General features: G+C 44.8%; 3 protein-coding genes across 10 annotated transcripts in view; all 3 read right to left on the reverse strand.

The window, feature by feature from the left end:
• LOC140916316 (cytochrome P450 4B1-like) overlaps window positions 1-798 on the reverse strand; it is a 23,416-nt gene extending 22,618 nt beyond the window's left edge. The window contains exon 1 of the mRNA XM_073357799.1: window positions 731-798. The gene's annotated coding sequence lies outside the window, so the exon portion shown is untranslated. The remainder of the gene's footprint in view (window positions 1-730) is intronic.
• A 10,449-nt stretch (window positions 799-11,247) lies between these two features.
• Window positions 11,248-39,411, reverse strand: LOC140916317 (cytochrome P450 4B1-like). Its single transcript, XM_073357800.1, has 12 exons — window positions 39,051-39,411; window positions 36,538-36,676; window positions 34,248-34,292; window positions 29,420-29,547; window positions 27,529-27,650; window positions 25,268-25,419; window positions 24,271-24,377; window positions 23,301-23,491; window positions 19,160-19,293; window positions 15,069-15,133; window positions 13,091-13,173; window positions 11,248-12,217 (listed from the first exon to the last, which is right to left on the reverse strand). The coding sequence occupies exons 1-12, from the start codon at window positions 39,255-39,257 to the stop codon at window positions 12,049-12,051; spliced, it is 1,542 nt and encodes a 513-aa protein (XP_073213901.1). The 5' UTR covers window positions 39,258-39,411; the 3' UTR covers window positions 11,248-12,048.
• Window positions 39,412-59,543: 20,132 nt separating this feature from the next.
• LOC140916319 (cytochrome P450 4B1-like) lies at window positions 59,544-118,901 on the reverse strand. Of its 8 annotated transcripts, none has more exons than XR_012160497.1 (13): window positions 118,620-118,898; window positions 108,116-108,260; window positions 104,377-104,421; window positions 102,245-102,372; window positions 94,885-95,009; window positions 94,211-94,362; window positions 93,387-93,493; window positions 89,452-89,642; window positions 85,996-86,129; window positions 84,732-84,796; window positions 84,140-84,222; window positions 60,619-60,706; window positions 59,544-60,097 (listed from the first exon to the last, which is right to left on the reverse strand). XR_012160497.1 is itself a non-coding variant. In XM_073357803.1 (13 exons), exons 1-12 carry the CDS (start codon window positions 118,827-118,829, stop codon window positions 64,123-64,125), a joined length of 1,509 nt encoding a protein of 502 aa, XP_073213904.1. In that variant the 5' UTR covers window positions 118,830-118,901; the 3' UTR covers window positions 60,618-60,706; window positions 64,121-64,122. The 8 variants fall into 8 exon arrangements, 6 of the variants coding, with proteins under 6 accessions (XP_073213904.1, XP_073213908.1, XP_073213903.1 ...); XR_012160498.1 differs by lacking the exon at window positions 59,544-60,097 and adding an exon at window positions 60,105-60,208 and having other exon boundaries at window positions 118,620-118,899; XM_073357803.1 differs by lacking the exon at window positions 59,544-60,097 and adding an exon at window positions 64,121-64,246 and having other exon boundaries at window positions 60,618-60,706; window positions 118,620-118,901.
• Between the last annotated feature and the right edge of the window lie 4,082 nt (window positions 118,902-122,983).

Genomic DNA, 122,983 nt, shown 5'->3' on the forward strand with positions numbered 1-122,983 from the left:
AGAAGAGGGCTGAGAGAGCTAATCCCCGAGACGGCCAGCAGGAGGTGCCGCTCTGGTGAGTGTATCCCATCACGGTGCTCCAGAGCTGCTGAGAGCTCCAAATAACAGAAGCTTCACCGGGGAGGGAGCTGTCTGCTGGCATTTCTTGGTCAGCCAAGGGAAATGACAGGATGGGCCAGGCTTCGTTTACATTTCCCATATGTGGCAGTTTGGGGAACTGTGGTCAAAATTCAGTTAATTTGTAAATTTAGGGGTAATAAAACACTGTTATCTCTGTGAGTAACAAAAGAGCAGGAGAACTGAACCAACTGTGCCTGCAATTATGGGTCACCCTAACCATCACTGCAGTCCGGCAAGGTTGGGTACTGGAGCCCCGACAATATGAGAGAAGGAGAAGGGGCTGCTATCTTATGGGGGCAATGCCATCTGTGGTGGCAAGACCTGTGTCCAGGTGCTATGTCACTGATCTGTATCTGAAGAGGTGGTGGAGAGGTAGCTTTCACGAAGAAGAGATGGTTTTGCAGACAGTGGCATACACAGAGGTGTTATTGAGGTAGGTCAACTGAGATACTCCAATGAGGGTCCCAGCTACCCAAGAATGAGAGGAATAATCAGTTCAGCTGGGCAAAGTGGTGTAGCTCCTGGAGCAGATCAGGCAGCGCTTTCCTTTGGGGCTGGACATAGACCTGCCTGAATTCTGCCAACCCGTGACAAAGAAAACTTTACTCACAGTTTGTTGTTTTGTACAGTGGACTCGGTGCTTGGGAGGAGAAGTATTGCCTGTCAGGGGCACCTCGGGGGTATGTAGTTTTCCTAGGTTTCTGGGCTGGGGCGTGAGCCAGTGTTTGCTACATTTTCAAAAGGAACCTTAGACATTTGAACCAGCCCTTTTTATTGCCTATAACCTCTGGTATAAGGTTCACACTGATTTTTGTTGTTGGTTTTCAGGAGTTATTGCAAGATGGGTTAGGTCCTTATTTATTTACATCCCTGAGTCCTTTCCCTGTTCTCGTCCCCTTGTTTTAGCTTACCTTGTTCCTATCCAGGGATTAAACAGTTTGTTTTTATGTGGACTTTGATTCAATGTACTAGTTAATGAATGTCCTAGCAGACAAGGGGTTGTTAGTCCTTTGTATACCTGGCCACTAGGTGGAATCACTAATTGCTGGGAACCCAGGGCCCATTGGGTGGGGGTGGAGGTCAGAGACATCCTGAGGAGCATGGAACAAAGGACTCCACCACCGGTGGGGCAGGGATGCCCCAGGAAGTGGTTACATGTGTAACATAGGCCATAGAATTTTACAGTTACCCCTGCCTTGAGCCCAGTAAAAGGTGAAAGTGCAGTGTAACCTTTTACAACCTCTACATGGATTTAAAATAAATCTGCATTTAGGGGCTAATGCAGCCCTCACTGAACTCAATGGGAGTTTTTCCACTGACTTCAGTGGGCTCTGGATGCAGCCCGCAAATCGAGCATATTATGTATTTGTGATTCTCTGCAGGGGTACCCAGGGTTGGAAAGCACCTCACTGCTACATGCCCTTAGAATGATGCAGTCTTGTCCATGCTTCAGCTCCCTGAAACCAACAGCCTCTGGTAGCACAAGCACAGCCTTGCAGCCCCACAGGCTTCATTCCCTTTGTGCAGGTTAGCGAATGGCACACACCAATGTCCAAGCACTCTCTGAGCATTCCCTTCAGTGTCAAGCCTCTTCTCCACTGAATACTCACAAAACTAGCAGGCCTGCTGTGACCAAAGGAACAGTTCAGACCAGCTTGTAAGATTCTGCTCAGGACCAGCATTCTGCTTAATATTACAGCACTGAGATATGTTTATAGTGAAAACAAGAATAAATTTAGGATTAAAGTATAGAGATTCAGGAATATTTAGTAAGAATATCAGAAACAGGTGGTTACATATAAAACGAAATCATAACACGTTTTCTGGAGACTAAACTTAACTAACAGTTTACCCGCATGTCTAAAGCCGTTTATTGCACTCCAAGTCCTCTGCAACATTTTTAGTCAAGGCAGGAAGAGATCCCATTTTCATGAATACAGATACGTTATTGAGGCAGGTCAGCTGAGGCACTCCAATGAGGGTCCCTGCTCATTTACTTCCTAACCATAGGATACCATGATGCCTTCTTTGCCTTTTAGAAATACACCCAAAGTTCTTTGTCTTTACTCCTAGACATGACAACCCTCCAGGGATGGTTTTTTTCCTGCGTGCTCATTTTTTGTTGAGTTCACCTCTCTTCATTAACATGTGACTTCACTTGTAAATGCACAGCCATTGTGTCCCCTTAAAGTGCTGAATTTACATCCCAGCAGAGAGATGCACGGTTTTACCTCCTGTCTGGAGGAGCCAGTCTAAGGCATGTCACCTTTTGGTGACCTGCTTTTACTTTACATGGTCTTTACTTTACAACAGTCTTGGCTATAAGTGAAAATGTCATGTAATTAAGCAGCAGTGTATGCACCATGGGTCTGGAGCAGAGGTCCTCACTATGGGTTGCACTTCCCTGGGGAGGAACGAGCGTGTGCCAAGGGAGGCACAAATCACCTGTCTTTTGGCCGGGGCATTGTGCTGCCCCAGCAGATCCAGAGCTCTGCTTGGCCTGGGGACTGGACAGAGGGAGCCAGACCTCAACCAGGGGCTGGCTCAGAGATGCGGGCTGGCCTCAAACAAAGAACTTCAGAACTGTTAAGTTGTTAAAAAGCACATATCTGCTGAGCAGAGGGGAAGAGGCAGGGCTTGCAGGAAAGCAGACAGAACTCAGGTCCCTGGAAACAGGGTGTGTGCCTATGAAGAGTTGGGCCTACCCAACTCTTGAGGGAAGTGCTAAGACAATATTTATGTAGGCCTGTTGTTGTTTTAATCCTTTCTGCTGATTTCTATGTTCCTATGGATAAATATATTTTTGCTTTGAAGAAGCTGTTTGCAGTCACTGTATCACCTACTGGTCAGAGATGCTGAAGGGAATCCATGCAGGTGGCCAAACACAATCAGGACAATGAAGTAATTACAGTTGGTGCATGAGTTCCGCAGCCTCAAGACCCAGGCTAAAAGTGGGGTCACTCATGGGAATCCACTCTGAGAGAAGTGAAGGCGCAGATCCAATCACTTGAACAGGTGCCCACAGAGCAACCGAGGTCAAAGGTGTAACTAGTCTTGAAACATGAGTGTTCTAGGACAGAGGTTCTCAAACTGTGGTCCGTGGACCACCCGTGGTCTGCGAGCTCCATTCAGGTGGTCCGCGGATAGTTCCCTCTAATGTGCGCACCTGGGCTGCCGCACACAAGAGATTGAAGGGCCACCCACCTAATTAGTGGAGCTGAGCGGGCATAACTAATTAGGTACCTGGAGAAGATACATATGTAAGGTGAGGTGGTGGCTTTGGAGGGAATAGAGGGTAGGTGGGAGGGGGTAGTGGGGTGGGAAGAGGGGGTGGGGGGAATTTGGGAGGTGCAGGGCTGTGGTGGCAAGAGAAAGAGGCAACTTTCCCCAGCTCCAGGGCTGCGGCTGCCAGGGAGAGATGGCCCCCCTTCCCAGCCCCAGCTCTGTGGCTGCTGTGGCGGGGAAGAGACCACCTTCTTTCCCAGCCCCAGCTTGGGGGCTGCCGCAGTGGCGGAGACACCCCTCCTTCCCAGCCCCAGCTTGTGGGCTGCTACAGCGGGGGAGAGAGGGCACATTCATTGCATTAGAAAGGTAAGACTACTGATATTAAAATGCCTTTATTTGTAGAACCAAAAATGTTAATTGTTAGTCAGTTTTTTTATATAGTGCTTTTATCCAAAGTGCTTTGCAATAGTTAGCTAATGGTACAAACAACATGTGGAAAGATCATTAAGTGGTCCACCAAGACCCTCAGCAATTTTTCAAGTGGTCCACGAAAAATAAAGTTTGAGAACCACTGTTCTAGGATTTTACAGGGGTCCTCCTGGTCTGCTGCTGACATATTCAGATGCTGCTGGAGCTTGGGGCAGCTTTCCTCCATTACATCTAATGATGTGACAGTTCTTACTATCTTTTCCTTTTCATCCAGTCCCTTGCAATTTTGTAGGCTTCCCGTCCAAATAATGTCCAATAATGTCCTAAACACATCCGCTTTCATGTCCATCTGCTCAGGGACAGGAATCTGATATGCAGCCATGTTTTATTGTTTTCTCTGGAGCATCCTCTCCTCCCCTCACTATTCTTGGCTTCTAATTTCATGGACCTGCAGGAGCCAACACACACCTGACACCATGGTTGGTGTGTGAACATAAAGAGAGAGAGCCAGGACTGTGCAACATTCTGGCTGTATTCCTTCCTCCATATTGAGAGTTTATTTATACTGCAATAAAAAAAACACCCCACATTTCAGAGCCTGGGTCAGGTGATGTGGGCTTTTGTTATGGCACTAAAAATTGAAGTAAAGACGTTTGGTGTCAGGCTGCAACTTGAGCTCTGAGACCCTTCCCCTTCATGAGGTCTCAAAGCCCGGGCTCCAGCCTGACCCTAAACATCTGCACGACAATTTTATATCACGACATGCCCCAGCCTGAGTCAGCTGACCCAGGCCAGCCGCAGCCATGCTGCGGGGCTTTTGCCACTTGTAATGCCAACAGATCCCCGGTCGTCGGGATCGAACCTGGGACCTCTGGAGCTAAATGCATGAGCCTCTGCTGCATGGGTTAAAAACCATATAGCTTCTAGCTAAGGCTGTAGAGCAGACTCATTAATCTCGCTCTAAGTGGTCTAAGCGCCAGTACATGGGACTGAGCACCACACCTGGAGGTGTGTGGGTTACAGACATATCTAGAGTTTCCTGGATTTTCAAGCAGGAGTCTAATTTCCAATACATAATCATAGTGTAGCACCTCCTGTTGGGAAGTTATTTACCTTAACACTGTGTTTCTACAACACCTGTGCCCCAGTCTCAGCCGGGGCCTCTAGGCACTACTGTAGTACAAATGATAATATTGCAGCCTTCCAGGTACTAGAGGGGGTGAGGACATCACATAAGGATACAGCAGGAGCATCGATTTCTTATGAGAGCCAAAGAGTAGATCTGAGAGCCTGAATCCTGCTCAAGTTGTATTTGGAAACCTAAAGTACTAGCAGGAGTACATTAGAATTTGTTGAATACTCACTATTGAATGTGTGCATCAGTGACACGGCTGTGAAATCCCAAGATAACTGAGATGGATACAAGTTGATAATAAGTTTCACCCTTGAATTGAATCTGGATGAACAGGGCAGATCTCTCATGTTGATGAAATTGCTTGCTGAACATTTGAGATCCAGGTTCTGCCACACACATTTCTGCCCTACAGTGGGACTTGCGTACACGAGAAAGTTGTACTGCTTTGACTATGCTGGTAAGCAGTGTTTTTCAACCTGGGGTATACGTACCCGTAGGGGTACACAAGCTCTCATCAGGGGGTAGGGAAGAAAAATCCTGTAATGTCAGACCACACATTTTAATTGGTAAAACCTGGTAATCTAATCATAGGTATATTATGACCATATCTCAGATGAGGGTATGCAGTAGATAACATTATTTGGAAAAAGGGGTATGTTATTTGAAAACCACACAGAGTGAAATCGCCCCTTTCCCCCGTGTCAGGTAGAGTTATATCCGTATAAGGGTACTCTATACTAGCCTAGCTACTCCCATACGGGAAGGGGAATAACTACAAAGATGATAAATAAAAATTAATAGACTTATCCCCAGGCCCACTTCCCATTTTCATATTTTGGGTTAATCACACAGAAGAATTATCAGAGCTGTGTCTGCAGAGCTAATGCACTGACTATTTTGACAGCATTATTCAATCAAAATTAAGCCTATTGTATTTCACACCCCTGTCCTGGGGATATTAGTGTCCATGAAGTTTCTTCAGGTGTAGGTGACTCTCGTTCTTGGAGCAGACGTGTTTTCCTTGGAGGGGGGGGGGGGAGTTAACTGGATCAGGTGAGAGTTCGAAGCAGAGGAGGGTGAGAGCAAGAGCCACCTTCACCTCGTTTATTGTAACAGAATTAGAGGAACCATTAGAAAAGGGATAGAGAATAAAACAGAAAATCTCATAATGCTACTATATAAAGTCACCTTGAATACTGCATAAGGTTCTGGTGACCCCATCTCAAAAAAAGATATTTTAGAATGGGAAAAGGTGCAGAGAAGGGCAACAAAAATAATTAGTGGCATGGAACAGCTTGCATAGGAGGAGAGATTATAAAGACTGGGACTGTTCAGATTAGAAAAGAGGTGACTAAGGAGTGACATGATAGAAGTTTATAAAATCATGACTGGTGTGCAGAAAGTGAAGAGGGAAGTGTTATTTACCCCTTCACATAACACATGAACCAGGGGTCACCTGATGAAATCAATACGCAGCAGGTTTAAAACAAACATAAGACAGTCCTTGTACACAAAACACACAGTCAACCTGTGGAACTTGTTGCCAGGGAGGTTTTGAGGCCAAAAGTATAACTGCATTTAAAACATAATTTAGATAAGTTCATGAAGGATAGGTCCATCAATGGCTATTAGCCAGTACGGCCAGGGATGCAACCCCATGCTCTGGGTGTCCCTAAACCTCTAACTGCAGAAGCTGGTGCTGGATGACAGGGGATGGGTCACTCAAAAATTGCCCTGTTCTGTCCACTCCCTCTGAAGCATCTGGCACTGGCCTCTGTGTGAAACAAGATACCGGGCTAGATGGACCATCGGTTTGATCTAGTATGTCCATTCTTATGTTCTTATAAATAAGAATGAGGAAAGGATTCTGTGCAACATGGAGTGAGTTTGAAATACGTGTTACTTCCCTTCTTTGTGTAACTGGCAATGTGAAAAGGGGCACTCACCTCTTGACTACCTCCTAGTGGCTATGTGTGGTACCACCAGTCTTTTCTCATCCCTGGCACCCTCTGCAGGCTGCCCGACAACCTTGGCAGGTCTTCTATGGCTTGGCACTCCAGCCAAGCCACAAACTCTGAATGACCCTTCCGGGGTATTAAAGAATCTAGTAAATAAACAGTCTGTTTGCCCTCATTGGGGGCTTCAGTCCCAGCTCTGGGCCCTTTAAATTCAGCCCTTTGTTTGGGCTCCCATACAAATCCCACCCCTTTCTGTGGTTTAAACCATTTTACTTGTGGCCAGTAAGGGAACCTGGCTCACCCACTTCTCCAGGTTCCAGGCCGGGGCCCCTATGTACAGCAGCCACATACTGCCTGCTCCAATCCATTGCTGATATTTCCCTGGGCTTCTTCCAAACAGGCCCTTTATCTCCAGCACTAGGTCAGAGCCAGCATCCCCAGATTCCTCTCTCTGCAATCCCAGCTGTGCAGGTTCAGATAGCCATGAACTTCATCTATTGTCAGGCCTCTGTGGCCAGAGAAGGGCACCTGACTTCTCTTCTCTGGTCCCAGTCAGGGACTGCCCCACCAAGGACAGGCAGCTCCTTTTATCTACGGCATCAGGACCCTGACTGCCTGTTGCTAGCCCATCTAGCCCTTGGAGGACCAGATCTCTGAGGTTTTCCAAAATGGCTGCTCCAGAAGAGAGTCAAAGAGGCCAAACGCACCCCATCACAAGAGGACTTCAATATTCTAGCTGGATGCTACGATGCCCAGCCTAACTGACTGTGGTCCAAAGGCAGAGAGGCCTTACTGGCATTGGCATGAATGTTGATCATATTAGGTGTCTGGAAGAGCTGTCAAAGAGGGGTCCTTGCCATTCCTGCCTCTTGAAGCAGCCTTGCCCTAGAGAGCTGGCTGTTGGGACAGTCAGGAGTGGGGAAGGCTGTGTTGTGATTGAGTTTGGGGGGTGGGCAGCAGGAGAAAAGCAGAAGAGGGAGCACTTTGCCCTTCCCCTGCCTTCTCCTGGTTCTTAATTCCGACAGACACGAGACCCTGTCTAGTGAGCTTAGCATGCACGTAGACTATTTTATTATATGTTTTCTCTGTGTTCCTTTTGTCCTAAAATGAATGCACTGCGCTTTGTGAAAGTTGTCTGGTCTCTGGTAACACCATCTATGGCCCTCGAGAGAGTGCAAATCACAGGTGCTGGATTAACGGCAGGCCTATAGTCACAGGGACCTCAAGTCTAAATCCCTGGTCTGGAGCAGATAGTCCCCTCCCCAAGAAAGGTGACCCTTTCTTGCTAAGAAGTCCAATACCTAAAAGGGTGACCCTGAGCAGACCGCAGAGGGGGCTGAGGTACAGTGTGGCCACAAACTCTTCAGGGTCCCTGACAAATCATGGAGCAGGATCAAGTAGGGTGCAAGAAGCCACAGCGTTTATTAAGGCAGCTCCCCACACCACTCTTGGGCCAAGATTCCTTGGAACAATCTTTGTAGACCCCCTCAGTCCTCTCCCAACCTGAGCAAAACAAGCAAAATAGTCCCCTTAATAGATCCTTAATAATGCGTTGGAGGGGTTTTAGTTGGGGGCTGAAGGTGACGGCTAGTGGCGTTCTGTTATTGCCTCCAGCTTTCACCCTGACCACACCACACGATCCATCGTCTACAGCCAAGCTCTGCGATACAACCGCATTTGCTCCAACCCCTCAGACAGAGACAAACACCTACAAGATCTCTGTCAAGCTTTCTTACAACTACAATACCCACCTGCAGAAGTAAAGAAACAGATTGATAGAGCCAGAAGAGTTCCCAGAAGTTACCTACTACAGGACAGGCCTAACAAAGAAAATAACAGAACGCCACTAGCCGTCACCTTCAGCCCCCAACTAAAACCCCTCCAACGCATTATTAAGGATCTACAACCTATCCTAAAGGATGACCCAACACTCTCACAAGTCTTGGGAGACAGGCCAGTCCTTGCCTACAGACAGCCCCCCAGCCTGAAGCAAATACTCACCAACAACCACATACCACACAACAGAACCACTAACCCAGGAACTTATCCTTGCAACAAAGCCCGTTGCCAATTGTGCCCACATATCTATTCAGGGGACACCATCACAGGGCCTAATAACATCAGCCACACTATCAGAGGCTCGTTCACCTGCACATCCACCAATGTGATATATGCCATCATGTGCCAGCAATGCCCCTCTGCCATGTACATTGGTCAAACTGGACAGTCTCTACGTAAAAGAATAAATGGACACAAATCAGATGTCAAGAATTATAACATTCATAAACCAGTCGGAGAACACTTCAATCTCTCTGGTCACGCAATCACAGACATGAAGGTCGCTATCTTAAAACAAAAAAACTTCAAATCCAGACTCCAGCGAGAAACTGCTGAATTGGAATTCATTTGCAAATTGGATACTATTAATTTAGGCTTAAATGGAGACTGGGAGTGGCTAAGTCATTATGCAAGGTAGCCTGTTTCCTCTTGTTTTTTCCTACCCCCCCCCCCAGATGTTCTGGTTTAACTTGGATTTAAACTTGGAGAGTGGTCAGTTTGGATGAGCTATTACCAGCAGGAGAGAGAGTTTGTGTGTGTATGGGGGTGGGGGGGATGTGAGAAAACCTGGATTTGTGCAGGAAATAGCCCAACTTGATTATCATGCACATTGTGTAAAGAGTTGTCACTTTGGATGGGCTATCACCAGCAGGAGAGTGAATTTGTGTGGGGGGGTGGAGGGTGAGAAAACCTGGATTTGTGCTGGAAATGGCCCACCTGATGATCACTTTAGATAAGCTATTACCAGCAGGACAGTGGGGTGGGAGGAGGTATTGTTTCATATTCTCTGTGTATATATAAAGTCTGCTGCAGTTTCCACGGTATGCATCCGATGAAGTGAGCTGTAGCTCACGAAAGCTCATGCTCAAATAAATTGGTTAGTCTCTAAGGTGCCACAAGTACTCCTTTTCTTTTTAAAGAAAAGTCTGGAAGCACTAGAAAGACTTCTTCTGCAGATCATAAACCAAACTATGGCTGATGGGAGTGAGGGAGAAACTTTCCCTGTAAGAATGTTATTCCATAGCTGCCTACTGTAGGGTTTCTACATAGAAGCAGGTACTCGCTGGTGTGGAAGTCCAAACACTGAACTAGCTGGACCATTGGCAAAATGTGTAATAGGATCCTGGTTGCAATCTTAACCCTGGAGAGGCTACTAGGTCTGCACAATGAACCGAAATTAGACCATGAAGTAAAGAAATGCTGGAAGAAAGTCTCAGTCCTTAAAATTGAACAGGTGTATTAGACATTATTGTAGGAGAGTCTTGCAGAGGTAATCAAAAGAGCCATGGAATAGTTCACAATTATTATTAGCCCACTTTAAAGATAGGAAAAATGAGACAGAGAGAGACTGTGGATGAGGTTTTCCAAAGTGTCCAAATAACTTAAGAGGACAAGTGGCACTGATTTCTATAGGACTTGTGCTTGTAAATAACCTAGGTACTTTTGAAAAGTCCCATTCTGTTTGACTTAGGCACCCTGGTTCAGTGGATCAGGCATGAGTCAGGGACTCAGGTAAAAAGAACAGGAGTACTTGTGGCACCTTAGAGACTAACGAATTTATTTGAGCATAAGCTTTCGTGGGCTACAGCCCACTTCATCAGATGCATCGAATGGAACATATAGTAAGAAGATATATATACCTACTGAGAACATGAAAAGGTGGAAGTTGTTATACCAACTCTAAGAGGCTAATTAATTCAGATGAGCTATTATCAGCAGGAGAAAAAAAAAACTTTTGTAGTGATAATCAAGATGGCCCATTTCAGACAGCTGACAAGAAGGTATGAGGATACATAACATGGGGAAATAGATTCAATTTGTGTAATGACCCAGCCACTCAGGTAGCTTTCTCCATAATCGTGCAAACAAAATGAAAGCATTGTTCTCTATACTGGTGTTGAAATTCTCCAAACTCATTCTTCAGGGAGACTTCAGCATCCCCGCCAACAAGGCCTTGGATGTAAAACTCACCCATCATTAAATTCATTTATTCCTTAATTATTTATTGCTTATTAAGACACTCATTGGTCATTTCTGGCTCAACCCCCACAGCTGGCCATACCTGACACAGTCTTCAGCCTAGATGTTAATAATGTTGTTTCCGAACTTAGGTTTTGATCATTGATGTTACTTTGTTGTCCTGCTCCCCTAACAATGCAGGGTTTTGCTTCCAGAAAAGTCTACTGACCTGAATCAGGTTGTCACCCCTGGGAACAGCAAACATCTCAGCATTTTACATCCAGAATATGTCACCTAGTGGTTGAAGATTATTAATGTATTTATTGAAATGCTCTCAGCAAAACCTGGACAAGTAATTGAGGATTCAAAAAACACCACAACTCTTTATTAAGGGATTCAACTCTAGAAGGGATTGTCAGACCCATTCCTGATAAAACTGCACCCGATTTAGTAAATATGGATCTCCACAAGCAACTTTTATAACACACAAACCCTGTTCTGTTTGCAAATCCGGAGCAACGCCACTGAGATCAATGGAATTATACAGTGGATTTACAACTGGGTAAGTGAGATCAAAATCTGGCTTTTACCATTGACTAACTCAGATTGCATATAACAGGAAAATTTTGCTCCCACCAATTTTTCCATCTTGGCCCAAAGATTAATGGGAAGCTCACCTCCTAGTGCAAAGAAGAAAATACTCCCCCCTCTCTACACTGGCAGACATAACATTAAGATCCTCATTGCTTTGTAAGATGGGTCGGAAGGAATAGACAAAGGGCATTGGAAAAGACAAAAGAGAGAAAAGTTTCTCTGTACAGAATATAATTATCCCCTCCATCTACTGGATTTCAAAACCAGTGATTTCCTATTGTAGTTTCGCTCGTGTCACTGTCTATGGCATATCTATAAACATCATAGACCAAATTCTCACCTGGTGTATATCGGCATAGCTCCAAGTCAATGAAGCTATGTCACTTTACAGTGGCTGAGTCTCCACCTAGCCTCACCCTTAAAGAATGTCTCTACCCCGCCCGCACACTAGTATGGTAAGTTACTGTTTCTCAGATTTAAGATGAGCAAATCTACTAAGAAAGTCTTGTAACTTGCAAGCTTTGCTGAAAAAAGTATCAAAGATAGTTTCAGCATGAAATATCAGAGATATTAGGAAAGTTTCTTTAACTGCAAGTGTATTCCAGTCGTGGAGCGCAGGATAAGCTGAGTTACTTCATTAGGAGGTGTAGTCAGGTCAGGTGTGAGTTTGAAGCGGAGGAGGGTTAGGGCAACAGCCACTTTCAACTCAGTCATGGCAAACTGCTGCCCGATGCAGTTCCTGAGAAGAGAAGGAAAAACACTCAGGCTGTAAGGGAGATTTATGGGCTAAGTTATTAATGGTCTGACCCAAACCCACCAGAGTGTAAAGAAAGGAAGTTGCTCTAGTACACAGGGAGTGAAGGGGACCTGGGTTCCATTACTGACTCTGCCACTGACTTGCCATGTGACCCTGGGCAAGTCACGTCCCTGTTCTGTACCCCAGTTTGCCCTCCAACCCTTTGACTATTTTGATTTAAACTCTTCCAGGCAGGGTCTACTGTGATGGCCACCACCTTGACTGACACATCGGGAATTGACTCAGGGACCTCCAGAGCTAAAAGCATGAGCTGATACATCTTGAGATAAATACCTGGGCTCTCTAAGTGGGATTGTAACAGACTAGTAGCTTCTGCAGATTGGGCAGAGAGGGGAACGTCTAACATACTCTCATCAGTGGTTACCCTGTCTCTTACTATGTGTATTCAGAGTAACAGCGGTGTTAGTCTGTATTTGCAAAAAGAAAAGGAGTACTTGTGGCACCGTAGAGACTAACCAATTTATTTGAAGTGAGCTGTAGCTCACGAAAGCTTATGCTCAAATAAATTGGTTAGTCTCTACGGTGCCACAAGTACTCCTTTTCTTTTTACTATGTGTATATACAGGTCCTAGCACAATGGGGCCCTGTAATATTGGTTAGTGCCTCTAGGTACTACTGTAATAAAAATAATAAATTTATAGTCAATGGACTTGGGATCAAGCACTAAAGGACAATCTATCATAATGATCACTTCTGAGAACAATTAGAGGTACACGAGGTAATTTTCTCTCCCCTCATTGTGGTTTTTGGTTTTCTGTTTGTAGTTTTCACACAAGTAATTAATTAATACTTCACCGTGGTCCAGCAGCAAAGGGCATGAAGGTGAAGGGATGCTGATCAGACAAGTTGTCTTGTGAAAATCTCAGGGGGTCAAACACCTGGAAGAAAAGATCATTTGTACTCTAAAGACCTTTAATTACAAAGCTACTGCTGAGTTTGGCAACTGTGTTCACACAGCAAGGGTCCCATTTCTTCCCTCAGCTATTTAAATTATCCCCCATCTCCTCTGTAACTGAGGGTACAATTGGGCCCTATTCTGCACTGACTTGCGTCTAGGGGTAGGCACCACCTGGACACTTGACAAAATTACCAGACTTAGTGACGGACATTGGTGGGGGGTTATGTCATTCAGTCATTATTCAATCTGTAAAATAATGCACAATTTTCCACCCTGAAAAAAAAACAGTAATGTAGCTAGCTAGTTAATAATAATAAATTCAACTCACTTTAATGTTTTTGAATGTACCTCACCACCGCAGTCAATATTTTACACTGTTAATTGAATTTTACTGTTAATTGAATTGTCTTGTTAGACTGACCTCACACTTGGTGAGGCAACTCCCATCTTTTCATGTATTTATATCTGCTCCTGTATTTTCCACTCCATGCATCTGATGAAGTGGGTTCTAGCCCAAGAAAGCTTATGCCCAAATAAATGTTAGTCTCTAAGGTGCCACAAGGACGCCTCGTTGTTTTTACTTTTTTATTGTTCTTGTTTAAATAGTATGTCTTATGGGAGGATGTGTGTGTGTGTGAGCAGGAGGGGGATGAGCACCTCCCACTGACCAGGGTACACCATTGACCCCGTGTCTGAGACCAAGGGGTCCCTCTCCCCTGTTTGTGTCCCTTACACGGGAGTTCCCCCATCATGTCACAGGATTTAGGAAGCGGAGGTCGGGGGAGTCTCTCAGTGGAGCAGGGTTTCCCTTCCCCTCACTGTAACTAGGGCACCCCCCTCTGGGCAGGGGTTATCCCGGGGTGGGTGGGCATCTCCTCTGCCTCCTGACCAGGGCATCCCCTCCAAGGGCAGGCCCCAGTTGTGGGCAGGGATCTGTTGTGAGCAGGGGCCAGGGTGGAACAAATTCTTGAGGGAGGGGCTCACCTCTGTTGTCCCTCATTCCTGCTCTTGCTGGGGAGCTAGGCTGAGGGGGGCTGTGCATCCGGGGTTGGAACTGAAGGGCTGGAGCTAGGCTGAGGGGGGCTGTGCAGTGGAGGGCAGCCAATGGGCTGGGATCTGGGTCAGCGCTGCGGGGGGTGGAATGAAGCTCAGCTCCGGAGGCAGCATGCTGCAGAGCGGCCGAGACAGACACTCCCCAGCTCAGAGGGATGCAGGGAAGCCGTTTGCGGGGGGCAGGGGGGGCTGCCTCTGGGGGGCGGGGAGGTGTCTTCCTAGTAAAAAATTTTGAAGTCCGTGCCCATGGACCTCAAAATTTTTACCACGGACACAGTGCCGACCCATGCTTGCATCTCATATATTCAATCATACGTGCAATGTGCCAAAACTACCTGACTGGGATAAAAATGACTGCCTGATGTACAAAGCTGTATGATGGAGAATGAGGCCTCATGTTGCTAAGGAGAACCTTCATTGAGTAACCTAATGGGGATAATGGGATTTAAAAGGTTCAGAGCAATTACACCTTTCTAAATGAATAGAAGTCTGTAGTGCAGATAAAGGGCAAGAGATTCTGATCTCAGTTGCATTGGTGTAAATCCTGAATAGCTCCATTGGGGTCCATAAATGTATTCTGGTTTTACATTGGTCTGACTGAGAGAAGAAACTAGCCCTAAGCCTACATCCGAAACAAACAATCCAATAAAGAACTTCCGCATATATAGAAGGCCAGACTGTACTTTTAAGGCCTGGCCCAAGATGCTGGTGGTATATAGTCACGCTACCCCAATGGAGGGTAAGGAGGGATGGTGTAGCAAGTTCCTTCCATTGTGCCCAGGCAAAAGGAAACTAAATATCACAAGAAGAAAAGTAACGTACCTCTGGATCTTTCCATACTGTGGGGTTTCTGTGAAGAGCGTAAATGTGCAGAGACACTAAGCTACCTGGTAAGAATGAGAGAAAAGATCTCATGAGAAGAAAATCACCTGCTAAAATATTTTCTTTCCATTTATATTTTTTGCCCCACCACACAATTACTGACGCTCAGAAGTTAGCCATTATTGATTGGTTGACTGAGTCTTTGTAATCCCATCATATGGCAGATTTATTTGTTTTTCCTACAGTTATTAAGTATCTTAAGAAAAATCATCAGAGCGGCTACCAGCAAGAGTTGGTGGACGCACTCTGAGGCAACCATAAAAATTGTTGTGATAACCCCTGGCCTAGCGAGTTATTCCCCAATGTGTTGTTGATTTTTCCTTCCTAAGTACAGTACTTGTCTGCATTGAATTTCATCTTGTTGATTTCAGACCAATTCTCCAATTTATCAAAATCCTTTAAAATTCTACTCCTGTCCTCCAAGTGCTTGCAACCCCTCTGCCTTTGTGTCAGCTGCAAATTTTATGCGTACTCTCCCCTCCAGTATCCAAGTTGTTAATGAAACATTGAATAGTAGGGGACCTGGTATAGACCCCTGTAGGACCCCATGAAATACGTCCTCCCAGTTGGACAGTGAGCCATTAATAACTACTCTTTGAGAACTGTCTTTCAATCAGTTGTGCACCCATCATGTAACAGTTTAATCTAGACCACACTTGTTTGTGAGAATGTCATGTGGGACTGGGTTAAAAGCCTACTAAAATCAAGATATATCAAATCTACTGGATCCACTCTATCCACTTGGCCAATAACCTTGTCAAAGAAAGAAATTAAGCTGGTTTGGCATCATAGTTTAATAATTTGTTTCAGAATCTTTCCAAGTAATGAAACTACTCTGGTCTGTTGTTTCCTTTTTTAAAGATAGGTGCTATGCTTAGCCTTCTCCAGTCCTCTGGGACCTCACCCATCCTCCATGAGTTCTCAAATATAATTGCTAATGGTTCCAAGATTGCATCGACTCTTTAAGTCCCTGGAGTGAATTTTGTCAAGCCCTGCCAAGTATGTCCAGTCCATCCACCCAAAGTATATGGGGTTGCTGCTTTATTTTTAATGGTATGCGAACATCTATTTATTCATCTCTCTAGCATGTAAGTCACGCTCAGCACCGCCTTGTCTGAGCGACTTACCGGTCGCTGTATAAATGGAATATAATATAATATAATTAATAAAAAGATAAATGGAAACACAGAAGACAGCTACAAGAATGACCTGAAGTTTGAAAAACATGCCTTATAGTGAGAGATTTACTAAGTTCAATCTACTTAGTTTATTGAAGAGAGGGTTAAGAGATAACATGGTCACAATCAGAGAATCATAGAAGATTAGAGTTGGAAGAGACCTCAGGAGGTCATCTAGTACAACCCCCTGCTCTTTCACAGGTGCTATTCCTAGACAGTTCTGGATAAAGTCCACACATACTGTATCAGGTTAAGCTCACCCTCTTTATGGGAAAAAGAAAAGGAGTACTTGTGGCACCTTAGAGACTAACCAATTTATTTGAGCATAAGCTTTCGTGAGCTACAGCTCACTTCATCGGATGCATACTGTGGAAAGTGTAGAAGATCTTTTTATACACACAAAGCATGAAAAAATACCTCCCCCCACCCCACTCTCCTGCTGGTAATAGCTTATCTAAGGTGATCACTCTCCTTACAATGTGTATGATAATCAAGTTGGGCCATTTCCAGCACAAATCCAGGTTTTCTCCCCCCCAACACACAAACCCACTCTCCTGCTGGTAATAGCTTATCTAAAGTGATCACTCTCCTTACAACGTGTATGATAAACAAGGTGGGCCATTTCCAGCCCAAATCCAGGGTTTAACAAGAACGTCTGAGGAGGGAGGGGTAGGAAAAAACAAGGGGAAATAGGTTACCTTGCATAATGACTTAGCCACTCCAAGTCTCTATTCAAGCCTAAGTTAACTGTATCCAATTTGCAAATGAATTCCAATTCAACAGTCTCTCACTGGAGTCTGGATTTGAAGTTTTTTTGTTGTAATATCTCAACTTTCATGTCTGTAATCGCATGACCAGAGAGATTGAAGTGTTCTCTGACTGGTTTATGAATGTTATAATTCTTGACATCTGATTTGTGTCCATTTATTCTTTTACCTAGAGACTGTCCAGTTTGACCAATGTACATGGCAGAGGGGCATTGCTGGCACATGATGGCATATATCACATCTTTATGGGGTTTGGCTTAATGGTAACACCCATAACAATGAAGTGACATAAAGCTACGCATTTCCCCTAAGCCCAGCTGTTCAGAGTGTGTCCCGCCATGTCTCTGCAGTTAGTTCCCTCTGATCAGAGAGCCACACCCCACTTCTTACGCCTCTCAATGGAGCACATAGATTTTGTCAGCTGGCAAAGCAAACTCATCCTCCTCCTATGAGTGGACCAGATCATTCCCCACATCCTCTGGAATTAATGTCCTTCCCAGTCCATGACTTCTCTTTTTCCCCAGTCTCTTTATGATCAAAGTGCCATTGTTTCCTTGCAGTAGATTGCTGTGGTCAGAGGGATATGTGAAATATGGCTGAGACACCTGGCTGGTGATTAATTAATGACTGAGATGGATATGAATTCAAGGAAAAGCTTCCTGGATTTTTGGTTCAGCTGGCATTATTAGACTGTCTCTGTTTTGTGTGATTGCAGAATATTTGTCCTAATCCATTTTGGGCATTGGTGCCCACTTTGGGAACCTTCTCCTGCTGATAGTGGAGTTGGGTATGAATAAAAATCTCAGGTCCAAACTCCCTGACTTTGAGGGTACAACTCCACTGCAGATGGGAGTGTGATTTGTGGCCTGTGTTGACATACCCAGGCCAGCTTTAATCTAGCTCACTAAAAATAGTAGGTTTCAGAGTAGCAGCCGTGTTAGTCTGTATTCGCAAAAAGAAAAGGAGGACTTGTGGCACCTGTTAGTCTCTGAGGTGCCACAAGTACTCCTTTTCTTTTTTAAAAAAATAGTAGAGAGGACATGGCAGTGCGATCTTCAGCATAGGCTGATGCCACGGGTACGTACTCACTTGTACAGCCTGTACTGCAGCATCCTCACGGCTAATTTTAGCAGGCTAGCTAGGTTACAGCTAGCACAGGGATCATAGAATCATAGAATCATAGAATATCAGGGTTGGAAGGGACCCCAGAAGGTCATCTAGTCCAACCCCCTGCTCGAAGCAGGACCAATTCCCAGTTAAATCATCCCAGCCAGGGCTTTGTCAAGCCTGACCTTAAAAACCTCTAAGGAAGGAGATTCTACCACCTCCCTAGGTAACGCATTCCAGTGTTTCACCACCCTCCTAGTGAAAAAGTTTTTCCTAATATCCAATCTAAACCTCCCCCACTGCAACTTGAGACCATTACTCCTCGTTCTGTCATCTGCTACCATTGAGAACAGTCTAGAGCCATCCTCTTTGGAACCCCCTTTCAGGTAGTTGAAAGCAGCTATCAAATCCCACCTCATTCTTCTCTTCTGCAGGCTAAACAATCCCAGCTCCCTCAGCCTCTCCTCATAACTCATGTGTTCCAGACCCCTAATCATTTTTGTTGCCCTTCGCTGGACTCTCTCCAATTTATCCACATCCTTCTTGAGGATGTCTACATGAGGTGCAAATCACACCACTGGCTGTAGTCTAGAAGTACCCTGAGTCAGGGGCACGGAAGTGGCTGGAATCAGAACCTTTAGCCTGATCCGAATTTCATGGCTTGCTCTTCTCTGTACAAAGGGCCAAATCAGAACCTGGGTCAGACACCTCCCTTGACCACCGCAAATGTTGCAGGGTTCAGAAACTAAACCAAGATTCAGACTCTTATTTCTCTGCTTACCTTCCTAACTGGAGTAAACTAAAACTCTGGAATTAAAACCCTTTTAACTTTAGAAATGGGTTCTTAATCCTGATCCAAATGCCATGACTTGGGTCCATAATTAGCTGATATATGCACATACAATGCCCATTAGCTACTATATATAAAGTTGCACCCCTTAAACTTATAAAGAACACAGAGAAAGGGATAGAATCAGACCTTCTGGCAAAGTCCTTCCATCGAAAAACGTGACTGGTTGGTTGAGTTGTCGATACACTTGAGGTACTGGAGGGTAAAGGCGGAGGCTCTCTTTAATGCACATGGTGGTGTAGGGCATGTTACTAAGGTCATTCCTGAAAAGAAACCAAAGATATGCCTGAATGTGGGAACCTCCTCCCCAATGCAGAAGTAGAAGGCTGCCTGCACAACCTCTTGTTTCTCTAGGTGAATCTTTTAAGATTGCAAACCCTCAAGGCAATCTACAGTCTAAAAGAAGTTCCCTCTTGTCCTCTTCAAATGGAAGGCTCTTGAGTGCTGACTAAAACTGGGAAATGCTGTTATGTTTTTCCATATCCAAAGAGCGGTAAGGCCTAAATTCTGCTCTCACCAGCAGTGTGTTCAGCTGGAGCAATGCTACCAACTTCAGTGGGGTTCTCAATCTGTAACTGAGTACCCGATTTCCAAAAACAGGATCAGTTACTTATCTGATACCATGGATACAACAGCTCAAAATTATTTCATTACAATATTTTTAATGAAAAATGCCTTTTTGATCAAAATGAAAGTTTTTGAGGAAAATTTTGTATGGGTTGACCAAACCAAAAAGTGTTGATGAAAATCTATTTTGTTGTTGAAATTTTCTGGTTTTTCAAAAGCAGAAACTAAAAACTGAAAAATGTTCAAAAGTTTTTTTCAGGTTTTGGTACACATGCTTGGGTTTTAGCTCGTGAAAAGAAAAATCTTTTTCGGACATTTCTTCAAGATTTGTTTTTGTTTTGTCTTCAAAAATCAAAACAAAATATGGGAAATTTTGAAAGTAATGTTCTTAAATTTTCCATGAAAAATTATTTGCATATTTCAGCCAGCTCCCGTTCTCTTGTCTCAGGAACTCTGTTTGGGACACCCACAATGTCCTCTGTTTTCATTTCATCCATATCAGACATTTTTAATAACTTACAATGCTTTGTCCAAGACTTATTGCTACATCAGGTACCATTTGTTCTGTTTTTTCCCAGAAGCCCCAGCCCAGTGGAACAAGCATTCAATGTAATGAATGCTGTTTGCAGTGAAAGGAAAAGTTAAAAACCGCAGGTACAATCAAAGCTGTTCTTTTGCTCAAAGTGCATGTTTAACAACATTCCTTCAAGGTTACACAAGAAACTCATTCAGGGCACTAAGTTACTGGGAGGGAAAGTCCTCCACTCTGAGACATATGTCTATGTAGCTGTGGAGTTAGAAGTTAGAAATAGGTGAGATCAGTACACATATTAAAAAAATATGTAATTTCGATGAGTATTTCACAATTCCAAAAAACGTCACCACAAAAGGGTCCAACTTTTATGTTAATTTTTAAAATATGGTCACCTTGTCCCTCTAACGTTATTGGACATCTTAGATTTTTTTTGATAAAATGCATCCTTCATGGAGCCAGTGGGAAAATTTCTGATGAAACCGAGTTTAACTGGAAAATGCCAGTTCATCAAACCTACAATTTTTCACAAATGTGATTTGAGTTCAAAGACCATTTGCTGAATCTCAGGCAGTTATATTGGAAAACTACCGGGGTCCCTGCCAGGTGGGACTGCCCTTGGAGACAGTCCTGGAGCTAGGGAACTCAAGCTTTTGTAGTCTGAAGCTCTGGAGCAGCCCTGCCATACCAGGACTTCTAGGCTCTCTGTTGGGGAGCTAGGAGTCTGGAAGCCTTGGGAGACCCGGATTGGGCTCTCAGATTCTTAGCTTAGAATCAAATGAAGTAAAAATCGTTAATGAATCAAACTGTACCATAGAATCTCTATGGATAGAAATTCCATACTCTAATAATAAGAATATAGCGCTAGGGAGCAACTGGTCCTGGAACCCACCAGAGGAGAGGCAATTCTTGATTTAGTCCTAAGTGGAGCACAGGATCTTGTCCAGGAGGTGAATATAGCTGGACCTCTTGGTAATAGTGACCATATAGTGGATATAGTGTACTTAGATTTTCAGAAAGCCTTTGCTAAAGTCCCTCACCAAAGGCTCTTATGCAAAGTAAGCTGCCATGGGATAAAAGGGAAGGTACTCTCATGGATTGGTTAAAAGATAGGAAACAAAGGGTAGGTATAAACGGTCAGTTTTCAGAATGGAGAGAGGTAAATAGTGGTGTCCCTCGGGGTCTGTACTGGGACCAGTCCTATTCAACATATTCATAAATGATCTGGAAAAAGGGGTAAACAGTGAAGTGGCGAAATTTGAAGATGATACAAAATTACTAAAGATAGGTAAGACTCAGGCAGATTGCTAAGAGCTAAAAAAGGGTCTCTCAAAACTGGGTGACTGGGCAACAAAATGGCAGATGAAATTTAATGTTGATAAATGCCAAGTAATGCACATTGGAAAACATAATCCCAACTATACATATACAATGATGGGGTCTAAATTAGCTGTTACCACTCAAGAAAGAGATCTTGGAGTCATTGTGGATAGTTCTCTGAAAACAACGTGTAGTGGCAGTCAAAAAAGGGAACAGAATGCTGGGAATAATTAAGAAAGGGATAGATAATAGGACAGAAAATATCATGTTGCTTCTATATAAATCCATGGTACACCCACAGCTTGAATACTGCATGCAGATGTGGTTGCCCCATCTCAAAAAAGATATATTGGACTTGGAAAAGGTTCAGAAAAAGGCAACAAAAATGATTAGGGATATGGAATGGTTTCCGTATGAGAAGAGATTATTAAGACTGGGACTTTTCAGTGTGGAAAAGAGAAGACTAAGGGGAGATATGATTGAGATCTATAAAATCATGACTGGTGTAGAGAAAGTAGATATGGAAGTGTTGTTTACTACTTCTCATAATACAAAAACTAGGGGTCACCAAATGAAATTAATAGGCAACAGTTTTAAAACAAACAAAAGGAAGTATTTCTTCACACAATGCACAGTCAACCTGTGGAACTCTTTGCCAGAGGATGTTGTGAAGGCCAAGGCCATAACAGGGTTCAAAAAAGAACTAGTTAAATTCATGGAGGATTCGTCCATCAATGGCTATTAGCCAGGATGGGCAGGCATGGTGTCCCTAGCCTCTGTTTGCCAGAAGCTGGGAATGAGTGACTAGGGATGGATCACTTGATGATTACCTGTTCTGTTCATTCCCTTTGGGGCACCTGGCACTGGCCACTGTCAAAAGACAGGATACTGGGCTAGATGGACCTTTGGTCTAACCCAGTAGGGCTGTTCTTACGTTCTTATTTTCTTGGATGTTGTGGGAAAGCCTTTCCATGCAGACTGCCACAGGGCCAGGGATCCCAGGGACTCCAGACTCCCAGCAGCCCAGGAAGCCAGCTGACCCAGGGTACTGGAAGCCCTGGGGTCCCCGACTATATGTCAGTGTTTTCAAAACAATGGTTTGGGGGATTTCCAGTTCACAAGAAATTTTGAACAATTTGGTTTTGTTCTGATTCGGAACACAGTCAAAATTCAAAGTGCCAAAATTTCTCAAACTGGAAATCCCAAATTTTTGCCAGCTGTAAACTTTAGAAAACTGTGACAGATCTGTGCTTCCCTATTTATTTTCATTGATGACTTGGGCACTAACTCTGCCATAGACTGCTTTCATCTCATTGATAATTCTTGGCACTTAGTGCATTTCATTTGTAGTTGTTTGTCAATTGTAAAACCTATGGCAGTTAATGCCCCAAACCAACAATTATCATGAGTAGGGGATGACAGGCCTACCACGAAACCTTAAGATGCAGTTCATCAATAAACATCTAAGGTGTCTGAGATGAGACAGAACAGGCATGTTAAGCCAGATGCTCAGTTAATGCATGTCAGCAGGAATGCCCTGGAGCACTAAGTGTCTTCAGTGGGGTTGATTGAGGGTCTGGCACATTATTTCTTAGAGCCAAATTCTGTTCTCAGTAGCACCAGTGTAAGTCTGGAGTAACTCCACTGAAGTCTGAAGAGTTACTCCAGATTTATATTCTCAGACTCTGCACATGCCTAAAATTTAACTTGAGATGTTCACAAAATTTCAAACTCCCATCCCAAGTGTTAATGTGTAATGATTAAAAGCAGAGTCTGGAACATTCTTAAGTCTCAGCATTAGCTGACCCAATCTTCAAGAGGAAGCAATGTGCAATAAATGAGGTGTCTCACCAGTGAATGGTCTCTCTGTCTCCCAGAATCTCCTTGATCTCCTCCCTGCATCTCTGCTGGTGCTCTGGGTGCAGGGCCATGCAGTATAAGAGCCAGGAGATCCCAGTGGCTGTGGTGTCATGACCTCCAAACATGAAAGTGTCAGCCTCAGCACGTAGATCTTCATCAGGTAGTCCTTCTCCATTTTCATCCTAATTTTGGAATAGAAAAATTTTGCAATTAAACCCCATGCTTCAGGGTTTAAGACAATCTCTAATTATTAGAGATGAGGATAAGACCTGATGTGGTGGGCAGATTATCCCACACCTGCTATTGCAGCGTTCTTACAACTTCACTTGAAGGAGCTGGGAATTAATTAAATCCAACCACTTAGACACCCTGTGGCCACACTGCTGTGTAATGAATTCACATAGGTGGAACTTAAGAAAGAGGGTCAGGTTTCAGGAAGAACCAATTTTGGTGTGACCTCAGGTAGTGCAGGTCTGAGCCAGACAAACATAGCCCTTTTAGCTAGAGCTGGGTGAATAACGGATTATTCAGTTCTCTTGCACTTCTGAAAAAAGTTTTGAAAAATGATTTCATGATGAACCAAAACCAATTTTTTTTTGAAAATTTTTGGTGAATTGAAATGTTCAGTTGAATGAAACATTTTTTCAACAAACTTAAAATATTTCATTTAGATTTCAACTGTTTTAAAATATTTTGATTGACTTTATTAAAAAACAAACACATCCAAACAAATTCACCCCTGGTATGAGACTCAATAGGACTTGTGCCCATTTATAGCATGTTTGAATTTGACCTATTGCATCCAGACATTCCAACCACACCCAACAGCCAATAAGATTAGAAAAGGGAGTATTTGGTGAGGAAACTGCAGTCAGCAATGCTCAGGTATCTGCCAGTGATAATTAGTGAAATGTGCACATGGTATAGAGCAGTTTGTTCATGTGTGTTCTTCAGGACTCACCTTGGCACATAGAAGAATATCCAGAAAGTCCAGGCGCCTCTTCTTCTGGATCTTTTCGAGCTCTCGCTCATCCTTGAGCCACTCCTTTCTCTCCCTTATCACCTTCTCTAGGGAAAGAATGATCAACATATTATTTAGTTAAAATGTCACCGTGATTCACTAGTAATTCAATCACCTTGGAAGGCAAATGGTGGAAGCCGCATCTCTAGATACATTTAAAAATGGACCGGTCAAATCACTAGAAAACAGAATACTTTGCACCTTTCAACAGAGAATCTCCAAGTTCTTTACATTCAGTATTCTCAGAACTCTTTGACGTATGTACATTATGTGGTATTTCCCCCTTTTCCTGGGTAAGGAAATTTAGGCCACAGAAGTATTACGTGATTTTGTTTCAAGGTCACATGAGACGTCTGTAGCAAATGCAAGAATATATCTCAGATCTCCTGACTCCCAGTCCTGTTATAATCACAAAACCATCTCATGAAATAGATCCATAGATTCTCCTACCTTTTTGTTCCAGGACCACTTAGTAAGAGAAGGATTTTCTCATAGGTCATATTCCCATCCCATTGCAACATTCCAATTCCACCACTGCCTGATTCTCAGTATATTTCATTCTGCAGATTGCCAGGCGGGTCTCTGTGCACTGCTTGTACTCCACGAGCACAGTTTGAGAACCACTGGATTAAATGACCTAGTAGTCTAGATTTCTTTCTTCTCTGATTCCACTGTATGATTCAATTAATGGACCAGAATCTGAGGTTCTCCTAGGCAGTGGAGTTTCCCTAAAGCATAAATTTCAGGATCCAGGTAATCTGAGGAACATTCAAGGTCTCTTACCACCACATAGCCCCCCCTTTTTTAATCTAATATCCTCCAGTGTGTCCCCTACACTGCCCAGAAGGCCATCCCTCTTAACAGACCCAGTATCTTGAGCAGGGTTAATGTCTCAGTCATACAGACGAAAATCTTGAGTCAAGGAGGAAAGAAATACCTGTATGGCAATGGACTATTCTGCAGGCATTCCGGAAGCGACGCCCAGGGGGACTGAACCAGTAGATGAGGTCATTGTGGTACAGAAACGTCCTCGTTCTCTCTTGTACCATGGCTGTGAGCTGACGTATAGCTGTGAGAAATGTGTTCTCGCTAAAGGGAAGACAAAAAAGGGGAGTTTAATGTGTGTTAATTAGGGCTGTCAAGCAATTAAAAAAATTAATCACGATTAATTGCACTGTTAAACAATAATAGAATACTATTTATATAAATATTCTTGGTTATCTTCTACATTTTCAAATATACTGATTTCAATTACAACACAGAATATAAAGTGTACAGTGCTCACTTAATATTTATTTTTGATTACAAGTATTTGCACTGTAAAAAAACAAAAGAAACAGTATTTTTCAGTTCATCTAATATGAGTACTGTAGTGCAATCTCTTTATCATGAAAGTTGAACTTACAAATGTAGAATTATATACAAAGAACTTGCATTCAAAAATAAAACAATGTAAAATTTTAGTGCCTGCAAGTCCACTCAGTCCTACTTCTTGTTCAGCCAATCGCTCAGACAAATAAACTGAATCATAGAATATCAGGGTTGGAAGGGACCTCAAGAGGTCATCTAGTCCAACCCCCTGCTCAAAGCAGGACCAATCCCCAATTTTTGCCCCAGATCCCTAAATGGCCCCCTCAAGGATTGAACTCACAACCCTGGGTTTAGCAGGCCAGTGCTCAAACCACTGAGCTATCCCTCCCACCCCAAATAAGTTTGTTTACATTTGCAGGAGATAATGCTGCCCGCTTCTTGTTTACAACGTCACCTGAAAGTGAGAACAGGCATTCTCATGGCACTGTTGTACCCAACATCGCAAGATATTTACGTGCCAGATGTGCTAAAGATTCACATGTCGCTTCATGCTTCAACCACCATTCCAGAAAACATGCATCCATGATGATGATTGGTTCTGCTCAATAACAATCCAAAGCAGTGCAGACCGAAATATGTTCATTTTCATTATCTGAGTCAGATGCCACCAGCAGAAGGTTGATTTTCTTTTTTGGTGGTTCGGGTTCTGTAGTTTCCGTATTGGAGTGTTGCTCTTTTAAGACTTCTGAAAGTTGCCCCACACCCCAGATTTTGGAAGGCACTTCAGATTCTTAAATCTTGGGTCAAGTGCTGTAGCTATCTTTAGAAATCTCACATTGGTACCTTCTTTGGTTTTGTCAAATCTGCAGTGAAAGTGTTCTTAAAACAAACAATATGGGCTGGGTCATCATCTGAGCCTTCTATAACATGAAATATATGGCAGAATGTGGGTAAAACATGGAGCAGGAGATGTACAATTCTCCTCCAAGGCGTTTAGTCACAAATTTAATGAATGCATTCTTTTTTAACGAGTGTTATCAGCATGGAAGCATGTCCTCTGGAATGATGGCCAAAGCATGAAGGGGCATATGAATATTTAGCAGATCTGGCATGTAAATACCTTGCAATGCCGGCTACTAAGCCACGTGAAAGCCTGTTCTCACTTTCAGATGACATAGTAAATAAGAAGCGGGCAGCATTAGCTCCCGTAAATGTAAACAAACTTGTTTCTCTTAGTGATTGGCTGAACAAGAAGTAGTACTGAGTGGACTTGTAGGCTCTAAAGTTTTACATTGTTTTGTTTTTGAGTTCAGTTATGTAACAAAAAAATTCTACATTTGTAAGTTGGGTTTTCACGATAAAGAGATTGCACTATTGTACTTGTATGAGGTTAATTGAAAAAATACTATTTCTTTTGTTTATGATTTTTACAGTGCAAGTATTTGTAATAAAAATAATATAAAGTGAGCACTGTACGCTTTGTATTCTGTGTTGTAATTGAAATCAATATGTCTGAAAATATCAAAAAAATCCAAAATATTTAATACATTTCAATTGGTATTCTATTGTTTAACAGTGTGATTAAAACTGTGATTAATCAAGATTAATTTTTTTAAAATTAATCGCATGAGTTAACTGCAATTAATCGACAGCCCTAGCGTTAATTAAAGAGGGACATTTATGCTACCTCAGTGCAACTTCATACTTTCCTACCACCACCCGCCACAGGAATTTGTGCATTTTCTTTGCTTTTATTGAAAATCCCAGTCTAAATTGCTTTCCCAAAGTCACACAAGAAGTCTCTGGTTTAGCCAGAAATTAAACTCAGAGCTCCTGAGTTTGAGTCCAATACCTTAAAGGCAAAACCACAGTTCTTCTCATACAGACCTGTTCTGGCAGTTGCTTTGATAACTGAAGGTGCATTTCAGCATGCTATCTAAAGCCATCAAGCCAACGTCCTCGAAGATATCCAGCGACTTGTCCTTTGCTACCCGCTTTTCCCATTTATCCTAATGTAAAAAAGAGAGGTCAGCATTCATAAAGCAAATGGAATTTCTAGATCACTAAAATCCCAGCCATCATCCTTTGAATAATTTCTTTGTCTGTAGGATCCAAGATTCATTTGCAATCTGTACAGCATTAGGGATATGGTGTGGAAGTGAAGAAACGGAGGATTTGTGGTTGAATTTGAGCATATCTTTTAGAAAGACATCCAATCTTGATTTAAAGATTCCAAACAAGGATGAATTAAAAATTTCCTCACTAATCTGTTCCAATAGTTGATTATGACTCACTCTTCTATGTATGTAGTGTAGTTGTAGCCATGTCAGTTCGAGGATATTAAAGAGACAAGATGGATGAGGTTGGGTAGTTAAGGAATTATCATGAAAGAGTTAGACAAGGTGAGGTAATATCTTTGATTGGACCAACTTGTGTTGGTGAGAGAGCTTGTTGGTCCAACCAAAGATATTACCTCACCCACTTTGTCTCACTCTTTTATGGTAATTCTTCAATTACCCAACCCTCGGATACGGCATAGCTGATTTTAATATCCTGAGTCAACTGTTTTGGATATTTACACTCAACTTGTGGAGTGACAGCATTAAACAAATTCCATTCCATATGTTATTCATAATACTTTATTCTTGTTGAGAGAGGCCATGTCTACACTAGCATTATGTCTGCAAAACTTTTGCCGCTCAGTGATGTGAAAAAACACCCCCTTGAGAGGTATCAGCGTTTCCAGCATAAGCAGTTGTGTGCAAAGCGCTATATCTGTGGAGGACGCTCTCCCGATGACATAGCTACTGTCCTTGTTGAGCTGGTTTTATTAAGTTGACAGAAGAGCTCTATCCTATTGGTATGACGTGGCTACCCGAGCGATCTTACAGCGGCATAGCTGTATCAGTATAATTGTGCCACTTTAAGCTTGTAAGTGTAGACATGGCCAGAGACATGGTAAGTGAGGAATATCTTTTATAGGACTAACTTCTTGTTGGCATTTCAAACACATTGGCAATACAAATTTTATCAATAGGTATAGAGCCCAGCATATTGCTATGCAATCCCAAGTCCTTTGGCCACATGAAGCAGAAGGAACATCTGGAAGATGGTGAATCAGTGTCCAGAGGGGGAGGGGGATTGCCATATTGAATTTACATTTATTTTCTTAGCAGATCATGTGTTAGGTGGATCCCTTTCATCTAGTGGGGACTAGCTTCACACTTTATAACAGTGCTGTTTAGGTGAGTTAATTAAAATAAAATGCCAGCGGTGATTAGAACTGAAAGCAGAGGCGATGACTAAAGACATATTAGGCCTGATTCTCCTTTTGCATACACCACTGTAATTTCACTGATGTCATTGAGCTTACTACTGATTTTTACTGGGATAGAGGAGAAGAAAATCTGGGCCTTTGTTACGCACAGGCTATAGAATGGGCTGAGGACTCTAATTCGAATCACAATTCACTATGAAGCAGTAATGTTAACAGGGGCCCACCCCTGCTCCTCTTGATGCTACTGTCTCAGGGGTAAGAAGACAGTGTTGGGAACGTACTCTACTAGGCCATTGCTGGATGGAGTCTAAGGCCGTCCCTGAGACTGGCCCACATCCGTACCCAGATGTGATTTATTTCTAGGATGGAAATGGTGAGGAACATCTCACGCCAGCTTGTCTCACTGTATCGAACGAACATAAAGTGCAGCTTGACAGGCCTTACTTTTCAAAGTGGAAATGGGTAGGTTAAGGATGACGACAGGAGCAGAGGGTTACCTACCAACATCACCTTGGTGGAATCCGCCATCAATGACACATAAATTTTCAAAATATCATTATGAAATGCAGGAGTCAGCAATCTACGGTGCTGGAGCCACTTTGGTCCATGTAAAACGATTAATCCTTTCCCTGAGGAGGGAAACACACAGTTTTAAGCCTTCTGGATTGTGGCAGAGAGTTTGGACTTCTGTCCATAACTTACAGCTCATGACAAAGGAAATTAGACTGCTTATATGGGCTTAACAAAAGGCCTCTCTGAAACAAGATTAAACCCAGACAATCTGGGCTGTGAAAGGTGGAATCTGAGGGCTTGTCTACACTATAGGTTGTATCAGCATAATTTATGTCGCACATGGGGTGTGAATAAGCCACTCCATGAGTGATGTACATTACACCAACCTAAACATTGGTGTGGACAGCACTATGTCGCCGTGGTGGATTTATTATGCTGATGGGAGAGCTCTGTCCCATCGTCATAGAGTGTCTTCACCAGACGCACTATAGCTGCATCCGTGCAGATGAGCCGTTGTAGCATTTCTAGTGTCGACTAGCCCAAAGAGACAGTGTTATGCCCTTGAAAGACAGTTGTTAATCAAAAAAAGGATCTTTGTATTCATAATGGTTTATTTTTCACTCCCCCGGTGATGTAGTTATAACGAAGTAATTCCCTAGTGTAGAGCTGGCCTTAGGCAGGAAGTTGGAAGGTGGTTTATAACCATCAGAGAAGTGAGGTTCTGGAACAATGTCCCCATAGGAGTTGTGGGGACAAACAACCTAACTGGTTTGAAGATGTAGCTTGATACATTTAAGAACAGGATTATATGGTGGGGTTGCCTGCCGTGTCTGGGGACTGTACTTGGTGACCCAAGCAGTCCTTTCCAGTCCTATGTTCTATCTCCCTATGAGCTTTTAGGATTCTAGCTCAACAAGAACAGGGACTTTAATTGCATCAGTCAATCACCCTTGTGCAGCCATCTCTACTATTTGGGTCTGTTCTTGTGCATATATCCAGTTTTATTTAGTTCACGTAGGTATACAGTGGTGCTCACAAAGCATCTAAATGCTAAGCAACTAAATTGTGTGTGTGGTGACAGGGGGGTGTATACGCTCTACAAAGCCACATCCTATCCTGGGCCACCTTTGTGCTCCCATTTCTCATGGAGGAGGTGGCAGGAGTCCCCGGCCATTTTTGGCATGGCTGTAATGTACAGAGCATACGTCAGGGAGATGGTGTGCAAGGATGGCTGAAGGTTCCCTTTTGCTTTGGCCTGAAGCTGGGGGCCTTACACGGAGAGCCCTTGTGCTCACTACTTTAACTTGCACTGGGCTTTAACAGCTACAGGGAGGCAGGATTAGAGCTTCTGATTCCCAGCCTTTTGGTCATTGCCGTACACCAGGACTTCTCAGTCAATGAGATACAAACTAGGGTGGACCATAGTGGGGTGGTGGAAAGCAGCAAAATCTCATGGTTCCTATGGGATCCCTGGGAGGTTAGGAAGGGGCAGCTTGCTCCCTCACTCTGTCCTCCTGATGCTCTCATCCCATCCCTTCTCTGGCCCTCACCAGGTCCTGAGGCAGCTGCTTCCTGCTCTCCCCACCCACACAGACTCATCTGCAGGGGAGGGGATGGATGAATCTTCAGTACTGGGTCTTTGAGCAGGTGGAATGAGTTTCACCCCATAAGATCTCTTCCTCTTTTATTAATTTAGATAGAATAAATGTGCCCAAGAGCCAAGCGTGTTAACATAACCCAGTCACTGTCCAACGTTAACCAGTTTCAAACAAGGTTCAGGGTTTGGTGTGCAGAAACCTCAGCCTGCTTAGTACCAGGGCAAACACACCATTACAAACCCTTTTAAACCCTTATTAATGATGCTGGAAAAGAAGAAAAAACAGTTTAAGCATTTGAAATGTAAAGTCTCAAGTAAGGCTGTCATAAATATAAAGGGAAGGGTAAACCCCTTTAAAATCCCTCCTGGCCAGGGAAAAGCTCCTCTCACCTGTAAAGGGTTAAGAAGCTAAAGGTAACCTCACTGGCACCTGACCAAAATGACCAATGAGGAGACAAGATACTTTCAAAAGCTGGGAGGAGGGAGAGAAACAAAGGGTCTGTGTGTCTGTCTATAGTCTGTCTTTGTCGGGGATAGACCAGGAATGGAGTCTTAGAACTTTTAGTAAGTAATCTAGCTAGGTATGTGTTAGATTATGATTTCTTTAAATGGCTGAGAAAAGAATTGTGCTGAATAGAATAACTATTTCTGTCTGTGTATCTTTTTTGTAACTTAAGGTTTTGCCTAGAGGGGTTCTCTATGTTTTGAATCTAATTACCCTGTAAGGTATCTACCATCCTGATTTTACAGGGGGGATTTCTTTATTTCTATTTACTTCTATTTCTATTAAAAGTCTTCTTGTAAGAAAATTGAATGTTTTTTCATTGTTCTCAGATCCAAGGGTTTGGGTCTGTGGTCACCTATGCAAATTGGTGAGGCATTTTATCCAACATTTCCCTGGAACGGGGGGGTGCAAGTGCTGGGAGGATTGTTCATTGTTCTTAAGATCCAAGGGTCTGGGTCTGTAGTCACCTAGGCAAATTGGTGAGGCTTTTTACCAAACCTTGTCCAGAAAGTGGGGTGCAAGGTTTTGGGAAGTATTTTTGGGGGAAAGACGTTTCCAAACAGCTCTTCCCCAGTAACCAGTATCTGTTTGGTGGTGGTAGTGGCCAATCCAAGGACAAAGGGTGGAATATTTTGTACCTTGGGGAAGTTTTGACCTAAGCTGGTAAAGATAAGCTTAGGAGGTTTTTCATGCAGGTCCCCACATCTGTACCCTAGAGTTCAGAGTGGGGGAGGAACCTTGACAAAGGCTTTCATTGTAACCACGTCCCTTGTTCCCTTTCCCTTTAGCTGGAGAGAGGCTTTTAAGAAGGAAAAACACCCTTGTGAGACAGTCTGTTACATGGTACCAAAGACGGTAATAACTGTCCTTAGGGGGGAGAGAGAAGTTAGTTGAAATGGCCTGGAGCTGTCATTGTTGTTGTAGTTGTTAAAGTCCAATCCCATTTCCTAAGAGACAAAACAAGACAAACCCCAAAGGGGAGTTAAGAACAGCAAAGATAGACATTGCAGCTTCTGTCTCTGGTGTTGACTTTTACTTGCAACCTCAGTGCTGGAAAAACACTAGCTGATAAGATTGTAAGCTGTGCCTCTCAGAGATGTGGCAAACACGTACTAGCTTTGGGCTGTTTCGGTGTTGAATCATATTAAAGAAGTTCTGTATTAAAATCACAAGTAAGTTTGATTCCCCACAGTTTAAATTCTAGGGCATTGCTAATTAAGAGGTCTCTTGGGGTTTTTTGTTTTGTTTTGTTTTTTGTTAGTGTTTCTCTCCCTCTCTGTGTGAAGCTTTCAAGCTGCTAATTGTGTTAGTAGATCCTAAGACAAAGAGAGACTCAAAGCGATACTTTGTAACAACAGAGACAGCACACAGAGACTCCCCATCCTTTTGTTGTATTTATCTCGCTTTGTTAACAATTGTGATTAAAATAGAGATAAAGGATGTATGTGGATGGATGCTTGGTGTAGATAATAAATGAATGATCAGGGAGGTGCCAGCCTAGGAGTTCAGTATCGATCGGCCAAAGAATGGGCAGAGTGGAGACAACCAGATGACCTCCGGAGGGCAGACTGGAATCCACCCAACAGCCTCAAGAATGGGAGAACCGAAGAACAAGATAACATCTGGCAGCATGGAGCCATCAGGAATGTGCCATCTTCTGACTGATTCAGCAACAGCATGATGAAGCAATTCCCACAGACTGGCATAGGAAGAAATTCCTATAAAAATGGACTCTAGAAACTGAGAACTTTGAGTCTGGTTTTGCTACCACGCTCCAGGAGCATCGGATGTGCATCTGACAAAGACTCGGCTCCATCCTCATGCCCAAGTTACCTGGCCACTAACTTAGCATGAGCAACCTCTAGGCTGGTAACTATAACAAATTTGCAGAACCTCTGTGTGTGTGTATGAATGAACGTGTGAATGAATGTGAAACTGAATGAAATGTTATAGCTATAACTGACTGCCTACTATGATTCTGTTTGTATTCACAATAAATGTGACATTTTGTCTTATCCCCTTTAATAAGCTTCTGCTGGTTTTCATTTTGTTGGTATAACATTGGACATTGCCGTTAGCTGCCTTTTTGGTCATAAGCTCACAGCAGTGTTTCAAAGTACCCATGATTGGCCGACTAAGCCATAGATTCATAGATTCCAAGGCTAGAAGGGACCCCTGTGTTCATCTAATCCCCGGGTTTTCAAACTTCATTGCACTACGACCCCTTCTGACACAAGGGTGCCACACTGGAGAGGCAGGAGAAAGAGGGGATGGCAGCCATGATGGTTAAGCTCACCCTTTCCCCTTCTTTCCATCAGTCATCATCACACTGGGTGGCTTTTTCCCCAAAATGTCTCTTTCTTTTTAAGGACTTCAGAAGGGAACGAGGGGCTGAAGAGCCCAGCCCTTCATTATTTCATTCACCAATTAGGCCTAGTCTCTGACACAACGATTTTGGTCCTTTGATGTCTAGTCCCCCACTTCTCTTGTTTACCAGGCATGATCTGAACACAGCCCTTGAGTTATATCCAGAGGCCTTTTTGTGTGGACTAGTTCAGTCTCTCTCCATCAACGTTTATTGTTATAGGTTGTTGTGACACTCACTTTTCACAGTTGGGCTCACAAGTAGGGTAAATTTGCACACCCAGTTATCCCAACAGTCCCTACAGAAACGAGTTATGTAATGTAATGTGAGAGCCAAAAAGTATACATACCAGTCCATGGGACAAAGAAATCATAGAAGTCACCAGCCTTAGGATCTGAAAAATGCACCAGAGATGTGTGTTTTAATGGAGACAACTTTGCCTTCTAACGCAAGCCAAGTCAGTTAAATCAAGGGGTCATGCAGGGTGGTAAGTTCTCGCCCTCCCCTGACATCCTATACTTCAGTAGGGAAAAGTAAAGCATTTACATGGAACCCCTTAAGGGCTTTTAAACTCCAGTGGGTGGAGGTATTGTAGATCTGCCATGCCCCAACAGGAGGTTGTGCCATAGACAGGTACAGTGGTCAGGATTCTCCGTGGTGCTCCAATAGCCTGCATGCTCTGATAACAGCCTGCACAGAGGTGGGGGTGTATTACCTCCATGAAGGGAATCCACTGGGCATTATCCCTGTCCCTCTCCCGCAAGCCCCCGTGCATGGGGTGTGCCCTGGGGGGGGGCTTAAGCTGGCACCAACGCACCCATTGTGGCTTGCACCACCAGCCATAGGAAGTCCTGGGGATGACTGCAGCATTTACACCAGAGGCAGTCTTGGTTGCTGGAGCAGCCCATAGTCAGGAGGGCAGAAATGTCAGTTCAAGCCCACTTTGCCTCCCTCGTCCCTGAGCAGGTGGCCCAGAATCTCAGCCAGTCTCTCCCAGGGCTGCTGGCTGGGCTGGGGAGGAGGCGAGCAATCCGACAAGACGGGCGGGGGGACGGGAGCAGAAACAAGCCCTATGTTTAGATCGATGTATAGGGAAAGGTCATTGAACTTGAGGTCGGATTGGGACAGAAGTGCTTTCCCTAATCTTGGAGCAAAGTCCACATGTGATAGGGAGGGATGACAGGTGATTTTATCGCAGAGCTCAGAAGGCCGGGAACACCTGGCAGCCTCACTTGAGAGTACTCTCTTCTGCCTCTCGCCTTCCTTCAGAAGTGAAGTCCACCAGCTCAAGGTGCGTGAAAGGCACTAGGTTGACAGTCCTCTTTAGAGTTACTGATCGGGTAGTGAGTGCACAGGTCCAATAAACCTGCGGCTGCCGACACACAAACAGCACAAATGTTCACCCCTGAGACCTTCAGCAACAACACCACTTGAATTAAAGAAGCACCTTCTTTGGCTGTGATGAAGGAGAGTCATATCCTCACAGCAGCTAGCTGCTAGAGGCCAATATGTTCACACAAATTAACTCAATGTGCCATGCAAGCTTCCACAGTGCTGTGCCTCAGAGCCATTGGCTAGAGGGACAACCTCTAGAGGAGAAAAGGGAAATCCAAACCCTGTGCCTAGTCAATCCAAGGCTGAACTGAGGCGACCGTGTCCAGTTGGGTCCCTTTGTTGTCAGAAAACTATTCAGAAACTGGGCGGGAGTTCAGAGAAGAGCAACAGAAATGATGTATGGGGGTCATTAAGGAAGCTCAAAACAGCTGGATACATGTTGCTTAGCTAAGCAACAGCCTGCAGGGGCTGAATGGTCTCCAAATAAGTGAACAGTATAAACCACAAAACCACAAGTCAGGCTCTTCAGCTTATGCAAGATTCAATTAAAAACCAAAGTGAACTCAGAACAATAAAATTAATTCATGTGCGGAGGGCAGGCCAAGGGTTATGAGGCCCTCCAAACAGGCTAAAATGGAAGTTAAGTTGTGCATAGGCTAGATGCAAACCCTCTGTATGGGAGTGAATTTTACCCTGTGCAATTATTTGCATAGTCTTCTAAGAACACAAAACATCTGTCAGCAGATTGCCTGTGTGATGGTCGCCACCTTGGCTGACATACCAGAGATTGAACTGGGAAATTCCAGAGCGAAATGAATGAGCCGCTAAAGCAAAAGATGAAGAGCCTGCCTCCTTAGCAGTGTCTGTACTTGCATCCTCTGTGCATCAGACCCAGAGGGGGACCGTCCATCAACACTAACTGCCCAGTGTGTTACACATGGAAAGCAGGTCTCGCTGCTTCACTTCTTTATTTCTGGTGCTTAGCTAAGTCACAAAGAAAGATCAAAACAGCTGAATATGTGTGACTTAGCTAAGCACCAGCCTGCCAGGGCAGAATGGTGTCCAAATATGTATAGAGAGTAAACCCACCAAACAGGAGAGGAATTTTCTATAAGGATACAAGTTGGGGTGTGTCTGGGGCGAGGGATGTTAATAGGTAGGAGCAAATAGTTCTATAACAAGGCTACAGATTTAAAGATATCAGTGCTCCACTAAAACTGGACTTTGGTGGCATGAGCACTTAGCAACGGTAATCCTAAAACGATTTTTCTGTATAACTCAGAAATAAAGTTGCATATTCTCACCTCCTCTGCTATATACAGCCTTGGCGTATTCGGGGTGGTAGATATTCAGGAATCCTAAGAAACCTCCAAACCATACAGAGTGAGCACCTGGGTATTTCTCTACCCAAGATATGATCTTGTTGAGTTCTTGATCTTGAAGCTGTAATGATTTTTTACAAAGAAAAAAAAATACTGTTTATGGAGAAAATAAAGGTACAGGAAGGGATGGTCTTGTGGTTAAGTATTAATAAAGGTTTATATTATGGTAGCACCCAAATATATCAGGACTGGGGCCGCATTGTGCTGGGAGCTGTACAAACCCAGAAAAAAAGGCAATCCCTGCCCTGAAGAGCTTAGGGATTGAACTAGGATGCAGATTTAGGTTCAATTCACAGTTCTGCTACTGACTCCCTGTGTGACCTTGGACAAATCAGTTAACTCCCCTGGGTCAGTTTTTGATAGTCTGAGTAGCACCTTTCCCCAGCCCACCAAATAGTCCCATTGATTTCAGTTGCTGTACTTGTGACAAAGTTAGTAGCCTACATAGGAAAGATCATTCCAGTCTGGACCTCTGTATCTCAAAGGGGGATAATATGATTTTCTTTCTCCTACTGTTTGCCTGTCTCATCTACTTAGATTGTAAACTCTTGGCAGTGCCTAGCACAATGGAACCCTGAACTAAAGAGAGGTCTGTGGGTGCCCCTATAAGAGAAACAATAAATACCAAGTATTAATTAGTATGATTCACATCTAGGGTTGCCAACTTTCAACTCGCACAAAACAAAACACCCTTGCTCCATCCGTGCCCCGCCCCTCCTCTGAGGCCCAGCCCCTTCTTCAAGGCCCCACCCCCTGCTCACTCCATCCCCCCTCCAATCATTTGCTCTCCCCCACCCTCATTTGCTTGCTCACTTTCACTGGGCTGAGGCAGTGGGCTGGGCTGCGGGAGGGGTTGAAGGCTCTGGGTGAGGGTGCGGGCCCTTGTGGGTGGGGCCAGAAGTGAGGAGTTCAGGGTGTGGGAGGGGACTCCAGGCTGAGGCAGTGGGTTGGGATGGGGTGGGAGAGGGCTCTGGCTGGGGGTGCAGGCTCTGGGGATAGGGCTGGGGATGAGAGGTTTGGGGTGAAGGAGGGGGCTGCGGGGTGGAGCTGAGGGGTCAGAGTATGGGAGGGGTCTCTGGCTGAGGCAGGGGGTTGGGGTGTGGAGGAGTATGGGCTCTGGGCTGGGGTTGCAGGTTCCAGATTGGGGCCAGAAATTGGGGGTTCATGGTGTGGGAGGGAGCTCTGGGCTGGAGCAGGGGGTTGGGGTACGGGGGGGGGTGAGGGCTCCAGCTGGGGGTGCAGGCTCTGGTATGGGGCTGGGGATGAGGGATTTGGGGTGCAGGAGGGTGCTCTGGGCTGGGGTTGAGGGATTTGGAGGGTGGGAGGGGGATCAGGACTGGGGCAGGAGGTTGGGGCATGGGAGGTGGTGAGGGGGGCAGGCTCCAGGCAGTGCTTACCTCATGCAGCTCCCGGAAGCAGCTGCATGTCCCCCCTCCAGCTCCTACATGGAGGCATGGCCAGGTAGCTCTGTGCACTGCCTCATCTGCAAGCACCGCCCCCACAGCTCTATTGGCTGTAGTTCCTGGCCAATGGGAGCTGCAGAGCTGGTGCCAGGAGGCAGTGCATGGAGCCTCCTGGCTGCCCCTATGCGTAGGAGCCAGAGGGAGGGACATGCCGCTGCTTCCAGGAGCCACACGGACCCACAGCAGGCAGGGAGCCTGCCTTAGCCCCACTGTGCCACCGACCAGACTTTTAACGGCCCAGTCAGCAATGCTTCCAGGAGCTACCAAGGTCCCCTGTCAACCAGTTGTTCTGGTCAAAAACCGGACACCTCACAATCCTGTTCACATCTGTAGAGTCTAAGGCAGCCTCCTGGTGCTTAGGATGGCAAATACAAGTGTTACCAAGTCCAGTCCACACACACACAAACATTCACACTCACGAGTACAAAATATTCAAAGCATTAAATACAGCGAGATCAGCATGAACAGTAAAATAGAGAGGGGTATGAATTCCAAAACCCGTTAGGTAAAATTCCAGCTGGGATAGCTCCCCTCTGATGTAAGACCCCTCAGGAAGCCACTGGCAGCTGCTGATGTGTCTGTGAGAATTGGCACTGATCCTTGTTACAGCACAGCCTTGCAATATTTTGGCCCAAGTTTTCAAAAGTGGCCTCTATTTTGGGGGTACTTCCATTTTTGGGTGCCTAAGTAAGGTACCTTGAGCCTGGTTGAATTGGAGTTGAGGATGCTCAGCACCTCTGAAGAAATCGAGCCCTAGGTATTGAAGGTTGGGCACTGAAAAATGCAGCCCCCCTCCAATGGTGACGGTGTCCTTTGCCATTCACACATAAAACCAATGACATCTCCCCAATTCTCTGCAAGTACAGGACAGCAAGGAAGTGTGCTGAGATTACCAAGACTTCATTCGTTTGTAACACACACTCCGACACGCTCCCTAATACATTATCAAGTAGTATCATAAGTAGACTGTACCTCATGGGCATGGCCATACAGCCAGTGCCTTGGTGGGCCTGGGAAACAATCGAGGGCTTTGAGCAGTTGCTGTCTCCTCTGACACAACTGGATCACTTTCAGCAGCACATAGATCAGGCAAAACACAGCAGCCAGGAAAAAAATCTGATAGATGTTCACATGCGGCCAGGCCCAGGAGGGCCCCATGCTGTCCAGCACAGATGTCATGGTGCTGTCAGCCTTTGTCTCTCTTGCATATACACAGACTTCACAATCTACACACACGCACACCTATCCCTCTGTGGTGGAAGCTGGAGTGAAGAGCCAGAGCTGGACTGGCCCTGAGATATCCTGTTACAGAGCTAAACCACCCAGATGGAAACTGGAGCAACCTATCAGCGATCACACAGGGATGAGGAGAAATGCTCAGTGGCCAGAGGTAAACTGATACCAGTCCAGTGCTGAGCCCCTCCCCACAACACACAAGTAAACAGACGGACTTTGCAGCATGGTCTGAAGATCAGTACATTCGTACCCTGTTAAACCAGCAGGGGAAGTTCTTTTTACATATATAGACAGAAACCTTTGTATGTATTTATACACACACACATACAGACATGTATATATATGTAACCCTTCTGCCCATCAGAGTTGGCAGCAACAAGGGCCGGGTTCAATATCTAGGGGATCCATTCCAATAACACAATGCAAACCGGCTCGAGCCCCCACCCAGTGACCTGGGACAAATATATACCACCCCCGCTGGGCGCCTCCAAGAGGCAATACTTCCCTTCTCGCAAGCACATAGTCTGAGTGTAGCAAAAGCCTTTTAATAACAGAGAGAAACAATGTGGCATTATGTTGGGGAAACACCACCCACAGGATTCATAACACAACCCATGAGCAAAAAAAACCCACCCCAAGCAAATTGGGGCATGCCCTTTTCCCTTTGGTTCTTGAGTCCAGCAACCCCAAATCACCCAAAGTCCCAAAAGTCCAATGCCCCAAAAGTCTCTGTCCCTGGTCAGGGCAGCCCCAGAGTTCACAAGTTTATCTGCAGAGCTTTACCTCCCAACCTGGGTGGAAATGGGACGGGGGTAAGAGGCACCTTACATGATCTGAAGCTGACCGCCCCATAGCTCCATAGCGGCGCTCCGCCAGCCGCCCCACGAACTCCTTCGCTCAGCTGCGCTCCGCTCCGTCAGCCGCCCCACGAACTCCTTCGCTCAGCTCCACAGCCCACAAGCAGCTCCTGCCATCCACAAACTGCTCCGCGTCGAACTGCTTCACCAGCCAGTCCGCAAGGCAGTCCAGCCGTCCCACAAACTGCTCCACAATCTATCTTCAGGCTCCCCCACTACTTAACACAACTCTCAGTGATTTCAGCTCTTAGGTGAATTCAGCTTGTAGTAGGGGAGCCCCAGTGCTGGTGCACTGTCAGCCCAAAGTGAGCTCAGCAGCCTATAACTAGACTTCTAATGAAATCAAAATTAGCTCTGATATTCCACAGTGGAGAGAGGAGGAAGTGCAATTAGCATGTAAGGCCCTCACCAAGGGGCCCATGCCACCAAGTATTAATACTTGTCCCCAACCTCTCTCCATTCACACAGTTTTGGAACCCATGACCCCTGCCTAGCGAGTGCTACTTAGTTGATGGTGAATCCCTCCATCATAACAAAAGGCCACGTACAGTTCCAAGCACAGTTCCCATAGTCAGGGTAATAACAATTTATTCTTCCTGCCCCAGTAACAGAGACACTGGGGATCCCACAGCAGCCAAAGTGACCATTTGGGCAGCTATGGTCTCATTCTAGGCATGGTGGGTGTGTCTATGCAAATGAGATCGGCCCCTGAAGTTCTTTTCCACAACTTGCCACACCTCACCACCAGATGTCAGGGTGGAGCTCATCCTGACACTGCTTACATATATAATATTGGGGGGGCTGATAACCTCAGTCATTGGCGGTGCTATCCAACACTTCCCATTATCAGACCATTTTCAGTTGCTTTACTTAAACTGTTTGGGCTGACATTCGCCATGCCGGTGTCTGCCCGCTGGTTGCAGGCTCTGTGGGGGAGTGACCTCCCTGTTTAGAATCAGGGAACAAGACTCAGATCCTAGGGAGAGGGGAGCAGTTTGGAACAAGGAACCAAGAGGAGGGGGAAGAGAAACATGGACTTGTAGCGATGCTGGTTCTGGTGGGCCCCAACTAAGAGTGCCCATTCAGGGCAAACTGCTTAAAGCAGGGTAGTTACAGCCCAAGGCTGGGGTTCCTTTGAACAACAAGGCAAACCAAACCAGCCAAACAGAGAAGACTTTGGTTTTACCCCACTGGCTAACCATAAGTCACAGAAGCAATTCCCTTGGACACTCCAGTTTTCCAGTATCACCACCAGTGCCACGCGTTATGGGGACAAATGGTTATGAAAACCAATACCCCATAAATAAAAAAGGTTTTCTCGATTCCAAAGGTCCCCCAGACCCAGGTCAATATACAAATCAGATCCTACCCACAAATCATGCTGTTGCCAATCCTTTAGAATCTAAAATCTAAGGTTTATTCATAAAAGGAAAAAGATACAGAGGAGAGCTAGAAATGGTTAAATGGAATCAATGACATACAGTCATGGCAGAGGTCTTGGTTCAGGCTTGTATCAGTGATGGAAAAAACTGCAGGTTCAAATCAAGTCTCTGGAGACCACCCACAGCTGGGATGAGTCATTCAGTCCTTTGTTCAGAACATCAGTTTGTAGCACAGTCCCTCCGGAGGCAAGAAGCAGGACTGAAGACAAAATGGAGGGGTTTCCAGGGCCTTTTATATCCTCTGCCCTGTGAAAGACCACAGCAGCAAGATGGAGCCTGGAGTCACCTGGGCAAGCCACATGTCCATGCATGACACAGTTCTTTACAGGTGGCAGCCGTTGCTCACATGCTACCTTGAACGTCCCCAGGAGGACTTATGTGGACTGGAGTCTTCCAAGGTCTTTTGTCAGTTAAGTGTTTCTTGATTGGGCCCTTAACTTGCAAATTCCTTTCTCAAGAAGCTGACCAAATGCTTCACTAAGGTTACTTCAGAATCAAAACACATTGATATACAAGTACATAGCCAATATTCATAACTTCAGCTACAAAAATGATACACACACAGATAGCATAATCATAATTAGCAAATCATAACCTTTCCATAGACACCTTACACAACAACCTTTGTACAATATTTGCTGCAAATATATAGCAGTGGTTGCACCAATGATCTATACGGTCACAGGTTATTATTAATAAAGTCACAGGACTATGAGTGGTCATGAGACCACTGGGACTGGCTGGGCAAGGAGACTAAGACTGTAATCCAGTGCCTAATCTTAGATGCCAAGGGCCAGATTCTCCAGTCTCTTTCACCAGGCGTATAGCAGTGTGACCCTATTGGCTTCAGTGGAGTTTACACCAGACTTACATTGTTGTAAGTGAGATCAGAATCAAGCCCCCAGTTTCAAAAACTTGACCTACTGACTTTCCCATGGTCATGTACCCAGTCCAGTAGCTGAAAGGTCTCTAGGCCCCTGCGCATTCCTCAGCTTAGAACAAACCAGCAATTAAAAGTTGAGTTAAAATTCTTTGTCCTTCTGAGGCCCAAGGCCAGACCCTCAACTGACGTAAATCAGAGTGGCTCCATTGAATTCAATGCAGCTGTATCAGCTGGGGAGCTGTCCCATCCATCTGTTATTTGCTGTCTTTTAAGGCTAATGGAACTGCAGGAATTTACAGCTGTTACTTACTTAACCTTAAAGAAGAGGTGAGTGTTTGTGTTCGAATTCATTGAAGCCTAGACACAGTGTGTGCTCCTGTTTTACAAAAGGCTAGATCCTGTGAGAGTCAGTGGGCCTCTTGTAAATGACCGGGCATCCTCAGAACCAATTCCTGGTCACTTTGTGTTTGCCTGGTGGTACAAAGGGCACAGACATCTCTCCCAACGTGTCGGCTCTGACACATGATGAGTCGCTGGGTACAGCAAACCTGGCATAAACTCTTCTATGCCACCTGCTCACCCAAAGCTGGATGGGACTTTTCTGGGAGGGCCAGAAGCATGAGGGGCAGAACTGAAGTATTTTTTACTATTACTTCTTTGTACTCTGTCTTCCAGTGATTCCCAGTCCGTAGGGAAATCCCTATGGGACTGCTCTTGCCAGAGTAATTTAAAGCAGCCCTTAGGCTGCTCAAGGCAGTGGAAATTTCACGTAGATAGCATTTCTTCCCCTGCCCTGGGTTCTTTAAGTGCAGTTCATCTAGACGCAGGGACCTTGCCCTGAACTCAGTGGGAAGATGCTCTACATCCTCCACAGATCTAGGGTTAAGATCTCTTAGGCCTCTGATACAGTCTCATTTTCCTCTTAGAAATTTCCTATTGTAGATACTCCTAGTACAGCTCCAGTGGGGGCAGGAATAGTGGGAGCACTTGTGTAGGCATGGCCACCCCATTGTTTATAACCAACAGGTTGTCTATGCCTACTTGGAACAGGATGAGCTGACCCAACCTCATTGTTTGAAATGGACTAGATTTGCCTCTTGAATGTGGGAAGATCTCATTCAGCAGTTAGAGCTTCTATTCCTTGTGTTTTAGAGAATTTAGTGTACTGAAAGTTTGAAGGGTTATTTATTTCCTCTCCTAAGAGTTCACTGGGCAGCTTTCTCAGCTTAGCATGCTTTGATTGATGGTAGATCATTGTTTGTGCAGAATACAGTTAAAGGTTTATGAAGGAGTTGTATAATATGTGTCCCCCTTTGAGGGATCTGGTTCCACAAAGGGACCTTAAACTAATCTTATCGGTGCTTATGAAGCCACTATTTGAACCCTTAGCACAGTGTTCTTTGTTTTATTTATCTCTCAGAACTGTTTATTATTGCTATAACCATCAGCCAGAAGGGTGAGTGAATTGCTTGCTGTGATGGCCGATAAGCCTTCACAAAGTCAAAGTGGATCTTAGGCCTGGTCCTGGATTTTTAACCAAAAATAGTATCTGAGTTCAGGTCAGACTAAATTTACTGGTATTTTTCCCCAAATTGCATACTAATAAAAGGGAATCTGTGTCACATACCTCAGATGTTAGAAAGGTTTTAGCATATTATTTAAATAGAACAAAGGGTTTTAGAAAGTCATCTAGGTTGTTTCTTATGCTGATAATTAAGGCTAAGATTATGTCATAGAGGTTACGGAAGTCACAGAGACCTCTATGACATTTTCCACTTCAGCCCCATGGTGGTGGGACTGCAGCTGTCAGCTGGCAGGGTCCCTAGAGCTCTCAGCCATTGTGTGTGGCAGGGGGCGCCTGCAGCTGTCAGTAGCCACGGGCGATGGGGGGGACCCCGGAGCTGTCAGCCACCATGGTGGTTGGTGCTGGACCCCCCACTCTCCACTACCACAGCAGGTCTTGAGGTCTAACACACCCACCCCCCATCAGCCCCATTTTGTCACTGTTACTTTTAGAAAAAGTCAGGGGCAAGTCACAGGGACAAGTCACAAGACCTGTCCCTGACTATTACTAAAAATAACAGTGACAAAATCTTAACCTTACCCATAATCACATGTGTCTTTCTTCTCAGACTATTTCCAGATGGGTTAAACAACATACCATTGAATGGTACAACTTAACAGCAGTCTCTGCGCCTACTTTTTTAAGGTCTCATTTTGCTAGGCCAGTTGTGGCATGTTTTGCTTGCCTTAAACATGTTCCTATCAGAGAAAATCTGTTAAGGTTGCTCACACCTTTCCTAAACTTTGTGCTTTGGTTCTGCCTTCGAGAGTGGATGCTAGACTTGGTAGAGCAGTGCTCCAAACATTATTTAATCAGGGATTCCGCTTCCCTCCTCCTGCATCTTCAGCACTGCTTGGCAAACTACCCATAAGTGGGAATATGCTGAGCCACTTGAAGAATAAATGAGGGTTAATTGCTTGTAAATGGAGTTCTTTGAGATGACTCTGCATATTCCTACTTCCCATCCACCTTCTTCTCTTTCTCAGTATCCTGCAGTGGTTTCTCTGGGTTTGCAGTGGAAGGATAGAGGGTGCAGGACTCCCTGGTATACCCTCACACTCAGAACAGTCTAAGACCCTGAGGGGAAAGGCGGGGGGGGGGGGCAAGGGGTGCATGGATGCTCTGATGAGCACTGCTTGGAAGATTGGTGCATTACCCATAACCATGACATGCAACAATATCACAAAGAACTCAGGTTACAGGTAATTTTCATTCATAAAGACCTCAAGTTTGGGCCCAGTAGGAACGTAATAGTAATAATATACCGTGCATGGCTTGGGTATAAAGGCAGCAGGAGAGCTGAGGTTTCCCTCCTCTTCTTTGTTAACTGCCATGATAAACCCCTACAAAGGTGTGTGTTATTAGTTACCATCGCACACTTAGCCATGAGGCCAAAGGTCAAGTGAGTGTCTTCTATCACTCCTGGCACAATCCATCACAATAATAAATAGTGGTGGGCATAACCAGGGCTGCTTATGGTTCCGCAAAGCCTCCTCAGTCAATGATCTATCAACCAACACACTCTTCCACTGCGAGTCGGGAAGGAAAGAAAGAGTATCACCCCATTCCTGTTCCTCGTTGAGCCACAAACCTCTCGGAGATCTTCTTCTGGTCAAACAGCTTGTTTAATGTCTTTACAGAGTTCTTCCTACAGCCTTAAAATCTCATGCAGCTCTGTGTTTACAATAGTGTATGCTCCTTAGCTCACTCAGCCAAGGAGTGGGGAGAGAGAAGGTATCGTCCACCCAAGAGAGCTCTCCTGGTCCTGGCTCTGACTCTGAAAAACTTGCCGGTTTCTCTTTCCCTCTGAGAACTTCCTTCCAGTGCTTTTCTACTTTCGACTTGATTAGCCTTGTAGCTCTCTCCCACCCATCCCTAATCTATCAATTAGGCTCAGTTTTGCCCCTCAGATTAACTGTGGGGTGATTTACTTGGTGATCCAGTGATCAGAGAGCTGGGAGAGCTGCTGTTGCCCAGCACTCTGTCCCAGAATTATATACCCATGTTCACAAAACACCAAAATACGTTCACTGCACCCAGTTCCCACTAAGCCACATCAAATGGGAAAGAATCATTCCAAATCCTATTCATCAAAGTGCAGGGAAGACTGATTCTATAGGGATTCTTTCCTCTCTTTTTAAGTCACAGATGCCAAAGGTCGGAAGGCATGAGAATGTCTGAGGGGTGGGCTCTGTGGAGAAAATCCTCAATGGGTCAAACGCCTGAAACAGAAATAGTCAGTTCCATTGTAAACTAAAAGGAGCATTTCACTCTAAAGTGATCGTTTGGTTTCACAACTCACTCTAGTCTTCTTGTGGTTAAGTAAACTGCTGCCCACTGGCTGTATAACTGGGATTATAGCATTGTAAAGCCACCAATCAGATGCTGCAGTGAGAGCAGGGCCTAAAGGAGAGAGTTTTCCCGAAGATTTTTCTTACTATTTCTTCTTTGTATTCTGATAGCAACTGCAACAACCCATCTGAGATCAAGACCTCATTGTGTTAGCTGATGTACACATAGTAAGTGACAGTCCCTGTCCCGAAAAGCTTCCCGTCTAAGCAGAGAAGAGAAACAAAGACTGGGGAAGGTAGTCCTATTACATCCAGCTCACTGAGAGGAAACTGAGACACTGAGAGATGAAGTGATTTCCTGAAGGTTTCATAAGAAACCAAGGGGAAGAGCTGGGAATTACACCCAGGTTTCCTGAATCTCAGGCCAGTGGCTTCCTCAGAAGACCACACTTCTTACTTTCTGTGTGCTGGCTTTGAGCGGGACTAAGCTTCTGGACCCTGCTACTTTCCTTAATAAGGAAAGTTCTGATTGGACAGGTGACCTGGCATGACTGAAGTCAGACTAGGTGTTTAGAATGGTCTGTTCTGCCTTAAGGTCTAGGAAGCTACTGACAGTCTCACTGTGTGATGATGCACTCCAGGGGCAATTCTATTTCTCCTTCCAGTTCCCCAGGATGATGTTTTGTAAAACGGCACTGGGACGAAAAGGGGTTTGATCTAAATATTGGTATTAGTCATGAATTTGTAGAGAGATACAGTTGCACTCTTATTAATTCCAGACAGCACCTTATCTCACTCTATTTCTTTCATTACCCCACCCATCTCTCTCTCCTGCTCTCTATTTTCAATCATTCTTTCCCCACCCTTCCCTCTTCTGCCACCTTTGCTATGGTGTCATTGGACCAATTTTGAACTGGGGCAAACTAAAGAAGAGAGGTCTCTAGTGACTCACCCAGGAGTTGCCCAGTGAATCAATGGCTGATCTAGGAATACAACCCAGACATCTTGATGCCCCTTCTCTATGGAGAGGGAACTGAATAGCACTGCTCCACAGACATGTTTTTAAACAGCGGAGAAAATCAAAAGTCAGCAGAATCATAGAACAGTATCTTTGAAATTTATGGAATCCACCATTTTCCAAGGGGATGGCCGATCTGTAATGGGGAGCTTTTTTCAGCTGTTTAATAACCTAGTTTATGTTAAGCAGCTTATCAGAAGGACTAAAGAAGTACCATACCTCTGGGTCTTGCCACTCACTGCAGTTCTTATGAAGAGAATAAATACTTATTGCAGCTAAGGAGCTTGAAAAGCAAGAGAAGGAATAAAATGCTAGTGAAAACACAGGATATAGGTATCTGTCATGGATTGTCATTGCACCCAGTTCCTTCCAGGTTGATTGACTCTCACACACACTGTAAGGAACTAGGGCACTAGTCTGGCCTAGTGGTCACAGCTGGGTGGTGTCCACAAGTCAAGGATGGCCACAAGACAGTAACCAGCAAGCAGGGATCAGCATAATTACTAGAGCCTAGATCAATGGGCAAGAGTCAGGGTCAAAGCCAGGTTGGGGTTGGAGACCAGAGATAGTAACCAGGCTGGAATCAGGAGGCAACAGTCAGGGTCAGGCTGGGGTCAGAAACTGGAGAACAGAAAGCACAGTGAGGTCTGGAGTCAAGCAGGTCAGAAGTCTGTGTAGTGGGCCCAGACAACTTCCTGGGCCAATCTGCAGGATCAAATATTGAGCATGGACTGATCAGAAGGCCACAGAGTGCTGTTGCTCTGGCCCCTTTGGGGAGTACTTCCTGCGGCGCCTTATCTCCACAGTGCTTCTTGGAGGTAGCACTGTATGGCTTCCTGGTGGTGATGTGGGACTATCAGCTGTCCCAGGCTCCTCACCCCTAGGTGCAAGTTCCATGGATCCTTTCACCGATGAGGCCTTGGACAGCCTTTATGTGCCACTCCTGGACTATAAGGTGGGTAGAAAGCTGGCTAGATTGTCGGGCTCAACGGGTAGTGATCAATGGCTCCGTGTTTAGTTGGCAGCTGGTATCAAGTGGAGTGCTCTAGGGGTTGGTCCTGGGGCCGGTTTTGTTCAACATCTTTATTAATGATCTGGACGATGGGATTAATTGCACCCTCAACAAGTTCGCAGATGACACTAAGATGAGGGGGAGAGGCAGATACGCTGGAGGGTAGGGATAGGGTCCAGAGTGACCTAGACAAATTAGAGGATTGGGCCAAAAGAAATCTGATTAGCTTCAACAAGGACAAGTGCAGAGTCCTGCACTTAGGACAGAAGAATCCCATGCACCAATACAGGCTGGAGACCGACTGCTAAGCAGCAGTTCTGCAGAAAAGAACCTGGGGATTACAGTGAATGAGAAGTTGGATATGAGTCAACAGTGTGCCCTTGTTGCCAAGAAGGCCAACGGCATATTGGGCTGTTTTAGTAGGAGTATTGCCAGCAGATTGAGGGAAGTGATTATTCCCCTCTATTCAGCACTGGGGAGGCCACACCTGGAATACTGTGTCCAGTTTTGGTCCCCCCCCACACTACAGAAGGGATGTGGACAAATCGGAGAGAGTCCTGCGGAGGGCAACGAAAATGATTAGGGAGCTGGGGCACATGACTTACGAGGAGAGGCTGAGGGAACTGGGGTTATTTAGTCTGCAAAAGAGAAGAGTGAGGGGGGATTTGATAGCAGGCTTCAACTACCTGAACTGGGGTTCCAAAGAGAACATAAGAATGGCCATACGGGGTCAGACCAAAGGTCCATCAAGCCCAGTTTCTTGTCCTCTGACAATGGCCAATGGCAGGTGCCCCAAAGGGAATGAACAGACAGGTTATTATCAAGTGATCCATGCTCTGTCACTCAATCCCAGCTTCTGGCAAACAGAGGCTAGGGACACCATTCCTCCTCATCCTGGCTAATAGCCATTATGGACCTATTTTCCATGAATCTATCTAGCTCCCTTTTGAACCCCGTTATAGTATTGGCCTTCACAACACCCTCTGGCAAGGAGTTCCAGAGGTTGACAGTGCATTGCGTGAAAAAATACTTTCTTGTGTTTGTTTTAAACCTGCCACCTATTAATTTCATTTCATGGCCTCTTGTTCTTGTATTGTGAGAAGGAGTAAATAACACTTCCTTATTTACTTTCTCTATACCACTCATGATTTTGTAGACCTCTATTGTATCCCCCCTTAGTTGCCTCTTTTCCAAGCTGAAAAGTCCCAGCCTTATTAATCTCTCCCGTTCTAAACCCCTAATAATTTTTGTTGCCCTTTTCTGAACCTTTTTAATTCCAATATATCCTCTTTGAAATGGGGTGACCACATCTGCACGCAATATTCAAGGTGTGGGGGTACCATGGATTTATATAGAGGCAATATCCCTTTCTTGATGATTCCCGACATTCTGTTCGCATTTTTGACTGCCGCTGCAAATTGAGTGGATGGTTTCAGAGAACTATCCACAATGACTCCAAGATCTCTTTGTTGAGTGGTAACAGCTAATTTAGACCCCATCATTGTATATGTATAGTTGGGATTACGTTTTCCAATGTGCATTACTTTGCATTTATCAACATTAAATTTCATCTACCATTTTATTTGCCCAGTCACCCAGTTTTGTGAGATCCCTTTGTAGCTCTTTGCAGTCTGCCTGGGACTTAACTATCTTGAGTAGTTTTGTATCATCTTCAAATTTCGCCACCTCACTGTTTACCCCTTTTCCAGATCGTTTATGAATATGTTAAATAGGACTGGGCCCAGTACAGAGGATGGAGCTAGGCTGTTCTCAGTGGTGGCAGATGACAGAACAAGGAGCAATGGTCTCAAGTTGCAGTGGGGGAGGTCTAGGTTGGATATTAGGAAACACTATTTCACTAGGAGGGTGGTGAAGCACTGGAATGGGTTACCTAGGGATGTGATGGAATCTCCATCCTTAGAGGTTTTTAAGGCCTGGCTTGACAAAGCCCTGGCTGGGATGATTTAGTTGGTTCTGCTTTCAGCAGGGAATTGGACTAGATGACCTCCTGAGGTCTCTTCTATCCCTAATATTCTATGAGGGAGATAACGTTTTCTTCAGTGCCATGGACTTTTATTCAAGGGCTCACCTTATCCTGGCCCTGCCTCCTGGAGATCAGAATTCAAATCTCTCTCTGAAGAGTGACTGACCCACTTAACAGTACCCAAGGCCCAAGTCAGTTCCATGCACATCAAAGAAGATTTTCAGGTTTTATTTCAAATTATTGGAAAGGAGAGGAAAATCGTAAAATACAGGTTAAGGAAATTATAAATGTAGCTAGCTGTACCCCTGGAAACATCACTCCCTGGGCACTCAGTTACTCCTGTTCTTAGTGTTGCAGAGGGTTGTTAAGACCACTAGGTGCTGCTGTTTCCAGAGCTCCGATGTCAGCTGCGCTAGCAGGGAGCACAGCTGGCTGATTCGGCAGACCTCGATGTCGTTCACAAAGAAGGACCACGGGCTCAGTTCGGCGGTGAAGGAGCTCAGTCAGGTTTATGGTCAACAAAGCACAGTCCTAGCACCAATGGTACAGCTCAACCGGCACAGCAGGATGTTGGCCCATCGGCAAGAACAACGCTGCATCTCCTGTGACATCTCCTGTTACACCTTGATACAAACAAGTTCCGTATTACACCCCAGAAGTTGCTAGTTACCACCCTACACCTTGTACCTGCTAGTCTGAACAAAACATCCTCATCCATTATCCTGTCACCCCATCCTTATCTTATGAGGGGTCAGTGTGTTCCTCTACCATCTCTTAGGAATGTGTTTACATAGGTACTTGAGAGATCTGTGTGTTTTTATACCATCCTTTCTGGTCAGGAATGTGCTTATTTGGTGAGCTGACACCTGGTACACTTCTGTTTTGCCAAGTCCAGGCCTACTCTCATTCACAGGCTTTGGTTCCTACTGTTACTTATGCTTAGGGCTCCAGCAAGGCTTATGTTCCCCTCTTTTTGTCTTTTTATGGGGAGGATGTTTATCCATCATCCCGGAAACGCATAACATATGAACTGAAAATGACCCAGTGGGCTAAACAGTGTTTTGGCCATTGTGCTTTGCCCACCATACATTCGTGCCCCATGTGTCCAATGGTCCGCACATTCCCTTGTACGACCTGTGGACTTTTTCCATTTCCATTTGTTCTTAGTCCCATATAGTGGACCTGGGAATGTTAGGTCTGAGACATTAAGAGGCGTAGTCTTAGGGCTGGTCTCCACTATGGGGAGATCAACGTTGCTGCAATCAGGTCTAGTGAAGACCCGCTAAATCAATGGCAGAGCGCTCTCCGGTGGATCCCGGCACTCCAGCTCTCCGAGAAGAGTAAAGAAAGTCAACTGGAGAGCGTCTCTCATTGACGCAGCTCAGCAAAGACACCGCGGTAAGTCAGCCTCAGGTACGTCAACTCCAGCTACGTGAATAACATAGCTGGAGTAGCGTAACTTAGGTCGACTTACCTCAGTAGTGACGACAAGCCCCTCCATTCACTTTGAAAACCTGGTCTAGGCACTATTACAGTGTGTCCCACGATGCGACGTACATGAGGAATATAATAGAAAGCAATGACATCACAAATGAGGGCTTCATATATACATTTCTTGTCATTTGTTTCTACACAGCACTTTGCCGGGCAGGACCCAGGAGCGACTAGCTTCTCTGTTCTGTTAGATTGGCCTGAACCACTGTGGCCACACACTCGAGTTGCGATGTCAACAGCATTCCTGGCATTGCAAGACGTGTGCAGAATTCTTCAGCTTTGCATTGCTGCGTGATACACCAGCAGCTGACGCAGATGCACTTGTTTCTTATGGATGCTGTCTTCCAGATACCCTACTGAATGGAGAGTAACTACTTTACAAATATTGCTGTGTCAGGATTCAATATTGGTAACCAGACACTGAACAAGATTGTTTTGAATAGCATGTACCTCAGTTCAGATGCAGTGTCACTGATCCTCAATTACAACTGGTAGTAACAGGGAATTTTCTGTCTACACAGTTTGACACATTGCCAATTTACCACTGTTTTTGTTATACCCTGAGGGCAATCCCAGTTAACTATTTATTACTAATAAGGTCAGGTGACTTTCCTTTTTTAAATATTCTCTGATGAGTTAGTTATGGAAGTTACTATGCAACTCTCATAAGCAGTACAAATAATTTCTTTACCAATCCAATTTTTCCTTGCCTTCATATTGTTTGCTGCAATTAGCTTGTTCATTTTTACTTGTGTTTGATTTGGAGTCTCCTATTTTGAAAGATACCAGACTGTGGAATAGTCTCTTACCCAGCCCTTGAGCCTTGTGCATATTCCTGATAAGATGCTAGTGTGTTAATTAACGAAGAAGTATATGGTAATAATAGATTTGCTTTTACACGTTAACCAAATTCAGCCATATTTCAGGAAGAAAGATTTAAAATCACCAGCACATGAACTCACTTTGCTTAGTAGCATATTGTTTAACTAACAGACTGGTCCAGCTTGTGGTTTATAGTTGTTCGCAGTTAATTGCCCATATATGGTAGGTTGAAATGTGGTTGACTAGTCTGTTGTTTATAAAGCACTTTATCTTTTCTTCTTCTGACACCTCGGGGTTTCTTCACTGTGCACTGATATCTTTTGGTGTCTTCAGTATTTCGGATGCACCCTTAAACAGCTTAACTTGGTTAACACAATCAAGTCTTTTCGTTTTACATTTCTCTTGTTTTCAATAACCCGAATTTAATACATTAACTTAGCTTGTTTACCATATAATAGGAATCAAATCTTCTATAGCGCAAGCTGTGCTTTTGTTCTGATTTTCCCAATTCTTTAGCTTAAATATACCTGTTTTCGATGCTCTTACAGTTGTTGCATAGGCAGTCATTTTCACTTAACATGTGCACTATTAATTTTTTCATAATAAATAAAGTGCTTGGCTGCTAAAATAGATGCTCACTATCTTCTGTGAGAGGGTGTATTGCTTTCCCCTGTTGAGCTTTCTGTTTTAGTGAAAGAGTTATTTGTTTATGATAGCAATCCCCTTTTGTTAACTGCTTGAAAGCACAAACTTTAACAACCACTACTTCTTTTTAACATAACATAAAAATTAAACCCAAATTAATTTTAAATGCAAACTCCTTGAGGGTATTAAATTTTCATGACACTTGGTTGTGTCTGGGAGACAAATGTGGAAACCTGTTGAAATTGTTTGGTTCACTTTAACATTTTGCAAGATAACCAGTCCTAGTAAATATTATTACATTTTTTGACATTTTTGCTATAGCATTCCTATAATTATATTTGAATATTCAATAAAGGCACAAACAAGTTTATCAAAACCCCCAAAAGGAACTGACATTTTGTTAATATGACCTTTGCATTAATGTTGAGGTTTTTAATTTGAACAAAAAGCGTTTGATCAATAAAAGAGAACCCTTTATGTTTGTAATTGCAATAGTAACTGAGGCACAATTCTATGTACATATATCAATAACTGAGGCCTTTTTGGGCGTTGCAAAAATTAATTGGTATTATCATAGAATATTAGAGTTGGAAGGGACCTCAGAAGGTCATCTTAGTCCAACCCCCTGCTCAAAGCAGGACCAATCCCCATTTTTGGCCCCAGATGCCTAAATGGCCCCCTCAAGGATTGAACTCACAATCTCAGGTTTAGCAGGCCAATGCTCAAACCCCTGAGCTATCCTTCCCCCCAAATCTCTTATCCCTGCATTGGCCAGGAATCGAACCCCGGTCAACTGCTTGGAAGGCAGCTACGCTCACCATTATTCCACCAATGCATCTAAAAACCATTATGATGGTTATAATCCAACCATAATATTAAAATAGTGTGATACCACTTATATTAAAAATGAGTATCAAATTGGCTTTTGTTGCTACAAAATAAAAACAAACAAAAAATTAGTCATGTAACACACATAACATATGACGAGAGAGGACAACATACAACACAAACTTACAATTAAAGATGAACGGTGCCAGAATTGAATTTATAGCTGTACAAGACAAGGCATTACGAGCTTAAAGTTATTAAGGCAATGCATTTTAGAAAGCAGATAGGTAAACAAAAGAGTTAAATCTTTAAACAGGCAAGTTATTCCCTTTTTTATTTAAAACTTTTCATAAGAATCGGTACCAAATTCCTATAAAGTTATTTGCCCACTTTGTTGTATTAATTTCATTATCTCATGGCAGTTTCCATTGCTTCATGTGACTTTTATTGTAAAAACGCTACTATGTGGAAATAAGGAAACCCATGTTTCAAATATTAGTTAATTGGAAGCAGTTAACATTTCTGTTGCTTGGCAACCATATGGTCAAGAAAGTCAACACTTCAGGAGTGCAACAGCTGGAAATACTCTTAAAATAATGACTTTACTGGACTTATTTAAAGTAATGTTACCGTCTTCAGCATTCTGATTATTTCTTATGGGTTTTTTCAGCAGCTCCATTTCTTTCTGTGATGCGGGTTTCTGTAATAACTATGACTTTTAATATTTAAAACAAAGAGAGGGCAGAAGTGAGGAGAGGGGGTGGAGAGCAACCTAGGAAGGGCGAGAGACCTGAGCCAGTGTAGCAGTGAATTTTAGCAAACTCACCGAGGATATGAAGGAAAGCTTAAGGGGTGTGCAAAACTGTCTGAGAAAAATGGTTATATTATTACCTCTGAGGGGGCCTCCATGGGTTAGAGCAGGGGGCTGGAAATCCGGACTCCTAGTTTTTATCCTGACTCTCGGAGGAGAGTGGGGGTTGCTACCTGCTCCTGAAAAACCTGCATTTGTTTCCCCCTCAGCGTCTGTTGCTTTTGTCTGCCTGCCAAATGGATTGCTGAAGTGCCCGTCCCTGCTGCAGTTAACCATTTCTGGGCACCGCACTGCCTCAATTCTAGGTGCTAACTCACTCACTCTTGGTTTTTCACTTTCAAATTCTTTTCTATCCACTCTCCTGCAATCAAGTCACAGCCTCTGCCATCTAATGTGCACGGCTAACTGTTCCATATCCTCCTCCATCTGACTTACCAAGCCAGTGACAGTATTGTTTGCTACTTCTTCCTCCTGTGCACTCACTTTTCCCATTGCAACAGGTACTATTCTAGGTTTCAATTTAGGATTTGCCAGAAATTGCTGGCTCTCATCATAAGGTGGCGGTTGGGGTGCAGAGGCCCCACCCAGGGACTACCTGATGATTATTAGTCTGAGTCATTCCATATGTCCCCATTTCAATCATCACAGGTTCCATCTTCCAAGGTTTAATGGAAAGGGGGCAATGGAATAAGCAGAACTTTTGGTAATGAGTGTCCATCATGCAATGTGTCGGGTTTGCTGAGCTGTCGGGACACAAAAGGTACTGGAGGATGAAGGTGAAGGTTCTTCTTAATGCACATACCGGTGTAGGGCATCTTGACACAGTCACTCTTAAAACGAACCAAAGACAGAGACTGTGAATGAGTGGCACCTGCCTCTTGGTACAGAAAGTCGAGTAGGCAACCCATGCCCAACGCTGGTACACAGAGTGCAATGCCATTTGCAAGTTGCAAATCTCTATATTGATATGGGATCTGTTCAAACGACTGGCACACCTGATGAAGAGCTCTGTCTAAGCTCAGAAACTTGCGTCTTTCAGCACCAGAAGCTGGTCCAATGAAAGATGTTGCCTCACCCACTTTGTCTCTCTGGTACACCACAATAATTTATTTTTCCCCCAAACAATTTTAAAGAGGATAAAAAACAATACTGCACTTCTGTCTCTTCTTTACATCTGAGGATGGGCCCCTAATTAAAACCCCATCTCCAAATCCCACCAAACCTTGGGGTTATTCAGTATCTGAACTCAGATTCAGATAAAAAGTCCACAGAGAGAACAATGATGATGAGACATCTAACTCTCCAGGGCACATGGCCAAACGGCATTTGTGACCGCAGTCCAAATTTGGAGCCTGCATCACACACATTTTGGGGTGTGCAAATTTAGAAGCAGAGCTGCTGGCGCTCTGAAAGTGTGGCACTCAACTTCTTCACACGGGCTTTTAAAATATATTTTTTTAAATTCTTTTGAATTCATTTTTTAGTAGCTCCCTTCTCAGCTTCTGGAAATCACTTTGGCCAAATCCACAGCTCATCTAGATGGGTGGCGCTTCACTGATGCCAACAGAGCGACGTCGATATACACCAGCTGAGGATCCGGCTCATGGTTTTTAAGTGAACGGTGTGCGGGAAAACCAATGTGCTCCTTTGTTATGGAGTCCTGTCATTTGCTGATTTATGTGCCAACAACCTGCCCAAGGAGCAACCCACATTACAAACTAAGAACCTGCCTAATCTCATTTTTTAGGGAAAGAATTTGGATTAAAAGACCCTGAAATTGCTGCTTGATCACATGCCAACCTTTTTGTCACATGATCCAGGGTGGGCTGGAAGCCTGTAAAAAGCTCTAATATTGAACAACAGTTAGTGAAAGTATCATGGTACTGTGTGGAGAGGTGAGAGAGGAGATCAATATGATGAATGCAGGGAGTATGGGAATCTGGAAATATAGGATTTTACATATTCAATATTTTATATAGGATTTTACATAGTTAAACTTGGATAGGGCAAGATTGTGCCCCGCTTTCTCCAGCGTTTTGTAGAGGATGGGGGCAGTAGGGACTAGCTGGGGGAGAAGGAAGGGTGTGGCTTAACCCTCAGTTGCCTCCAGAGTCTCAGTTTCTGTTTAAAAGCGAAGGAATTGCATGATGGGGTAGCCTGTGAGAGCAGGGGACTGGACTCCATGACCCAGCAGGTCCCATCCGGTTCCATTTCTTAGGTAAGCCTCTAGCTATTATAGAGGAGGGAACCTTCAAAATGTGAAGTGAGAGTGACTGATGGAGCAGAGAGGGAAAGAGCAGCTCTGAGAGGTGTGAACTGCTCCATGTGTCTTGCTGATGCGGAAGGTGATACTTTAAATGTCAGCGCAGTTAACTATTTCACTGCTCATCGAAGCATGTAAAAAAGGAGAGGAAGGGTCATAGCATAAAGCTCTGTTGCTCAAATTGTATGGAAGGAGGAGAGAGGCACATGGGAGATATATAATTTCAATGTGCAAGCTGTTAATAACTGTCTGGGGCTAACATGGACCCTTTAAGAGAAAAGAGGCCAGTCTACCTGTGACTGGTCATCTGACCCCAATTGGGCTTAAGAAAGGGCACCGGGGCCCTACAAGGGAGGACATTCGGACAGTCGGCGCCGGAGAGGAGTCAGACATGACAGGTAAGGGCTGCAGGGGAGCTCTGGCAAGAGCTACTGGGAAAGAGCCACAGGAGACCTGGAAGAGAGCGAGCTGAGTTCTGATGGGAGCTGGAACACAACTGCTGGTGAGAACTTGACCAAACCTGGGCACCGTGAGTGGCCGGCTCAGGCAGAGGGGAAGATCCAGGCTGGTGCGGGGAAGCTGAACCCAAAGGCAAAAGGGTTGGCTCCCCTGAGCAGGGATGGGACTCACAAGCAGGGAGGCGCAGGGAGAGAAACGCTATGGGATCTCCCAGGGTGAATGGCTCCAGGAAGAGCCAAGGTATGAGGGGTTGGGCCTGGAGGGCCGTTCCCAGAGCAGGGGTCGGAGTCCTAGGCAAGCAGGAGTGGGGAGGGGCCTCTCGTGAGAGACCTGACTTGAGGGCGGTGGTAAAAGAGTCAAAAGGCTGGAGAGGTGAATGGCCTGGAGAGCGGGGCCCTGACTCAGGAACTGTGAACAATATGGTGCTATTGACTCTTGGGTGGGTGAGCTCGAGGATGGCCCCGGAGAGGGGGCTGGAGAAAGCTGTCCCATTAGATGTTGATGGTGGGAACTGCAGAATGCTTTTACGGGAAGGCTTTTGGGGAGCTGCTGTGCTGGCCCGTGGGAATGCATTGTGCCCAGCGGTGAGCTGTGTGCTGGACACTGGGGCCGAGATTTTTGAAGAGGTGAAGGCGTCGCTGGATTCAGCGTTGCAGCACCTAACTGACGTAGGATTCGACGTTTCATTTTCACCAGGGATTTAGTCACCTTGGAGCCAGAATCCCATTGACGGTGCGGATCGCCCACGTCTCTACAACACAACTAAGTCATCCTAGCTTACGTCGGCACACAGCCGCTGCAGTAATCACATCGCTTGTGCATGTCTACACTTTGCTCCCTGTGTCAGCGATGCGCGTCCTCACCAGGAGCACTTGCACCAATTGAACTGTCAGTGCAGGGCATTGTGGGACAGCTTCTGAACTGCAGCAACAGCGAACGAAAGCAACACGGTCTCTACACGGACACGGACAACCAAATTACATTGACCTTGTCTCTATGCTGCTCGTGGAGGTGAAGTTAGTAAATCGGTGTAGTGGAGGAGCAAAATTTGAATGTAGACACTTGCAGAGTTATTTCGACATAAGCTGCTTTGCATCGATCTAACTCTGTAGTATAGACCAGGCCTCAGTAGGATTTAGGTTGCTACGTGCCTAAATCATTTTCAGATAAGAGGTAGGCTCTTAAATGACTTAGGTGTTGCAAAGCTGTGCAGCCTCACCTAAATACCTTTAAAACCCTGGGTCGGAGAGATCATGTTCCTTTCATGGTCGGACAAAAAAGGGAAAGTGAGGCCGGACAGACCTCTCGTTCTGTGGCTTGAGGCTGGAGGGTGCCCCAGGAGGGGTCACCCTATGGCGGGTTTGCAGGGGGGCATGGTTGGTTCTGTTCTCCTGAAGGAGACTCAAGGCCCAAAAGTTTGGGAACCACAGTCTTACTCACATTGGTGAGCGCAGCCCACTGATGTCGGTGTGTCTACTCGTGCAAGCAGCTGATCTAGCCAGTGTGACAATTCCTATGTGCTTCGTTCTCAGGGGAGGTTCTATTATTATGGCTGTTATGTAGAAGCCCCACAGTACAATTTCTTTCCCTTTATCCATTCTGAGTCCTATCCTGATCTCGGAAGCAAGAGGAATACTGCCATTAATTTCAGTGCCAGCGAGATTGTCGTTTTCTGTCTGGAAAATGTTTCCCCCTCTCCACCTGCCGACTATGTTTTAAACAGATTTACCATTTGCTCCCCAATTTGTATCCCAGTGCTGCTGATGGTATGAGCACTGTTTGGGGAACAGTGCTTGGTAAATGCTTCTACAGGTCCAGCGGAGGGTACATAGAGCACACAAATAATGGGGTATGAGTTTCATTGACTTAGTAGCTGTGTTTTGTTTAATTTCTCATTGGTGGGATTTTAAAGACAGATACACAAAATCCAGGGAATGCACCTCTTTGATTGGTATTTTTAATGTAGGATAAACTCTGGGCCTCCGCTATTTGACGTAAGCCATTTGTTCCTGAAATGATTCTAGTAGCACTCATAATTAGGAAGGTGAAAGTCCTATGCAACTGATGACAACATACAGCCCTTCAAGTCACACAATGACATAAGGTGTCCGAAGAGATGCTGAGCTTCTTGGTTTGGTGAATAATGCTCTCAAGAGTAGATCAGTCTCCTGAAAATGATCTTGAGGGGGAAAGTCATCAAGTACAATGTGACATCTCACCACTGAACTGTATCCCGGTCTCCCAGAATCTGCTTGATCTCTTCCCTGCACCTCTGCTGGTGCTCTGGGTGCAGGACCAGGCAATGTACAAGCCAGGAGATCCAACTGGCCATGGTATCGGGCCCCTCACACATGAAATTGTCCACCTCAGCACGTAGATCTTCACAGGATAATCCAGCTCCATTTTTCTCCTGGTAAAGCAAGGATACTACTCAGGGGTGCAAATCAGCCAGCCATTGGACATTATGTTCACAGATCTTGCTGGATCTCACTGCACCAGTCATGAGGGTGACAAGGGCTGACTAAAGTAAGAAACAGCCAAGAATTTCACTTCAGATTTGACTCAAACCTAAATTCTCCTGACTACATAGTCGTAACAGTCCCTTCTGGCCTTAAATTCTGGAGGGGGGAGGGATAGCTCAGTGGTTTGAGCTTTGGCCTGCTAAACCCAGGGTTGTGAGTTCAATCCTTGAGGGGGCCATTTGGGATTTGGGGCAAAAATTGGGGATTCGTCCTGCTTTGAGCAGGGGTTTGGACTAGATGACCGTCTGAGGTCTCTTCCAACCATGGTATTCTATGATTCTATGACCTAGGGCCAAGTTCATCCTAGGGCTGGGATGGGGTGAGATGACTTCCTGGAACTGCATGGAGGTGGGGACTGTTTCACTATGCCAACATGCAGCATTGCCCCCAGACATGCCCCCTCACCCACCTAGACATGCCCTGGAATACTGCCTCCTGGTAACTGGCTCAGAGATTTCCTCCAGTTTCTCCTCTGTGATCAGTTTTTCCCATTTAACCTAAAAAAGGAGACAGGGATAAGAGGGAACAAGATGATTTGGTGAGATGCCATTGTCCTTTCATTTTTAAAATACACCCAAGGTACCTTCAACGTTTATGCAACAAAATTGGGCAGAAAGGAGAATGATGCCTGGTTATTTACATTTTAGAGATGCCATCTTTAAAATAAGAACAAGATGTATGATTGCACCTTTCATTTATGGTAGAGGCCCAAAGTAATTTTTCTTTCTCTGCCTGAGTTAAATTCCAGCTACTTTAATAGTTAGATTAGAGTAGTCTTTAAAGTGTAGTTATGAGCAGAAAAGTGACTCCTTCTTACTTTATAGATCTTGTGTGTCTAAGGCTACATTTACACTATGAGTTCGAGGGGCGATTCCCCTGCTCGTGTATACATACCCGCGCTAGCTCTCATCAAACTACCATGGGTATAAGTAGCAGTGTAGCCAAGGTAGCACAGGTAGAATCAGCAGAGACATCACTTAGCCATGCCGCGTACAACCCCCCCCGAAACCAGTGGGCGTGTACTCAGCACAGCTAGGTCGCGCTTCCTCTGTCATTCAATGTGCCACCTTGGCTACACTGCTATTTATAGTCGAGCTAGCATGATGAGAGCTAGTGCAAGAATGCTGATGCAAGCAGGGCAATCACACCCCTAGCTCATAATATAGATGGAGCCTTAGGGTCACAGCCATTTACTTAATGACTTTGGGCAGCATTTTCAAAAGCACATAAGTCCCAGTTTCAAAAATCCCATAGGCACCTATGATCCTAAGTTATTTAAGCGCTTTTGGAAATTTGACCCTTTATGACTGAAATAATTTTTACCTTCCCTTATCCCTGTAGCGTCCATGCAGCTGTGGAAGAAAGAGTTGAATCCCATTCTACCTCATCCATCGGCAATAAAATTACTAGCTGAGGTCTGCTTGCATAATCCCTATTACTGGTGAGGGATTATTTTTTTTCAATTCCCACATCACTAGCCAGTTACAAAAATAATCTTTCAATTTGAGCAAATTTGTGATGTAGCCACCAAGAGGGTCTAGAAGTACAAAGCTACCTATTGAGAGATTCCAGAGGACTGGAAAAGGGCAAATATAGTGCCAATCTATAAAAAAGGAAATAAGGACAACCCGAGGAATTACAGACTAGTCAGCTTCACTTCAGCACCCAGAAAGATAATGGAGCAAATAATTAAGCAATCAGTTTGTGAACACCTAGAAGATAATAAGGTGGTAAGTAACAGTCACCATGGATTTATCAGGAACAAATCATGTTAAACCAACCTAATAGTTTTCTTTGACAGGGTAACAAGTCTTGTGGGTAAGGGGAAAGTGGTAGATATAGTTTATCTTGACTTTAGTAAGGCTTTTGATACTGTCTCGCATGACCTTCTCATAAACAAACTAGGGAAATACAACCCAGATGGAGCTATTCTAAGGTGGGTGCGTAACTGGTTGGAAAACCATTCCAAGAGGGTGGTTATCAGTGGTTCACAGTCAAACTGGAAGGGCATATCGAGTGGGGTCCTGCAGGGATCAGTTCTGGGTCTGGTTCTGCTCAATATCTTCATCAATGATTTAGATAGTGGCTAAGTCCAAATTAGAATTAAACCAATCACTTCAGGGTTTAAACCAATCCCTCTCTGAAGGCACTAGGAGCAACAAGCTCTAATCATCACAGTGGCTGAGACCTAAAATGGAAGACAAATTATCCCACATCGGCCCGATGTGAGGATTTTTGCACCTTCATCTGGTGCTGGTCACTGTCAGACAGGACGCTGGCCTACATGGACCTGCGGTCTGACCCTCTTTGGCAGTTCCAACGTTCCTAGTTGTCTTGGGAAACTGGGCTTAGGTTTTGCACCCTCAGAGCGCAAACCAGAGTTGATTCAGAGCTGGGTTTCTTTTTAATTGACTCAGTGAAGTTTGAGGGTGGAGGATGAAAGATCATCATGGGCAAACTGAGTGTGGATTTGCTTTATGTTTTTGAAAACGTCATCAGTTGGTTTAATAAACCCCAAATGGGGGCTGGTTTGGTTCTGGGTTCCATTTTACCCAAACAGACAAAGTTCAATGGTCTGGAGCGAAGATTCCTGTTTAGGGACATATCTGTACGTAGCATTCTAGAAAATGAGGTTTGCAACAAAGCTATGGCTGCTACTGCAATGGAAGGGGTGACTGGTGTCTTTCCTTGAAAGACAATGGGCTCTTCCATGACAGATAATATGCTAACAGTACTGAGCTTATAACAGTCAGTGGTTGTTATCAGACAACTTTACACAGCTGGCTATAGGGAACGGTGAGCTCTTTGTAATAGATTTGGAGAACCAGGCTGTCCTATGAAGGGATGGATCTGCGCTGCACTTGGCATTTTTGTGACCATTCAGAAATAAAATGCAATAACTCTTCCCTTCTCTGGCAGATATGGCCTGAATGTAATCAGGGCAGCTGATCCTTAAATACACCGAGAAACTCTCCACTCAACAGGAAAGTCATAGAAGTATTTGTGGCTCCAAATCACCACCTTGCCTACATCATTTTCATCTTGCTGAAATGGCGGCAATAAGGGGGTCGGTGGGGACAGCAGAGGAAAATAAGATTGTTGACAAAACCTCCTTCCTACAGAGTGCAAGAGTCTTTCCAGAGTCAAAAAATGATCACCAGAGGCTATTACAAACCGGCAATGGCTCATTAGCCATTCAGAGACCAAATTGATGGGTGAAGTGTAAAAAACCTAAATAGAATAGAATGACTATTCTGTAGTGCATTAAGCAGCATGACTAACTCCTGGTCTTGTGTTTGTTCTCATTGGCTCTTCAGGGGCAGAATTGTTTGTGGTGGGGTGTTTTGTTTTGGAATGGTTTAATAATAAATATATACGGGGCGTTATGTGTTTATGATCTATCCAAATATGTCTCCGTGTCAGTGCTGAAATGCCAGCTGGCATGAGAGTATTGCAGTGCCACTTGGCATTTTTAATCAACTCCAAGAGTCTTTTTAATGATCATTAGTTATTATTTGTGTTTGTGGAGCACCTAGGCACCCCAGTCACGGGCCAGGACCCCATCATGCTAGGTGCTGTATGGACACAGAACAAAACAACGGTCCCTGCACCAAAGGTCTTACCATCTAAGTATCAGACAAGCGACAACGGATGTATGCAGATAAATGGGGGTGTACAAGGAAACAATGAGACAATATTGATCAGCATGATAGGTTGTGATTTCAGTATACCGTCAGTCAAGTTTTTTGAAGGCATCACAGCAAAGGAGAGTTTGGAGCAGGATAATGGGTTGGTGTTAATGGGGAACTCCTCCCAACCATGAGGGCCAGGATGAGAGACAAGCATGAAGGTGCTTTTTCGAAAGTGCAACAAGTGGGAAATGGAGGCTGGGGTCATGGGCGTGAACTCACCTTCAGACATTCATATTCAGCTTCTTCATACTCAAGCAGCAGCTCGTGCAGTATTGAAAAGGATCCAAAATTGTCATATGTGATCCATGAGACAAAAGACAAGAAAACAATCTACCAGGGGTATTACTGAGAAGAAAGAACATGAGGACTGGTAGATATCAAAGAATGGGCTATCTCTTTTGCTATATTTTTCAAAAATTCACTTAAGAGCCTGAAGTGGTAGCTGCCTTTAGAAGAATTTGATCTATCCTAGCTAAGAGGTACCAATTTCAGCCTAACCTTCCTCCAAAAGCACCTATATGGGAAAACCCAGCCTTACAAATTGCGGGGAGGGGAGTCTATAATTTGGAAGAATTGACTGAGTAGGGCCATCATATGGATTAGTGAATGATGAGGGATTTGCTGAAGCAAAACTATGACCTGCTACCCTCAGCAGAGTTGCAGTACTTACAGCTAAAACAAATGGTGACAGATCAATTTGATCTGGACACTGCCCAAGGCCCCAGAACTACCAAGAACCTTAGAAATGCTTCATAAACTCCCCAGGCTCATGCCCACTCTATGATTTATGAATTAAGAGGAACTTCATTAGTCTTCAGTTGTATGTGAAAGAACCCCAATGGTAGAATCATAAAAGGGACCACACAGGTCATCTAGTCTAACCCCCTGCCATGGTGCATGTCACATAATGTTAAAAATGCCTCTGTGGATCTCAGGCTATACTTGATACCACGACTGGATGCCACTGAGGTCACACAACGTAAGCCCTTGTCTTCTGATGTCTGTGGTGCTTAATAAGGAAAAAGGGACCCTGGTGCATATGCTATGGGACTGTCCAACCACCAGGGAGCTACAGAAAGAGGTGGATATGAGAGTTCAAATGCTACTCAACTTCAGCAGCCAGACCTCTCCTGGAACTTATATCCTAGGACATGTGCTGGCTGGGCTGGGTTTCACTCTGCCTCAAAGACTTGTTTCTTGAGGGCTGTAATGATCACCAAGCCCATGTGGTTACAAATGTGGAAGAGTATACTTATGACCCGGCCATTGGGAGAAGCTAGCCCCTGACACCTCCCCTTGTGCCTGAGGCCCTCCCTTCATCTCCCACCCCCCCAACCCCATCCCCGCAGGAGCCCAGAGCACCCACACCACAGTCCCCAGCGCCTGGCAGCCCACCCTTGAGCCCCAGCCAGCCAGGGCCAGGGCAGAACGCCGGGAATTGCAGGAAGGGGCCTGACGGTGGGGCCACACCAGGCTGTTCTGGGAGGCAGTCTTCCTCAGCCTATGGTACCATCTGCCCATGCCCACAATACAGCAGTGGTATTCAGACATGTTCTAGTTAGCAGCCAAAGAAAAAATCACTTATCACCGCAGAGATCAGTGACATGAATTTAAAGAAATTTACAACTTATTTCTAGATACGTTTGAATAAAGACCATTAAGATAGCTCAAAGAGTGCCAGACTTCCATTCCACCTATGGCTCCCACCCCCAATCTTTCATCCTTTTCCCTCCTCCCAGTCCCCTCCTTTCCCTTTCATATACATCTTCTCCTATTTTATTTCAGTAATCCCCACCCAAATGAGTTGTGTCTATGCAGCATTGTTTGATTGTGTCATTTTGATGAGTTGTAAAACTGAGTAACAGTCCCATTCCATCGGTGATCTTGTGAAGTGTGCTGTATTTGGGATCATATACGAGCTGTAAACCATTTACCTTTCTGTACTTTTAGTTGTTTCTCTATAAACATTAATAGCAATGACTCACAATAGTAGCTAGAAGAAAACATGAGAAAGAATAAGAGGCAACACAAACACTGCTGCATGTAGCAATTATTAGACATGTAAGATACACGCCTTTATATGCTTTGGGCATATTTTCATAATTAAAAACATCTTAAAACATAATTAAAAACAGCCCACTGGATAAGAATCAGCTTAGCTAGGGATCTAAGGCCAAGCCTTCTTATGCAACTTGCTGTACTCAGGGAAAGTCTAAGTAAGTAGTAAGTGTCCCATGGAGGTCCTGAGATTTGGGCTTTGCTGGATTAATTAGAAAGATGAATTCCAAAATCAGGAATCCCGCCTTGAGGATGCCCTTCTGCAATCCTCTAGAGAAATGCTTCTATGGACTCTGAGCATAAGCACTCTGGCTGATCTTAAAGCTTTATTAGTAGTGATGTTCCATGAGCCAGAAAGAACCCAGCTTGCTTCTCAGATCCCAAGCTGAGTTTGCAGAGCTGACCAAAAAAACCCCAACCACTCTTCTCTTGTAACTGAACAAACATGTTTTGCTCTCGATGTCACTGAGAGATAATTAACATGGAACTCCACACTGCTATTTTCATTGAGAAGAACTGCACCTCAGATATAGGATGTAACTCTATTGGCTTCAGTAGAATTAACTTTGATTTACGCCATTGTAAGTGAGATCAGAATCAGGCCCGAGGACACCAGTTTGACAGTCAGGCTCAAATTCTGCTATTGGCTAAACCAGTGTAAATCCAGAATAATTCCAGTGATGTGAGTTTATTTCAGAATTATACTGGTATAATTGAAAGCAGAATTTGGTCCTCAATTAGTAATATATATTAAGGCATCTATATAAGCAAAGCATATTTAACTTTTTAACAAATAGATAATGACCTGTTAATAAGGGAAACCCATGTGACCTGCTTAGAGCGGGATTTGTGAGATGTGCTCATATGGTGTGAGCAGATCACTATCTTGAGCCTTTCCTTTTTAGCAATAGCTAGATACAGAGATACTTACATGGCCTCCATCACTGCAGTAGCTAAGCACAGGCCCAGAAACCCCTGCCTCATTCAGAGCACAGGATGGACGGTGTTCAGTGAATGAGCAGCTATTCAATATTTTGTTTGCTCCTCTGCTTTCAATGTGTGGCCCCATGCCTTATTCATGGCAGGTTATTCAAACATTCCTCTAAAGACAGAATTATTAACTCCTGTTGCTAAGGTATCTGACTGCTTCACAAACATTAACTAATTTATACCCCTGGAAGATGCGTGGGTGGCATTAAACTGCCTTACCCGTGAAACTGTCCTTTCTCGTTCTGCAATGCCCTTATTACTACACACCTTCCAACTTCTGCAACAAATGAGGCAGACGTCCTACAGACTACCAGCCCGATCTAAACCAGCAGGCTATATTTGCTTCTCATGTACACCAGTGTAACTCCACAGATTTAAACACAGTTACTCCTGACTTACACCAGTTTAAGAGAGATCAGGCCCCATAGTTCATGTAGCATTAAAGAAATTACCTTAGCATTAAGCCTGGAAAGGGAATTATTTCTCTGATCATGGGTAACGGACTCCCCACAACCTCCAGTAATGTATATAACTATTCTTATCCCTACTGGAACAGGCAGTTGTCTCCACACTCCAGCACAAAGAGCCGTTGACAGGGCAGCCAGCACTAGGAACCCATCCCTTATCTGCCACAAGGTCCAGTGCTTTGGAGTTAAGTTTCAGTTGCAATATGTCTATTGCTGTGTCAGTGCTCATTCTTTCAGGGCATGTAGCATCAGTCCAACTCCTTCCTACCTTGTGGCGGTTGCCATAAAACAAGTAGGTCGGAGGACCTGGGAAACTAAGTTTTTGATCATCTCCTGTCTCCTATGACACAGCTGGATCACTTTCAGCAGCAGGAAGGTGATCAATCCAAGAGACATCCTCCTACACTCATGACTAAGAGATGTTTTTCCACCCTCTCTACCACAGATTTCATGTTCCTGCAGCACTGCATGTTCCCACATATAATTAATTAAGCATCCTGCAACCTTCCATTTGAGTTCAGTTGGCATCTTCACACGTTGTGCAAAGAGGCAGTTGCATATAGACCCAAGTGCTACTCTGCTGCTGAATTGTACAAACTTTTCCTGGGTTGAAAGAGTAGAAACAGGAACATCAATAAGAAGGGAAGGAGTCTGATGCTCCAAAGCAATAGGCTGCACATCAGTGGAAGTCTGCTGTGCAGTTAAATGGAAGTGGTTCAGAGGAATGTATCAATTCTGTCTAAATTTTCAATACATGTGTATTGAAATGTTTTGTTGTGACTTTTGTTATGTTATTATTTATAATACAAAAGTGCAAATGTTTTGACTTTTGTAATATATGATATGTCAAAAATGATAAGGTTAAAACAAAATGTTTCAGAATATTTCATTTCATGAAAAATTCTGAGATTTTTTTACTTTTTGCCCAGGTCTGGGACATGTGACATTTCAAAATCTCAAATTCCGGTTTTGGGTCAGCGGTATTAGCATCTGTTTAGCTGTGATGTTGTTCCTGGACCTGCAAAGCAATCTATAAGGTCTGTTATATAAGTCCCTAGAGCTTTTAACTTCTCATACAGTGTAAAGACATGGGACCTGATTCAGCATCCATAGAATTTAATGAAATTATTTCAATGGATTAAGCCCATTTTGAACACTTTCCCATCTGGGGACCTATTCTTCCCACATGCCCTTTCGGCAAATCAAGAATACCCTGAGGTTGACTGCCATAGAGTAACTTCAGTTGGGTAATCCTGTTGAGGTATCCAACGTGCAGCAAAGAATAGGAACCAGGAATAGTTGATCCCACTGGTGGGGTTCATGGGATGTACACTTCTTGGGCATATTTTTAAGGATATGGTTAAATCTTTCTACAGTCCTAAACCATCAGTTTGGGCATGGTAGCATTAGTTTTCAAGGAAGGGCATACTTCTTTTATGAGCCTAGCTATGAAATTGGTCTCCTGATCTGCTTGAAAGAATAGTCTCAGGGCATGTCTGCATGGCCACTACATCTCCCCCACACCACCCCGACACATACTTGACTTCAATCGGGTAACAGTATGTTTAAATAAAGTGGTGTATCTTCACCAGAGAAGAGTAGCTCCCACCTTGTTCATGTTAATTCCTTACAATGCTGTGTTCCTTATTAGCAGATTATAAAGCTGTGGAGGGAATGTGATATGCAAACCAAAGGCCCAACCTGGAAAGCTGGTGTGAAGTCACAAGAGATGGGGTTTTTTCTTAGGGGATGAACACAGCATGTTGCACTACTGAGAGTGGGGTCTTTGCGCCCAACTCCCACTGAAACACAGTGACATTTCAATGCCTAACTCACTTGGGTTCCTTTGAGAAGCCCAGCCCAAGCCTCTGTTGAGCAAATGTGCTTCAGCAATACAATGAAAGAGAGCAGTAATACTTCAATGAGAAGTTAGAAACAATCTGTTAACAAATACACAACAAACTGAATTCTTCAATATATAATAATATTTAGCTCCTAGGTCACACTTATTCTTAAAACTCTTCTGTATACAGCACCGTCAAGTGATACAGGTGTCCCATTTGCTGACATTGGTGTGACATCTTGCACATTACATTTTGTGATAGTCGCCATTTAGCCCAAGACCTTTTTTTATTATTATTATTTTAAGGACATCTCTCCTTGCCAAATAAGCTTCCAAGTAGTCCTCTTGCAGGTATAGATGGGGAGAGGGTTTAATCTCACATTGCAAGGGGAAACCTGGATGCTTTTACTAGGAATTTGCCTGACCTGAGTAAAATGTATTTGATGAGGGAGTTCCTTATTGGAACTCCCTATTTCCCTCTGTTACTCCTCCCACTTAAAGAAAGTGGGAGGAGTAACAGAATTAAAAGGTTTCAGTGTTAGTCTGTATCCGCAAAAAGAACAGGAGGACTTGTGGCACCTTAGAGACTAACAAATTTATTTGAGCATAAGCTTTCGCAAGCTACAGCTCACTTCATCGGATGCATGCAGTGGAAAATACAGTGGGGAGATTTATATACACAGAGAACATGAAACAATGGGTGTTACCATACACACTGTAATGAGAGTGATCAGGTAAGGTGAGCTATTGTCAGCAGGAGAATGGTGGGGTGGGGTGGGGGGATCCTTTTGTAATGATAATCAAGGTGGGCCATTTCCAGCAGTTGACAAGAACTTCTGAGGAACAGTGGGGGGGGAGGGGAATAAACATGGGGAAATAGTTTTACTTTGTGTAATGACACATCCACTCCCAGTCTTTATTCAAGCCTAAGTTAATTGTATCCAGTTTGCAAATTAATTCCAATTCAGCAGTCTCTCATTGGAGTCTGTTTTTGAAGGTTTTTTTGCTGAAGAATTGCCACTTTTAGGTCTGTAATCGAGTGACCAAAGAGATTGAAGTGTTCTCCGACTGGTTTATGAATGTTATAATTCTTGACGTCTGATTTGTGTCCATTTATTCTTTTACGTAGAGACTGGAACATATGACTTATGAGGAGAGGCTGAGGGAACTGGGATTGTTTAGTCTGCGGAAGAGAAGAATGAGGGGGGATTTGATAGCTGCTTTCAACTACCTGAAAGGTGGATCCAAAGAGGATGGATCTAGACTATTCTCAGTGATAGCAGATGACAGGACAAGGAGTAATGGTCTCAAGTTGCAGTGGGGGAGGTTTAGGTTGGATATTAGGAAAAACTCTTTCACTAGGAGGGTGGTGAAACACTGGAATGCATTACCTAGGGAGGTGGTGGAATCCCCTTCCTTAGAAGTTTTTAAGGTCAGGCTTGACAAAGCCCTGGCTGGGATGATTTAGTTGGGGATTGGTCCTGCTCTGGGCAGGGGGTTGGACTAGATGACCTCCAGAGGTCCCTTCCAACTCTGATATTCTTTGATTCTATGATTAGGCCCTATGATGGTGTCCCCTGAATAGATATGTGGACACAGTTGGCAACGGGCTTTGTTGCAAGGATAGGTTCCTGGGTTAGTGGTTCTGTTGTGTGGTGTGTGGTTGCTGGCGAGTATTTGCTTCAGGTTGGGGGGCTGTCTGTAAGCAGGGACTGGCCTGTCTCCCAAGATCCATGAGAGTGAAGGTTCATCCTTCAGGATAGGTTGTAGATCCTTGATGATGCGTTGGAGAGGTTTTAGTTGGGGGCTGAAGGTGATGGCTAGTGGTGTTCTGAATTAAAAGGATACAAAGTGCTCTGTGTCCACAGTCTTGAAGCTGGTCATCTTTTGAAAGAGTAAGTCTGTGCCGCTTTAACTCACGTGTGTAATTTACAAGGGTCATGGAGGAATGCTCCACCATTGCTGTTGTTCTTATTATTTATTTCCCATGCAAGGCCGCTGCACCATTGTGTGAGGTGCTGCACAAACACATCATTAGAGATAGTCCTTCCTCTGAAGAGCTAAAAAGATCATCGGTGCTTGTCATTCAGATCAGACAGGCTCTTGGCATAATCTTCACTTTCCTTCTGCCTGACTAAAGGCGTGACCTTCACCTGAAGGAAGAACCCTCCGAGGAAATTAACATTCAAATAGTCCACAGGGAAGACAACGGACATTTATTTGGTACTTGGTTTCCTCACAGGGGCTAACGGATTTAGCACATTCAAAACACAATAGTGAGAAGAGCCTGTGACTGGTTGCTTAGTCCACGGAGGTCTATGTACATAGGAACTGATCCAAAGGCCACTAAAGTCATTAGCAAGACTTCCCATTGATGTCAATATGCTTTGGATCAGACCCATATTTGATATATCTTCATTATGTTATGGCCTAGCTAGATTGTAACCTTATTATTGAGGCTGTAGCTGGGCCTCTATAGCTTTGTTAAAATTGTGATCTATCACTTTAAATTCTATGGGGTTTTCCTGGTCTTGTTTGCAGGCTTGGGGGCTCTATAGGAAGCATATGATCTGGGTCTTTTAGTAAGCAACTTGCAGAGAGCCATCCTAGAGTGAGGTGAGTTGACTTGAGTTGTGCCTGTTTTGTCACTCTCTCTTTTGGGGTACCATTCTGCATCCTAAGAAACAAAATAGTGTTACATTGCAACCTTCCAGCAAGAGTATTTTACGTTATCTAACTCCAGCTGGCATAATTGCAAAAGCAGGACATAATTTTACCTGTGGAGTTCAGCGAATGGGATGCACCACTTGTAGGTAGCCCAAAGGGTAATGGCAGCATAAGAGTTTGCAGGGCTATAAATGTGCCATATCCCCCTGGCTGAAATTGGACCAATATCCAGTTCCTAAACCACAAGATTTATTTGCAAAGCTGACAGTGGGAGTGAAGTTTACTAAAGTAGACTTGTCTCAAGCTGACCTGCAGATGGCATTGGAGCTAGATTCAAAAAAATGTGGGCAATGAACACATATAAGGTGCTATTTAGATATGAAATATTATCGTATGGGGTAGCTAGTGCGTGTGTTATGTTTCAAAGAATAATGGAGCAGTTAGTGCTGGTGGTAAATGGTGTTGCCTTTTATTTGGATGACACATTCATTCATAGATTCCAAGGCCAGAAGGAACCGCTCTGATCATCTAGTCTGACCTCCTGGATAACACGGGAATTTCCCCCAAATAATTTCTACAGCAGATCTTGTTTTTAAAAATCTAATCTTGATTTTAAAGTTGGCTGCTGGAGAACACACCACAAGTCTGGGTAAATTGTTCCGATGGTTAATTACCCTCACTGTTAAAAAGATACACCTGATTTCCAGTCTGAATTTGTCTAACTTCCACTGCCAACCTTTGGATAGTGTTACCTTTGTCTGCTATGTCAGAAGAACATTTAAAAATCATAGAGGGGGTTCTAAAGAGCTTGTAAAAACATGGCTTTAAAGATAAGTGTGCTTTTCTTCAAAATCGGGTTACTTCATCCAGCCATTTTCTAGATGCAGGAGTACACCTGTTAAAAGTGATGACAAAAGCCATTCAGAATGCCCTTGGGCTATATAATGTCTCGGAGCTTAGATTGTTTCAGGCTATGTTAAAACTATTATGGAAGAGTCATTCAAAACTTATCAGCAGTAACCAGTCTGATGTCTGCCTGGTTATGGAGACATATGAAGTGGGTTTGGACAGAAAAAAAAAATAAGGCTTTGGAGAAAACAAAAAAGAAATTAAGTCATGCCAGCCTATTGGTGCATTTTAATCTGGAGCTTCCCACAATGCTAGCCTGTGATGTGTCTCCTGTAGGAATTGAGGTTTTTGTTTCTCACCTTTGTAAAGACGGGAGTGAAAAACCCATAACATCTGCTCCCAGAACGTTGCCAAAGGCCAAGAAAAAATACTCACAGATAGAAAAAGAGACTTGGGTTATTAATTTCCATGAGTACCTGTTTGTAAAAAAATTTGCCCTTGTTACCAATCATAAACCAACGGTAAAAATAATGGACCCAGATGAAGGCTTTCCACCACTAGCGGCAGCTAGACTTCAAAGAGGGGGTTTTGATCTTAGCTACCTACTAAGATGGGATATATTATAGGCCATCTGAAAACCATGCTAATGCAGCTGCATTGTCCTGTTTGCCCTTGCACACAGGGAATCGGAGAGAGGAAAATTCCGTGGACAGAGTCTCTTTCCTAGATGACCTCCCTATTACAGCTAAGGAAGTTGCTCTCTTAACAAGACAAAAATGTGATTTAGCTAAAGATGATGCACCACACTTGAGACTGCCCAAATCACATAACCAAAGAGCAACTTAGCTGTTACTATTTCAGGAAACTGGAGATAGCCATGCAGAAGGGTTGTTTGCTATGGGGAATACAAGTGATAACACCAATATGTGAACAGAAAAGGATGCTGGTGGAATTACACGAGCAGCACTGAGGGTTAATACATATGGAAGGGATGGCCAGAAATTGTTTTTGGTGGCCGGCTTTAGATTAAGATTTAGAAATGGAAAGTAGCCAGTGTGACTCCCGTTATAGCCACAGGAACATGCCAGAAGAGACACTGTCCCCCTGGCAGCAGCTGTGCATTGGCTTTGCAGAAAAAGCAAATATATTTAGTAGTGGTTAATGATTATTCTTGGTGGCCAGAGGTGGAGCACATGATTTAAAACCTCTTCTGTAATAAACAACTGAAGTGCTTTGCAATATTTGCCACTTATGGGTTACCCGAGGACGTCTTTCCACATAACAGTCCACAGTTTAGTTCTGGGATTTTCAAACATTCCCACAGCAAAATTCAGTGAAACATATTAAGTCAGCATCTCATGGACTGGCAGAGGGTGTTGTGATGACATTAAAACAAGCACTAGACAAAAATGAATGGAGTCCCCTGCCACATTGCATTGCAAATTCCCTACTCTCATATAGGTCTATCCCACAGCCTGCCACTCAGAAGACTCCAGCTGCTTTGTTTTTAAAATGCTAGTTATGTACTAAATTTGACCTGACCTATGGAGAGCACTCGACAAAAGATGTGAAAGAGTGAAAAAACCAATCCCATAAACCTGCCAGGTTTTTCTGCTGAAGGCAGACAGTGTTGGTGCAAAATCACATTGGAGGGATGAAGTGGGGGGAAAGCTGTAAAGCAGATATTGGGACTAGAGACATATTTGGTAGAGGTAAAATGGGAAATAACGAAGAGGCCCATGGATCAACTGTTACCAGACAGAACCTCAGTACGGTTACAGAATGCGGCCCTTGACATCAGTGAGGACGTGTGTAGCTTTTGTTGGCCAGAGGAGGAGGAGGAGAAAGCATTGGAGATAATGGCCAAGAGAGAGAGGGATAGTGCTTCTATTGGGGGCGACCCAATCAGGTCAAAGGTCAGGTGTCACTTTCTCTCCATGGCAGGCACCACTGGCCTCCGCAAAATCACAGACCTCCTCTAAGGTTAAATTTGTGATTTTTTTTAAAATTGTGTTTGAGGAATTTACAAGGGAGGAGTGTGGTGGATTGAAAAGTGTGTTCAAATTGTGATCTATCACTTTAAATTCTCAGGGTGGGGGGGTCTCTCTGTTTATTGGTTGTTTTGCATTATGGTTCTGAATTCTAAGAAAATAAAGTTATATTGCAACCTTCCAACATGAGTATTTAAGTTCTTATCTAACTTCTCTGTGTGCATCCAATAAACACAACTAGGAGAAAGCCTGGGGAGTCATTCCACACAAGAGCCGGAGCACAACCCTGCAGAGCCCAGGGAGGGCGAAGAGTCTGCGGAGGAGTGAGTCTGGTTAGGAGCAAAGAGTTATGTTTCTCTAAGTTTATTTTATTGGCTCTATGTTTACCCCAGAATGGGTGGGACAGAACTTGACCTGACTGGAGAAGGAGTGACTGCAACGCTACCTCTAGCCATGAGGGGGCATGCCAGCAGTGAGTCCACTCTCCTACCCTATTAAAGAGTGATCATTTGCCAAGAGTTGCCACATAGAGGAATCTGAGATACCATAGTTTCCCCCTGTACCTAGCAAAGGAAATAAAAGCTTTAAGGTCACAACGAAGCTCCTATTTGGAGAAATTGTCTTTAAATTGTGACTACTGGATCAAATTTTCAAATCTCATCTGATAACATAGACCTAAATCTCCCGCTTGTATCAATCAACTAAACTCCGATGAAATCAGTGGAGCTAGGTTGATTTACACTGGCTGAAGATCTGATTCACATTTTTCTCCCTTGCTTATCAATCTAATTTTTCTGTCCCTCTGTCATTAAAGTAACCAGAAAGTGTTTGGGAATACAGTTTTAATGGAAGACATCATATGGCTTAGAATAAATATATATATATGTCTTTGACTGGTCCAACAAGCAACCTTTCAGGCTCAAAGGGAGTGGGGATCTTTTTTTCCCCAAAGATGGGATTTTTAATGCATTTGATCATCAAATAGCTTACAAATCTCTTATGTATTTTGCCCACTCATTTCACAATGTCAATGCCAGTGGATTTTCTTCAAGTGCACATGTATCCCATTCTTGGATCGTAAGACCAACTGGGGTATTTTCCTGGGAGTCTTCTCTGGATTGGGTGAAAACTCAAAACGTAGCAGGGACAAAGCAATGGCCACTTTCATCTCAATCATGGCAAATTGCTGCCCAATACAGTTCCTGAGAAGAGAGAGATGAAACCAGTGAGATTCCCGAACCTGAGGATCCTGGTGCTTGCTCCAAAGTTTGTGGGGCATTCCACCACTTGACTTCAAGTGCTCTTGTATCAGGCGTATTAAGATTCTTTCATGTCCCATTAATCCAACAAAAAGAGAGCGCTTTAAAAGACTTAGTTTATTGTTCACTGTTTGCCAATTCTTTGACTGGGCTAATTGCTGCTCAACAATTCCCTATGCTCCATGTGGTTCATGCCTAAAGGAATCAAACTGGTTTAAGCCATCAAACTCATTAGTTTATATTTTAGGATCAGTCCAAACCTTCCATAGACTCCAGCATTGATGTTCATTGAATATATAGAATTCTACAGCTACAAGGAAGAAACAACATGCAACTCTTAGCACGAACAGAAGATTAGATCAGGTTTTACTATCTCCTTAGTGGAGCCTTAATACCAGGAGATGGTACTGCCCTTAATATGTAGGTGATGTCAACATACATGTCTTGACTATAAAGTAACCTCGAGAATTGTTACCCATCGCATGTTTGTTAAGCAATATGTTGCCAACGCAGGTGCAAATTGACATCGCTCTATTGACTTAAAAGGAGAAATGCTGACTTACACCAATGGAGGATCTAGCTTCTGGAGTGCATTGTTTGGCCACTAATGCAGCCCTTCAAGCACTATAATTCTGAAAGGAGGGACTGAAGGACAGGAAAATGCGTCACTCAAGAAATGACCAATATCTTGACACCTGATGGCATGGCTGATTGTTAACGTAACGGGGATGGGCAAACTCAGGTGCAGGTTTGGTTTTGCAGCACCTTGTTGGTTAGGGTGGTCTTTTTGCAAAACCAAGGACAGTTCAGCTACAGCACCCTGCATAGCAGGACCATTGTTGTTCATAAGTTCATAGGAACATAAGAATGGCCATACTGGGTCAGACCAAAGGTCCATCTAGCCCAGTATCCTGTCTTTTGACAGTGTGCAATGCCAGGGGCTTCAGAGGGAATGAACAGAACAGGAAATCATCAAGTGATCCATCCCCTGTCGCTCATTCCTAGCTTCTGGCAAACAGAACTAGGGACACGATCCCTGCTAATCCTCACTTGTAGCCAATGATAGACCTATCCTCCATGAACGTATCCAGTTCTTTTTTGAACCCTGTTATAGTCTTGGCCTTCACAACATCCTCTGGCAAAGAGTTACTCAGGTTGACTGCATTGTGTGAAGAAATACTTCCTTTTGTTTGTTTTAAACCTGCTGCCTATTACTTTCATTTGGTGACCCCTAGTTCTTGTGTTATGTTCTTGTGTACACTTCCTTATTTGCTTTCTACACGCCAGTCATGATTTTATAGACCTCTATCATATCCCCGCTTAGTCGTCTCTTTTCCAAGCTGAAAAGTCCCAGTCTTATTAATCTCTCCTCATATGGAAGCCATTCCATACCCTTGATAATTTTTGTTGCCCTTCTCTGTACCTTTTCCAATTCCAATATATCTTTTTTGAGATGGGGCGACCAGATCTACATGCAGTATTCAAGATGTGGGCATACCATGGATTTATACAGAGGCAATCTGATATTTTCTGTCTTATCATCTATCCCTTTCCTAATGATTCGCAACATTCTATTCACTTTTTTGGCTGCCGCTGCACATTGAGTGGATGTTTTCAGAGAACTATCCACAGTGACTCCAAGATCTCTTTCTTGAGTGGTAACAGCTGATTTAGACCCCATCCTTTTATGTGTATATAAAGAAGCTGAGGGCAGTAAGATAAATGGTTCTGGCCTTTCTCCAATTTTATTATTCTATGACTCTTTAATATTTGCATATATTCACTTTTTAAATTTTGTAAAAACCAAGTTGTGTTCAATTATTATTACATTTATACAAAAAATAAAAATTGCCAACAATCCAAGGTTCTAGGCACCTCTGCCATAAGACCAATGAGATTGCCCCCAGAACACTTGACTTCCCTCTCCTCTCTCAAAGAGAAAGACATACATAAACACCTCACAGGAGCCCACATAAATACATGTGTCTTGCAGTATGCTCTGAAGATCAGTAGATTTGAGCTTTCTTGGACCAGGGTTGCAAGTCTGTCCCAGAGCTCAGGGACCCTCACAGACAAGGAGTTCCCACCAGCCCAGCCTCTTTCTAGTCGACGGGGAGCCCACTTGAGCACCTCTGCCAATCTCAACTGAGGCTGTATGGCATGGGGAGAGATCACAGGGATCTTAAGCAAAAACTCTTCCATTGTGGAAAGCGGTGCATAGAGACAGACACAAGAAAATAACAGGGAAAGAAATAGAAAACTCTTCCTTTCCCTAATGAAAGGGTCAAATACTGAGCTCTTTGCCTTTCTTTTTACTCACTCCCATTGATTTCTATCACAGTTTATCTGTGCAAGAACAGAATAAAGGACTCAGAATGGATCAGCAAGGACAGCTGCCTCTCGGAGTTCAGAAAAAGAAAGCTAAAGTGAGTACTGCCAAAAGCCAAGCTGAGCTGGACCTTGTAGAGGAAAAAATATCCAGTGGTAAAAGGTACTTTAGCCAGGTAAATAAAAAAGAAAACAAGGAAAGAAGAACTGGGACCACTAAGGACTGAGGATGGGGTGGAGATTAAAGAGATAATCTAGGTATGGTCAAACACAGAAATGAACATTTAGCCTCAGTTTTTAGTAAGGATAATGAGGCACTTGGGGACAGTGGCAAGGTGGCTAATGGGAAGAAGGCTATGAAGTAGAAATTACCACATTTGAGGTGGAATCCAAATTCAAACAGTTTAATGGGATCAAATTGGGGGCTGGATAATCTCCACCCAAGAATATTAAAGAAAATTCACACACGCAATTGAAAGCCCCATAGCAAGGATTTTTAGTGAATCCATAAACTCGGGAGTCATACCCTGTGACTGGAGAATTGCGTATATAGTGGCTATACTCAAGAAGTGGAGGGGGCGGGGGCGGGAGGAAGTAGTGATTCAGGAAACTACAGGCCCATTATTTTGGCCTCAATTGTATGCAAGGTCTTCGAACAAATTTTGAAATAGCAAGTAATTAAAGACATCAAGATAAATGGCAATTGGGATAAAATACAAGATGGTTTTTAAAAAGATAGATTGTGCCAGACTAACCTGATCTCTTTCTTTGGGAAGATAACCGATTTTGTAGACAAAGGAAATGCAGTAGATCTAATCTACTTGCCTTTCAGTAGAGCGTTTGATACAGTTCCACATGGGAAATTATTAGTAAAATTGGAGCAGATGGAGATTAATACAAGAACTGAAAGGTGGATAGGGACCAATTAAAGGGGAGATTGCAATGGGCCACACTGAAAGGTGAACTGTGAGGCTGGAGCAAGGTTACTAAGGATAAATCTTGGGACCAATCTTCCTTAACATTTTCATGAATGACCTTGGCACAAAAAGTGGCTAATAAAATTTGCTGGTGACACAAAGGTGGGAGGCATTGCCAATATGGAGGAGGACCAGAATATCATACAAGAAGTTTTGGAGGATCTTGAAAACTGGAGTAATAGAAATGGGATGAACTTTAATAGGGCAAAGTGCATGGTCGTGCACTTAGGGACTACCAAAAAGATTTTTTGCTATAAGCTGCAGATTTACCAGTTGAAAGCAGCAGAGGAGGAGAAAGATCTGAGCATATTGGTTGATCACAGGATGACCAAAAGCCACCAATATGATTTGGTGTGAAAAAAGCTAGTGCAATCCTAGCGTGCATTCAGCAAGGTATTTTCAATAGAGATAGGGAAGTGTTAGAACCATTATACAAGGCACTGGTGAGACCTCATTTGGAATACTGTGCGCAATTCTTGTCTCCCAAGTTTAAGAAAGATTAATTCAAACTTGGACACATACAGAGCAGGGCTACTACATTGATGAGAGGAATGGAGAACTTATAAGAGGAGACTTAAGGAGCTTGGCTTATTTAGCCTAAAAAAAGGAAGGGTGAGGGGAGATATTGCTCTGTATAAATACATAAGAGGGATAAACATCATCGAGGGAGAGGAGTTAAGGTAAGGGCCAATATTGGCAGAAAAATGGATATAAACTGGCCATTAACAAGTTTAGGCTTGAAATTAGATGAAGGTGTCTAAACATCAGAGAACTGAAGTTCTGGAACAGCCTTCCAAGGGAAATTGTGGGGGCAAGAAACCTAATTTGTTTAAAGACTGAGCTTGATAAGTTTATGGAGGGAATGTTATGATGAGATTGCTTACAATGCATATGGCCCAACCACAACTGCTATAAGCAAATATCTCCAGTGGCCGGAGATGGGACACTAGATGGGGAGGGCTCTGAGTTACTGCAGAGAATTCTTTCCCAGGTGTCTGGCTCGTTGGTCTCACCCACATGCCCAGGGTCTAACTGATCTCCGTATTTGGGGTCAGGAAAGGTATTTTCTCCCAGGTCAGATTGGCAAAGACCCTCAGAGGGTTTCACATTCCTCTGCAGTGTAAGGAATGGGCCATTTGCTGGCTTGAACTAGAGTAAAGGTTGGAGTTTCTGTAACTTAAGACTTTAAATCAAGATTTAAGGACTTCAGTAACTCAGCCAGAGGTTTGGGATTTACTGCAGGAGTGGGTGGGTGAGGTTCTATGCCTGCAATGTTCAGGAGGCCAGATTAGATGATCATGAAGGTCCCTTCTGCCCTTGAAGTCTATGAGTCGATGAGGGCTGGGTCCAATCCATGCAATTCTAAATGATTATTTTAATGTTTCTTGCATGCTGCTGGAAGGAGCAGCTGGCCTCATGTTTGGCATTTTCTATACTCTTGTTTTCCCCCTTTCTCTCGACCCCACATCCCACTTATCACCTTTAAAACATAAACATGTACTTCACAGCTCTCAATTCACCTTCTCACTTGAAGGAAAACTCTGAAGTAGCCCTGCTGCCTTTCAAATATTGCTAAGCGCCATAGGCTGGAGGAGAAAATGTGGCATGTCTCTTTAAATTGAAGCCAGTGGAGAAATTGTAATGGCCAATCCCACCCAGGTCCCCTCCTCCTCCTCCCTCACAGCCAGCAAATCTCTCCAGGCAGCTGGGCTGATTTGAAAAGAAGCTGACTCACTAGACAGACCTTCCCACCCCTTTTCCGCCCACCCCCTTTCCGTATTTCCCCATCCTCTGTATGTCACGGGTATGTGGGCTTTCCTTTCTGTGTGGGTGATGAGCTTGCAGCCAGACATCCTTGGGAGTTGGTGATTGTGACAGTGTGTACAGGGCTGAATCTGATCCTCAGCAAATAAGGGGTCAACCTCAGCTCAGCTTCCCCCTGTCCCTCCACAGGTGCTTAAGGACAGGGTTATAAATTATTGCTTGGGAGATAGAGAGGAGAGAGAATGGTTTTGGCAGGAACAGGTTCCAGGCTCAGGGTCACAGGACTGGGTTGATTCCTGAGCTGGGGAGCTCGCTATTTCCTTTCTTCACTTAAATTACTTTAATTTGCCTTTTTGCTATTAATATTATGCCTCGAGGAAGACCTTGCCGACTGTAATTGTGTCTTTTTTCCCCCCAGCCATTCTTCCAGCTTATAGTAACCTCATGAAAAAGGCCCGATATGACCAATCAGAATGTGATCTTGAATAATTTGAACCTAATTCACTTCTCCGTCACTCCTACTTTGTGCTGATGAAATGCTCTTGATTTCAACAACTGATGCTGGAATAAAATAGCAGTAGCCCAGGGGCAAATTATGCTTCTGGCATCCTAAATCAGATTGTAATGAATAGGTAGGATCATGTTCCATGTCTGGGTATATAATTCCTAATATTCTCAGCAGAGTCAGGAAGGGCAGCATAACTGTGTAATAATGTGTAAATGATACGGGAAAGCACAATAGATTTCCCCTGGTTGGATTTCTCCCTACTGTGTTTGGAAGGTGGAGTCACTTGTCCCCTGCTGGAGATTCCTTTCAGAAGCTAAATCAGGGAAGAATCAAATGGCTTTACTTAGAGTTTGTTTACCAAGCTTCAAATGATAAAATACCATTGTGTCCCGCTACATCTGTAATTTTAAGGTGTGTGGTTTAATATTATGTCAGGTGTGAGAAGAAAACCCTCTAACTTGTGTTAGTCAGCGTCCGGGTGAGGCAGATTTCGTGCCTTTCTTGTAACTACGGTTATTTACAGTATGATTAAGTCAAGGGAATTCAAAGGCCCTACACTGACTGATTTACGCCAGCTGGGGGCTTTGGCCCATGAACGTCTATGGAGCCCACCACGGGAGAAATCTCTGTGGGGGCATAAAGCTGTCCTAGTGACCCCTATGCCACGCTACTTGCAATCCCCAGGTGTAGCGGGTGGATCTTGGGAAAGGAGGTGTGATAATTGGGTCTGCGGATATATCCTCATTGTAAGCCCAGCGGTGAAAAGTGTGTGGAAGTCCATAAAGTGTCACAATAATCTATAACAACCAATGTCGATGGGGAAAGGTGCAAAGGGGCAACAAACTGAATTAATCCAAACAAAAGGACCTCCTGATCTAACTCGGGGAATGCATTTAGACCATGTCTGGAAAACAAGAGAAGTGCGGGACTGGAAATCAAAGGACCAAAACTGGTGTGTTGGAAATTAGGCCTAACTGGTGAATGCAGTAATGAGGGCAAAATGTTCTGCTCCAAACTCCTTTTTCTTTTCAAGAAGAAGCTGTCTGACAGCTGCTGGTTGGGGACAGGTAAACTGAAAGGAGCAAGCTTTGCTATGAGGGCAGTCATCACCACCATCTCCTGGGGCTCTGGGAGATACTGGGACATTGTTGGCCTTTGTCATCCTCATCCCGAGCAGACTCAGACTCAGCTGACATCGCCAGCTCCACTGGCTCAGGCTAGATCCCAACCACCACCAGGGATGTGAGATTTTGTCCTTTTCCACCTTGTTTCTTCTCTTTCCTATTCCTTTCCTTTTTCCTTCTGTCTAATAAGAGTGGCTTAGCCGGCCGAGACTGTCTATTTTGCTGTGCTGCTGTAAGCCTGTGATCACAGAGGCAGTTTAAAAGCAATGCTCTAAACAGTCCCCGGCTAGTACGAGTTTGTCAAGTCTCGGAGCGGCTAATAAAAATGTGTGCCACGCTTGTTTCTCCAGCGCGGAGGTTACAAGTAAAAGTCAACACCAGAGACAGAAGCTGCATTCCCTATCCTTGCTGTTCTTTTCTCCCCTAGGGTGTGGATTTGTCTTGTTGTGTCTTTTAGGAAAGGGGACTGGATTTTCACAACCACAGCACCAAGCCACCTCAGCTAACTTCTTCTCTTTCTCCCCAAAAAGACTGTTATTACCATCTTTAATACCAGCGAAGAGACTGTAAAATAGGAGGGTTTTCCTTCTAAAAACTCTCTCCGGCTAAAAGGAAAGGAATCAAGGCATGCTGTTAAAATGAAAGTCTTACTTAATACCTTACATTTCAAATGCTTGAATTGTTTTCCCTTCTTTTCTGTATCTTTAATAGAAGATTTAAAAGATTTTTTCAGTGGAGCTACACAGACTTACACGAGCTGGGAATCTGACCCATTAACTTCCATGAAGCCCTTGTTGGGAGAAAACTTTGGGGGGCATAAAGCTGTCATAGTGACCCCTGTGCCAGTCCACTTCCTGGTCCCCAGTGTAGGGGGTGTGTCTTGGGAAAGGGGTTATCTCTGTGCTGAAATACCAATCTCTGGCTGTTGGAAAGGACCCATGGCATCCAAGGTAATGTAAAGCAGCTCTGAGGCTGCTCTAAATTACTCTAGGGATCAAACCAGGAGCTGGCAGCCTGAGAAGAAGGGGCTGGAGGCTTCCAACCCCTTCTTTGTCTCCCATTCTTGGAGTCACTTCACACTGCTCTCTGTACATGGAACAATCTCCCATTTCCTGTCTACCTAGTGCACCCTCTCCCCTTTCAAATGCCTCCTTAAAACCCACTTCCCCAGGAATCCGCTCTGCCTTGCTTCCTGGCCAATGATCTCTCTGCACCATGTCCCTTCTGTTGCCTGACAGTACCTTCTCTCCCTTTTTCTTGTCTGCCGAAGGGCCCCATCCTGTTCCCGTTGGAGTCAGTGGCAAAATTCCCATCTGGATCAGGGCTTGAGCTCTTGGCAGCATTGACTCCCTTATTAAATGCTGCGTAGGTTTGTAGCACTAAATAGACATGAATACTAATGCTATACCCCACCTTGCTCCAGCTGAAAAAGGCATAAAAGCATGGGAGTGTCTCTGGGAGGAGTTCTCCGGCGAAAACCTCATGGGATCAAATACCTGTAATGAGAGTGTTTGATAACTCAGAAGAGATAACATCACTGTAGCACTCTTGTTTAGATTGGCAGCTGATTTCTCGTATTCCTGTTGCATGCTGAATGATAGCCTCACTGTGTCATTGTTGCATAAGTGAAATTATAGCATTGTGAATTAGCCAGAGGGCCAAAACAGAGCCAGGTGTGGCAGGGAGCTTTATTGCATCCTTTGAGTAGGCAGAACCATGATACAGTGGATAAGGATGCTGCCCTGGCAGTCAGGCCACCTGGATTCTATGTCCTGAAATGCTGTGTGACCTTTGGCAAGTCACTTCCCCTTTCATCTTTTCTCTGTCTGATCTACTTAGGCTGTAATCTCTGTGGGACAAGGGCCAGGATCTTGCTCTGTGTTTGTACAGCACCTAACACAACAGGGACCTGATCCAGGATGGGCCCCCTCCGTCCCCGGACGCTACCCCAGTACAGTAGCTGCAGGAAGCAGGTTGTTGTTATAAAGACAAAAGAGTACTGTACCTCAGGATCTTTCCATAATTTGGGATCCCTGTGTATAAGATAGATGTTTATTCCAACCAAAGTGCCTGCAAAGCAACAGGAGGGATAAAAAGCTCAAGAAAAAGACAGGTCTTGGACATAGCTTCTCTGCTTAAGCTATGTTCTCTGAGGGGCTAAGCGTTCTTACAACCACAGTAGCTTGCATTTTTATGACCCCCATTTTCAGGCCACCCATCCCAGTGCAATTGCTCAGTGGGAAGGTTTGACAGCTCTCCCTCTGAACTTCTGTGATAAGAGCAAGAATAATATCTAGCTCTTCCCTAGTTGGGTTCTGTGACATGAAACCAGCTGGAGCTCCACCGCTCAGCCTGACTGTATGGCTCTGGAGCTCAACTGGAATCACGTGGGAGGCTTGGAACGGGCAACATATCAGCCCCGCTCCACCCAGTGTCCAGGCTGCAGAGTCTAGACATCCCTCAGGACTATTAGGGACAACACCAGGGAGCCCCTGCACCCCTGTTAAGTCTCCCCATCTCCACAGAAAGAGAAGTGAGGGGGCAGGTGGGACTCCACAGCTGAGAGTCAACTGCAGAAGCTCCATTTTACATCAGCCATTGGGGGTGGACAGATCTGCTGGGCACAGAGATTTTCCCCTGGGGCAGTTGGGAACTGGGAAGATTGGACACCACCACCATGATCGTCTCCAGTCCTGCTGACCACCAGAGGAACATTTTTGTCCCCCTCGTCCCCTGTAGGAGGACGACTGCAGCCCCACAGCTGCCGTAGTCTATGTGTGAAGGAGAGAAAGGGGCAGGATCTGTAGAGATTGGCAGCATGGGAAGTTCATGGACATATTCTCCTTTCAGCTGCTCAACAGGTCCCAATCACAGTGTTATGGGGAGGGAGAAGAGAGGGGAAGCCTAGAAAGTCTTGCAATGAATGTGCTGAGATCACCATAACTGGAGAAGGCATTCAAGGCTAAGGCTAGTCCTTAGTCCCATCTACTAGGGATAATAGGCTCAGATGCAGCGATAATGAAGGCAGATAGACTATGTGACCCAACAGAGGCCATTTCGAGACCAAATAACTTCAGGTTTCTACATGGCCCGTTTAGTGAGCCCGGATTTGGTAAAGCTTAATGGAGTAGCTGTGGAAGAAATTTGTAGCTCTCGACAACCAGCAAAACAGACTCCAGAAACTTTGCTTCAAGAGGTGTTTGTCCTTTTAACTGGCTAGTACACCTCACATAAGGTTTAATGGAAAAGGGGAAATGGAGGAAACCGACCTTCTGGTAAATAACGTCCGTCATGGAACGTGATGGGTTTGCTGAGCTGGCGGCTCACAAGAGGCACTGGAGGGAGAATACGCATACTCTCCTTGATGCACATTGTGGTGTAAGGCATCTTACCAAGGTCATCCCTGCAAGCAAGAGAAATTGAGTGACACCCTCCTTCTCGATGCAATAATACTGACAGACCATCTCTGTGCTGAGAATCCACGCTGCAGGTTGCATACAAAACCTGCACCCAGTGTCCAGGCTGAGCTGCTGACCCTATCGTTCTGCCTAAAATGATCATCTTCACTAGACCTGCTGGGCTGGATTTTACACTGACAACTTCGCTCCTTTGATTCTATTTTTTAAGCCTGTAAAATACAGTTAAATTTTCTCCCATGTGATGAAAATCAGCAAAAAGGGAGGATGTCGTGAAGCTCTTGAACTTCTGCAGACTATGGTGTGCGGCTTGGAGGGTCAGTAAGTTTGGCCACCTCAGTATATAAGAATGGCAGTTGCTCAGCTATTCGGCTCATGGGGTCATATCCCCTGAGCTTGTTTGGTTTGTTTGTTAGATCTGTAACTCGTCTGCTTTTCCAATGAGTCCAGTGTGTCTGATCCGTGGAAGGGCGGGGGCGGGGCTGGGAGTTCTGCTACTTTCCCTGCTTGGAAGGGCCACAGGGAAAGGAGCAGAACCCCCAGCCCTGCCCCCCAGCCCTCTCCTCCATCCGGGCTGCTGCTGTGTCTTTCCGGTACTCCATACTGGCTATAAATAGCTTGCTGGTACGGTGTACCGGAGCATGCCAGCCTGCTTGCTCTGCTGGCTTAGTCACAAGGGTTTTCAGGATTGGGCACATAGTTTCCTCCTGAAGCATAAAGCAGTTGACCTACATTTAAAATCCGGGCCTCTCTGCATGCTCTCTACCTGCCTTCCTTGGCACCCTCCCCAGTTTCTGAAAGGCCAGAGGGTTTGGGTGGGAAAGGCTCAGTGGCTACACAGCCAACAAAAGCTGTCATTCATTTTTATGATTATTTACGCAGCTCCGAGCATGTGTCAAGTCAAGTGCTTTGCAAATGAGTAGTGAGATAAGGACCTTTCCCTAAAGCAGTAGTCACTAACTGGTCGATTGCGATCAACTGGTCAATCCTGGAGACTCTCCCAGTCGATCGCCATCTCTGGCTGCTAAAAGTCCGGAGGTGCAGAGGGACTGCCGCTAAGGCAGGCTTCCTGCCTGCCCCGGCTCGACGCCACTACTGGAAGTGGCCAGCCCCCCCCCGTGGCCCCGAGTGGCGGGGGAGGCAGTGGTCTCCTCCCTGCAAGCACCGCCCCTGCAGCTCCCATTGGCCGGGAATGGGGAACTCTGGCCAATGGGAGCTGTGGGGGCAGTGCCTGCAGAGAGGGGCAGCGCGCGGAGCCATGTGCCCACCCCCCAGGGGCTGCAGCAGCACGTTGGCCCCTTCTGGGAGTGGTGTGGGGCCAGGGCAGGCAGGGAGCTTGCCTTAGCCCCGCTGAGCTGCTGACCGGGAGCCGCCCGAGGTAAGTGCCCCCCGGTGGGAGGCTGCACCCCAACCCCCAGCCCTGAGTCCCCTCTTGGAGCCAGCACCCCATACCCCCTCCTGCACCCCAAACCCCATCCTGCATCCCAAGCCCCTTCCCCAGCCCTGAGCCCTCTCCAAGAGCCAGCACCCTATACCTCCTTCTGCCCCAGACTGGAGCCCCCTCCTGCTCCCAAACTCCCTCCCAGAGCTTGCACTCCTCACCACCCCTACACCCCAACCCTATGCCCCTGGCTCAGCCCAGAGCTCCCTCCCACACTCTGAACCCCTCAGCCCCAGCCCAGAGCCTGCACCCCCTCCCAAACCCCAAACCCCTGCTGCAGCCCAGTTAAAGTGAGTGAGGGTGAGGGAGAGCGATAGCATGGTGGTGGTGAGGGATGGAGTGAGCAAGGCTTTGGGGAAGGGGCGGGGTAGATCCTGGGTTGCACTTAAATTCAAAAAGTGTGTAGAAAGTTTGGCGACCACTGCCTTAAAGAGTGTACAAAGCTGTATAGATAAGCATTTGGGGTGAGTAAAGAAGCCACAGTGAAAAATGACCCAGTGTATTCAGGTTTCAGAGTAGCAGTCGTGTTAGTCTGTATTCGCAAAAAGAAAAGGAGGACTTGTGGCACCTTAAAGACTAACCAATTTATTTGAGCATAAGCTTTTGTGAGCTACAGCTCACTTCATCGGATGCATTCAGTGGAAAATATTCAGCCTCCTATTTTTCTGCTCATGGAATATTATGTTTTTACTCTGTGGGTCCTGCCTGGTTGCAGACAGTTTGCTGAAAGGTTCTGGCATTTTCTACTCGAAATTTAAGTCATGTGGCTTAGTTGTGATTAGTCAGATAGGTTATACAAAGTTGCCTGGATGAATGAGGGTACAAGCATTACCATCAGCAACCTTTGTCTTGGAACATTTCAATTTGGTTCCTACAAATATTCATGCACGTGGATTTGAAATTTGCTTCCCACAAAAATCCATGCCAATAATACCTAATCACTTCAACATTTTCAGCGAGCCAAAGGGACAGAATGCAAGGAGGCCCATGAGAACTCATTAAACCATTTGAATAATCACAGAACATGATTGAAATCTACTCCCAGCTCAGTCCAAGTGATTTAATCTGAGAGTGACCCTAATTAAAACAGCGTTACAAAATTCAGCTTGCCTTTGACCACAACAGTTTTTGATGGACAAGTAAAATATTGTTTAATTTTCTCATTATCATCCAAGGTTCTCATACATATTACAGTGACGAGGGCTACTTAATTATGTAGATTAGAGGGCTGGATGGCAGGAGGTAAAATTTTGCACGCATGCTGGTAGATTTTCCTGACAACTTTGCAACACAGATATCCGGGGTAGCGTCCGCTTATTTTCAAAGGATCTGAAAGTCACATATGGCACCATTATCTCAGTTGTTTATGTCAGTCTCATCAGTAATGTCAGGCCCAGCTGGAGATTAGCACTGGTGAACTGAATGCCCCTGAAGAGCCAGACAGTGGAGAACAAGAGCGGGAACCATTTTTAAACCTGTGGGTCCCACAAAGTTAGTGTCTATTTATGTTTAATGTGGGGAGTTGGATGTTTAAATATATAAGTAATTCAGAGCTAGCTGACCCCTCAACTATTTGACAGTCTCCAGTTACCATGCAAAACATGAAATGTTCTTGCAAGCATCCATGTTAAAGACAATGAAAATCCTGTTCAAAACTCTGACCCAAAGACCATTGGAATCATTGTAAAGACTCCCTCTGACTACCACTGGGCTTTGGATCAGACTCCAACTAAATATCAGCGCAACATACCACACTGCCTGATGCCCTGAGTTTCAGGGATTTCTTGGTTTCCAACACTCAAGAATATCTTAGTTCACCAGACATAATCTTGAGAGGAAATATCATGGAATAAGATGTGAACGCTCACCACTGAATGGTCTCCCGGTCTCCCAGAAGCTCCCGTATCTCTTCTCTGCATTTCTGCTGGTGCTCTGGGTACATGGCCAGGCAGTATAAGGTCCAAGAGATCCCACTGGCTGTGGTATCATGACCCCCAAACATGAAAGTGTCCACCTCAGCACGTATGTCTTCGTCAGATAATCCTGCTCCCTTTTCATCCTAATTAGACAGGGATATTGGTCAAGGGAATGTATTAGCCCAGATATACTTTGCTTCTGCTGTACCACATGGCACCTAATGCTGCCCTTGGCAAACATTAAGCAGACATACCACTCCCCCCACCAATGGCGATGCCAAATGCAGAGTAACAGTGGGGTTAAAAATGGTCTCTTCTCTCTTCCTTTCGACCCCTGAGCTCCAGAAGTCTCTCTGTTATCTCAGGTCTCTCCCCCATTGGGCATGCAATGTGGTTCACTCCGAGACTAGTGCACAGACTGGGGTGGCCAGTAGAGCTGGTCTGGTTTTTTTTTTTTTTCTTTTTCTGTTGGAAATTGTCTATTTGTTTTCATCCAGAAAAATTATGGGAAATTAGGAGTTTTCATCAAACTCTAAACTAAAAGATTTTGGCTGAGAATAGGCATTGCGTGCCTCATGGGAGTTGTAATTGGCTCCTCTTGTCCCCATTCTCCTCTGTGGGCCAGGATCCTGTGATGGGGTGTATCAACACAAGACTGGTGATGCAAGGGTTAACAAACTGCTTTGGGCCAAACAAGCCACATCCCTTCACCCTTGCTGGGCATGCTTTCATGGAGGGAGCATATAAAAGGGAACGGCTCAGCTCAGTCAGGGCTGGCTAAGGAGGAGAGCAGATGTGTGCAGCAGGCTCCTGCCAAGAAGCTGCCAGGACTGCAAACCACTGAAGCTGAGCACTGGGACTCTAGCCATTGTGTACTAGGAAAAGAGGCCGACTTGGACTCTCACCATTGGGTGGCATTGTCACTAGTAAAGAAGCTACTCGTACTCTAGCCACCGGGCGGTACTGCCCCTAGCTAAAGCAGCTTTGTGGACGCTTGCCCCTAGACAAAGCCATTGCTAGAGAGAGCGACTCATTGGACTCTCACTACTTATTCCCACCAGAGGAAGCACCTCTTAGGATCCCACCAGTGACCTCTACTGCCCTTTAAGCAAAGTGACACCTTGTACCCCGCTGACCCCTTGACAAATCGTCAGAAAGACAACTCCCACAGTGCATCCTGGTCTCCTCTTTTTGTGAAGGGAAGCAATGTGGGTTCATACACAACTTGCAGCTTGAGCTATTCACCTGAGAGAATTTCTTCAGTAAGATACAAAATGAGCATGGACGCCAAAGCATGAGAGATCAAGGATTTGTAACGTTGATATCAGCACTGTGGATGTAATTCTTTTACCCACTGAAAAAGCTGAAGATGCTTCTAAGGAAGGATTGGGAGCTACATCACTATCGAGACATAGGTCTCAATGACTGCTCTAAAGTGCAGTGAGATCCGTGTTACCAGAAGCACCACTGTATTCACACTCTCCACGTTATTGAAATAATCTTTGTGCAAAGTATGCCTTGTGAGGTATTATTTAAAAACTAACACACTGATCAATCTTCTTGTTTAATGTATGTACAAAATGCGGATTAAGAGTTATGAACACAAACTGAAATTATGACTACAGTGCGTTTACCAGGCACCTCTGGGGAGTGGGTAAACTGGTTCTCAAAGACAAGAATAAGCTAACGCCTCTAGTCGGGTGTCATCAACGCTGACTGGCCTGTCAAATGGCTATTCTGTGGCAATGAAAGTTGGCAGGAATAGATCAATCTGGATTTTAGCAAACAACTTTGATCTCTGTGCCTGCTACTTCTAATCACTTTAAATCGATCTTTCTGTAGTTAATAAACCTGTTTTATTATATTTTATCTAAAACAGTTTGGGTTGAAGTGCTTGGGGGAATCTCTGCTCAGATTCCAAAGGCCAGTGCATGTCTACTTTCCTATGAAGAAGTGGCAAACTTACTAATGAGGTTGCACTGTCCAAGGCAACCTTGAGCAAGAGGGCATATTTCATAGAATAGAATCATAGAATAACAGAGTTGGAAGGGACCTCTGGAGGCCATCTAGTCCAACCCCTTGCCCAGAGCAGGACCAATCCCAACTAAATCATCCCAGCCAGGGCTTTGTCAAGCCTGACCTTAAAAACTTCTAAGGAAGGGGATTCCACCACCTCCCTAGGTAACGCATTCCAGTGTTTCACCACCCTCCTAGTGAAAAAGCTTTTCCTAATATCCAACCTAAACCTTCCCCACTGCAACTTGAGACCATTACTCCTTGTCCTGTCATCTGCTATCACTGAGAATAGTCTAGATCCATCCTCTTTGGATCCACCTTTCAGGTAGTTAAAAGCAGCTATCAAATCCCCCCTCATTCTTCTCTTCCGTAGACTAAACAATCCCAGTTCCCTCAGCCTCTCCTCATAAGTCATGTGTTCCAGTCCCCTTATCATTTTTGTTGCCCTTCACTGGACTCTCTCCAATTTCTCCACATCCTTCTTGTAGTGTGGGGCCCAAAACTGGACACAGTACTCCAGATGAGGCCTCACCAATGTCAGATAGAGGGGAACGATCACGTCCCTCGATCTGCTGGCAATGCCCCTACTTATACACCCCAAAATGCCATATACAAGAAAGAAGTTGGAGCAGAGTCACTTTTGAAATAATTCATGCCCAGATATCACCTGGTAATCAAGGAAAGGTGTCAATTATGCATGTTCTTGTTGATGACATACAACTGGATGATCTGGCAAAAGCAGAAAGTATATGACAATGTGATACAAGCATCATGCAGTTTATCATCAGGAATAGGACAAGGGACCACCATTGAAGAATAGGGAATTCTTGGACTATGCTAAAATATGTGAATTTGAAGCTGTAGATACTGTGACAGAGTCGGGCCAGATGGCTACAGGAGAGTGATAGAAGGCAGATATATTAGCCCCAGGTTAAGTAGGTCCCTTTTCCCTGGGTAAGGTAACAGGAAAGGTTCCAGAACAATCAGGAACTTTCTGGAAACAATTAAGGCAGACAGGCTGATTAGAACACCTGCAGCCAATCAAGAAGCTGCTAGAATCAATTAAGGCAGGCTAATCAGGGCACCTGGGTTTAAAAAGGAGCTCACTTCAGTTTGTGGTGCATGCGAGGAGCTGGGAGCAAGAGGTGCAAGAAGCTGAGAGTGAGAAGGCGTACTACTGGAAGACTGAGAAGTACAAGCATTATCAGACATCAGGAGGAAGGTCCTGTGGTGAGAATAAAGAAGGTGTTGGGAGGAGGCCATGGGGAAGTAGCCCAGGGAGTTGTAGCTGTCACACAGCTGTTACAGGAGTCAGTGTAGATAGCTGCATTCCACAGGGCCCTGGGCTGGAACCCGAAGTAGAGGGTGGGCCCGGGTTCCCCCCATCCCTCCATCCCCCCAACTCCCTACTTGATACCGGAGGAGTTGAACTGGACTGTGGATTCCACCAGAAGGGAAGGTCTCTGTCCTGTTCCCCGATCCACTCGGTGGATCAGCAAAGACTGTGGGGATTGTTCTTCTTCCTTTCCCCATGCTGGCCAGTGATGAGGCTAACTGAGTGAACGGCAGATTTGAGCCATGAAAGTGGCCAAACTGAGGGCTGCCGTGAACCTCTGAGGTGAGAATAAGCGCAGGACAAGGCAGAGGAGGAACTTTGTCACAATACCTATAAACAAAGGAAGTTGAAGGATGTGGAGTCCTTAAAGAACTTGCTCCAGAAATTAACTGATGCTGGAGAAGATTCACTTTTAGCCCAACCCAGCTAGGTTGCTACAAAGTGGAAAAATCAATGTGAGAATTTTTTTGTCTAACAGACTTACACACACTTATTCACAAGATATGAGAAATAACCAAGGTTCTTCTGTACCTACCTTGGCACACAGAAGAATATCCAGGAAGTCCAGGTGTCTCTTCTTCTGGATCTTTTCAAGTTCTCGCTCATCCTTGAGGGATTTCTTCCTCTCCTTTATCACTTTATCTGTTTCAGAAAAAGGACAATAAAAATATATATTTCAAGACTCTGGATTGCTTTGCTAATTCTACCAACAGAGTGAAGGGCCATCTCAACATGTGAGGTTTTCTGGCCCCATCATCCTCCATGTTGATGATGATAGGATTCACTCTGTATGGGTGCCATAGGATGCAGGGCAGAAGCAGAGGCCTGTTAGAAGGACTCTACTCGGTGCTTTCTTATATCTATGTGGGAGGGAATGGGATCGCTCTCATTCCATTACCCAGTTGGCTCCACAGTTATTTCTCACTAAATTTGAGTTTGCATAATTCAAATTTAGGGGAAGGTCAGCTCAAATCCAGCCCCGATAGGTAATGACTGGAAGGTGCAATCAGGTGTCCAACTCACATAACACCTTTGATGGCAGACTTATCAAAGAAGCCAAGGGTCCATGAAGAGTGCACCTCCCTCACACCTCTAAAGGTGGACTCCCCAGAAGAGGAGTGAGGCACCTTGGCAGTGCAATATGTGGGAAGCTTGCACATCTATACAATGTCTATAGATCAACAGAAGACTTTGTTGCTATACTGAGAGTCATGGAGACCAAAGCACCAATCTGGCGCCTGTTGAAGTCAACTGATCGCTTCTCATTGGTTTCAGCGGGAGTTAGATTTTCTCTAAAGAGCTTTTTGCCCTTCTCCGCAAGTTTCAGAGAAAGACAGTGACAAGAACATTGAGAAATACCTGTTTGGAGATGCACCATGTCACAGGCCTTCTGGAATCGACGTCCATCACGACTGAGCCAATAGATGAAATCAATCTGATATGGGAGGTACCAGATCCTGTAATTTATCTGAAAGGTGATTTCACAGACAGATTTGATGTAGGAATTCTCCCTGAAAGAAAAGTATGTAGAAGGATTTAAATGGCATTTAGCAAAGTATATAACTTTTCTGCCTGTGGTAGAGATGTAACATAGTCACCATGAATCCTTAAGTTGCAATATCCTATCCCTAAACAGTGAGTTCGTGGCAGCGGTCTATCCGGATAACATTGCATAAAGCTCCCAGTTAGAGCTGGGAGAAGAACTGACTTTTTGGTTTGAAGGCAGTTCTAAAAAATAAAATAAAATATTCAGTTTCGGTTGAACTGAATCCAAAACTTTCCAGTGAATCAAAAAAGTCAATTTTCTAGAGGCGGATTCAAACCAGAGTCTCAGAATATCTGAACTGCTGGGCTAAAGGTTATAAAGGGTGTGGGAGGAGGGTTATCGCAACAGCACCACACCACCCCCTCCAGCAGTTTTGTGACTATTTGTGTCATATTCGCAAATAGTTTTGAGTCGACCAAAACTGCTGTCTTTGGCAAACAAATTATTTATCCAAAAATTTTTGCCCAGGTCTTCCCCGTGTACTGACTTGTCGATCTGGCAGTTGCTCTCGTGACTAAAGGCACATTTCAAGATGCTGTCTAGAGTCATCAAGCTGACATGTCCAAAGAGCTCCACCGACTTCTCCTGAGTGATCAGATGTTCCCATTTATCCTAATGCAGGAAGGAGACGGGAAATGAGATGGGACAGAAATGCCTTGCTAGATGCTAAAGCAACAAGGTGGATGAGGTAATAACTTTCATTGGACCAACTTCCACAGTGAGAGAGATGAGTTTTCGAGCTTACACAGAGCAGTCGATATACCTAACACCACGGGAGAGTAGGTTGTTGACCCCCTCAGGTGGCTGATTGGTACAATGACTGTGCTACATCTTCTAACTTTGTGGGTTAATCCTTTATCTTGACTGTTTACAGTACATGCTTTTGACTCTGAAGGTTCCCAGTTCAACCCCCCCTGTTGGCCCAAGGGGATCAGTCACGTTTGCATTTACCTTCTGGGTGGTTAAAATTTAAAATCTACTTGTGAAATATGGGAAAGGGAGGACTACACAGTGTTCTGTTAATCAAATATTAGCAAAGCTAGTTTTGGAGGAGCAGGGAGTGGAAGGGTTTAAAGTCAAAATATAAATGAGATCTGTATTTGTACCTGATATATAGTGGAGAGGCCAGAATTATTTCTCTCTATCCCCTGTCTCCAATGTAAGTCAAATGTCTTGATTATACTACGACAGCGTATTTAGATTTCAAGTTCTTTCACAGCTTCTCCCAGCCTACACTTCCAGCTTTGTCTCTCATTTTTCTGGTGAAAGCAGCAAAAGAGATCCCCTTCTTCTCTCCTCAGCATGGGGAGACTGCTCACCAGTGCTCCCCCTTGTCCTTAACTGATGAGGTAAGGACTCACCAGTCAGGGGAATCTGAAGTGGGAGTAGCAGAATGCCTGGCAGGGGAGTTTGTTGCGCTCCCAGCCTTCTGGACACTAGATGCAGCAGTAGTAACTCCCGATGGGAGGAAAGGCACCCTCTACAGCCTCTTCTCCATGAGTTCTCCCCCTTACTGTTACAGGAGTGCTCTATAAAAGAGAGATGTCTGTAGAAATGTAAGTAGCTAGTAAATAGATGAAGTGCCAATAGATGCTGCTCAAGAATATGTAGCAGAGTTCCTGAGTTTTGTAGAATGAATAAAAGTTGTAGTGTGCTGCAAATGGTTTCCTCCATGCAGCACTTTACATGGAAACCATGGAGCACTCAAGGACAGTAAAGCCATTGCGGAGAAACTAAATGAAATGTTTGCATCGGTCTTCTCGGCTGAGGATGTGAGGGAGAGTCCCAAACCTGAGCCAATCTCTTTAGGTAACAAATCTGAGGAACCGTCCCAGATTGAGGTGTCATTAGAGGAGCAAATTGATAAACTAAACAGTAATAAGTCACCAAGACCAGATGGTGTTCACCCAAGAGTTCTGAAGGAACTCAAATGTGAAATTGCAGAACTACTAACTGTGACATGTCACCTATCATTTAAATCAGCTTCTGTACCAAATGACTGGAGGATAGCTAATATGATGCCAATTTTTAGAAAGGGCTGCAGAGGTGATCCAGGCAATTACAGGCCGGTAAGCCTGACTTCAATACCGGGCAAACTGGTTGAAACTATAGTAAAGAACAAAATTGTCAGACACAAAGATTAACATAATTTGTTGGAGAAAAGTCAACATGGTTTTTGTAAAGGGAAATCATGCCTCACCAATCTACTAGAATTCTTTGAGGGGGGTCAACAAGCATGTGGACAAGAGTGATCGAGGAGATCTAATGTACTTAGATTTTCAGAAAGCCTTTGACAAGGTCCCTCATCAAAGGCTCTTAAGCAAAGTAAGCTGTCATGGGATAAGAAGGAAGGTCCTCTCCTGGATCAGAACCTGGTTAAAAGACGGGAAGCAAAGGGTAGGAATAAATGGTCAGTTTTCAGAACGGACAGAGGTAAATAGTGGCTTCCCCCAGGGGTCTGTACTGGGACCATTCCTATTCAACATATTCAAAAATGATCTGGAAAAAGAGGTAAATGGTGAGGTGGCAACATTTGCAGATGATACAAAAGTATTCAAGATGGTTAAGTCCAAAGCAGACTGTGAAGAATTACAAAGGGATCTCACAAAACTGGGTGACTGGGCAACAAAATGATAGATGAAATTCAATGTTGATAAATATAAAATCAGACACATGGGAAAACATAATCCCAACTATACATACAAAATGATGCGTCTAAATTAGCTGTTATCACTCAAGAAAGAGATCTTGGAGTCACTGTGGGTAGTTCATAGAATCATAGAATATCAGGGTTGGAAGGGACCTCAGGAGGTCATCTAGTCCAACCCCCTGCTCAAAGCAGGACCAATCCCCAATTAAATCATCCCAGCCAGGGCTTTTGTCAAGCCTGACCTTAAAAACTTCTAAGGAAGGAGATTCTACCACCTCCCTAAGTAACGCATTCCAGTGTTTCACCACCCTCCTAGTGAAAAAGTTTTTCCTAATATCCAACCTAAACCTCCCCCACTGCAACTTGAGACCATTACTCCTTGTCCTGTCCTCTTCTACCACTGAGAATAGTCTAGAACCATCCTCTCTGGAACCACCTCTCAGGTAGTTGAAAGCAGCTATCAAATCCCCCCTCATTCTTTTCTTCTGCAGACTAAACAATCCCAGTTCCCTCAGCCTCTCCTCATAAGTCATGTGTTCCAGACCCCTAATCATTTTTGTTGCCCTTCGCTGGACTCTCTCCAATTTCTCCACATCCTTCTTGTAGTGTGGGGCCCAAAACTGGACACAGTACTCCAGATGAGGCCTCACCAATGTCGAATAGAGGGGGACGATCACCTCCCTCGATCTGCTGGCTATGCCCCTACTTATACATCCCAAAATGCCATTGGCCTTCTTGGCAACAAGGGCACACTGCTGACTCATATCCAGCTTCTTGTCCACTGTCACCCCTAGGTCCTTTTCCGCAGAACTGCTGCCTAGCCATTCAGTCCCTAGTCTGTAGCTGTGCATTGGGTTCTTCCGTCCTAAGTGCAGGACCCTGCACTTATCCTTATTGAACCTCATCAGATTTCTTTTGGCCCAATCCTCCAATTTGTCTAGGTCCCTCTGTATCCTATTCCTGCCCTCCAGCGTATCTACCACTCCTCCCAGTTTAGTATCATCCGCAAATTTGCTGAGAGTGCAATCCACACCATCCTCCAGATCATTTATGAAGATATTAAACAAAACCGGCCCCAGGACCGACCCCTGGGGCACTCCACTTGACACCGGCTGCCAACTAGACATGGAGCCATTGATCACTACCCGTTGAGCCCGACAATCTAGCCAACTTTCTACCCCCCTTATAGTGCATTCATCCAGCCCATACTTCTTTAACTTGCTGACAAGAATACTGTGGGAGACCGTGTCAAAAGCTTTGCTAAAGTCAAGAAACAATACATCCACTGCTTTCCCTTCATCCACAGAACCAGTAATCTCATCATAGAAGGCGATTAGATTAGTCAGGCATGACCTTCCCTTGGTGAATCCATGCTGACTGTTCCTGATCACTTTCGTCTCATGTAAGTGCTTCAGGATTGATTCTTTGAGGACCTGCTCCATGATTTTTCCGGGGACTGAGGTGAGGCTGACTGGCCTGTAGTTCCCAGGATCCTCCTTCTTCCCTTTTTTAAAGATTGGATTTTAAAGTTCTCTGAAAACATTCATTCAATGTGCAGTGGCAGTCAAAAAAGCAAACAGAATGTTGGGAATCATTAGCAAAAGGATAGATAATAAGACAGAAAATATCATATTGCCTCTGTATAAATCCATGGTGTGCCCACATCTTGAATACTGCATGCAGATGTGGTCGCCCCATCTCAAAAAAGATATACTGGAATTGGAAAAGGTTCAGAAAAGGGCAACAAAAATGATTAGGGGTATGGAATGGCTGCCATATGAGGAGAGATTAATCAGACTGGGACTTTTCAGCTTGGAAAAGAAACAACTAAGATGGGATACGATGGAGGTCTATAAAATCATGACTGGTGTGGAGAAAGTAAATAAGGAAGTGTTATTTACTCCTTCTCATAACACAAGAACTAGGGGTCACCAAATGAAATTAATAGGGGGCAGTTTAAAACAAGCAAACTGCACAGTCAACCTGTGGAACTTGTTTCCAGGGGATGGTGTGAAGGCCAAGATTATAACAGGATTCAAAAAAGAGCTAGATAAATTCCTGGAGGCTCGGTCCACCAGTGGCTGTTAACCAGGATGGACAGGGATGGTGTCCCTAGCCTCTGTTTGCCAGAAGCTGGGAATGGGTGACACAGGATGGATCACTTGATATTCTTCTTACGTTCTTAACCTTACCACCTACCAGCTCCAAGAGGAAGACAGAAGAGAGTTCCTGAACCACCACCACCTTTCCCTCCACTTCCCAGTTAAAGGATCAAGAGAACTAGTATTGCCAGCACTCATGATTTTATTATGCGTATCATGATATTTGGTGTTTCTCTTAAAGCGCCAGCTCCTGGAGTCATGTGAGTGCATGAAAATTGCAGCTTTTCATTTTCATAGCTCTCATGATTACAGAGAAAGGCTTGAAAATGTGGCCCAAGCGCACTCAAAAGAGTTCAGAGACCAGAGGGCAAATAAAAAGAACCCAGTTTATCAATGGCTGGAAGCTAAAGCCAAACAAATTCAGATCAGAACTAAGGCACACATTTTTAACTGTGATAGTGATTAACTCTGGGAACAAACTACCAAGGGAAATGGTGTCTTCTCCATCTCTTGATGTCTTCAGATCCAGACTGAGTGTCTTTCTGGAAGAGATGCTTTCGCCAAACAGAAGTTACGGGGCTCAATACCAGAGGAATGGGATGAAATTCTATGGCCTATTTTCTACAGGAGATCAGATTAAATGATCTAAAGGTGACTTCTGGCCTTGGATTCATTCAAAGATTCACAGCGTTTATTACTATTATTTATTATTGTTTTAATCTCATGAGTGTGAATCCAATCTTATGATTTTGACTGACCTGATTACGATTTTTGAATAGTGGGGGTTAATAGTACCAGGATACAAAATGGCCCTGTGAACTCCTTTCCCCTCTCCTGATTACTCCGGAGGGTGAGGCAGGGGGGGAATTTAGCAGAGGAGGTGTGATTGGGTGTAGCAACCCCGCACTGGTGACACAGGGATTAACAAACTGCTTTGGGCCCAAGAGGCCACTCCCCCTCGCCCTTGCTGGGCACACTTCCAGTGGAGGGAGCATATAAAAGGAAGCAGCTCAGCCCAGTCTGGGCTGGCTGAGGAGGAAAGCGGACATACACTGCAGGCTTCTGCTGAGAAGCAAACAGGACTACAGACCGCCAAGGCTGAGAATCCTGACTACACCACGGAAGCGCAGTTCACCATAGGCACTGAAGGGGATGATGCACTGCAACCAGCGGAAGAGATACCAGAGTAAGGATGAAGGGTAGGAAGCGACCCCGGGGGACGTGCTTGGGGATATGGAGACCTGAACCCTGCAATGGGGTAATGGGTTTTGAAGGGCCTGCTTCAGAACATGGTGTAGTAGGGTGGGACCGGGTTCCCCTCCTCTCCCTGCACTTGCCACTGGGCCATACCACTGCCAGAGAGGGCAGCTCCTTGGTCTATTGCCGCTAGGCACTACCAGTGCCAGAGAAGGCAGCCCTCTGGACTCCTGTCACTAGGCACGGCTACCTCCAGAAAGAGGGAGACTCCTGAGACTCTCACTACTTACTACTACTAGAAAAGGCGCCCTCTTAGATTCCCACTGCCCAGGCACTGCTGCCCTGAAGCCAAGCGGCACCTTGGACCCCCGCTGGTCCCCTGACAAGAGGAGAATGTAGGGCCCAATGGAAGTGAATTGGGGGAGAAAGGAAGGGGGAAGAGGAAGAAATGGAGGAGGGCAGAGGGCAGATTTATATGGAAGAAGGCAGGAAAAAGTTATTCATAAGGGGAAACGGGAAAACTAAGGCAAAGGCAAGCAGACAGAAAGGGAAGAGTGAGAACAAAAAACTCAGGTGTTAGTCAAACAGTTCAAAATAAAGGCCACAAAAATGACCTGGCAGCTGGAAAACAAGCTTTCCAATGTGAGACCTAAGGAGCTCAGCCCACTCAGCTTATCAGAGAGAAGGCTGAGAGGCGACTTAACGCTGTGAATTGGTACTTATGCGTGGGAAAGATATCTGATGGCGTGGGGCTCTTCAGCTTTGCTGAGGAAGGCATAACATGACCTGGGAGCTGAAAATTGAAGTTAGGTGATTTCCTAAACACTGGAACAGCTTATCAGTGTTGGGGGTGGATTTGCCATCACTTGGAACCTGTGTGTGCAATGGGGTAAAATGGATGTTCGTAGCAGTCCCTTCTGGCTTCAGGATCTGTGAATCTCTGGGTCCCCCTGTTCATCTCCTTTCTTCACTGGCCATGGGGAGAACAGGATTGCCTGCATTGCCCTCAACATGCTCATAACACTTGCATCTCTGTATTAAGAGAATGACTATAATCAAATCGGATGCTTCAGGGCTTCAGTCATTTACCTACTGGGGTCAGGAAGGAATAATTTTCCTGGTGCACAATTGGCCAGATGAATACTGAGGGGTTTTCCCACTTTTCTCTGAAACGTCAGAGACTGGCCACCGCTTGGGACAGGGCATTGGACAGGGTGGACCAGTGCTCTGAGGTGGTACAGAGAATCCTCTTTTTAGATGCCTGGCTGGTTTGACTCTCTCATGCATTCAGAGTCATACTGATTGCCAGGGTTGGGGTTGGGAGGGAATTTCCCCCCAGAGTAGATTGGAAGGGGCCTGTGAGGCGGGGTTCGCATTCGTCTGCAGCATGGAGCCAGTGCACTCCCCTGGTCCTGGGTCTGGTTTGACCTATAGACTCAGGGCTGCTCTAACTTGCTTTCAACTGGAACATATCCCAAGGAACTATACGAGCAGCAGGGGACTGCTGGAGCACAGATGCTCTCTGGAAAACCCTCTCTGGTCACCCCACCTCCATGTTGGGGCTTCAAGTGCGTGTGTTGGGAGGATGATGTAGGGCTTGCTGTACAAGCTCTCTAGTGATTTATGTTTGTTCAAAGTGAGTGCAGAGAAGATGTAAAATGCTACCACCATTGTGAGTGAGTGGAGAATTCTGATCTGGAAACATGTTACGCAAGTGTAAACTATGTCGTAGCATTCAAGACAGAAGTGAATCGCCCGATATGTCCTTCAAATAGTACATCATGCAGGCAGAGAAGCCAAGAAAACAGCGAAGAAATGGCAAGAAAGGCTTTGCCTTTAGCATAAAAGTTGGAAAAGAACAAAGTACAGGTGATGACAATAGCAACAGCAGTTCCTACCAGCATCACTTGAGTAGATTTGGTGATCAATGACACATAAGGTTTCAGAACCCCATAGTGAAATCCAGGAGTCAGCAGTTTACGATGCTGGAACCACTTTCGCCCTTGTAAGGTCAGTAATCCTTTCCCTAGAGAAACACAGGCAACAAAGATCAGATGATTTACGTCACTAGAGAAGGGAGCTGCTCAGAAAAGTGGTATTTGGTGGGGGGCTGGAGGGGGGAGGAGATGGGGGGATAATTTAGTTTTTTCTACATTCCTTGCAAAAAATATTCAAAATCTTTTGATTTATTTTGAAGAAAAAATGGAAACTGATAACAGGAAAATGTTTGCTTTTCCAAAACCATTTTTTTTGGTTTTTGGAGATTTAGTGTTTTTCCCCATTTCCCCTCTTTTTTCCCAGTGAAAAGGAGGGGAGGCAGAGAAAAACTGAAAGAAAAGGGTGGGGGACAACCAAAACCCCTACAATTAAAAAAGGGGTAGGTTTCCAGTTTTGAAAAACGAAATGTTTTTGGTTTGTGGGCTTTGTCAAAAATTCAGAAAATTTCAAGAAAACATATATAGCCACAAAAATTTTCATTTAAGAAAGGCCTTTTTCTCATTGAAAAAAGTTCCAAATGAAAAAATTCAGCCTATTAGTCAACGCAATCTGATTATTTCTGTACCAATGCCTAAGCCTCAAGTAATTTGTGTCCACGATCAACAGTATTAGGAGCTACGCAGTTCAAGTTTGGGGAATGCTGCGCACCTGGTATTTCTGGCTCAGCTGGAAGAAAGGACCAGACTCTAATGAGGTCGTTTCTTCTTGCAAAATCTCCAGCCTGTCTTTCTTCTAAGTGAAAGAGGTTCAGATAAGCAGCTTCTGAATGTGTCTCCAAACCAAACCTCAGCGTCTCCCTCGCACCCTCACCAATCACTACGGTTTATCCTGTTTGCTAGTTTCAAGGTAAATGTCTTACAAAATCTCATTTCATGTGAATATTTATCTCCAAGGTGGGTTTTCCCATCACTACCCTATTATAGGCTTTCCCCTGGTACCATTAGCCTATTGTAAGACTGCAGTCACCCTCTTCCTAGTAGAGAGCAGAGAGACCTGAGGGGAGCAAGAAGATTCCTTCAGGGTGAGGACAAAGCCTGTGGGTGGAGGGTGGGGGTAAGACACGTGATTGGAGCAAGCTCCTATGGTTGACCCTGACGCACTGGCAGGAACTGGGCCTCTTGGGGAGAAACCATGGGAGGAGCTGATTGGTACAAAGAACCGAAGAAGGGACTGAGAAAAAGGCAGGAAGGAGTCCAGGGAGGCAGCAGCAAGGTGTCTGAGGGAGCAGACCTTGGCTGCTTATCCCAGGGTTCCTGGCCTGGAGCCCAGTGTAGATGGTGGATCTGGGTTTCCCTACTAGCCACAGGGAAGGTGGCTTGAACCCCTGACATACGGGGATCAGGCTGATTTAAAGCCCTGGGGAAAGGGTATAAGGAGTGGACACTGAGGCTGAGATTTGGGACTGAGGACCAGACGTAAGGACACCGGACTTCAATTCGTTGGACTTTCTGTCACCCCAGAAGGGGTGTGACCAAACCATGACCTGGCTAGCAGGCTGAGTGGCAGGAAGAGGCAGATCGCCTCTGGGTCAGAGTGACCGTCACTAGAGAGGCAATTGCTGCAGTGAATCAGCTCCTCTGCAAGCTACTTTTAATGTTTAATACACTGGATAGCTTTTAAAATGGAAATGAATTAAAGAATGCAGGTCTTAAAAATCCCAGACAACATAAACACTTCAGACAGCTGCTAAACAAACCGTTAAGGCAGGAGAGCAAAAGCAGGGAGACCCAAAAGCAGGGAGACCCAAAAGCGGGGAGACATGTTGTAATTCTACTCCTTTGAACAGCTCCATCCCATCTCACACTCTGAATAGTGCCAGCACAATGGGGCCCCTCACTCGGTTGGCCCTGCCTTAGGCACTGCTGTAATAAACATGAATAGTCAGAATAAGGGATGAAGTTGCCCCGGGAGGTTTTGTGCATTGAAACAACCTGAAAGAGCCTTGCTTTGCAATCACGGAAACACAGGGACTCAGCCGGTGGAGTAGCTTCTCCGTATCATTATTCATGGCTAAAAGCGAGACTATACATACCAATCCATGGGAGTACGTAGCGATAGAAAATATTATCCTTGGGATCTGCAAAATCGTGATTGGGAGAGAAAAAAAGCTTTGGGTTAGTGGTTCGATCCACATTGATTGATTACATTGGTCATTCATATCCCGAGACAGCTTGGCTGCAGACCTGTAGTGATGGGTGTGGAGTTGCCTCTAATCTATGGGTTTGTCTAGGTGGCGCGCTAGTGTGCAGTCGGCTGACGCATTCCTAGCATGCCGTGCACTAACAGTCCATCTGGATGGTGCAACCATGTGCTAAAAGTTCCCTAGCACATATTGACCTGCTCTCCAGTAAGAACTGTTTTTAGTTTAGTTAATGTGCAACACACTAACGCGCTGTAGATTTACAGCCCAGTTTGCCAAGCACTAACTCACCATCTAGACAAGCCCTTAGAATACTGTGGGCTCCATATGTTTGCCTGAGCTTTGTTCAGAGAAACCACCCAGGAAGGCAGACAGTAGTCCAGATACGAGCTCACTAACACACACCTTTCAGAGTAGCAGCCGTGTTCGTCTGTATTCGCAAAAGAAAAGGAGGACTTGTGGCACCTGAGAGACTAACCAATTTATCTGAGCATCAGCTTTCGTGAGCTACAGCTCACTTCACCTAGGACTCGTAATGGTGATATGTTATCTCCATTCCCCCAGGTTGAATCAGCCTAGGAAGGGGGAGATGGGTTTAGCTGATGGTTAAGGGGGAGAAACTGCCCACCAGACCTTAGGCTGTCTAGAGTGCCTACCAAGGCAAGGAGGGTAAGATGAACATACATATAGGCCTTTTTTTGTTTTAGAAACCTTTTCCCTTGTCATACTGTGTTCCTACTGTTAGAACTAAACAATACTTTGTTTAAGAAGGCTGGTTTGGATCTTCTATCCCCTGCTGGCCACTAGATCCCAGAGGGAAGAACTGTAGGTACCAAGTCCAGTAGGATCTGTTGGGATAAGCACAGTTTGTACACAGGGTGCTACAGTCTAGTACCCTGGTCTAAGAGTGGGAGAATCACAGGATTCTGCCCTAGAGGTGAATGCTTGAAGCCACCTGGAAGAGGGTACATTCAGAAGAGGAGACAGAGGTGCAACTAGCCCTGAACTGTAACCCCCTGTTGTACCGTACATATAGAAAGGAATGTTGCTCCCCCTCTGTGCTTTGTCTCTGGGATATTAAAATAATGGGGGGACGGCATATAATAAATAACTCAGCACAATGTGAAAGTCTCTACGTGAAGAAGAGACACAAGACTGCAATGACCAAGGATACTGTAGGTCTAGAGCTGAATAGGAACATTGTACAGGGCCAGCCTATATCGTTAAAATAAAAGGACCATTTGTACTAACACTGTGAACCCTCGTCCCCCGCAACCTTCTCCCCCATCACAGTTCAGAACGGTTTATTGTCTCTGGATATGCTAAAGGTGATGCACCCTAGCTACTGTGGTATTTCTATGGTAGAGAAATACCCTAGGGAATTGCTTCAGAGCTAGGTAGCAATATGTGGTTGTATACAGACCCATGGTCATTGGACAGTTTCACATTTTCTGTCTGGGCTAGGGATCTCTCTGAGACATTGTGTTTGGAGAACTCAGAATGGATGGAGCTCCCTGGAAAGCTAAAGTTGCTATTATTGTTACTGCAAAACTGCAGAGAAGCCAGCCAGAGACTCCAGCCGACAGAGGCAGAAGCAGCCAAAGAAGGGACTTCAGCAGTGGAGAGAGAGGAAATAAAATGGAGCCCATAGTGTAGACTGCTCTGTAATACACTTAAGTTAGAGCCCTGGAAGGTGGATGAGTAGTTAATTTTTTTTCTGTCCAATATGCATTACTTTGCATTTAACAACAATGCATTGCATCTGCTATTGTGTTGCCCATTCAGTTAGCTTGGTTGGATTCACGTGAAGTGTCTCACAGCCTGATTTAGTTTTGACTAACTTAAATAACTGTGTCATTTGCAATTTTTGCTGCCTCACTGCTCAACCCTCTATAAACACATACATAAAATCATCCATCCTCACCTGTTACCTCCCCTAACTCTCCTCATGTAACTCCTTTGGAGAGGTTGCTTCTGAAATGCTATACTGAGCATCTACCGGACTTGCCCCTGAATCGCAGCAGCAATTGGTGGCAGAGGAGACAGACTGGCTAGCCACACAACCAGAACCAGCCATAATGAGGCAGCACCACGAGACAGGGTGTTTGGTTTTACTTTCAGTTTTTTGGCTGTGTTTGGACTGTAGCAGGGAGAGAAACGTCACAGCCAGGGAGGACCTTTCAGCCCTCCACATTCCTATCCAAGGGAGGATTTTATGGGATTTTTGGGACACTCAGTAATGTGGAGAGTCATGGTCGGGCTACCAAGAGCCAAACTATCTGCACATTGGAATCTGGACCAGAGAGCAACAAGGATGATCTGGCCATCCTTGGGGTGGATACTTCATAAGAACATCCTTATTTATTTATTCTGCTGTTTTGTTTTAAGCCAGCCACCAACTTCAGTGCTGCAACACCAATCAAAGGATGATTCTTAACTCACTATTTACCTAGGCAGGTGCTGGGCCCAAAGGGTGGCTTTTAGTGGCTGTATATGTTGGAAGGGGTGGATTTTATGTATTGTTGGTTTTGTCTTTTGTTATCCTGATCCCTTTTTCCTTTGCCCCTTAGTCTCAGTTCCCCATACCTAATCAATAGTTACTGTTTTATTACCTGGGAATTGTGATAGCTATTTTATTTGTGTGTGCTCTGACTGATATTCCTCTTTATGATATTGTGTGTGAAATATTTTCTGAAGGGACAAGCCCCCTATGTTCTCTGCACTAGTAGGGGTTTCCTTGGGTGGAAATACCAGGTGCCCTGAAAGGTGAACTCAAGACCCATAACAAATGTTCCCTCTAATCTTTCCATGCATGTGCGGAATGAATTTTGTTATGTGCCCCAATATGGAGGTGATGTGTAGTGGGGGTAGGGCCGAGAGGTTCAGAGTGTGGGAGGTGGCTCAGGGCTGGGGCAGAGAGTTGGTGGGTGGGTGGGGAGTGAGGGCTCTGGCTCAGGGTGTGGACTCTCAGTTGTGACCAGGAATGAGGGGGTTCAGTGTATGGGAGGAGGCTCAGGGCTGGGGCCAGGAATAAGGGGTTCAGGGTATGGGAGGGAATACAGGGCTGGGGCAGAGGGTTGGGGTGTGAGAAGTGAGGGCTCCAGCTGTTGGTGTGGGCTCCAGGGTGGGGCCAGGGATGAGGGATTCAGGGTGCGGGAGGGGATTCAGGGCTGGGGCAGAGGGTTGGGGTGGGGTGTGAGGGCTCCACCCAGGGGTGTGGGCTCTGGGGTGAGGCCAGAGATGAGGGGTTTGGGGTGAAGGCTGCCCTGGGGCTGCAGTCGGGAGAGAGGACTCCCCTCAGCTCTCTCTCCCTGCAGCAGCACCTGGGCTTGGGGGGAGAGGCGCCTCTCCCCACCACAGCAGCTCTGGGGCTGCGGGAGAGGCGTCTCTCTCTGCCACAGCCCTGAGCGCCTGCGCGGCCCTTGACAGGCTGCTGTGCGGCCGAGCAGTTTGAAGGGAACTTAGCCCATAACCCCAAGGAGAAAAGGCAGAAGGCTACAGCCATACATCAGGGCTGAGCTTACACTTGCTTACTCAATTCCTGGCAGGCCTCACAGCAGAATCACACCTTGGAGGACTTCGATAACAAGTGTGTTGTTCTCATTCAGAGGCAAAATGCACCACCTCTTACCTCCCCTGGCACATACAGCCTTAGCATAATCAGCATCGTTGAGGCTCACAAACACTACAAATTTTCCAAACCACACGGGGAAAGCACGTGTGTACTTTTTACTCCATTCCAAAGCCTTGTCCAGATCCTTCCCTCTTCCGGTGAACTGCAACAATGATGGAGGAAAAAGAGAACAGAAGCAATAGGTCAGGCATTTGCCAAAATCTCTCTCCTGTAGAGTTCAAGACAACATTTCCAATGTCAGAAGAATGGATAACTATCACCGGACAGTGCAAAATCTAAAGTATGTGATCTATCTGGTATAGAAGAACTATTATTTAATAATTCATTGCCGTGAAAGTGAGATGAACAAACATTTAAGCAAGCAAAGTACACACAACTTCTTTCCCTAGTGCACTCCAGTATTAAAATGTTCCATCTTCCACCCACAAAGTCTCACTTCAAAATTTACCTCCCTTCATATACCCCTCTGTGGGGGTAGAACTAGGCTTGAAGGCCTTTGTTTTTGTCAGATTTACAATGTCATTTGATAGCAGTGGTTAGTAGCTTAATAAAAGAATTGTGCCTTACTGTAAGGGTTTAGCAAAAGCAACCAATCTCAGCCATGGGCTGGATAATGCAGCACTTGAAACTATGGTGCCTACAATAGTAAGCACATTAAAAATCTACGGCCAGCCCTAATCATGTGCCTTCTTTTGTCTCTTCTCACAATGAAGACTTTTAGGGTACATCTACACTTAAAAAAAGCACCCCACAACAGCAAGTCTCAGAGCCCAGGTCAACTGACTCAGGCTTGTGGGGTTCATGCTACAGGGCTTAAAATAGAAGTGTAGACATTCCAGCATGGATTCTTAAACCTGGCAAGGGGTTGGGTCTCACAGCCCAAGCTCCAGCCTGAGCAGAAATGTCTACAGTGCTATATTTAGCCCAGTAGCATGAGCCCCAGCCTGTAGACCCGGATTCTGCAATGCAATGCCGTGGTCTGTTTCGTGTTTTTGTTTGTTTGTTTGTTTTGTTTTGCAGTGTAGACGGGCCTACAGGGATGCACCTTCAGCAGGTGCAAATCAGTGTGGCTCCTTTGATGATGTATGGTCTAGATCAGAGGTGCCTAACAGAAGTCTATGTATATTACATCAACACTGTTACCTTTATCAATCAACCTTTTAATTTCATCAGAAAAAGAGATCCCGTCAAACTAACTCGATATATTTTAAATAATCCCATGTTGATTGGTATTAATTATATTACTTTGCTTTAATTCTTTATTCATCCAGTCCTGTATCAGTCACTCCATTATCTTGGTTGGGATCGATGTCAGACTGACTGGCCTATAATTACCCTAGTCATCCCTGTGAAAGGTATAGCAATTTCCTGCAATATCCTGGGCAAACCTTATTGAATTAAGTATCCTAGGAGTTCATTGTATGAAAATACAAATGTATATGCATTATTATGGGATGGTATCGAACTTCTAGGGGGAGACAGGTCTAATGTAAACTTTGGAAAGGGTTTTGTGCTTCAAAGAACTCTTAAAACAGTGGGCCAAGAAAAGAATGAACTTTTAAAGATCAACAGTTTTCCCAGGAAATCTCTAGGATGGGTGTGTGCAATGCATCTACTCTGGTTATGCAAGCTTCTCCCTGAGGGGGAACCCCCCGGTATGACTGATTACCCATTCATGGTTTCTTCAAAGATCCAAACTCAACAAAGGAGGGGACCGTAGATTCATGAGTGTGCTCGTTCTGAGATAACAACTGTTATAAGCTTGTGACCCTTGGTGAGGTTTGAAGGACTGTTCACCAGCCAGAAATCTTGTTGGAGCTGGAGGTGACCTCTGGTAAACCACACATGTAAGTTCTTTTATTGTTTGTTTTTAATATGTTTTCTCTGTAGTGCTTATACCTTAAGAATAAATGTGCTTGCTTAGAAAGAGCTGTGTGGTAACTTTTTATAACTGTGGCAATTACACTGTTTACCGGCTCTGAGGAGAAAAGTAAAGCAGACCTCCACAGGCAGTCTGCCTTTGCTGGGGAATTCATAGTGCAGGCAGGGAGCTGTGAAGCCTGAAAATACTCTCGTCAGAAGGCAGAGAGATGTGTGCCTCTGAAACCTTGTGCTCTAATAAATGTGTTAGTCTCTAAGGTGCCACAAGTCCTCCTGTTCTTTTTGCCCAAGAGAGGTGACTGCGGAGAAGCTGGGACCCTAGAGTTGGTGCCCTGGAGGACCATAGATGGGGCATACAATTGCAGTTTCCTTGAACTGCGACAATCCCATTTACTCTTTTTAAAAATTTCTATCCATTGTCCCCTAATTTATTATACAGCTGAATATTAACAACACTTTCAACATTTGATCTGTTTCCTTCAAGTCAATATCAAAATCAAAATCCATGCCAAGAGTTTTGACTTTGTTGTTGTTCTCGCCCATTGATCCGAAAACATATGTGATGTCCAAATTGTCTTCGTGGAGCAGTGTTGATTTACACCAGCTAGGGAATCTGGCCTTGCAAGTACACATAGTTAGGATCATCCATTTAAAATTTCATCTCCTCCCACACTGTCTTGTGCTTCTTACACTTCATCCACACTTCTACCCTGATAGCTCCTTCAGGCTCCACCACCCACTCCTGATTCTGTGCCTTCTCTTCTGTCTGCCTACATTGTTGGCACAAGCACCCAGCTAATGTTCCTTATGTACCATCCTCCTTTTTCTTAAAACTTCTGAAGTGCCACCTACTCCAGGAGGTGTTACTGCGACAAGGGTCAAACTCAGCTCTGCTTGGTCTCTGTTGCATTAGCTTGTGCCATAGGATTTGATCATGCTTCCTTAAAAGTCAGTGAGGAAAATCATTCGTTTTCATGGCGCCGATAAGGACAGGGATTATTATTCTACAGCACCGTGTGCTTTTACGGTACTATAAGAATTAGTGAATATCTAGATTACTAAATACTAGTAATGAATGACCTGTTCTGGTTGGGAACCTAAAATTCTGTTTTATGGGAAAATCTGTGAATTCAAAATTCATCTTTGTTCAGAATCAGACTGAAACACTGATTTTCAAAGTCTCCTGTGAAATGGAATATTTGGGGGAAAAATCATTTGCGGGTCCATTAAAAGTTTCCATTTCAATAAAATCGAAATGGTATGTTTCTGTTTTGATTTTTTTTATTTTTTTTTACATTGTAGTTGATGTTTATGTTTTATATTGTTCTATTTTGCATTTTATTTTTGCATGTTTACATTATTTTATAAAAGAATATAAAATAAAATGTAAATATATACAAATAAAATATTTTTAAAAATTCAAAACAAAAAAACTGTTTTGAAACAAAGGCTTCATTTTGATTTTTTTCCCTAGACAAAATTAAGTCAAAATTGATATGTCTATGGAATGTTTAGGTTTCGATTAATCAGATTTTGTGACAGAATCATGTTCCATCTGCAAATTTTCAGCCAGCTTTGTTAATGACAAAGGAGAAGACAAAAGTTAGGTGTCTGATATGTGCCTTTGCCAAGCCCCCCCTTTTCCCACCCCTTTTTACTCATTGGACTTTTCAGCTGACTTTTAACTTGGACAGCTACTGTGATTTCTGAGGCCCTGTGACAGGGGAAGGCCAGATGGCTATAGAAAAGTAGTGGGAGATAGATATATTAGCTCCAGGCTAATCAAATCCCTGGTACCAGGTTAAGTGAAATGGAAGCTGCTCCAGGTCAATTAAGACACCTGGGGCCAATTAAGAACTTTCCAGAAGGCAGGGAGAATGTTAGGTTGATTGGGACACCTGAAGCCAATCAGGGGCTGGCTGAAACAAGTTAAAAGCCTCCCAGTCAGTCAGGAGGGTGTGCATGTCAGGAGCTGTGGGAGGAAGTAGTGCTGTTGGAGAGGCTGAGTAGTATACACCATATCAGGCACAAGGAAGGAGGCCCTGAGGTAAGGGTGAAGTGGAGCTTGAGGAAGTGAAGGCTGCTGTGGGGGAAGTAGCCTAGGAAATTGTACATGTCGTGTTTCTAAAAGGTCAGCTACCATAGCTGATACTATTAGGGTCCCTGGGCTGGAGCCTGGAGTAGAAGGTGGGCCCGGACTCCCCCCCACTCCCACCTTTGCCCCTGATTAATCACTGAGACTGGGAGACAACAGAGACTGTGCAAGGAAGGATAACTTCTCCTCATTTCCCTTGCTGACTTATGATGAAAATGGCTCAGTAGACTGTGGCCCTTGTCTCTAGAGAAAGAAGGGTTACGTGGAGGGTCACAGTGAGCCTCTGAGGCTAGCGAAATCCACCAGGAAACGTGGGACCCACAGAGGCAAGGACAGAGCTTTGTCACAGGCCCCTACACTGTTGATCATTGGTGTCATAATAGTGAAATGAATTATAACTATTGCTCCCCTTGTTTGTCTATCTCCACCTGTTGTAAGCTCTTTGGGGCAGGGGCTGTCTTTTTGTTATATGTTTGAACAATGCCTAGGACAATGGGATTCTGGTCCATGACTGGGGCTCCTAGGTGCTACCCCAATATAGATTTATGATTAGTTGTTGTAACAGCAGGTCACCATAGTCCAGCACTCCAAATGTCCGAGGGTTCACTTTGTGCAAACAGGGACCCCAACCTGCCATCTGTGGGACTCCTACGGCCGTAGGCTGCAGCCCCTCCCTAGCTTCTGTTTTGTTTGGCAATGGGTACCTCTGGACCAGTTAACCCTGTTTTCCCCACCCTCCCATCAGGGTAGGGATTCACTCATCTCCTGGGACATTCAGTAAGCACCAGTCCCCCACTAGTGATGCTTCAATCCCAATTTTAATTATTTATACATGATACTGTTGAATTAATTAGAGGGTGACACAGAGTGCCCTGGATGGAATGAAGCGCACTGGCCCTTAAAATGTGGCACTACCCTGGTCCAGGCTTTACCTCTTAAAACATACTGGTGAATGTGAGGCTGAGGTTCCCCAGGCTGAGCGGGTTGGAGCTCCCCTCAGAGGTGAGGGACAAGGCTGACTTGGGATAGTCCTCTCGGATTCAGAGGAGCAAGGTTGCTAGGAGACAGAGTTCCCTAGCAGCCCAATTGCATTTCTGAGCTGGGGCATGGCATTCTGGGAGATAAAGGAGTTTATAAACTTTGCCCTTTCTTCAGATAAGATGAGACCCGGAAGGAGCCAGCTTGTCTTGCTGGGTCTCTACTGAAGCCTTGGGGCAATCAAAACTGCTTATTTTGTTTTGCTTTGTGATGGTTTGAGGCAGACCTCTGAGAGCACCTGATCTCTAAACAAATCACTGGAGATAATCCATACTGCCCTGTTTGACAAACTGAAACAAATCTCTCAAAAGTGGAAGGTTTCTTGTCCATAGGCATATATTTTGGTTTTGTCAGAAACACAGAAAAATAAGGAAAAGAATTTAAACTTCATCATGTCTAGGGCCCTGAATCCGGAAAACTTTCAGATTACTGAGACTTAAGTATGTGCTAAATTGCTGTCCCAATTCCAGACTACAAAAACCCTGTCACTATAGTTAATCCATTTCCCTGAGAGGCGGTAGCTCGGTTGACAAAAGAATTCTTCCATTGGCTTAGCACTCTCTATACCAGGGATTAGGTTGTCTTAACTATGTCACTCAGGGGTGTGAATTTTTCACAGCCCTAAATGATGTAACTGGGTTGACCTAATGTTTTAGTGTGGACCTCACCTTAGATTTAGAGGTGGCAGGAAAGTAAGATAGAGAGGGGACAGGTAAAAAGCTTTGACATTATTCCCCCTGTTTTGTCATTGAATTTTTCAAAATTTCCCAAGCAGCTATAGCAATGATTGGAAGATGGACACAATTTTTTTTTAAAATGTAAAATGTTGCTGTGGTTATCTCATGTGTCTGTGTCAACATTTCAAAATCCTGATCAGCTCTAGCCAGAGAAACACTAAGGTCCACATCCACAAACAAAACTTAGGCATTGCAAGGTTGAGTGGTGCAATGCCTAACTCTTAATAGGCACCCCGTGGAATCCACAAAAGCTGAGTTAGGTGGCCAGGCTCCCTATGATGCGTAGGGAGAGACAGCCCCTAAGAATGGGATCCACAAAAGCCAACATGCTAGGCACGGAACCACCTTAATCAGCCAATAGCAGATGTGAAGGAGAGGGGTGTATTCTAAGCCCCACATCTCTCGGGGAGTTAGGCCCCTCAATCTGAGCTGGAGGGAGGCACGTATCTCTGTGAACCTCTCCTAGAGTTACAGGCCTAAGCTACTTCTTCCAAGAATAGTGATGTTCCATACTTAATTCTACCCAAAATGCCCCTTGGCAGTGGGAGAGAGGAGGAGGCTTCCCTTATAACCTGTAACCCAGTGGTTAGGAAACTCCTTCATGATGTGGGGGACTGTGGTTCAATTCCCCGCTCTGTCAGATGAGGAGAAGGCATTTCAACAAGGGTTTCCCTCCACCCAGCTGAGGGCCCTAAGCACTAGATTCTAGGATGTTCTGATGTGGGGTCTCTCATTCTCTCCCATTGAAGCTGTTCCTCTGTGTGGATATAGAATTAAATATGCGTTGGGCCAGAGAGTTAGTGAGACTGACTCTGTAACCTAGACATTAGGGCACTCATGTGAAAAATGGACAATCCATGCTCAGATCCCTTCTCCTCATGAGGCAGAAGTGCATGGGCGGCTGGCGAACCTCCCCTTCAGGGAGGCTAGCCCGCAGGCCTTGCCCCTTCCTCCCAAGGCCCCCCCTCCCCACAGCCAGAGGAGCCCCAGCTCACCTGTTCTAACCTCACTAGCTGCACCCCGCCCCCCCCCGGGCCAGGCTGCCTGCCCCAGCCGCTGCCCCCCCGCTCCAGCGTCAGGCCAAGCTACTGGCTCCCCCAGCCTCAGGCCGGCCCCAGTGCTGCACCGGGCCACTGGCCCGACTCTCCCCAGGCTGGTCCCAAGTGCCTGACCCCCCACACACACACACACACCGGAAGCAGTGACATGTCCCCCCTCCGGCTCCTACGTGGAGGCCACTGCCAGGCGGTTCTGCGTGCTGCCCTGTGCACAGGTGCCACCCTCGCAGCTCCCATTGGCCACGGTTCCCAGCCAATAGGAGCTGTGGGGCAGCGCTTGGGTCAGGGGCAGCGTGCAGAGCCCCCTGGCTGCCCCTACGCATAGGAGCTGGAGGAGGGACCTACCGGCTGCTTCCTGGGCACCATGTGGTGCGGAGGCTAGCAGGGAGCCTGCCAGCTGGAGCTGAACTCCCGCCGGCTTCAGGGTAGGGGGAAGGAGGGGGGCAGAACATGGGCAGGGATTGAATGCAGAAGGGGATTGAATCAGGGTGTCCCATATCCTGGATGAATTCCCCAATCTCTGGGCTAATGGTTATAAGAGAGGCTGCCTTTTCCTCCCCTCTCCCAGCTTCACTGTGTGGAGTTAGTCATTCTGAGAGCACATCTACCCACTCAGGCCCTGCAGCTGAGACAGGCAGGGCAACACCTCTCTGCACCAGCTTTGAGTTTCAGACTGGGGCTTAGGCACGAGATAGGCATCATAACGCCTTGTGTGAGGTGTTGTGGAAATGCCAAGAAGCAGAAACTTAAACAGTGAGGGGGTTGGGTCCATCCTTGGACACATGGAAACTTCAGAAGACTTATATTGAGATGTGTGAGATGGGTATGGGTCTATCGAACATTCATAGGCCTTTGTATCAATACATTTTATACATGTTTGTGTGTTCCTGGTTTGCTGGCTGAGATTCTTGTGGAATACGGACACACTAAGGGGTGATTAATGCTAAATCCTAGTTCTGGTTATGCAGCTACCTGGCCTTTGAAGTTTCGCCTCCCCCCCCCCCGCCCCGAAAGGTAAAGTAACTGGTTTTGCCTGTTTCAGAACACCTGGGAAACAAAGGCCCCACAAACTGTAGAGAAGTGTCAGCTTAAACTGACTGAGAGGGCGCTCATTTGGATCCAACCAATTGCCAGGAACCTTTAACCAAGATGGCAACCCCTGCTCCAGGGTATGAAGGACTAGAACCTGCCAAAGTCTCCAGGTGCTAGGCACACTTGGTAAGCTGAAGCAAGCGTATAGAGTGTCAATTGTTTTGCATGTTTTCTCTGGAAGGCTTTTGTCCTTAAATATCTGTGATGGCTTCCTGGTCTCTGGTAAACCACTGTCCTAGCCCTTGAAAGAGAGAGCTCCAGACTGCAGGTGCTATAGGATAATGGCAGTGAACTGCAGGGGGACTGCATGCCTGAAACCATGGTCTGGAGGGACAGAGTTGCAAGACTCTGCTTATAGAGAGGTGACAGCGGGAGCCCTGAGACCTAAGGGGGCAGCCCTAGAGCATACAGGGGTCAGAGGTGGAGATACCTGAAACTGAAACTTTGGGGGGAGGGATAGCTCAGTGGTTTGAGCATTGGCCTGCTAAACCCAGGGTTGTGAGTTCAATCCTTGAGGGGGCCATTTAGGGATCTGGGGCAAAAACTGGGGATTGGCCCTGCTTTGAGCAGGGGGTTGGACTAGATGACCTCCTGAGGTCCCTTCCAACCCTGATATTCTATTCTATGTGCCAATGAAGATAAACTATCCTAGTGTGAAATAAAGAGAAGAAACAAAATGTAAAGCAACGACTGACACCACAGGGTGGTGTCGATCTACTTGAGCTAAGCAGGATCTCTTACTGAAGGACAGACGCTCAATTTCTGTTATTTGAGCTGTTGTACAACACACTAGCAAGGAAACTAGCTACTCGGTTGCCATTCAGTGTAACTAACTCACATGCATAACACAATATTCCAGCTGAAATAATGGCTCACAATTCAGGAGTGAGTCATTTTGGCAGTTCTCTTTGTATCAGTTCAAGCATCCCATGTCAAGTCCTTCCTACGCGCAGTCAAATGAGTTAGCAGAAGAAGCAGTGCAAAATGGCAAAGAATTTGCTGGGTTTGCTTTTTATAAGCCCTGACGGATTCTAGGGATCTAGCTTTAGCATTTTCAGACTATTGCAACACAGCCCATGCTGCTTGATCAGGATTGCCAGGCCAGAGATTTGTGGGAAGAAGGACAAAATACTATGTTTACCATTTCATTTCTGCAGGAGGCTTCACACAAGGCAAGTCCCCTAACCCTTACCTTATCCCCCGTGCTCCGCTCTGGTGGTAAGAGGGGTAGAAAGCTGACATAAGAAGGCAGCTGGGGATCTCCAAGTCTCAGAGGCTGGCATAGACACCTTTATGCTACATGCTTCTGACCCCTGGGATAGAGGGTCTGCTGGGGTCAAGAAGGGGGTGACTGGCGTACACTGTGCTTCAGGAATCCTTGGCTGGTGGATGGCTCTTAGATGGCCCTAGACAGTTAGGCATATTACAGAGCAGCCCCAAGACTGCTCTAAATTACACCAGAGTCTGAAACAATCCCCTGCTGTCCCCAGGACTGGGGACGGAGAGACGCAGAAAGGTGATGTGATGCCACCTTTGTCCCAGCTCAGTGCCACTGATAATCCAACCCCCAATGTGGCCAATCTCTTGGGGATTAAATTATGCATTCCTTACTCACATTAGTAGGCTCACACTTACTCACATGAATAACCCTGTTGACTTCAGTAAATATCTGACCTTCAGTGTCTATAAGCTAAGAACACAAGCATAAATTTGGACCTTATATGTCTGCAAAGAAATTACTGAATGGGAAGCATGCAAAATAAGTAAATAAATAAACTTGCTCATAGATTATTTTCTACTGAAAGTTTAACCAGAGTTTTTCTGTCTCAAATCCCTCTTGCCCCCATCTGATTGTTTCTTCTGTGGCTACTTAAATGGAAAGCACACACTGTATAATGTATGCTATACAATATTATGCATGAAACATAGATCTGAATGATATTAGCCTAGAGGCCAGGAAGGTGGAGTTGTGGCTCTAACTATTTTTCTCTTTTACTTCATATGAGCATGGTCATTGCCATACTTGATCAGACCAGTGGGTCCATCTAGTCCAGTATCTTGTCTCCAACAGCGGCCAGTACTATCAGATTCAGAAGATGCTACAAGATACCCAGCCAAAAACAGTTCTGTAAGAACTTTCCCACACAAATAGTTTTTTTCAAGCCTTCCTTAGCTACTGGTTGCCTTATCTCTTGAAACATGAGAATTTATAACCCTTCCAAATTCCTGCAGTAACTTTATAAAAATCTATATAATTATAATCCTAACACTTCAGCATTTATAGAGCATAAATGTCTTCAGAGCATTGTATAATTATCAATTTATCCTCTCAACAACCAGTGACCAATGTAAACATTATTATTCCTCCTTCACTACGAGTAGGCAGGAGGTTAAATGACTTCCCCACCCCTCCATTCTAGATAGCAACTTTATATCAGAGCTTGGAGAAAACCTCAGGAGGTCCTGGCTCCCAGACTTGTGTTCTAACCACTAGGCAGGCTGTCTCTCTATAGAAGGAAGCTGCTTTTGGTTTTTTGATTTGAGCTTTAAGTCTTCACCACCACCACTGAAGTGTTCTGCACTCCCACCTCTTTCCTTACCTCATGGACATTGCCAAAAAGCCAGTGGACTGGAGGGCCTGGAAAACTCTTCAATGCTTTGTTCAGCTCCCTTCTCCACTGATACAGCTTGATTGCTTTCAGCACCGTGTAGGTCAGACAAAGCACAGCGGGCAGGTAAAAGATTCGAGAAACATCCTTATGCAGCCAGCACCAAATAGCTGTTATCAGTCTTACCACCACAGATGTCATTTTCCTGCTGTGTATGTCCTCTCCCGACCAGCAAATGCACCATCCAATTACTCTTTATAGGTGTTCCAGTTGGCAGACTGATCCAATGATATCCAAAGAGGTAGAGTCACACAAATACCCAGCAGCTGATCTGCTGCCAACTTTACTTGTGGGGGGGAAGGACCAGAAGGAATGTGTTTAGGTGTTGCCCCACTTAGAATTGCAACACCTTAGGTATTGCTCTGCTCAAAATTGCAATGCTTAACTGATTTAGGTTCTTTAATTTATGACTCCACAATAAGAAGCCTGGGCTGGGACACTTGGGGCTGATGTTTTTTGTTTTGCTGCCTCCCAGATGCCAAAGTAAATGTTGTTATAGCAAGGATACGAGACATCCTACCTCTCCAATTATAGCCCACACAGGAATATGTGTCACCAGACACCTGGAATTTGCTATAATCAGGAATCACTTAAAACATGGGTGAAAAGACAAGATTAATGCAGGGAGCATGTTATCCTACATCTGCCTGCTCCTGGATTTCTTACACAGTACAGTTTCTCATCAGTACAGCTGTGCCACTGTAAGCTTGCTAGTGTAGACATGACCTTAGTCTGAGAATTCACTGTAACAGGCATAATTTTGGAATCAAAGATCATTGGAGTAACTCCTGCAGTCAGAGCCTGTTTGGATTGCATCATCTCCACACAAGTAAAACAGATGCCCACCTGCTAGACTGAGACTTCGCAAGGCTTGTCCTGTGGGCTTTAGAAGAAGTGCTTTTCACCTAACTCAGTTGATTTTGTTATACCAATAAAATAAAAACCAGCAGGATCTTATTAAAGGAGAAAAGGCAAAATGCCACATTTACTGTAAATACAGAAAGAATCCTAGTGAGCAGTTAGGTTTCAGAGTAGCAGCCGTGTTAGTCTGTATTCGCAAAAAGAAAAGGAGTACTTGTGGCACCTTAGAGACTGTAAGGATGCACAGTGTGCATGATAAACACCCATTTTTTCATGTTCTGTGTGTATCTAAATCTCCTCACTATATTTTCCACAGAATGAATCCGATGAAGTGAGCTGTAGCTCACGAAAGCTTATGCTCAAATAAATTTGTTAGTCTCTAAGATGCCACAAGTCCTCCTTTTCAGTAAGCAGTTAGTTATAGCTGTAACATTCCATTCAATTTCATATTTATTCACACATTCATTCATACACACACACACAGGTTCTGCAAGGTTGTTATCATAGTTACCAGCCTTAGAGTTGCTCATGCCAAGCCACTGGCCAGATGGCCTGGACATGAGGAGGGAGCAGGGCCTTGTTAGATGCTCATCTGATGCTCCTGGAAGTTGGTTTGCAGAATCAGACCCCAAAGTTCTCACTTGCTAGAGTCCATTTTTATAGGAATTTCTTCCTATGCCAGTCTATGGGAATTGCTTCATCATGCTGTTGCTGAATCAATCAGGAGATGGCACATTCCTGACGGCTCCGTGCTGCCAGATGTTATCTTGTTCTTTGATTCTCCCATTCTTGAGGCTGTTGGGTGGATTCCAGTCTGCCCTCCGGGGGGTCCTCTGGTTATTTCCACTTGACACCTTCTTCAGTTGATGGACACTGGATTCTTAGGCTGCCACCTCCCTGATCATTCAATTATTATTCACACCAAGCATCCATCCACATACATCCTCTATCTCTATTTTAATCACAATTGTTAACAAAGCGAGATGAATACAACAAAAGGGTGGGGAGTCTCTGGGTGCTGTTTCTGTTGTTACAGAGTATTGCTTTGAGTCTCTCTCTGTGTGAATTGCTTTGAGAACAGACTCAGTCTTAGAATGTACTAACACAATTAGCAGCTTGCAAGTTTCACACATAGAGGGAGAGAAACAGTACCAAAAACCAAGAGACCTCTTAATTAGTAATACCCTGGAATTTAAACTATGGGGAATCAAACTCATTTGTGATTTTAATACAGAACTTCTTTAATATGATCCAACAATTTGGCTAATACTTCCAATGGGCAGCATAAGGCAGGAGAGATGGAGTTGTTCTAAAATAAGAGGTAGAGGTTACACAGTGGGTTAATGTATTAAACTCCCTGCACATAAATGCAAAGACTGGGGAGGGAACCGGCACAGCAAGAAAGGTTTCTAAATTCCGGCAGTTTGGATCAAGCGGCTGGGATGATTCTGATAATGGAACGGACACTGGGGATAATTGTCATAGGAGAGCAGTGCTGTTCTTAATGTTTATTTTTATTTGGGACAGGGCACGTTGTCTTGTTCTGTGCTTGGACAGCATCTAACACGGTGAGGTCATAGAGCTCTTAGGCACATCCTCAGTAATCGTTGGGAATCCTGAAAGAAGTGATAATTAAAGGATGGCCTGAAGAAATAAGCAGTTGCTGTCCAAGTATACAAAACTATTGGCACTGCAGACATGAACTGACTTTGATAGAAGGGGGTGATTTTCCAGGGCAGTAAGGTTGTCATTCCAATGAGCCTTCAAAAAGAAATACTGCAGAAGATCCATTAGAGTCATTTAGGAATTGAGAAGTGCAAACAATGAGCATGAATGGTGCTGTATTGGCCACGGATCAATCACGACATCGCTAATGTGGTAGGAAACTGCTTTTCATGCTTGGAATACAAGCCACGCCAGCAGGCAGAGCCGCTGAGACCTCAGCCAGCTCCACAAAGGCCTTATGAGAAGATCGGCACTAACTTATTTACCTGGTAATCAAAGGATTATTATTCTCTGTATCCAGAAATTTGCACACTGCCCAGTACTAATAGTAAATCAGTGATAGCCGGCATGAAGGGAATCTTCTCCAGACATGGAATTCCAGGTGAAATCTTTATCAATAATGGGCCACAATTTTCCAGTGCAGATTTTAGGCAATTTGCCATAGATTTGGATTTTCATCCCAAAACATCCAACCCATATTATCCCCAATCAAATGGACTTGCGGAAAGGTCTATACGGACAGTAAAGAACCTTATGAAAAAGACTTTTGACAGTGGGGGTGATTTGTATAAAGCGTTACTGGTTTACTGAAGTACACCCTGGGAGAATGGCTTTTCTCCAGGTCAGATGTTAATGGGAAGAAGGATCAGATCTAACTTACTAATTACTGATAACCTGCTGAAATCGCACAACAATGAAACCATGCGGAAGATGAAAGAAAATCAGAAGTGGAACCAGAAATATTATTTTGACAAAAGAGCCCGTGATCGCCCATCTCTTAACCCAGGTGATAGAGTGTGCCTGAGGGATCATACCTCTAACACTTGGGGCCAAAGTAGTACCATTAAAGAACAGCTGCATCTTATGTAGTCCAGACAGAGCAGGGGGACACATTTCGACATAATCGGAGGGATTTACAAGTAATCCCAGAAAGTTCCAACATGTTGACAGTAGATGTGGACTCTGACATTTCCCATCTGACTGATCCTTTATTAATGCACAAAGGAGAAACTGTCAAGGAACAAGAGAACAACTCAGAGAAGATCAGAGCAGAAGATTAAACATCCTGAAAGACTCATAGAGACTTGCTAACCTACCTGGAGAAGGGGTATTTGAGGAAAGTGAGTGGTAAAGACTCACTCGAGAATGACGTGCAGGTAACCACTCCTCTTACATTGTGTTTATGGAAATGTACTACATGGGTTGAGAATTTAATAATGAGTTATTAGATAGTTGTTAGCTGTTTATATATGTGTATAAGAGTTAATTTGTTTTTCTTTAAGAGGGAAGATGTAGAGATATGTTTGTAGAAGATTATAATTTAGAGACACTCCTTCATAAAGGACAGTATTATAACCATAGGAATTTGGAGCAGTGCTCTGGAGGCAGGGTTTGGGAACACCACATGGCTGTGTGCAGCAGCTCAGTACAGACGCTCTCCAGTTTGTTTTGTTAAAGTTTTATTCCTTTCTCATTCACTGGTTTGTTATTTAATGAACCCCAAGATCATTACACTCTTGGACTTTCTTCTAATCACTGGTGGATTAGCCACTGGGCCAACGGGACTCATGCCCAGGGGCCCCAGCCACTTGGGAGGCCCTGGAAAAGTGGGCGCCCCAACACTCCAACCTGCTCCTCCTGCCTGGCACTCCTGCGGGGAGTGGGGCATGGGAGCTTGCCGCACTCTGCCCGCCCGGTGCTCCTGCAAG

This window comes from Lepidochelys kempii, chromosome 8 (genome assembly GCF_965140265.1).
Source record: "Lepidochelys kempii isolate rLepKem1 chromosome 8, rLepKem1.hap2, whole genome shotgun sequence".
Taxonomy (NCBI): domain Eukaryota; kingdom Metazoa; phylum Chordata; order Testudines; family Cheloniidae; genus Lepidochelys; species Lepidochelys kempii.

What these genes read in the sequence shown, in the direction of transcription:
- LOC140916317 (XM_073357800.1), bottom strand. Translation starts at nt 39,257, where the DNA reads ATGACATCTGTGCTGGACAGCATGGGGCCCTCCTGGGCCTGGCCGCAT. An exon ending in CAGTATGGAAAGATCCAGAG is followed by an intron (nt 13,174 to 15,068) that starts GTACGTTACTTT and finishes CTTTTCTTCCAG; the next exon opens with GTGTTTGACCCCCTGAGATT. An exon ending in CCCTTTGCTGCTGGACCACG is followed by an intron (nt 12,218 to 13,090) that starts GTGAAGTATTAA and finishes TTCTCTTCTCAG; the next exon opens with GAACTGCATCGGGCAGCAGT.
- LOC140916319 (XM_073357801.1), bottom strand. Translation starts at nt 118,829, where the DNA reads ATGACATCTGTGGTGGTAAGACTGATAACAGCTATTTGGTGCTGGCTG. An exon ending in TTTTTGGCAATGTCCATGAG is followed by an intron (nt 108,261 to 118,619) that starts GTAAGGAAAGAG and finishes TCATTGTTGCAG; the next exon opens with TTCACCGGAAGAGGGAAGGA. An exon ending in CATGGTGCATCTCCAAACAG is followed by an intron (nt 93,494 to 94,210) that starts GTATTTCTCAAT and finishes TTTCTGAAACAG; the next exon opens with ATAAAGTGATAAAGGAGAGG.